Source organism: Saccostrea echinata, unplaced genomic scaffold (assembly GCF_033153115.1).
Source record: "Saccostrea echinata isolate AGI-Se365-2 ecotype Australia unplaced genomic scaffold, CSIRO_AGI_Sech_v1 ptg000058l, whole genome shotgun sequence".
NCBI classification, from domain to species: Eukaryota; Metazoa; Mollusca; class Bivalvia; order Ostreida; family Ostreidae; genus Saccostrea; species Saccostrea echinata.
The window spans coordinates 6,468,985-6,613,163 of record NW_026889807.1 but is presented as its reverse complement, the minus strand read 5'-3'; the positions used below and the strand labels follow the sequence as shown (position 1 = coordinate 6,613,163).

Sequence of the window (144,179 nt, the reverse complement as noted above, 5' to 3'; positions counted from 1 at the left end):
TATTAATTACTGCAAACATTATGAAAAGAAAAAATGTGACGAAATACACTACTGTCAATTTGGCAAGTTGAGCTACCTGGTACCTGAAAAAATTTTGATCCTGCATTTGTACATAAATGTATACCGCTTGTAAATGTACTTGTAAATGTAACCTGTTAACACACACTGCCATGCAGCAATAACCCTCCATTTCCTTTTTAAATATCATATTTTTGAAAATTATTTGCGGTAGGATCATTTTGTAATTCGTGATTTTCAGCGATAACTGTGAAGCAACGCTTAAGGAAGATAGTTGCTACGAAACATAAATCTTACCTTGATCAGGATACAACGTGTTACACTGTACCTATATTCTGTGCTTGAATAATCTAATTTCCTAATAAGAAGTTAACAAAATTTTGTTAGACGTAGAGTGTATTTCCTACGAAAGAAAACAACAAACTCGATTTTTAAATGAACGGTATAATCCAGAAATGCTACCAAGGAATTTCAAATGCAAAACATTGTCAGTCAGGTGCGTGGCGGAAATCAAGTGTTCAATTTATTGTTTTATTTATAAATTGATGTAAACTAAATAAATATGTACATTTTGTATCAGAAAAATTCACTTGCCCGATCGGACAAGTATGTCGACAATTTCACTTGCCCGAACTGAGAATTTACTTGTCCCGGGCAATCGGACAACCGTTAATGTCGATCCCTGAATAAATATTGCATCATTGATAGATTTCTATGCTGGTTGTGTTTAGGAGTGAAACGGTTCACCGCGGTATCGATTCACCGCGGTATTTTTTCTCGGTTTGATACGCGGTGCAAAATCTCTAATTTTCGGTTCGGTTCATTTTTCGGTCGGGATCGTTATTCAGTCGGGTTTGGCATAAGGTAAAACACGTTACTCAGTATAAATAAGTATACTGTATAGAAAACGTAAATTTTTGATGACTGATAGATTGTAAAATAATTTTTGACAGTCAAATAATTTTAATCAATTTCTTCTAGTCAATTTGCAAATAAAATTCGTAAAATATGTGACTAGATTTAGAAAAAGAGAGCATAAAACAACGTTGAATTTGTTTCCTTCTATCAAAATGTATCGTATCGAAAATAACCGAACCGAGACAAAATTATACAATACGTATCGAACCGTGAAGGAGGTGTATCGTTTCACCCCTAGTTGTGTTAGACCTTGTCAAATGCCCATCATATTAAACAATATCAAATTAGTCTTAACACCTTAATCTATACCAAATTAATTTTGAAAATAAAAGGCAGGCCATCAAATCAAATATGCTATAAACTGACCAGCAGTTCTTCTGTCTAATCCCCAAAGGATACAGATAAGACTGCTTGATCAGAGATGCTCTAAAGAAATGATTGAGACAGCTAGCCTTCCTACATTGAACTCATTAATTAATCTAAAAGTAACTGGATGCTTGTCTACTCATTACTACCAAGAGATGAATGGGTCTGCACTATCTACCACAAATTTTTTTTAAAACATATAATTCATAAAATACTCAAAGATTTTTTTTTTTTGAGATATAATGTCCGACAGGTTTTAATATGTAGATCTAATTCATATGGACATGCTGATTCCACCCCACCCCATAAAATTAGTTTTTAAATTAATAATATTATATAATATCAGATTAGTCTATTATGCAATATCAAATTAGTTTTAATTACTTTTCATCAAATTCATTTTAAAACTTAGGCTAGCAAACAAGAGCTTTTTTTTAATCCAACAGGCTTTAACCCATTTGCCCAATACCCAAGGGATATAGATAACACCTGCTTGATCAGAGATGCTCTGCCAGTTAGCTCCTCACACTAAACTCATTAATTTCTCTCTAATTTGACATGCAAATTTCTGTTATCAAAAATCTTCTTGACCAGTGCTTGATAATTACACTCATGGAAGAGGTAGGATTTCTCTAACATACATTATATTTGTTATAGATTGCTGTCAAGTATATGCTTAAAAAAATAAGTATTTTCTTGATTTAACACTTTTTTAATAAGAACAGTGCAATACTCTTACATTATTTGGGATGTGTAAATGAATAGTAAAAAGACACATTTTTTTTTTTTAAATTTCACTTAAATTAAAGGTCACAGTGACCTTGAAATAGGTTGTGACACACCTTATACCTAAGATGCATAAACTGTCCAAGTTTGATGATTGTAAGTCTTGTAGTTTTCTAGTTATATGCCGGAAAGGATTTTTCCATATTTGACTATAACTTCTTAATTAAAGGTCTGAGCGACCTACTTTTTATGCGCAACACACCTTCTACCCAAGATGCATTAGATGACAAAGTTTGATAATCCTAGGCCTAATAGTATTAAAGTTATGAGCCGGAAACAAAAAAGCTAACAGACGGACAGACGGATGGACATGAAGCCTATAACAATATGTCCCGTCTTAAGACGGGCGTATAATAATTATATAGGAATGTGTTGTTAGCCATTCAACCACACATTTGACATATTTTTTTTATTTAGTTTTGTATGTTGACAGGTCTAAATAAACAATAATTGGAGAAACTCTTAAAGGGTACATTTGATTAGCATGATCATCTACTCTAGGAATAAATATAACATCGTATATAAGAACATTTAGTTACTTACGTATAAATGGTAGCGTTGCACCAGCTTGACCAATAAAATGAAGGATTTCACACTTCTTCAAACCCCTGCTTTCACATTTCACGTGTTCTACTTGGAAGGGAATTCTTAGTCCATCTTCTCTTGGGTTTTCAATAAGTAAGTTGGAGCTAAGAAGACTTGGAATTTGACATAGCTTCCTTCTTGACTTCTTTGTATTTAATTTTAAAGAAAAGTCAAAATAACTCGTGCACATTCGATAGTCATTCACTGTATTTAGCAAGTGCAACACATGGCATATGACCTACGTAAGACAAACTGATACGAAACTGGTCAATGTTGAAATTCACGAACTGTTGAATGTCTTCAGAACAAGCATTATCACATCTTCTAAGGAAGCTGAACTATATAATCTAGGCACTTTTGTATAAAAATATCAATAAAACACATGGTTTGTAAAAAGGAACTCCAGACGTCATGCTTACAAACTTCCGCCAGAGTTCGTTTGCTCTCTGTAGATGAGGCCTCGACGGGGAGTAAATATAGTGTTGTTTTTACCTCCTTTCACTGTTGGAACTAGAGAGTTTTACAAAGGGAGATAATATTAGGTGAAATGGCAGGTTTTTCTCATTTTTCAAATGCATTTTATTTTTTTAAATCAAAAAACACACCCCAAAATAATTATAAATAAATAATCAAGTATGTTTGCTTTCAAAATATTGTTAATATTTTATAAACCTATCTTGGGATTTTTCATAAAATGGCACTGAAATTATGGTTATTTAGCCTATTGGTTAAGGGTTAAAAAGGTGAGGAAATTTAAATTTCTTTAAAATAAAAAAGAGTGTTAATGATAAATCAAAATAATTTTTTATCTTTACTTCACACCTTGTTTTCACAATTAAATGCACTTAATCCAACCATAGTGCATTATTTATTTTGAATATTTGATGATAAATTACGAGAAAACTGGTCATTTCAAACATGGGGGTAGCCACAAAATGTGTTAGGGGCCATAACCTGGAGGATAGGTCACATCCCAAATTTTTTAATATACATAATTAATCTCATACACATTCATAATTTTTTCATATATGTTTTATTAAAACCCGTGATATTCGTTTGAACGGCATCCGAGGTCCTTACAGAGAATGACTCTTAAATATCATAATATATAGTTGTAAATTGCTGAGATAAACATTTCTGCTTCAGTAATGCATTACAAAATATTGATCGTTAACGAGTTATTGATTAAAGACTTTCGGTCCCTCTCTGCCCTTATTTTGAGGGGCCAGCCCCTTTTTCTTCATATCACTTTAAAGCTCTTATGATTTTGAACACTTTTTGTTCAACAACTATTCAGAAATTCTTTTTCGTTTCCGAGATATCAGCAAAAGAAGTATTTAGGGGCCGGCCCTTTAACTCCTTAATGGGTACGTTTAGAGAACAATGAAACATTTCATATTGTTTAGAACATTATTTTGAACATCTTTTGTTCAATATTGCTTATCAAAATATTTCCCACTTTTGAAATATAAAGCGTCAAAGATTTTGCATTCTGGCCCCTAATAGCCCCTAATGATGTAACATATGATGTGAATATTATAATATATAGTTGTAAATTGTTGAGATAAACATTTTTGCTTCAGTAATGCATTACAAAATTTTGATCGTTAAAGAGCTATTGACTGAAGACTTTCGGCCCCTCTCGGCCCCTAATGTGATGAGTCAGCCCTTTTTCTTTGATATCATATAAAAGATCTTGTAATTATACACAATTTCTATTCAATATGTTTTTAGAAAATCTCCATAGTTTTAGAGATATGATGAAAAATGTCTCGAAAATTCACTCCTGATTCATGTCCTAAATTTCGAACCCTACCGAGCTTCCATACTAGGTACTTCCGGAAAATTTGAAAACCCAGGTGCAAAACTTCAACATGTCGTCTATAATCGCTGAAAATTTCAGCGCTCTAGCTTTTGCCGTTTTTTAGTTTTTGTGTCGACAAAATGGTTATCTGAAAATCGATCAAAGGGCGATAACTTCCGACCGGAAGTGAATTTTAAGGATTTGAACAAAAAAGGATCATCTTCAGATCAAAAGGCATTACCCCTGAAAATTTCATGAAAATCGATTGAACCGTTTGCGAGATATCTTCTGCACAAAAATTGTAAAGAAAAAGTGGAATAATAATAATAACTAGATGGTTCTCGTTGCGAGCAACGAGTGGGTCTTCCGTTTGATTTTGGATAAGATTAGTCAAGATCTTGACTGAGATATTCATCTGTAAAAAGTGAAAGTATGCATATTGTCTAAAACATTATTCTGAGCATCTTTTGTTCAATATTGCTTATCAAAATATTTCCCCTTCTCGAGATATAAAGTGTCAAAGATTTAGCATTCTGGCCCCTTATGGCCCCTTATTACGTAACATATGATCAAAATTTTATAATATATAGTTGCAGAATGTAAAGATAAACATTTTTGCTTCAATAATTTATAACAAAATATTGATCATTAAAGAGTTATAGATGAATGACTTTTGGCCCTTATGAACCCCTAATGTGAGGGGTCAGCCCCTTTCTCTTGATATCAAATGAAAGGTCTTGTGATTTTGAACACTTTTTGTTCAACAACTATTCAGAAATTTCCTTTCGTTTAAGAGATATATAGAATAACAATATTTAGGGGCCAGCCCTCCAAGTCCTTAATGGGGATGTCTTGCAAAAATTAAAAGGGTGTGTATTTTTAAGAACATTATTCTGAACATCTTTTGTTCAATATTGCTTATCAAAATATTTCCCCTTTTCGAGATATAATGTGTCAAAGATTTAGTATTCTGGCCCCTTATGGCCCTTATTACGTAACATATGGTCAAAATTTTATAATACATAGTTGCAGAATCTTAAGATAAACATTTTTGCTTCAATAATTTAAAACAAAATATTAATCATTAAAGAGTTATAGATGAAAGACTTTTGGCTCTTCTGAGCCCCTAATTTAAGGGGTCAGCCCCTTTTACTTGATATCAAATGAAAGGTCTTGTGATTTTGAACACTTTTTGTTCAACAACTATTCAGAAATTCTTTTTCGTTTCTGAGATATTTGCAAAAGATATATTTAGGGGCCAGCTCTTCAACTCCTTAATGGGGACGTTTAGCGAAAATCAAAAGGTTAAATATTGTTTAGAACATTATTTTGAACATCTTTTATTCAATATTGCTTATCAAAATATTTCCCGCTTTCGAGATATAGAGTGCCAAAGATTTGGCATTCTGGCCCCTTTTGGCCCCCTAATTATGTAACATATGACATAAATATTATAATATATAGTTGTAAATTGTTATGATAAACTTTTTTGCTTCTTTAATGTATACCAAAATATTGATCGTTAAAGAGTTATTGATTTAATACTTTTGGCCCCTCTCGGCCCCTAATATGATAAGTCAGCCCTTTTTTCTTGATACCATATTAAAGATCTTGTCATTCTGCACAAATATTCTTCAGTATGTTTTAACAAAATAATTATACTTTAGAAGATATGATACAAAATGTCTCAAAAATTCACTTATGATTCGTGTCCTAAATTTCGACCCCTACCGAGCTTCCATACTAGGCACTTCCGGAAAATATCCAAACCCAGGTGCAACATGGCAACATGTCCTCTATCATCACTGAAAATTTCAGCACTCTAGCCTAAGCCGTTTTTGAGTTCCATCGCAGACAAGGAGGTCCTCTAAATTTTGATAAAAGGGCGATAACTTCCGACCGGAAGTAAATATCACTTAACGAAATTGCCGGAATTAACTTCAGATATCAACGCATCTACCATGAAAATTTGAATGAAATCGAACGAGCCATCTCCGAGAAATCGTCTGCACAAATTTTGTAAGAAGAAAAAAGAATAATAATAAAGGTAAAAAAGAAACCGAAGAATAATAGAAGGGTCTTCCGCTGAAGACGGAAGACCCTAATAAAAGTGAAAAAGAAACAATACAATAATAGAAGGGTCTTCCGTTGGAGACGAAAGACCCTAATAATAAGAAACAGAGTAAAAACAATATGTTCCCAAACTTCGTTTGGGAAACATAACTACAGGAAAACAAGAAATCTTCCAGAAAGCTATGGATTATCTACTAGGGAATACCAATTAAAAGTCCCTGGCAACTTTAAGCTAAAATTCTACAACTTTTTTGCTGATCGATTCCTACTTAACTCAAAACATGTGCACAAACTATTCCAAGTAAACAAATACAAATCACTTAAAGTTAAACTTGTCAATAATCACCTATCAACTACATGGAAAGCATAACATATACATATTCCTTCAGTGTCAAGTAAATATGCACATATACAAGCTCACCTCAACATTCCTACAAATATCAACTGTAATAATCAGGTTCAATAACTATGCAACCAGTCTGTCAAATCACTGGACTGTTACACTGTACGTACTGCATAATTATAAATCTCCTGTGTCTGATTCACTTAGCAATACGACATGGTTTATTAAAAATTGTCTTTCTCTAACAACCAAATTTCCTTCCACCCCCACCCCCCCTTTTTGTTGGTTTTTTCTTTTTTGCTCATCATTTTTTTTTTCAGTGAATGAAATTTATAATAGAGCTGTCCATGATCCTCTTGTAAATGAAGCTTCACCAACATAAAAATAAATAATCTAACCAAAAAAAAAAAAAAAAAAAAATTGCCATATTCCCTCCCCTCTGAATCAAAAGTTTGTCCCCTAGGTACATGCAGATTTATCCTATAATGTACACTGTATATATTAATAATTTCTGAATATCCATAGGAGAGGCATTATATAATTGCCTAATGACCAGTAAAAGAATGAATGCATGTACACTACCTTGTAAAAAGTACATGTAGACCTATATAGTATGATTTTTCTTTCAATATGAATTAATTCTTATTGACTATTATTGATTAAATTTATACTGTCAGTTATATATGACTAATGAGAAGAAATTACTAAAAGAGAAAATACACAAAAGAAAAATGAAGAGAAAATTAACATGAAATTTAGATGGAATAAAACAATACCAGAATAATTTTGAAATTTCAATATATTTTCAAGGCTATATATATAACTATTTGAAAGTACATAGAGGCCAACTCATATATATAAACACTTTTTTATAGTATTATACTATAGTGGTATACTAGCTAGCCAATATGACTTACACTACAAGAAATGAAAAAAAAAATGTAGAAAAAAAAAATAATAAGGACGGCTGATTTGCTTGATTCTACATTTAGATAACATTACTATGTGATAATTTTTGACTGACATCTAAGGTATGTAATTTTTAGGTTAATGTTATTTCACACAAAAATCAAACTTAATTATTATATGATATTGCTAGTTTTGTTTATCAAAGATAGATAAAATAAATGAAACTATATATAATCTGACCTGACATAGAACAGTTACTAAAAAATTCTCCAGCAATAATATTAATTGTTATGAAAACAACACTGATCACAATGAATAGTACACATACATTATAATTATTATGTGATAAATGGGTTTGTGTATAGTGTACATCATCAAGCACTGTGAGTTTGTGTTTGCCAATCAGAGTGGGTCACAGGTAAATGATATGTGATAGGTAGCAGGTGGCCAGTGTAGCATGCAATGCTGAAGTCAATTGATAATTAATTTTTTTAAGAACATTGGACTATTAATCACAATTAAATGTCAGGTAAGGAGCTGAAATTTTACACTTTAAAATTTGCATTTAATATATCGATACTTTGTGTCTCTTACACTGTGCTATGTATGTTTGGTTGTGACCCTTTGTTTCCAAAGCTTAAGGTCAATAGGAAACTTGGTTGCTGCGTGCCAAAGGTCATATAATATGTCAATAATGTATAATTTTAGAAATGTAAATCATGTAGCCATAGTACCTTCTGTACCCTGGTTACATTCAGAATCCAGATAATACATATAATAATAAAAGTAGAATTTGTATTATTAAGTAACTTCTGTACCCACTATAACCAGGTCACATTAACAGTCCTTCAGAAATTTTCTACTTTCATTTTTCAATGGTTTTATACTGTAACCTTTTTGTAACCTTATTGCTAAAGGATAAATAGGGGATGTACCCTAGGGTACAAAAGTATGACCTAAAAACACAGTACCAATTTCTTGCCATATATGATGCAGAGTTGTCGTTCGTTTCTCTCTCAGACACTGAATGTATGAGCCGATCGTAGAGAGTGGATCATCGATGCCACAATAGACGAATTTCACATTCTGAAGAGTTATCTCCCGTTGTCGACATTACATTCAGTTACAGGCATAGATCCGGGAATTTTTTTCCGGGGGGGAGGGGGGTCCACACCTCGGTCCAAAAAAATTCCAGCCCAGAATTTCCTGAGGAGCAAAATAAAAAAAAAAACAAACAAACAAACAAAATAAAAACAATGATGGTGGGGTCCATGTTTTTAAAGGGGGAGGGCATCCAAAGTCATTTTTTATTTGCTTCTGTAAATCAGTATATAGTCCTATTTAAATAACTCTGCAAATTCCAGGGGGGGGGGGGGTTCCAATCTCCCTAGCCGCTCCCTGTCCCTGAAATGACAAATGATCATGCGACTCCTAAATAGTAGAAAATTTTTCCATTTGACTAGACATAATTTTGTTTCTTGTGTTATTATGTTATGTACATCTAATGGTTTAAGGTTATGAACCCTTGAGGTCATCCCCACTCTCTTGTTCATAATATGACTACATCAAATTAAATAGAAGTGCATCAATGATAAGATTACTTGACATTTCATTCATGAATTTGGGTCAACCTAGAATTAGGAATGAAAATCATTCAAAGAGATGGACCATTAAACTATTTGTATGTATTCACATTTTTTTTATGTCAAACCAAAGTATTAGACTAGTTTGCATACATGAACAAACTGGGGTCTGGGAAGGGGAAGGGGCAAGGGGAAGGAGTTATCTCTTTTCGTCTTAATTAATTGTTGAAAATTCCTAAAATGAATGTTAACCTTAAATCCGACTTGTACGTCTTCATTATTTTTAAGTGGTGGTGTCTCCGTATGAGTGAAAAATTCCCAAGAGGGACATTTAACAACAAACAAACATTAATGACTTAAAAAACACAATATACATGTACATGTTTATTAGTCAATGGATATACTTCTGATCATATCTCTAGTTCTCCCTTGAATCAGAAATGATGATATAAATATTGTAAGAATGATTAAGAGTTGAAAAGGTTGTGCATTTTAAAATTCACTAAGCTCTGTGGTTGAATTAGCTATACCAGTTTAGCTTATTTTGCTACTCAAAGCACCTTGATTAACTATTTTTAATCATACTGTTTTCTGAAATGTGAAGTTTTTTCAACATGGATACAAGTCATACCTTTTCAGCTTCTGAAAACAATTAATGCATGAAAAAAAAACTGCTTTTCAAATACTGTAACTCTTTCCAAGTACTTGTGATCATCAGTTTTTAGCTCACTTGAGTTTTTCTGGTTTTCTGATCACATTTTGTTTGTCATTCATCTGTCCGCCTGTAAACTTTTCACATTTTTGTCTTCTTCACTAGAACCGCCGGGCCAATTTCAACCAACCCAGCCACAAAGCATCTTTGGGTAAAGGGGATTCAAGTTTGTTCAAGTGAAGGGTCACACCCTCTTTCAAGGGGGGATAATCAAGAATTAGTGAAAATTTGGTGGTATCATTTTAAAAAAGTCTTATCAAGAACCACTGACTGGGCCCAAAAAGTTGAAACTTTCTTTACATAGACAGTGTAGCTTCAAATTTGTTAAAATTATGACCCACTGGGGTAGGATGGGGCCACATATGGGGATCCAATGATTTACATAGAAAAATGCAGGGGATTTTTTCCATCATAAATCTTCTTCTCATGAATAGCAAGGGCATTATTGTCGTCCGTTTTCACAAAAGGGACCTAGGGGACATTAAATCTCATTTGTCTGTCAGTCTGTCCATTTGTCAGTCTGTCCGTCTGTCACAATAAATTTAACCTTGGTCATAACTTCTGAATAATAAGAGATAGGGATTTCATATTTCACATGTACATTACCTACAAGAACTTTCTAAACATACCATGATTTTTGAACCCATGACCTTGAGCTTGAAGTTTGACCTACTTTTCAAAAAATTTAACATTATTTCAAATGATCATTTTGAAAGAGAAAAGATAGGGCGTTCATATTATACATGTATATTACCTGTGACAAGACCTTTCTAAATATATCATGACTTTTGACTCTGTGACATTGACCTTGAAGTTTAACCTACTTTTCAAAAATGTTATATTTCCTTATAACTTTTGATTGAGAAGAGATAGGACTTTTATATTTGACATGTACATTACCTGTAACAATATGTTTCCAAGCATGCTATGATTTTTTACCCCTTGACCTTGATGTTTTACCTAATTTTCAAAAATTTTAACTTTGGTGATTACTTTTGAATGACATATGATAGGGCGTGCATATTTGAAACAATATGTCATAAATAATGGCATCCCATCCACTAGGACACGGAAAGCAGGGGACCACAATTCTTTGAATTTGCTTGTTAGTCATTTTGATATGGAAACATCCTCATATAGTGTAGATTCAAGTTTTTTATGCCCTGCCATGAATATGGCCGAGGCATATAGTGTTTGTCATGTCCGACTTCAATAAAACGTCATATGCTGATACATACTGATGTAAGCTTTTCAACTGCATCAAAATTTTTGACCTTGAATTTTCCTTTGACCTTGACCTTACTTTTCTTAAATTAGTGTCTAGATCAGTTTTGAATAAACAATTCAAGATATATTTATCAAACTTCATATGCTGAATATATAATTATACTGCTGAGAGATATCAATTGCATCAACTTTTTTGACCTTGACTTTTCCTTTGACCTTGACCTCACTTTTTTAAATTAGTGTTTAGGCCAAACAAAAAAATATGTGTGGTTCCGGTTACACTTCCAAAAAAATTAGGGTAGGTAGGTAGGGATTTTTATTTTTTTTTTTAATTTTTTTTAATTTTTTTTTTTTTTAACAAAATGATTTTCTTAATTTTTTTTTCTAAATAGTACCTATCACTGCTTTGCAAATGGCATTTAGATGTGGTGTGATAATATACTAGTCAATATTGGTAGGGGACACCTACATGCTAGCTTGCTTTGGATTTAACACTATTAAACACTTGCACTATGTTTTGCAAGGAGGCCGTCATTGCTGAAACTAAAACTTAAACTGGAGCCATTGATGGAAATTGGGGGAAATTCCGGAAAAATATGAAAATTGCCAAAAAAAAGTTTAGGGTCGGGGGTATAAAATAGGGAAGGTCGGGTAACCCGAACCACACATATTTTTTTATTTGGCCTTATCTACATTTTAAATAAACCATTTCTGATATTTTTGTTGAACTTCTATGCTAATAGTAAATACATACTGATATAAGTTTTTCAACTGCATCAACATTTTGACCTCAACCTTTCCGTTGACCTTGACCTCTCTTTTCTCAAATAAGTGTTAAGCTCAGTTTTAAATAAATCATTCAAGATATTTTTATCAAACCTAATAGTAATATGCTGATATGTATTAGTGAGAGCTCTTCCACTGCATCAAAAACTTGAAAATGAAAATTCCGAAACCTTACTGCACATCAACATGACACCACCAACCATCTCCCAAAAGACGATTAGGCTACTGTGTAAAATGTAAGAGGAGTTCTGGGAACCAGGGGTTTTTTGCATAAAAAACGTCATATCTCGACCCCCATTTGACCCCCAGGGTGAAAATGAAAATTCCAAAACCTTACTGCACATCTATAGGACACCACCAACCACCTCCCAGAAGACGATTAGGCTACTGTGTAAAATGTAAGAGGAGTTCTGGGAACCAGGGGCTTTTTGCTTAAAAAACGTCATTTTTTGACCCCCATTTGACCCCCAGGGTGAAAATGAAAATTCCGAAACCTTACTGCACATCTGCAGGACACCACTAACCATCCCCCAAAAGATGATTAGGATACTGTGTAAAATGTAAGAGGAGTTCAGGGAACCAGGGGCTTTTTGCATAAAAAACGTCATTTTTTGACCCCCATTTGACCCCCAGGGTGAAAATGAAAATTCCGAAACCTTACTGCACATCTACAGGACACCACCAACCATCTCCCAAAAGACGATTAGGCTACTGTGTAAAATGTAAGAGGAGTTCAGGGAACCAGGGGCTTTTTGCATAAAAAACGTCATTTTTTGACCCCCATTTGACCCCCAGGGTGAAAATGAAAATTCCGAAACCTTACTGCACATCTACAGGACACCACCAACCATCTCCCAAAAGATGATTAGGCTACTGTGTAAAATGTAAGAGGAGTTCAGGGAACCAGGGGCTTTTTGCATAAAAAACGTCATTTTTTGACCCCCATTTGACCCCCAGGGTGAAAATGAAAATTCCGAAACCTTACTGCACATCTACAGGACACCACCAACCATCTCCCAAAAGACGATTAGGCTACTGTGTAAAATGTAAGAGGAGTTCAGGGAACCAGGGGCTTTTTGCATAAAAAACGTCATTTTTTGACCCCATTTGACCCCCAGGGTGAAAATGAAAATTCCGAAACCTTACTGCACATCTACAGGACACCACCAACCATCTCCCAAAAGATGATTAGGCTACTGTGTAAAATGTAAGAGGAGTTCAGGGAACCAGGGGCTTTTTGCATAAAAAACGTCATTTTTCGACCCCCATTTGACCCCCAGGGTGAACATGAAAATTCCGAAACTTTACTGCACATCTACATGACACCACCAAACACCTCCCAAAAGACGATTAGGCTACTGTGTAAAATGTAAGAGGAGTTTGAGAAATAAGAGTGTGACAGACGGACGGACGGACGGACGGACAGACATGAGTAACAACAATATACCCGAACTTTCTTTAGAAAGTGCGGGTATAACAAATTCATAAATAAATCCCCCAATAATTGTTCACATTGTTTAAATGACTGAAGAATGGTAGAATAATTTTATTTCATTGTCATTCAATAAATTATTAGGTTTTATTTGAGGGCGGTAAAAAAAAAGCATGCTCTTTTTTAGCATGGTTTTAGCCCTTTCAATTTAAAAAAAAAATCCAGTACAGTATGTCCCTCTGAATATCTTACAGTAATGACAAGTTTGTTTGTTGTTTGTTTGTTTTCTAAATAGTGCTAATGCAAACACTGAGTACATAATTTGACAGCATTAATTAATAGGCCTAGATATTTTTTCAAAACACCTGTATTGAAGTTTTAATTAGCATTAATTAATTAAATAGGCCTAGATATTTTTTTAAAACACCTGTATTAAATTTTAATTTAAGGAATAAAAGTCATCTCCTGACTTCCCTTTTTAACTACTTTCTTCCCTTTTAACTATACTTTCATTTTTTAAAATTAATTCTAGACTACAATTGTGTAAATTTACAGCCCCTGAAGACATTAATTAGTAGTTACATGTAAATCTATCTACTTATTAAAAAATTTCTAAGAAAATCCTTGGGTTTTTTTTAATTCTTTATCTTAAACACCTCTCTGCTGAAAGTTAACAAAACAACAACAGGGAGCCTGCAAATTCAGAATACACAAGGGGCGGAGCTATCATGTCACTCAGAACCTTTTTCATGCATGAGTGAACAAAGCAGTCCCAGAAAGCAGTCCCAGGGGCTGCTGGGAATGGTGGGTCTGCTTTCTAGAGCAGTCCCACAGCAGTCCCAGAGCAGTCCCACAGCGGTCCCAGAGCAGTCCCACAGCAGTCCCAAAGCAGTCCCGGGGACTGCTTTCTGGGACTGCTTAGGTGTCAGGTTGGGTCTGGTTGGTACTGTAATGTTCACAAACTTATTTAATTTTTGTTGTTATTGTTGTTGTTTGATCATGCTCAGAAATGCATTATCTTTAGTGAGAAGTTAGAACTCGTTAACATATCTCCTGTCTTTGTTACTTTTCTCACTGATCATACAAACTTCATTGTTTCGTAAGCTAATAACAGAAAAAAGTGTTTTTAACGCGTTGCTTCATGCAAAAAAAAAACAACAACAAAAAACAAAAACAAAAACAAAATATCGTTTTAGTTTTCTAACCCTTTCCTTCTTACCAAGAGATTTCTTTCCTTTCAAACTTAAAAAGTTCATAGGGTTCGTTTTGTTCGTGTTCCCTGCCATCGTATAGAATATTCGAAATTCTAGAAAGAGAGTTAATGGCTCAATCCAGCACTGATTTTCATCTCTTTTTGCTTAGAAACTTCATCCGTAGAGGCTATGATTTTGCAGTTCCTACAATCTGTCGCAGAGAAATTTCGCTGCAGCAAAATCTTTTTAATTTGAACGACAAATTCACCTTTTTTCCCATTCTGGTAAATTAAGCATTTTATTTTATTTTCTAAACTTGAAGAAATCTTGTGTCTGCAGGCTCCCAACAAGGAGAGGAAGACGTCTACAAGAAGCAGAAGTAGCCCCCGTACAGTCAATACTTCATTACGCTGTCTTAATTTTTGTCCTGCAAACATGCACAGAAGTTTTTCTCCACTATTCTTATGACAGCATTTTTTCAATGACATATTATATAAAATATTGATTATGTTATATTGAAAATGTTAGTAAAGTTAGTAGAGTTCATCCACAGTTATTCCTGGTTATAGGCAACCATTAACATGACAACAAAAGCATAAAAATTCAAGTTATTCTTTTGAAATAAATGAAGTAATTCACCACCAACCAAGAGGTAAATTTTATTTTCCGACATACATCAATGATCTACATACATGTATAATCTATTTATAAATTTATTCGTGCAAAAAATGAAAATGTGAGTAAAATACTTTGCAATCGTTAAACGGGTTAACTGTACAAAATCAGTGTAAGATTCAGTCGACTCATTCATATTTATACTGAAAAAAAATCCTCGGATTAGAATAAAAGTATTAGATTATGACACGATGCATGAGTGCAATAGAAAAAATCGAAAATTTCACATTAAAAAGAAAACTTTAATTTGAAATAAAATTAACAGGTATCAAAGTGAAATATTGGATATATGCTACAGAGTTTTTCACCGGCGACTGTGTTTTGAGTTTGATGTGAGAATTGCATTGACATTTAAAGAAAGATAATATAGCTTTGGTGCAAAGATTAAAGTAAGACGATACATTAACGGCCTACTTTAGCACTTACGAAATAGCACAGTGGTTCGACATATGGAAACTGGAAGTGTTTGACGGGAGAAGTGAATTTCTTGCTCATGTTTGAGGTTATCGATGCATATGATGATAACAAGGATTGGTGTTGTTTTAAGTCAGTAAACATATATAGTTTTTCTTTTTCCTTCTATCTATAGCTTCAGTCTGTTATCGGTTGTATCTTGTGGCAACGCACCAGGTGAACCGAAACCTTGTCCATATGTCTGTTTTTGTCCATAACCTTGTCGGTAAGCTTGAGGTTGTCCGTAAGCCTGAGTTTGTCCACCTGATGCTTGTTGTCCGTAAGCCTGAGGCTGTTCATTTTGATGCAATCCTATATGTACTTGTTGTTGTTGTTGTCCGTAAACAACAGCTGGTGGCGGCACCTGGCGCCTTCGACGATCTGGTTAAAAAAAAGAAAGATCATCAGAGAGGGGCAATGCTAAGTAAAGGAGTATTGTTCTTAAATTGTGCATAACTTTCAAATATTGAAATACAAAATAAGGGTTCTTTAGGATATCTTCATTTCAGATAGTTGACTTTACATTTCAGACATATCATGCCATTCATCTTTTTAAATTAGTTGTAAATTTTAAAGAACAATCTGAACATTGCAATATCTTCTTTCTTAATATGAACAACTGAATCTATTTCAAATATTGGTATGTTTAAGCCCGTTTGCCTTTGTTTTACTGCCTAAGTCTTGTCTTTTTTATAATGTTGCAGGCCTGTAGATTTCAGACGATCATATTTATAATATACGAGGGGTGATCAAAAAGTTCGCGAACTAATTGAATTACTTCCTTAAAAGATATAAAATGAGGTTTCAGTGCTCATTATTTTTTAAAGTAGTCCTCTCCGATTATAATGCACATCTGCCATTGTTCTGCCCATGTACGAATCACGTGATCTAGGCGGTCACGTGACATGCTCCGTGGCGTTCTGTTCACAGAAGCTAAACGATTGTTCCGAGTCTTATATTTCTTACCATGCAAGTTATTTTTTATAACAAGAACAGTACATCTGTCAGAAATGGCCAAATATCGGCAATAGAATGGGTGGATAAGGACATCCCTTCCCAGAATTAGCATGGTGGTCATCAAAACCCGAGTCCTCTGTCTCGAGAACGTCGTTTATTCAATGTGGATAAAGTATGGACGAACTTGTTTTTAATCATATCTCATATGTTTAAAGGCTAAAGTAAACGATATTTTAGGGATTTAATAATTATATTATTGTTAAGATATTCAACTATTTCTCTAATCGTAACTTGGCGATCTTTCATAACAAATTACTCAGCTGAGGACTCATCTTTTCCCCGGCTTGCTTTCGCTGGGAAACAGAACAAACATCATTTTTAACCATCTCCCTGCCTCCACTAAAACAATCAATCCAATTAATGATTGAACCTCTGGTAAGTCTTTTGTCTTCATAAACCTTGTACAAATTATCATATTCTACTGCAAAGGAATTTCTAAGATATACGTTTAACTTCACAGCCGTTTGTTGCTCGAGTACGACTGAGTCAACCATTTTTTGTCACGTCACCTACATATTGACGTCATTTTCACTTTGTGACGTCACAAACACGGAGCAAAACATTATATAACACCTGCTATTTATAGAATATATGTATGACTTTATGTGTGCCAAATTTCATTCTGATCTGAATTGTGATTTTGTAAATATAGAGATAGTTCGCGAACTTTTTGATCACCCCTCGTACACACATTCAGAAATATACTTACTATAGCAAATAATGCAGATAACGCAGCTAACGATAAAGACCACACCCCCGACAATAGGACCAACAATTGTCCTGAAAATAATCATAATTTAAAATCACATCTTACCATACATATCTACGTCTATCTAATAAATATGTTTACATTATTTCCTTGACAATTTTTTTTCTTTATCTATTTCTTATTTTTTGGTATGTTTTCTCATTGCTTTTGTATTTTATTTTGCTTTGTTTTATCAAAGGAGGATGGGAGGTGAGGTGGGTGGTGGTGGTGTCAAAACACTAATTACAAACACCTTATTACCATTTGAATATGAATTTTCTGCAATGTCATTACTAAAACAATTAATAATATGAAAAAGGCCATTTTATAGGTGTACATATAAAACAATTTGTCATCATTGTAATGTCTGCAACATGCAAAGTATTTTACTTTTATTGCAAATCGTTATTCTGGGTGTCCTTTCAAGCATTGCAATTTTCTCCATGTTTTAGTTTCCTATATATAGGAACAAGGAGAAACTACCAGCTAGTTACATGTAGTTAGAGCCCTTTGCTTATAGTGGCTTATTTAAATTGTTTATTGTACGTTACGGTAGCTCAGTTGTTAGAGCGCTCGCTCAGGGATTGGAAAGTCGTGGGTTCAAGCCCCGGCCGTGACTTAGCTAAGTTAATAAAAATAAGAAGCAATTGCTCCATCGCCAAGCTCTCGGTGAGACCTTAAAAAGAGAGGACCCGTGTCACGGTATCGTTTGCGCGATAAAAACCCCTTACTGCCCAATGGCCCTGAGTGCCGAGTAAAGGTCAAAATTTGAAACCCTTTCACGGTGTATGGTAACGTCTCTATATGAGTGAAAAATTCTCGAAAAGGGAGGTAAAACAATACACAATCAATCAATCAGTCATTCAATAGATTGTATGACTGATAAATAAAAAAAATGCATATAGATCGTCAGACAGAATAAATCTGGATATTAAACTGATTTTAAAGTCAGATGTTTCATTTATTATTCTTGTAAGTCTTATATCTTCATTGCATTTTTGAAATTAATTTGTTGTCAAATAAAGGTTCTTCGTGAATTCGTTAATTCATTGCTGTTTCATACGTGCATGAAACATAATCTGTTTTACTTTGTTTGTTCGCTTTTTTTTACTGAATTCTTGTAGAATTTAAAGCTGGAAGAAAAGAAGTTAATACTTATTTGTACAAATGCAGCTTTAATTTAATTTAGTACAAGGTAATATTCTAACAAACTCCATTACATTAGTTATGTTTAACAATTTGCAATGGAAGAGTTAGCCTTGTTTAAAACTTAGGAATCACGCGTGTTAAAAATGGATATGATAATCAAAGTAATCATTTTGTCATGAGGAAAACTTTGTTTTAGAACAGTATTTTATTTTTCTAAATGTAATTCTATCAGTAATAAAGTTATTTTTAGAAATTAGATAAATTTAATTAAATATCTGTTCTTTTTAGAAAACCTACATACTAGTAGCTTAACCGTATTTTATTGTATTTTTGGAATGTGACATTTGACATTTGGGATAAAATATTTACACTTTGTAATCTTCTGGAAAATAGTTTTCTTTTATGTTCATGTCATCTATAGTTCATGATAAGTCTATTTCTTTTCATTAAATCTTTTTGGTTATTTACTCAGGTGAAAAAGTAAGTATCCATGATAACATTTTATATGCTTAAAGCCCATTGCCTAGGGAGTAAGTCTTGCTAAAGACATTATGTGGTTAATCTGTTACTCAATGATTAGGTCAGTAATTATATATTATGAAGGGTACATGGCATGACAACATTTGTGCATCGAATTTTAAAACTTTAAGATAACAGACTGATTAGTATTATAAGACGCAAATTGATTTGTAAATTTAATATATCGGAGCTTTTGCAATTAGGGATACGCATTCCTATGTAGGTCACTTTTCAAAATGCAACAAAACCGCACGGGCGTTTTGACATTTATTAATCTTTGTTTTCTTCAAATTCAGCTTATTTTCTCTTATCAACTGCTAAACTGCTAGGCAGTAGGATAAGAATCGCCTTACGCTAAAGAAATCAAAAGGGAGATATCACTGGTAAAGACAAAAGAAAAAAAATCATCTTTACCTCTCACACGCCAATGAGAGTTACATATCCAACAAAGATGGCTAGAAAGATGAATATTTTAGACATTTCTTCTTATTCTCAGAACAACAACCTGGAAAAACTTGAAGAGGCAGTAGCAAGAGTGAACACGACTGTTAAAGAGAAGACCCAAAAAGTAGAACAATTAAATACTACTTTGAAAGATCAAACCAGTGAACGTATTGCCACTAAAGGACAATTACAGGAAAAAATAAATGTATTCGAGAACTTACAGAAAAACTCGGAAACGCTGAGTTAAATAACCAACCAACAAATGCAAATGGCAATCATGAGTAAAACAATATACAAGTGGTAACTGTTGAGGACCGGCCAACCCTGACCCCTGCACCTCCTCCGCAGCCCTGCTAGCCAACCCTCAAAGATCTAAAATGTGTTTCCCCGTTTCCCAGCTCAACTGCTTCCCAAATATGATTGAAAAGGATCAGAATGGCGGAGGGCGTTCATGGCTCACTTCCATTTCACTAATATTCCATCTCTGAGAGCCATAAAGATGCTTCAATTTATTTTACTGGTATTGCCCTCCAGTGGTTTATTTTCCTGGACCCAGCAAAGAAAGTATCTTTGATAACCTTTAAACTAACTTTCTTTAACCATTTTAAACCTTCTTCCCCTCTACAAACATTAATTTACTCCGATTTCTATAGCAACCAAGTGATGGAGTAGAGGAGTGAGTGAGGAAATTAACCACCTATTCAGTCATGGAGAAAGTAATGTAACAAATTTAGAAAAAGATGGCTTACTCTGAAGACTGTAAATTTTGCGACAGAGACCCCAAACCTTGGAACAGTGGAGGGAACAAGCAATTCTAACTGAAGGCTAAATGTTACTGTCAATGAGGACACACCCTCAGCATCTGTTGATGAGTAACATGCAGCAATGGCCATTGCGTTACAGGAATTATGAAACAAGCATCAGGCTCAGTAGTGAATGCAGTTTCAGACCCCCTCATAATCAGAGGTCCAGAGATGACGGAATACCCAGACAAAATGGATCATGATTAAAATTCGGGGGCGAGTCCTGTTTTAATAGGTCTTCTTATTGTGGAGGTATAGGTCATTTAAGTAAATTTGTCTTCCGAGATTTCTTTCAATGCAACAAAGTTTAATAATAACAACTCTCGCCAGGAATGTGCACCTGTCCCTAACCCTAACCCTGTCTCTGGGTGGGCATACTGGCAACACACTAACCATTAGCAACCAATAGGTGTGTCAAATTTTAACAAGTACAGGGTAAACTTGCTCAACCAAATTTGTTACCATTTCTCAGCAATCAGAGATGACAGTTGCTGTCATATTTCTAGATGTAGAAATTCGATCAAGTGCTTATTAGAACCACCATTATCTCTCTCAAGAAAAGTATAACATTACAGCTTCTAAGTGATAAATGAAAATGAACAGAAGAAAAACATGTTTGCAAGCTTTTAATATTGCATTCAATGATGTGCGAATAAGATCCAATCAGGTATTGGCTACTATAGAGGATTATTTCTCTTGATTCAGACAGTGCTTCACCTTCATACAGAATTGTTTTAACACAGTCAGATAGCTCGAAAGGCAATTCAAAACTTTAGTAAGATCTGTCAGAGTCTGATTTAACTGCTGATCAAAGGTTGCAAATTAGATAAATTCCTGCATGCTAATCGAAATATATTCTCCACAGACTTGTCTGAACTAGGCAAAACCACATTGTATAGACAATATTAAAAATTTGCCTGGTTCAAAACCAGTTAGGAAACAGTTTTACAGAGCATCCATTCAGATGTCAAAAGAAATAAAAAAAAAGTACATAAAATGCTACAAAATTATATAATTGAATTTTCGAACCCTGAGTGGCATTTGCCTGTTATGGTAAGAAAGAATGGGCAGTTGAGACTTCCTTGCGATTACAGAGATCTTGAAAATTTCACAGTCCCAATGTCCTTTCCTCTTCCTCTGTTTGATGCAACTGGGGGGCACAAAAACCAAGTTTTTTATCATCTTAGATTTTTCAGTCTGTCTTCTGGCAAGTCCAAATGAGCCCATGCTTCAAACACAATGCAGCTTTTATTGCACAGGATAATGTGTATTAATGGAAAAGTATTCCATTCGGTTTGAAACATTCATCCATTTCCTTTCAAACACTCATGCCTGCTGTACTTAGAGAGATGAATTTCAAGTCAGTTTAAGTTTATATTGACAATATTTGGATTTTCTCTCAAGACTTTGTCTCACATCTTCGTGGCCTATCTCAAGTTTTTAACAAAATGAGAGAAGCTAATTTGACTCTCCAAATGTCATTTTTCTGTAAAGCAATTAAAATTTTTTGTTCATGATTATTTCTCCCCTTGGAGTAGAAGTTGATTCTGAGAACACAAAAGGTGGTTAGCCAATTTCCTGTTCCAAAGAAAAGAATGATTTTATTAACTTCAAAACTGTTATTTATTTTTTCAAAGTGTAAAGACACTTACATGAAAAATGTTTTCAAAAATTTAAGATTAAAATGAAATTCAAAATAAACCATCTCAACAAAATATCAAATTTCGAGTTGTGAAACTTCATACCATGTTTCGAATTTAACATGGTCCAAATTAATCTAGCATCTCTTAAGTAAGCAGACTGGACCAATCTGCCATTGACAATGAAAAATCTAACGCATCCGAGTACATTGTGTGCATTAAGGTTTTCAAAAGATTAAAATTTTCAAAATGCATTACCATTCGTTTATTGATTTCTTTATTCGTTTAAAATAACTAATCTGTGAAATAGTGTTTGTATCTTCTGACAAGAAAAACTTTCGCACTCTTTTCTTTAGCGTAGATTCATTTGAGACCTCGACCGCAGTTCGCTAATAGAGGGGTTTAGTGAATCCGTCTAAAATCAACACTGTACCGGATAAATATGCCACTTCGAAAAAGCTAAATCGGCCCCCGCAAAACTTTTTTTAAAAATGAAAATCCACATACATGTATACCATGAGGTAGACCATCACTCATGCACAAATTTTAAAAGTATATTTGTTACAGGTGAACATCAAGGATCAGGTGAGATAATCGCCTTTGAAAAGAAATTTCCACGACAAAATTAACTTATTTATAGGAAAATTAAAATTCCTGAGGGCTATTATCAAGATCCTACAGAATTTGATAATTTCCTGCTAAATGTGACCATTTACTACTTAAAATGGCTGATAATGTTTAGTCGCTGTGTATGATTAATTGATTATCATTCCAAGTAACACAGGATGCACATTATTTTACAACATGGAAACATGCCATTTATTTTAAATTATTTAATAAGCAAATGTTAATTAATCATTTTGAAATGTTTGTAAACCTTGTTCTACCTTAATCTTTATTTTAAATATATTCCTTGACAGACAGAACGATTTTATGATTCAAACAGCTTCGATATGGATAACATAATTATTAAACCGTTGAATTAAAAAAATGAATGCTATTTAAAGTTTTTTTTCAATTAAATTATTAAATGCTAATAAGCATTGATATATATATAACATATTTAAAACAAGTTACATTACAAGCAATAGATAATGTGACAATATTGGATTAAGACAATCTAATTAAAGCAATAAAAAAAACATGTATGCGAAGTTTAGTTTAACAAGATATAAATTTTACTTAAGTTTAAAACTTTTACAGACTCTTTTGAACAGAATTTTTAAAAAGTATATAGTTTATAAAAGAATTAAGATTTTTCAGAATTGAAGGTAGAAAAACGTTCAAGAATTAACGTGATTCAGAATATTGTATCCGCTAAAGGCAACATTTTCACCTTTAGGCCCAACAAATCATATGTTGCCCAAATCCCAGTCTATAACTGTTTTGTTATACATTCACACTAAAAACCTTTAAACAGATTTACTCATATAATTAAACAATTTCTTTATAAGTAATATTGTGGCTTTTTAAATAAAAATGACAACAACAAAGAATGAAAAAAATCATCATGAAATTATTATGAGACAGAAATTATTTATCACAAAACATTATTTCTTCCGTGACGCCATCTTTCAAATAGCATATGCGGTAACTCTTGAAACTTCGGCTATTTCCGTGGCTCCGATATTGAACGACGACTAATTACTTGTGATGTAGCACAACAATGAAATTGTTAGACCGATGAAAAAACGAACATATTTTGTTGGACTTGTTATTTGTAATAAATATATAGAAAGGTATTTATAAGAGTATTACAATGGAATAGTCGCCCGCGTGGCGCAGTGGTTAGAGCGTCTGCTCTAGAGTCGCGAAGTAAGGAGTTGATCCTTACGTCGCGGGTTCGAATCCCACTGTGGGACGTGGAGACCGGTCCTTCGGATGAGACCGTATAAACCGAGGTCCCGTGTCGCAGTAGGTGCTGGCACGAAAAAGATCCCTCACTGCTCAATGGCCTAAGTGCCGAGTATAGGACAAAATTTGCAGCTCTCCACCGGCAAGTGGTTGCGTCTCCATATGAGTGAAAAATTCTCGAGAGGGACCGTTAAACAACAAACAATCAATCAATCAATACAATGGAATATATTTTTCCATTAGTAGGTTCAACTTTGAACTCTTTGCTTAAAACTGTTTGATAACAAGGTTTACAAAATTTTTTGTTTACCAAATTTTCATAGAAAAAGCTGCATCTTTGATCTAGAACATTCACATATCCTATGTAGGAGAAAATAATTTCTGTAGCGTATGTTCACAAACTTACAATTTGAAAAATCAAATTTTCTTAGTAAAGGTCTGAAAACAGAAGTAAAATTTTAAATCACACAATCAGTTTGACTTTTTTTTATACACTCCGAAAAATCTAACAGTGATTTGAAATTTCCATCATCGTCGAATAAATCTTTAACATGCAAAATCCCACTAGTTATTTAGTTGTTGTTTTTTTTTTTTTTGTTTTGTTTTTTTTTTAAATTATGTATTTCCTCTATAAACAAAATTACATTTGTTCCATATAAGCTGTTGAAGAACTTTATCGGAAAACATTACAAGGCTTACGTTTATGCTTGAAGGAGCATAACATTTGTCGATAAAAAAAAATACGTAGTTTCTCCAATTTCTCCGTATTTCCAATCTTTCTGTCGGAGAAATGTAATACGTTAAGAGTATCAATATTTAACTTTTTACAATAGCCATCAAAAATGTTGTACAAAAAAACCTTTGTTTCTTAACAACCTAGGTACCCAAGCCGCTTTTAAAGCTTTTAATTTACATTCAATATCAACAATTGAGAGGCCACCTTTTGAAATTTTACCTGTTAGCGTGTTACATTTAATTCTCTCATTTTTATCCCAAATAAAGTTAAAATTTAATCGTTGAATTTTTTTAATGTAAGCATTATCAAGAAGACTTAGTACTGAAGTTTAAGTTTAAGTTTAGATATAGCAAGTGTCTTTATTACACATGATTTGCAAAATAATATTATAGTCTTCTTCTTTTCCAGAGTTCAAAAATTTTCTCAATATCGTGATAAATTTTCATCCAATTTTTAGTGTAACATTCTCCCTTATCGTGTCCAGTGAAAATTCCCAAGCATCTTACTGCTTTAGTCGTGATTTTTATACCGTGGAGTTCATCGTACATGTTTTTAGTTCCAATAACAGAACGCATTCTCTTTTATATATGTTTATATTTGATCCTGCATGTTCAGAAAATTCTTGTAATTTATCCAGAGTGCGTTTCATTGATATTTCGTCTTTTGAAGCTACAGTTAAGTCGTCCGCATGTTGTGTAGTTCATCCTGCGTGTTCACAAAATTCTTGTAATTTATCCAGAGTGATATTTCGTCTTTTAAAGCTACAGTTAAGTCGTCCGCATGCTGTATGTTTTTAATTTCGCAATTATTGATTTTTATACCTTTTATATCTTTATCACATTTTATCTTCATAGCCAATATTTCTGCGACAAAGAGGTATAAGAGAGTGGAAATGGGACATCCTTGCCAAATGCCTCTTGCCATTTCGCAAGTTTTGGAGAGCCAGTCGTTTTTTTTCATCTTAAACATTGGGCTTGTATAGAAACTGTTTGTCCGCTTCATAAAACTATTGCCAATATTAAATTTTTGTAAGACTTGAAAAAGAAAACTTCATTCAACTGAGTCAAATGCTTTTTCAAAGTCTAAGAAAAGTTAAATGCCATCAGAATTTTCTGTTTCACAGTATTCAAAAACGTTAAGTACTAATCTGGCATTTTCGCCGAAATATCTTCCCTTTGTGTATGCAGTTTGATTTTCGTTAATTAACTTAAACAATATATATTGTAACCTTTTTGCAAAGACAAAGGCAATAATTTTGTAATCCGTATTAAACTTAAATTTTAAATTTTTGTCGTATAAGCGTGTTGTTCAGCTTTAAAGTTTTTAATCTTTTGTAATTAAATTTATCAATATTTCCTTCTTCCATATCTTCTATTTCGCGTTCTATTGATCTTATCTTTTGTTCAACTGTTGTTTTTTTTTTGTTTTTTGTTTTTTGTTTGCAAAATAAACAGAAAAAGCTAATTTTTTTTTAAATCTTTCTTTTGATCAACTCCCATGTCATAATAGGACTTAAAGAGGAATCTATATTGTGAATAATATCTAAATAAATATTCTTTTTTTTTTTTTGTATTTTTCGTTATCGAGATAGGAAACATTAAGTTTCCAATATCCCGGACCTTTTTTCGTTTTATTAATATAAAAATTAAATTTTAAGTATCTATGGTCACTCATTCGACTTCCATTTGAATGGGCACTTGGAATTTTTCTAACTTTAATATCTGCTACGCTATAACGAAAGGATTAGTTTAATATATAAATTACTGCTATTTAAAAAGATGCATTAAATGTTAATTATCTTATTGAAGTCAGCGTTATGACCTTCGAAGGGAAGAGATATACATTTATTGCATGATAGTGAGGGAGACATGAAGATTTCTTCGCCCATGAAAAATCATATTCCCCTCGGGCGTTGCCCTCGAGGAATATGATTTTTCATTGGCGAAGAAATCTTCATGTCTCCCTCACTATCATGCAATAAATTGTTTATCATACCGAATCAAGCACAGTGCAGGAAATATAAAGAAGCTCCAATGAATAAAGTAAAATTTGATAAGAACAATATATGTAACAGCTGTAAGTTACACCACTAGTCGCGCTTCATAAAAATACATTCCTTCGTGACAAATAAGTGTGATTTACACACTATATAACATTCAAACCAACCCATGAAAACACTTTTCTAAATATTCATATTTTCAAAATTTGAATCGACACTATCAATCAATGACATAAACATTCTAACTCAGTAGTAACCATCTCAGTCGCCGAATTGTGACAATCGTGAAACACAAAGGTTTGTTGCAGGGCAAACACGATGGTCACGTGACTGTCTCGGCCAATCAGATTCTATTTAACGAGTGATTATTTATATGAGGTATAATAAATTGCTTTGTTGACGATTGATATTCATTCCAAAGATTGTTCACTTCCTTTCAAAAATACTGAATTTTCCATATCAACGCGTAATCTGTCTTACTGAATAAGATCCATGCATGAATATTCTACTATCAAAAATTTCAAATATCCTTGCTTTATATTATAATAATTATACAACTATGTTTGAAATAATGTGATAAATGCTTTAATCTTACTCAATACTGATACAGTTGATGGTCCCTGTACAGACACTACCCCACGGACAGCAATATATTGTACCAGTGCAGCAATGGTAACTTGAATATGGACATTGGCTATCAGAGTAACAAGTCTCGTAACCTAAATTACAATTAAACTTATCAATACTGATTATAATGAATCATTATAGTATGCTTTCTGAGGAATTCTGTTTTAACAAAATAGTTTTGCATGAATGTTTTGTATCATACATCCTCTGAGAATGAACATTTTATCTTATTAAAAAAATAATTTCAAAACAAATTGGTAATGCTTCTGATTTCAAAATTTAATATTTCAAGGAAACATGGATTGAATCAGACTTTTTTGTGATGACTTAAAAATCAAACAGGGTAGTAATACCTTCATGCTTTTGGAAATTATTATACTAAAATATGAAGATAACGAACAGTATTCAAGCTCAAATTCCGTTTAAACAATACAACTCCGGAGAAGAACAAACAAAGACCTACAAAAACATCAGAGGTGGGATCAGGTGCCATGGAGGAGTAAGCATTCCCTGCCGACCGGTCACACCTGCCGTGTGCTCCTTGTCATGATCGGGAAAGAAGGAAAAAGATAATTCAATGTGTAAATAATGGCCTAACAATTAATATGAAAACTTCAGTCAGCATTTGACTTAATGATAGGTTGTATTTGTTGACAAGGTCATTGTGTCGACCATAAAATTTGCAAAATGATGACTTCAAAGGAGACTGTTGATCTCGTTGTTTCATCAACTTGTTTGTCAATAGCGTGCCTCGTTCTAGAAATTGTTCGTACGTAGAGCATACTCTTGCGTATCAAAAAACTTAGAAAATATTGATTCACCTTCATTACGAAAGATTACCGTCTTTAAAACATTTGTTATTCCGAAGTTTACACATATCCTCAGCATGACCAGATCAACCAACTGAATTGTGGGCCCGTATAGTGAAGTGGATAGAGCGTTTGCTCTAGACTCGCAGAATAAGGAGTATTTCCTTACGTCGCGGGTTCGAATCCCACTTCGGGACGTGGAGAGCTGTCCTTCGGATGAGACCGTATAAACCGAGGTCCGTGTAGCAGTAAGTCCTGGCACGAAAAAGATCCCTCACTGTTCAAAGAACCTAAGTGCCGAGTACAGGTCTAAATTTGCAGCTCTCCACCGGCAAGTGGTGGCGTCTCAATATGGGTGAAACATTCTCGAAGGGACAGTTACACAAACAAAAAATAAACCAAATGAATTGCTGGATGAGCTCAATAAAACCTTTTTCCAATTTATTTCGAGATGTATAATTATGAAAGAAAAGTGCAACAAAATAAAAGGTACGCGAATAGGTAAAATTGAACAAGGTGGACTAAATATGAACCATACCATTTACCCGCCTTCGTATCCTTTATCATACTTAAATGGGTCAAAAGAATCCTAACAAACACTAATTGATCATGGCCGCAATTTTTGATAAAAATACCGGATACTTAAAACGATAGTGCCCAGAAATCTTTAGCTTCATAATCAGAAGTCAAATTCAGTACACACACACACGTATATATATATATATATATATATATATATATATATATATATATATATATATATATATATATATATATATATATATATATATATATATATATATATATATATATATATATATATACTCATATATATATATATATATATATATATATATATATATATATATATATATATATATATATATATATATATATATATATACTCATATATATATATATATATATATATATATATATATATATATATATATATATATATATATATATATATATATATATATATATATATATATATATATATATATATATATATATATATATATATATATATATATATATATATACTCTTTTATGATCCCCGATTATCACAAAAAAAATGTTATATTTTTAACAATTTAAACTGACTATTAACAATATGAAACAGTTGAAAATATGTATTTCGTGATTTTGTGATTAATCATCTTCCTATACATATTAAAGCCGTCTAAGACCATTTTGATATTGCATTCCGTTGTCTTGGAATAACTAAGCAGCTCTTAATATAAATAGGTAATTAAAAACAATTTACCTATTAACAACTAAACTCGAAACGTTCAGTCACATTTAATAACATAAATTCGTTGACTACTGATTGATTAATTTCATACGAGAAACCTTTATCTATTAACTGGTGATAAATGAACGTCAACTATAAATTTTGGACTGTTTGAATTTCCTTACCGTCTGTAATGGAAAAAAGGCAGATAAAACCAAATAAAAGAAAAAGTAACACAACCCTGCAGGTATCCATTCTTAATTTCGGATGTCGATTGCTTGATTTCGCAATAACCTGTATGCATCACGGATCATTTGTGTGGAATTTGCAAGGTTCAATCATCTTTCCTGCATAGTCAGAAACATCTTTGGAATAATATAATAATTTTGAACACAGATATTTATCAAGTCTTTGCTCGCCAGACCTGAAGTTGATAAGATCAAAAAAAGGATATTATTTTTTAAAAATTAGTTTAGTTTCATGGTAAGATTTCATATGGCTCTTTTTGTTTTGTACATTAGTATAGAATACTCTGGGTTTTTTTTTTTTATTTTATTTTATTTATTTTATCTATTTATTTATTTATATAAAGTGCAGATCCAGGAGATGGGGAGGTAAAATTAGGCAATTAAACCAGAACTACTTAGTTAAAAAATATCAAGAGAAAAACCGAAGAAATTGTACAGATAATAAACAGAAAATTCAATATTTGTAGGCAATATTTTGTAGTAGGATATGAAATTTATTTCACTTGTGGGATGATCTTTTGATATTTTCACTCGTGAAAATATAATCAAAATTCCTGTCTCACTCGTGAAGTGAATTCCATATCCTATTGATCTTCTATATATTTTATACAGTGCATTATTATTTTGACACACAAATTGGAAACAGAGCGTAACGGTAAAAAACTGAATTGCGTAAGTGCATTACATTTGGCAACCGACTTGCACACATCAATATTTTTTATCGTTATACAACCTTTTTTTATTAATATTTTTTGTAATTGTTCTATAACCGAATCTATTTGTAGATAAAAATAAAAAGACATGTGTGTCTGCTTGGTTTTAGGAGAATAGTCAAATTATTTTAAGATTTTATTACTCAAGGGTGAGATACTGCTTTTAGCAATTTTAGATAATAAAAAAAATTGGAGTTTTGTTGTTTTGTATCCAAAATGTTTAAAAGTAAAGGCCAACGATTCAAATATAAATAAATAAAACGACGAATAAAAAACGCGTGATAAAACTCAGGATTGTCTTTAACTGTTACAATAAACATGGATCTTTAAGATTAAATTAAAATGACGACATCAAATCGCCCAAGACCATACCATGGAAAATTGTAATATGGATCCAATGCTTTAGTTTAATATTAAAAAAGCTTTTTCGTCAGTACGATAATTTAGAGTACGATTTTCCTATTGTATGAGATATGCAGGGTGGGGCTGAAAGCAAGATCGATAGCTCGAGCCGCTCCCCGCCCTGTATCTTATGCAATAGGAAAGGAGTATTTAAGAAATGAATTTAATTTGTGAAGATTCATGAGGACATGAAGCGCTTCATGAAATATGCCGGCGTGAAGCGTCGCAGTTCATGTCCTCATATATCTTCAAAAATTAAATTCATTTCTTATATTTACATTATTTTTCTGATTAGGTGCCACAATTCAACTGTCATTTTTAAAGCAAAACAGTTTGCACTTTAGTTTTGACGTCAAGTACGGTATTATGACGTAACAATGGAGATATTCATGCTCGTCCATTGTAGTTCATGAGAAAATGAACAAAAATCTAATTTGCAAAGAATCTAAAGGAAACATATTTGGAAATGTAAATATTTATAAATGACTGTAACACGATCTGTCTGATGACCTCACATACTTACTTCTTCTTACTTCTAGTACTTACCAATTCTCAAACAATCAAATTATTCTGCGGCAAGTTGAAGTGTTGATAAAATTTTAAAATTATAATCTTTTCAAGAGCAACAGGGCCATGATTAGTCATATAAAGGCATTATATATATATATATATATATATATATATATATATATATATATATATATATATATATATATATATATATATATATATATATATATATATGTGTGTGTGTATGTGTGTGTGTGTGTGAGGGTGTGTGTGTGTGTGTGTATTCAACTACTGGTATATAAGAGAACTATCAATGTCTCCGTCTTACAATACTTTAAAGTATAGATTTGAACTAAATTGATACGAGAAAAAGATTTTCATGGTAATTGGGCAGACCAAACGAGGTTAATAAAACAGGCATATTTCATTTAGGTTGTAAGCACTTTGAATTTCTTCAAACTTAAAGAGTAATATGATCCCGTTTTAAATTTCACAGTTTTTTTTTTAAAAAACCTCCCAACATTCATTTTTATCAATAAATATTGAATTAGATTCAAATTCAAATGGAAAATAGTATCTATACTTATAAACTAATAAATTTTGCAAATAAACTCCGAAACGCCCGCAGCAGAGTTCATTATCATAGTTATTATCGTAAATTTAATTAAAAGTCTACTTTCATTTTCGATGAACAGCCGTGAAATAGCAAAAAAGAGAGTACGGTAGTGGCTACGGTTGGCGGATCTAAGTTACTAGCATTTTTTAATGAAACTGACAACAAACAATCGCTTAATTATTTAATAAACCGTCATTAAAGAATTATTTAATCAAAACTTGATTAAAATGATACAAAAGAAATTGGTTGTGATAACTGATTAAAAGACAAAATGTGCAAATCGTTTTCGTCAATCGCCGATCTTATAATTAGTCTTGAAGGAAATTTCTAGAACGTCAAATGGCATCGAACCCGATGTTAAAAAGAAAAATGAGGCAATTACCACCAAAAAACTTTGATGTGAATAGGCATGGAAATAATGATAAAGCAATTGATAACACTATAAGTATATATCGAAAGACTATTATTAAGTTGTACTAATAAATTTACGAGCAAAAAAATGTATATTCGCCACTACATGAGAGCATCATGGCAACGAACCCGAAGTACAATTTGTATTATATATAGTAATACAGTTCACATTTTATTAAAGCTTTAAAAATTTGTGCGTTATTCAATACATTTCAATGGGGTTTTCTTCATACAATCTTTTGTATTAAATATTAGGCTTATACATAAGGTGTGAAAAGCTGATTTTTACCAAGAAAAATAAAAAAAAACGAGATGTGTTTGTGAAACACTGATGCCCCCGTATGGCAACTTATAGCAAAGGTTAAACTTTCTCAAATGCTACCCAAAGTAAGGTATCGTCTCGAGAAATATACCTGTGAAATACGAAAGCCCTAGCAGCAACCATTGAATAGATATGGGAAAGGTTAAAGTTTTTCAAAAGTAAGTCAAACATTAAGGTCAAGGTCAAATGGTCAAAATTAATGGTGCCCAAGAAGAGGCCTTCTCACAAGAAAGACACATGTGAAATATGAAAGCCGTAGCACAAATCGTTCAATAGTTATGGCCAAGGTAAAAGTTTTTTCAAAAGTAGGTCTTGTCACAAGAAATACACATGTGAAATATGAAAGCCATAACTCCAACCAATCAAAAGTTATGGGCAATGTTAAAGTTTTGCGGACAAAGAGACAGCTAGACAGGCTAGACAGACGGACGGACAGGGCAAAAACTATACACCCCCGAATCGGAGGCATAATAAAAATAATGTGCTGACAAATTCAGTAAAAAAAGTGCACATTCGCTTCTTCGTATCAAAATAAAGTTGCCAACATGTAGAGAGAAAACGTCAATTAATGAAATTGATATTTTTCAAGTTTTAATAATAAAAAAACGGGGGGGGGGGATTTATCTACTTTTGCACCTAAACTAATTGCGGGATGTTGAACAAAGTATTTCTTCCCGTTATAAGCCTGTAGTTAAATTCAATTCCCCGCACTTGAGCGGGATTTCATCTAGTGAGGTGCTTATTTTTCCAGAAATGAATTTTATGTCTGAACATGATATGAAGAAAGTTTGACATAGAGAATGGGAAGAGCAATAATTTATTATCACAATATAAAATTTATAATATGAGGTATTTATAATTGAAAATCATATTTAGTGTCATACATATTAAATTCATATTAGAAAACATTATGAAGAACTTCTTTCTGAGTCAGAATATTACATTGTTACTTGTGCTTTAAAAAATGAACAAGAGCTATCTTTTTTTTAAGGTGAAATATCCCTCTGATAAGAGAGATAACTTTCCAAGGAAATTAATCCAAGGAATTCAATGACTTGTCTTACCAGAGTTTAATAATGAGGACCATTATATAGTCAACTTATTCAACTCTGAACTATGTTACAAATATCAATTTCTATTTTCTATTTTCAATATTTTAATAATTACATATAATAGTTTACCTAAAACATTTATACTCAGTTCCTTTAAATTGTTAAAATTGAGATATTTCTATCTCTTAACATAAAATTCTTTTAATTGTTACAGGTTATCAGATGCAGAATTTCTATAATCAATTAATTAATTTTTTTTTAACTAAAAAAATATTTTGAATAACGATAACTCCTGTAGATGGATGCATTTTTATTTTACAAGCATAGAAAACAATGTAAAATTCTGATTTAAAAAGCAAAGCTTCATTATGTTTTCTAATGTGAATTAGATTGGTATGATAGTAAATATTTTTTTCAAATATACCTCATATTTTTATTTTTATGGTGAGATAAAAATTATTGATCTTTCTATTCACCATATCAAATTTTCTTCATATCATGATTAGACATAATATTCATTTCTGAAAAAGTAAGCAACGCTTCATACTTCAAACTATTTTCCATTTGAATGTAATGCTATTGTTGTTGATAAAATCAATGTTGGGAATTAAAAAAAAATGGTGAAATTTGGAGCAGAGGGATATTTCACCTTAAATCTTTTTTTACTAGAAAAAAAATGTACCACTAATAATTGTACATGATGCATTATTGCAGTTCTAAAATCCTTCAAAACAAGATACAACTGTTTCAGTTTGTTGGAGTAAAAAAAAATTGGATGTAAATTGTTTTAGGTCAAATATAATCAAAAGAAAATATAACTAATAAAAGTCAACGTTTCCGTTCTGTGGTGGTTTTGCTGGAATTGACTATTCAAAGGTCTCCACTACTACTACTGTGCACTCTGTTATATATGACAAGCTATGAGCAATTTCAGATTATTTACTTGGGAAGTTATTTCTCTTATCAGAGGGTCGGTAACCCTTAATGAAAGTATTCCAGTTCAATATTCTAAAAAAAATCTAATAAAATATCGCTTTAAATAAAAAAGAGGCGTACTCCAACAAAATTGGGACAATATTAAGTAAATCTGTTTTTCAAATGGCCCACGTTAAATGTACATTTTTTTACCATATTCAAATACATGTACTAGTATAATTACTTGTTTCCCCCAAAAAAGTTTGTATTATTCAACATCACACATATTTTTTCTATAAATCAAAAGTATCTATACCCTATGCTGAGGCATTTTAATGTTCTGCTACGGATTTTACACGAAAGGACAGCACTAAATAGTTCCGGAACAGCAATGGCAGCCCAGAGAATGTCCGGACAATCAAGATCACCGTGACAAGTCAAGTCTACGTGTCTGCTAAATTCTACCATTTGAGAAAACAATAAATTATATCTTCAGTAATTTTTATTATATTCTTTGTTACAAATTATAATTGACTGCATTGGATTTAAATGTTACAGTAAAGATTCAGAGACCTTACATTAGTGTGTTGTTAATTGATACATGTTGTATATAATAAATATTCTGTATATGCTTTATTTAGCAAATAATATGAAACCACACAAATCCATACATATACATCAGACTATAAGAATTTTGATCATACATTTATTGAAAAAAAAGTCATTCGATTTTCGGTTGTTTTCTGTATCATTACGAACTTCTTGCATTTCAAGTGTAAATGACAAAGACAAGTAACTTCACAATGAATGTTGCTTGAACAGATGGATAGAATAATGTTCGTTAAAGTGCTTAAGTAGAAAATCAATGTAGAAACGAACATCAATTTTGTTTTTTCACTGTTCATTATCTTCGCGTTTTCTTTAATTTTTGTACTTAACGTGCCATAAATCTCCTCTCATGAGTCGTGTACACAGTGTTTCTACGTATTTCTCTTAATTACGTAATCTTGCAAACGCCTATGATTTTATTCACTGTGAAATTGGGCATTATCCCATCAGTCAACAGTTTAATGCAGTAAAGAGTGGCCATTGAAAATGGGAAAGAAAGCTAGATCTTACAGAATTTCTTGTGTGGATCGTACATAGATTTTTAAAAAATGACGGGAATTATTTTAATACCGATTTCTTTTGCATATTTTTTTTTTTCAAATAAAACAATGAAATAGGAAAATCCTGAATACTGGTAAGTAATCAGAAAAAAAATGATACCTCTAAAAATTGTCTGAGAAGTGAACTTGAATCCCTAAAATGTATTGAAATTATCAAAAACGATGATACATTTGTTGATGCATATATAATGCATCGCTTAGCTTAACATGAAGAAAATATATTTAATTAACGAGAATGTATTTTGAACAGGGAGTTCCAGCAATCGAAATAAGTCAGAACAAGTGTCTCTGTATGAGCTTCCGTACTGAACTGCATTTGTTAGTGTTTATATATATATATATATATATATATATATATATATATGTATATATATATATATATATATATATATATATATATATATATATATATATATATATATATATATATATATATATATATATATATATATATATATATATATATATATATATATATATATATATATATATAAGGGATGGCAATCGAATACAGAATTATTGCTAATCGGTTAACCGAAAGACGTTCTGACTGATTAATCGGTTAATCGTATCAAAATACACATTTTCCTTATATTTTATTTTTCGAGTAAACTCTAGTTATATATACAAGAAAACTGAAAAAGGCGTTAATGCTTGATTAGTACTATATATTATATTTTATTTCAATTTCGAACGGCAAGAAAAAAATAAGGAAACCATGAAACATCTCTTAAATATCGCAGAAATTGATATTGTTACAACACAAGGTCATTGTGCATTGTCACCATAAACAGAAACTGAAATAATTTACAATGTTTGTTTGAAAATATAATTTGATAGATAACTGCGAAGGATAGACGGGGGTATGATACACATTGCAATCATTTAAATCATTTAACAGAACTCAACAAAGATTTAATTGATATCATAATTAAGACAGGCTGGGTAACGACATGGTATTTAAACAGCAATTAACACTTCGCAAAGTGACCAATTACCCCCAACAAATTCAATATTAAGAGTCTTAATTAAATTATTTACCTCCAAATCAGCCGAATTAAATATGGAAACGTTATAACTTATCAATATTCAAGGTTTTTTTTAACATTGTAAATCGTGTTTTAAGAAAATTTTCACCTATTTTAATTTTTTCCCGACTAACCGATTACAGATTTTCTAACCGATTACCATCGTTCCGACCGAGTAACCGGTTAACCGATTGCAAATTGCCATCCCTAATATATATATATATATATAAAGAAAGCGAGAGAGAGAGAGAGGGAGAGAGAGAGAACGAGAGAGAGTGAAATTGTAGTTAAAGTCCATGGTATAGGCGGGTTATAAATTAAAATTAAATCCAAGTAAAACAAACAAGTTCACATTACAAATTAAATGTGAACTTGTTTGTTTATCTTGGATTTAATATATATATATATATAGGTGACGGGAGACAGGATCTCTTGAATTTCCGAAAAGATTCAAACAAACAACGGTGTGTGGGAAGCAGTCTTATTTCCTCTTGATTACAGAAAATGTTATTTTTAATTTAAAAAATGTAATAACTTTTACTTTTTCTGATTATTCTACAATTTTTGAGATTGGTCACTTTTCGTTTTCTTCGTTTTATATTTATATATATATATATATATATATATATATATATATATATATATATATATATATATATATATATATATATATATATATATATATATATATATATATATATATAATCAGGCCCAGTTCTCGTGTCACAACCAGGAGATCGCTACATCGTTCTTAACCATTTGAAAGATAGGTGGAAATCAGCCATCTTAACGGCAAGACAAACGAATGGGACCCCATGGTTGTCCGACATCACCAAAAACGGACCACAAGCGACTTATGGAGGTACAATTACGTGCCAGACGTTCAAGAGAGGTTTAGTGCTGACCAAAAGACATCGAACAACCCTTGTCTGGGCACGAATTTACCAGAGCTGACTGGAAATACTCTTCGTTAACGAGACAAAAGTTAATTAAGTTACGGAGTCCAGTTAGTAGAAGAAAAGTGTTTTGCTGGCGAGGAGAATGTCATATAGTGCTGTCTGTTTTGAGGAGATGGGCAAGTTTGGTGGAGTTGGAACTATCATGGCGTGAGCAGTAGTATTGATGCACACGAAAACTCAGGTTATTCGTATTAATTTAACGATTGTCTTACAGCAGGGAGGTATCAGAATGACATTTATAGACTTGCCCCGCACGACACAACTTACGTACAGCAACATGATTCTACCTCAATCAAGATAATGTTACCTACCACAGCGCTAGAACAATCAACAGTTTCTTGCAGCAAACAACATCCGCGTTATGCCATGGCCAGCAAAATCCTCGGATTTCAGTCACATTCAACACATTTAGGATTTGGTGAAAATAGATGTCAAAACCTTCTCTCCTTCACACAATATTAACCTATGCAATAGACGTGGCAGCAAAAAAGCAGTCTGCTATTCAGAGATATTATACTTTCATGTAAATTAGTTGAACCTGATTCGTCGAGAAACATTTGTTAAAAACACTATTACCCGCTGAATCATGAAGCCACGCCCTCCAGCGTATCAACAGTCAACATTGCTTGACGACGGGTGTTATTTCAAAAAATATTGACTGCGCAGAATTCATGCGCGCAAGGTTCACTGTAATATGTATTTGCATAAAAATATGCAATATGCAGTATAAGATTATTATATTACATGTAGTTGAGTGTAACATTGAAAATTTTCACCCCTCGACAACCATTGTCAACTTCGGCTGCGCCTCGGTTGACAATGGTTTTCTTGGGGTGAAAATTTTCAATGTTACACTCAACTACATGCAATATTTATATAGTATATTATATCCACAGTCAACCTTGTCTTGCTATAATAAGAGACAACTGTGGTCATACTTCGTACTTCTTGGTAAATTTTTATTTTGAGTGTGTGTCATATCGCGGGGGGGGGGGGGGGGGGGGGGGGGGGTCATTGCTTTGAAGTCTTATGAGATACTTAATTACTTACATGTACCAGAGATTTATGCGACATCCAAATGAAACATTTCGTGAATAAAAGCTTTACATATCGTTAATTAAAAAAAATAATAATAAATTTTATTAAAAAAAAATAAATAAATGAACACTTAGAACATAAGCGTGAAAATATTAGTCGTTCGTCCACAGTGATCAAAATTTCAAAATATTGTCTTAAAATAGCCCCAACAACAACCACATCAATGTCATTTTATTATCCGAAATACGTCAATGATCTACATGTACATTATACTTATACATTTATTCGTGCAATAAATGAACATATGAGTAAAATGTATTGTTTAGAACAGATATAAATATAAAAGTGGTGCAAACATTCTGTCCATTCATTCACAATTTATGCATTTATACTGCGAAATCCTCTGATAAGGATAAAAGGTATAGGATTGTGATACAATGCGTGTGTGCGATAGAGAGGAAACGTATCATGAAATGAAAAAAAAAAAAACAAAAACAAAAACAAAAAAAAAACAACATAAAACTAAACAAAAGTCAACATATGTTAAAGTGTCTTATGGGCGTGATACAGAATTTTAACCCACGACTCTCAATATGAGTCTGGTAGCGGGGATCTGGGGATTGAATTGGATTATTAAAAAATGATGTTGCTGATGCAAGATGTGATTTTACGAAAATATGATGTAGCTTTGGCATAGAGATAATAATGAAAATATACATTTATAACTGCAATATACATTTATACCTTGTTTATCATTTACAATTATATAAATTGTAAATGATAAACAAAGTAGCTCTGTCCAACGCTGTCTGATGAGAAGCAAAGTAATTATTTGTTCGTGTCCAACTTTACCGTAACGTATCACGATTACAGAGATAGGTATTTTTTAATATAGATGACAATGTCATATCATTTTTTCTTCCACTGCCTACAACTTAATTTTGTTATCTGCTGTGTCTTGGGGTGCACCGAAACCTTGTCCATTTGTCTGTTGTTGTCCGTAACCTTGCCCGTAAGCTGGAGGTTGTCCATATGTTTGTTGTCCATAAGCCTGAGGTTGTCCATATGTTGTTTGTTGTCCAATTGCAACTACTTGCTGTTGTTGTCCGTAAACAACTGCTGGAGGCGGCACCTGGCGCCTTCGGCGATCTGTACAAGTAGAATAAAACATCATCCGGGTAGGCAATATTTAACTTTTTCTTCCTTCTTTTTTTTACTTTTACTTTTTTTTTTACTTTTTCCATTGCGTGCATAATGTTTCAAAATTAAACAAAAAACAGAAAGAAGAAAGGAAAAAAGAAAGAAATGTTAAACAAGGGTTCGGTTTTCCCTCCAGACATTATACTTTTCAGATTAACGATTGCTAGTATAGGCTTTTGAAGTCATTTTAGAAAATGAAAATGAAAAAAATCAAAGAAATATTGTAATTGTAAAAGTTCTTTATACAAATAAATCACTGAATGTACAATGTATTGTTTCTGTATATGTTGGATGAACGTTTATACTTACTGTAGCACACACAGCATACGATGCAGCTAATGATAAGAACCACTCCTCCGACGATAGGACCAACTATTGTCCTGATTAAAAAAAGATCTTTCATGCATATCTACCTTTACCTGTGTATTAACATTTATTCCCCGAGGGGATTTTTCTTTCCTTCTTCATGAAAATAAATTTAAAAATTATTATCTGTTAAAAGACACAGTTATGTCCCCCTTGTGAAGAGACATATTACTATAACGGAAGATTCTGCTGAATATTGATATTTACTATAAAGAGTAATCACCCTTTAATTCAGTCATTTTATTATCTAAATTTTGACAACGCATTCCTAATCTGAATTAAAAAATAAGATTTATGCATGTATATTCTACTCCCAAAAATGTCAAGTATCTTAGTTTTACATACATATATAGCTAATCTCCTTACCCAATACTTATACAGTTGATAGTCCCTGTACAGACAGTACCCCACGGACAGCAGTATCTTGTACCAGTACAGCAATGATAGCTCGACAATGGACACTGGCTATCGGAGTAACATGTCTCATAAGCTAAAATTGTATAGGACATGACCTATCATATGCAGAGAAAAAATGGGTATAAATCGATATATAGCTAGAGGAATTGCAGGCAATAACATGCGATGGTAGGATTAATGATATGCCTTATATTTCTATAGAGTGGCTATTAGACATTAAATTTTAATTATCTAAAATTAGAGAGAGCGAATTACATTTTTAATATCAGGAAATACATGTATACACGTATATCTATCGATCGATTTTCCTAAACAAATTCTTTAAGCGCAGTGTCTTCAACTAAAACTCATTTTCAAAATAGCACTTCAAAAAATCAATTTGACAATTAGAATTTGTAGAATGTAGTTCCAAAAGTGCACCCATTCTTTTATAATGACAAACTCAATTAAAGAAACAGAGTAATAATTATAATTATGTATTTTAGTTCTCTAATGAATTTTGTCATAATACACATGATTAAAAAATGACAAACGTTTTATTCTTGCAAAAACGTTACACATGCATAAAGTAATAAATCTTTTTTACAATAACATGGCAGTATGAAACGTTTTAATAAAATTTGTTATCCCCTTTCTTCGATAATAACCCAGTTTGAATTTCCCGAAGAATTATATTTCAACAAAATCATTTCTAGCTGTTAGAAGTAGGTTACTAGGAATTTATAACACTGAATACGCTATGATTGATCCCTCCCATGTAAATTGTGTAAATTGTGCCATGTGTATTCCGTGACCCAAATAACATTCTCTTGTCCCAGTATCACTAAGCAGACCTTTCCATAATAAATAACATCATACTAACAAATTAACTTGAATAACGTTTCTACTTTTTTTAAATCACAATAAATTAAATATTTTCATGAATTACTTGGTCATAAACATACGAGAAACAGGAGATAAATGAGTCTGAATTAAACATAAATTAAAATTTAAACATAAATTAAAACTGTAAAACAAATTCTTACCGTCTGTTACTGTAAAAAGGTAGATAAAACAAAATATAAGTATCATCAACACAATTTTGCAGGTATCCATAATGATTCTTAATGGCGAATGTATTTTGATTTTGCAATAACCTGTACACATGGATCATTGTTGTGGAATTTTTAAGGTGCAGTCATCTTATCTGCGTAGTAATAAACTTTGAAATATAATTTTGAACCCGGATATTTATTAGGTTGTTTTTCCACTTCAGAAATATGTTTCTAAAGAGGAGTTTCGATCAATTAAAAAAAAACAGCTGATAAAAGTAAATATGGTAAACTTTGAAGATTATATTGCATGTCGCTCTGTTTGTTTGATACATCTACATAATTATTTTTACTGGATTTTTCTTGATGTAGCAATGGAAGTTATGTATTGGTAAAAAAAATATTTTACGTATTTATTGGGAGAGATGTACATGTAAAATATATGTGCCTATAGATATAATACATATACATGTATTTATTCTGTATTTTTCATAGAGCTCTAGTTAGCCTTATTGTGAGTTTATGACCCTCCAAAGTTTTTTAAGTTGTTTTGAAGAAGGCATTTAAATTAAATGTAAAATGGCTATCAAATGATTAGGACTGCATTCGGTACATTACATTTCGAATGCAGCTTACATATGAAATGAACGAAATATTTGCCTTAAACTATTTATTTTGCATGGTTTTTACAATATTGTAACAAAACATATTGTCTTGGAATGAATCTTACAGAAATAAATTATATTTAAAAGTATGTGGGTTTTTCTTATATGAATAGGAGATATAGCATAACACTGTGTTGACGTGCTTACTTGCATTAAATTTCTTAAACAGCTTGTAAACATAAACATATTTATCGTTAAACAGGGAAGTTTTTGATTAAAGGACCGGGTGTGCATTTGTTCCATTGTCATGCAAACCTGTCTGTAGAATTTACAAAATAGGCATCTGCTCGATACATTGTATTTTTTTCTTTCAGGAGACTTAAAATTTCATCAAGTACTCAAAATCGAGACCCTCGATAATTCAACTGGGTTGCGTTTTTTTCTTTAATTGTCTGGAAATACATAATAAAACTTATTACATGTACATATATATGGATTCGAGGATAGAAAGGGAGGACTTACATGACGGAAGAAAACAGAATGGCGTGTAATACATGTAAGAAACTACTGGATGTTTTTGATACGTATCCCCATTTCCCTGTAAAATCTTTGATTTTAATCATATCTTTAAAATCAAAATATTTTGACCCCAGTAGACATTTTCACAACAATACTTTTGGCGACAAAATATGCAGATGCTGGCAGCAAATATCCTCGTCGACTGCAATATGTGCCAATATGTAAGGTACACTTCGTTGCCCATTCTGCAGGGAGAGGGAATAAACCCATCTCGGCACATACTGTCGCAGGTGTCAATATGCAAAGGAAGGAAGAGTTGTTCCCCCTTTGAAGGGAAAATTTAGCTATACATGTATATTCCGTGTTTTGTTTTATTTCTAGTAAAAGTAAGCTAGAGATTTGAATAGGAAGTGAAATATGGAGTGTTGGATTACATGTACACTGTACCAGTGGCTTTGATTTGCAAAGATTTAAAATGTTAATTAATTTTTTTTTTAATCAAAGAGGGGAGCCTTTCTACTTGCTATATATCTGAAAAAGTATATGACGAAGTCTTTATTACATATGTTCATGATACATAAGTTATTCATGTAGCAATATGCCAAACCTAGTTGTGTTTTCTGTATATATATAGTACAATTCGGTAGTATCCACAGGAGAACAGGTAAAATTTAATTTGGTGCTTCATTACGGTAGGACTGGAAAGAATTTGTTAAAAGGTAAATTTGAGAATAATATTTAATATGTAGTTCTTAGCAAGTCCTGTGGATAGCTCTCTAAATATCATTATCATGCGAACACTTTGTTGCAACATGTACAGAGTGTTTCATAATATATGTCATTCATCTAAATGGACATAATCTGAATATCAAGCATGATTCCAAAAATACCAAAACACCACAGACAATCATATTAATGTAAAATCATGATATTTCAAAATATCAGGAAACTCATAATATCATGAGGTCAATGATGATGTAATCAGTGATGTAAAATTTCAGCTGTTCTCAAAATGGAGTACAACTAGCAACAAAAATTTGAATTTGTAAACTTTTATTATAAGCAGGATATCCTAAATATAGTACAGGGTGTGATGAAGAAAAATATCCTGACCAGAAAGCACTGTTTAGTTTTCATTTATTAAGGATAATTAAGAAGTTTGAACAAAATATAATGTGAAGTTGAAAGACAGTTTAAATCCTGGCCTTCCCAAAAACATCAAGAAGAAATGAGAACATAGTCAAAGTGAAGTCAATCATTGAGAAAACCTCAAGAAAGTCAGTTGGCTCAAGTTTAGGGAAATGGATTGTGACAATGCAAGTGTATCAAGTGTATCTAGAAATCTTCGATTTGAATTGAGTGTGTCTGTATACAAGATTTCAGCATTGCAGCATTTAAAACCAACTGACATTCAGAGTTGGCTGAAGTTTGCAAGATTGATTGAAAGGAAGAGCGAAAGAAGTGGACAACACTAGTAGTATACCAATAGTTCTGAAATGACACATTTATTTAAATGTATCTTTAAATACAAAAATAAATCTGCACTTTTGGGGGTTCTAAAAAGCTAGATATAAAACAAGAAATCTGTCAAGTATTCTGTGAAACGTACAAAGCAGTGGTCAGAAATTTCTGAAACACGAGTCTTTTATTAAGTTATTTAGGACAATGGTAAGGAAAACACTTTCAGTATAACATTTTAGGAAATCGTTGCCATAGAAACTGAAATGGAGAATATCGGATACTTCTAAAATAAAATAATAATTTTGAATATCTGCTGATGAAAATGATATATAAAATACTTATTTAGCTTTTGTTGTAATATTTCTTTCTGCCTTTAGATTTGTGACATATATTGTGAAACACCCTGTACATGTATATGTCCAAAAAAGGAAGAAAACTTAAACGAAATATACTTATTTTATTTCTTTAATATCCCTCCTAAGAAAAAGGGTAAGGGTTGGGGGGTGGGGGGGGGGGAGGGGCAAAAATATCACAACATTTATTTTTATTCCCAAGTGATTGTTAAGATAAATTTGAAATTAGTTAAGCAGTCTAAATTAAGATGCAAGAAAGTTTAAAAAATATTTAGTAGCAACAAAACGTGGACTATACAGAAGACAGGCAGAAGGAGGGAGGGGGGGGGGGGGCAGATAAATTACTAAAACGACAACAAACTAAGAAACAAATCTTTATTTCTAAAACTTCTCTGTAAAATGGATTTCTTCACATGTCATAGATGAGCTTTTATAATAATAATTTTAAAAAAGGAGATGAGCGGACAAGGCGAGCTAGAAAAATACCTATGGCATGCGACAAATAAGAAACTGAAAATTTAAATCTCAATTGTAGCACAATTTTCTTTGATACTTGATTGAACATTAATGTATACTTTATCTCACAAAGATAAAAAAATTCGTCTATAAAATAGCATACACACACTAAAGAGATCAATTGTAGCACACATTTCTTTGATACTTGATTGAACACTAATGTATACTTTATCTCACAAAGATAAAAATATTCGTCCATAAAATAGCATACACACACTAAGAAGATCAAAATTAATCATTTTTTCATACTATAACATATATATATATATATATATATATATATATATATATATATATATATATGAAAGGGTCTTCGCTCCAATTTTTTTCAAAGTTTATCCTCAAAATATGTGTAAAAATATACAAATTTCGGTTAACAAAAACATGGAACAAAGACCCACTGTACCTTATAAATACACTTTCTTGACACAGGTACGTACAGTATATCTTTCAGAGAAATATTTGAATTTCATTTTCTCAGGGGTCATGTCACAAACGTAAATTGCATGTAAATGCCTCTATTCGTCTATTTGTTGTGGTAGTGGTAAGCGTGTTAGTCTCTAAGACAAAAAAATGATATCAAGGTTTTTTTATTGCTTTGGTTCGAATCCCAAGAATACCACCTTTTTTAAGTCATAGAATAATTTTTGCCGAAAGAAGTTTCTCATAACTATAATTTCTTACCTTTCAATAGAATGAACTTTATCTAAATGCTAAATTCACAAGTTGAATATGATTTTTATTCTTTTGAAGCTGCAAGCATTTTGCACGCCTTGTTCGCCCATCTCCTTCAAGAATATTCTGTATGATCACATACTATTTTATGTTTTTATCAGACACATTGACAATATTTAATAAAAAATTTCCCTAATATGGTTGTTTGCAAAATATGTAGGTTAAAAACTAAAGTTTTGAATACAAGTTTTGCTCTGCTCCTATTTTGTAATGTTTAATGGACTTTTGATCTTGAATACTGTTCGTTATCTCCATATATTTCATGAATATATGTTAATGGTGAATATGGAATTAAAATTTTGAGTAACAAGTACATACAAATATAAAATTCTTAAGGCAATGTACATGCAAATTTAATAAAGAAAAGACTTTTAATATTTCAATGTAATTAACATATTATATGACCTTTAATACAAAGTATAAATGTAAAAATATATGTTTATGGCTCTACTCTCTCTCTCGTTGACATACAATATTTAAGCTTTTGCCGGTGCATGGTTGTCCGTACGCCTGCGGTTGTCCATATGGTTGTGGTTGTCCGTATGTTTGTGGTTGTCCATAAGCCTGTGGTTGTCCGTAGCCAGGTTGAGTTGTTTGAGGATTGTAAACAACACCCGGTGTCTGTTGTCTCTTTTCTGGTAAAATTTATTATTATATAAATGATTAATTCTTCCTGTATGTAAATAAGAATTAGCCCAGTTGATGCATTAGAAATAAAAACATGTAAGAGAGGCTTGGGTGAAATGAATCCATGGTTTTATTTCGTTGAACACACATTTAGATTATGAAACATTACATAATAATGTGTGTAAGCAAATTGAAAAATGAGGAATAAAACCATGCTCCAAAAACTAACTAACAAACTAACTAAATCTAAAAATTCAACTAAGCATATAATATTGGTGAGAGGAGGGCAGGCGGGACAAAAGTACAAAAAGGCCTTGCTCTTGCAAAGAAAAAAAAAAAAAAAAAAAAAAAAAAATTCAAAATTGACAAGTGCATTGTTTTCCTCAACTGATATACCGGGTACTAGAAATAGAAGACTTGTGATTGGTCAGAATGAAGTGGGGGACCATCGGAAGTCCTTGTAATTAACCGCAGCTTAATTATCATACGAAAGTATCAGTACCCTAGATAGGTGCATACATCTGGGTATTGTCAACAGTGCCAATGCCAGTAAAAGCAAAGAACTGCACTGCAGGTCTGAGTCTTACCCAGCAGGGTGTGAAAGCACAGATGTGACAGGTGTCAACAGGAGTAATTAATAAATAATTAAACAATATTTAATATACAAATTAAAAAGGAATAGGGAAAGTCATCTTCCCTATACATTAATTCAAAATCTATTGATAAGTACTTGTTATCGATTGAAATGTGGCAAGACAAATATTTACAACAAATCACGAACCAACAAAAATTAGAAATCTGAAATATTGTTTAAAACAACTTCCCATTCTTCCATTCAACAACGATTCCTTTATTTATATGATGGATGGAAGGAATAAATTTTTGTTATTGTGTTTTTAAAGTGTGATCGTTTGAAAACTGATCATTAAAGTAACTATAAATATACTCAAAGTTATAACCGTATATAATAGTTCTTGCTTTTTACATATGCATAAAATTCACCAGATAAAAAAGAATCAAGTTGCGTGTCTCCTTAATCAAAGACAATCAGGATCGAATGTAAATTATCACACGAATAACTCTAACTTACTGTAGCAGATGCAGCAAACGACGACATAGACGATGATAGCGATCAATCCGACGATAGGACCAACGATAGCTCTGGAAGGAAAGTCGATAGCAACACATTATTTATGCTTTATATTAGTCCTATAAATGTATACATAAGAGAGTTTAACCTTTGAAAATATTTGCAAATCCCAGAACATGTGAAGTCTAATTTCATCAATAATGGATCTAGGGACTGAGAGCTTAGCCATTTTATAAAGGTTAACGTAAGATGGTACAATGTACAGGTAGGCGAACATGAGTTATCTTTCCTAAGTGTGCGGATTTATTCACTCGTACATGGAATATTCGACATGTGATAAAATATACGGAAATAAATGAAATATTCTTAAATAATATGTTTTACGGTGTGACCGTTTGGGGCGAGCGCAGTTGATACACAGCTTACACTTGTGAGGTTGATCCGCCTCTTCAAACTTCAAACCGCACGAGACACAGTCTAGACTGACGTGACATGAAGTCGGAATTTACGGAGACAGCCGTGCGTTTGGTTGAACGAGACTACAGGTCTTGTGCAATATTTAATGAAATACGTTGAAGAGTAGATGCAATTATTTTTTGTTTCTTTTAAGCTCTCTACAAAGAAAGAAAAATAAACGTATCTCTTGGTACATCTTCGCTAGCCAAGGGCTTCTGATACGCTACTCCCCTCAACAGCCCTTGGCATACGGTGTTAAAAAAAGTTGGGTTTTTTTTCTCAAGTTGTGAATGGAGTTGATCGACATCGTTCGACCAATCAGCAATTGTTTTTTGTAAATGACGATATTTGCGTTCGGGATATATCTTGACTCTTTATATCGGTTATGTAAAACGCAAGTAAACAATGATCCGTAAGATAACATGCCATTCTATGAATAGCAATATGGTGTCATCCAATTTCTAAAGCAACGTGCAAAATATGTGATTAAGAATCTATACTGTAGATGTAGATTTGCATTTTTACATGTTTAAATAACAAATTAACATAACTCAATACCTTCTTGTTATTCTTTAAAAACAAAATTTTTTTAAATACGCTCTTTATTTCTGTCGATGACGCAATCTGTGCGTACCTGGTAAGAATCATGATCACGTGACAAAAACAATCCCGTCTTTTATCAGCACCGTATGCCAAGGGTTTATGAGGAGAGTAGCGTATCAGAAACCCTTGGCTAGCGAAGATGCTCTTGGTAAAGAACAATTATCCTTGGTCTTTTGTATGTTTTGTAATACTTTCGCATGGAATCCTGGTAGCGAAGGAATTCTGGGAATGTTGCACAAGAAAATTTGCCTGACGAATGTACAGATTTCATTCCAAATTGCCTATGTTCTTACACGTTAGTCTATTGAGCTCGCTAATATTTATTTCACTGGTAATTTACAATGGGTAATTATATATTAAGTCTATGTAAAAGTCGAAAAAAAAGTCGAAATGCCAGTCTATATTAACAATGTATCAATTTAAATTAATTAATTGTTGACAATCGTGGATTTATTTGAAATCAGAATAAAATTCGTTGAACTATATTATCAGATATATTTACTTTCAATATTTATTTGTATTTCGACTGAAGCAATTTGATGTTTATGTGCATTGCAAAGAATAGAGAATGGGCGGGGGGGGGGGGTATTATTATCGGGTGGAAACAGGCACGTATCGTTACACGTGGACATGCAAAAAAGACATATGTCTACAGGCTACCTTTAGATTACCGCCCCCCATTTATTCACCCAATCCAACCCTGATAGAGGATTGACTAAGGATTGAGAACAGAGCCACAGTGTAAGCAGTAACTTAAATTGCATTAAACACGTGGAATACGACATATTTCTAATCAGCTAGATCAAATGTGTGATACCATAATTTAAAGATGAATCAATATATTTAGTCGACTCTACTTGTAAGTTAGAAATCATTTTTTTTAAATTTAATAAAATACTCATACACATGTACCTATATCACTACTAAGAAATCTGCCTATATTTTCTAACTTTTTTTTATTTCAAAGTTTTGTTCTTTATTTTACCTGAACATCCAACTTAGCGCCAAGATTTATTTTCTCACAAAACTCAGGCATATCAACTTATATTCCTCGCTATTCGCTACTCCCTACTTATCTAGCTATTTTTGACAGGCCGGTACATTATACGCTAGTTGATTTCGGATGATTTTTATCCATCTAAAATACAAATATATAGATTTCTAAACAATGCACATAATTTCTCTACCTACTTTTGACAGGTATTAGATTAATATTAGATATTTGTTTGTTTGTTTGTTTAACGTCCCTTCGAGATTCTGAGAGTACGACTTAATATATAATTACCCATTGTAAATTGCAAGTGAAAGAAATATTTAAGTTTCCGTATATTTTATCACATGTCGAATATTCCATATCGGCACACTTGGGGAAAGATAACTCGTGTTCGCCTACCTGTACATTGTACCATCTAGCGTTAACCTCAGTTTATAGAAAATATTTTTGTATTAGGGCGAATCTAATTGTTGCTAAGCACAAGCATTTTGATCAATTTTAATTCTACATCGTATGCTGACAATTACTTTTTTTACACTGATAGAAACATAACCATATGTATCATTAAAAAAAATGAAGATAATCTACGTCTGAAGACATTTCATTTAATCGATTATTTAGCAATCTCTCTCTCTCTCTCTCTCTCTCTCTCTCTCTCTCTCTCTCTCGTACGTAAATTTGATGTACATTAGTGTTAGTCAAAATATAACCACAAAATGAACATTTCCTACTGGTACGGTGTACATGATTATCTTTGGATAACTTTTTAAATTTTGAAATGATTGTCAAGAGTGGTCTTAGCACAAAAATTACACCCAGAAAAAAAAAACTATAATAAGCAAGATATTTAACATCACAGTTTGTATTAATAAATCTATACGTACCCGATACTAATACAGGTTGCAGTTCCGGTACAAATGTACCCGGAAGGACAACACCAAATATTTCCGGAACAGCAATGATAAAATGAGAGCGGACAGTCACTATCACTGCTACAGGTGCCATCTGAATCCAGTGCTGAAAAATCAAAATACATCTAATACATGCGTGATTTATTTTAAATTCTTTACATTGGTTAAGATAGGATTCAGTCATATCCTCCGTCCATTGAAATACATGTAACACGTTTTTGTAAAGATGATATATTCACAGCCGATTTATTCTTTTTTTTTATTTGGTAAAATAAAAAAAAAATATGTCATGGCATTATTCACTTAAAGTTTCCCATTAAACATATTTAATTTCCTGCTTTAGATATATGATCCCTACCATTATCTGCGGAAACACGTATATATTAATTAATAATATGCATAATTCACATAAAAGAATAACAAACTTTTTGTGTCATCGACAAATAATATTCTTGTGGAATTTGTACAAAGTAAGCATAGTAATTTTCATAAACCCTCTGCTCACTCGTAAAAAAAGTCGTCCGCGTGGCGCAGTGGTTAGAGCATTCGCTCTAGAGTCGCAGAGTTAGGAGCTGATCATTACGTCGCAGGATCCAATCCCACTGTGGGACGTGGAGACCGTTCCTTCGGATGAGACCGTATAAATCGAGGTCCCGTGTCGCAGTACGTGCTGGCACGAAAAAGATCCCTCACTGTTCAATGGCCCTGAGTGCCTAGTATAGGTCAAAATTTGCAGCTTTCCACCTGCACGTGGTGGCGTCTCCATATGAGTGAAAAATTCTCGAGAGGGACGTTAAACATAAACAAAGAAAACATTCACATAAAATGATGCTTGAACCTCAATGATTTTCCCAAAGAAATGTATTTTAAAAGTAAATTACAAACAATTGTAGCATAGTTGTAGGGCAAAATTGGACAAAAACGATACTTCAACTTGGCAAATCTAGAAAAAGATACTGGACATTTATGTCATTAAGAGTTATCTCTCTTATCAGAACATCAATGGACCTTAAGCATTTTCTTCACAAATACGCACACACCTCACATGAGATATACAGTTCATCTATACAACATAACAACTATATGTAATTCAACAAATACACTTCCTACCATTCTTCCAGATTACATGTAATTTGTTCCATCAAAATATGGAAATACGTGTAAAACCCTTCATCTCATTTTGATAATTACATTCACTAAATGATAGAAAGAAATACTAAATATGATATCATATGACATTTAAATTTTGCAAAAAAAAAGAGTTAACAAATACAAAATGGTAGGATTTATGTCACTGTAATCATGGTTTTCATAATGTTTTACACACATGTAAAGTTCAGCATTTTCAAATTTTCATTGATGGTTTAAAGAAAACAAGAGGCCCATCGGCCACAGTACTCACCTGTGTCACCTTCACTATGCTGTTCTTCAAAAAAAGATTTTGAAATAAAAATATTATGAATCATCACAATTTATAGATGCTAGAATATTTATAAGACTAATCAAGGCCCTGCTGTTCTTGTGAAGACTTTTAAAACTTTTACCCCTATATAATCCCATGTAAAACTTTGATCCCCCAGGGGGGATGATTTGAATTAAATCTACACGATGTCAGGAAGCGTTCACATAATTGTAATCCTTTCTGACCCTGTGATTCTTGAAAAGAAGATTTTTAATTGACCCAAACACAAGTCCTCTAATTCATTTATAAAACAAAAAATTACGAAGTCCAGTTAGCAGGAGAAAAGTGTATTGTCGACGAGGAGAACGTCATAATGCTGTCTGTTTTGAGGTGATGGGCATGATCGATAGTGGTGGTACTAGATGTATCATGGTCTGAGCCGGAGTATTGATGCACATGAAAACTCAGTATAATCTTATTAACGGTGGTGTTACAACAATTAGGTATTGGAATGACATTCTTACATTAGTCCTTGTCCCGCATGCCACAGTTAACAGAGGTATGATTAAAGAACAAAATAATGCACCCTGTAACAGTAAAAAGTTCTAGAACAACTTATTAAGTTATCAACTTATCAAACTGTTAATAACAGTTTCTTACAGCAAAAACACCCACTTAATGCCGTGGCCAGCTAATTCCTCGGATTTCAAACCTATTGAACACATTTGGGAGTTGGTGAAAGAAAATATTAAAACCTTCTCTCCTCAACACAATATCAGCTTATGGAAAATAGGTGTGGCGGCAGATAGGTCAGATTAATCAGAGGCTTCTTGGTTGGTGAATTCTTTATTGGGGGTTATGTTTTATTTATATTTCTTTTTTCGGGGGGGGGGATGTCTTATTTACTTATTTATTTATATTTCTTTTTTTTTAGGGGGGGGGGCATGTCTGGGGTCATTCCTTTGAGTTCGTATTAGATACTTACCAGAGATTCATGCAACATCCAAATGAAACATGTAGTGAGTAAAAGATCGTTTGCGTTTAATTCAAATATATGGTGAATAGTTAGATCATTGACGTGAAAATGCCAGTCTATTCATCCAGAGCGATCCCAAACCTTAGTCAACAAGTTTTTTTTCCCTTTTATTAAAATCATAATAAGTCACAAACATATCATAATATCAATATTAACGTCATATCAGATATTAGTATTAGGTAAAAATATACAAAGATGCATAGTAGTGCATAGTAGTCAATATCATTATGATATATATATATATATATATATATATATATATATATATATATATATATATATATATATATATATATATATATATATATATATATATATATATATCAGCTAAATCATGATAAATATCACTTCTAATCTGACCAATCTTCCTAAGAACATCATTTTGAATATAAAGCATATATTTCAACCTATGTAGGAGATTTTCCTCAGACAATTTCTCATTTTGTAATCTACATTTCATCTTATATTTATACATAGTGAAGCTAATAAATGCTAACAAATTATTAAAAAGCAAAGATTTTTCACTACTTTCATTATAAAATCCAAGTGCAATTAATTTCCAAATAATGTCAAATTTTAGGCTCACTTTTTCCCATATGGGTTTAATAATTTTACAATCAAACAGGAGATGTTTTGTATAATCTTCAATTTCACAATTTTCACACAAAGGAGAAATATCTTTGTTCCACTAGCTTACAGAAAAATTGTTGTTCAAAATACCATGTAATAATTTATAATTAAATTCTGATTTTCTCTTCTCGTACATATTCGAAATCTTGTTTTTATCAATATTTTTCCATATACAACCATCCTGAACATTAAATATTTTTTTTCCATCTGTTTTCAAATAAAGGTTTTTGAAATTTCATACCAATAAATATAGAGTAATAAAAATTGCTTCTTATCTCTCGTATTGATTTTACAGCCTGTTTTTTAAATAGAAAATATATGTTTGGTTTTACTTTCACGAATTTAGCATAGGAACAGTGAAACTTTTGTGTATACTCTTTAACAGCTTTTTTAAGCATATAATATTCACATGATATATTATTTTTTCGTTTTAATTTGTTTAAAAAATAATTGATATCATACATTTCCCCTGATTCGTCAAATATATCTTTAATATACAAAATACCACTTTGTATCCAATTTTTAAAACACAAGGGTTTTGAGTTAAATTGATAAAGATTATTATTTTATAAAAATTCACTTAAAAATTCGTCTCTCTTCAAATTATTGGCATTTCTTTGCATTTTACATCTGTTAAATGCTGTAAAATTTTGGCATATTCAACAAAAACTCTGATTCGATAAAATTACCCTCGCTAATTTTGATAATATCAAATACGGAAATATTGTACTGTTGCAGAATATTATTGAGTCAACAAGTTACAAGACAACAAAGTGATATTCAAATTTCAAAATATTGTTTTAAATACAACAGAGAACGGATAAATGTAATTTTATTTCATGATCTACATGTACTGCACATTTATACATTTTATTCGTGCAATAAATGACCATATGAGTAAAATGAATTGTTTTGAACAGAAATAAATACAAGACGCCCATGGACCACATGGCTCACCTGGGTACATTGGCTAGGGAAAAACAGAAATCAGTTCAGTATTGATAAGTTTACCGGGGGGGGGGGGGGGCAAACTTAAATTTAACTTCCATATCAATATTACTAATCAAGACTTTTCTGTTCTTAAACAGAAGAATTTTAAGATTTCTTCCCTATGTATTCCTACGTATAAAACTCTGGCCGCTCATCGTGGCCCACCCTACCCATCCTAAATTTGAACGAATTTGAATCTTCACTACCTATTGCTATTGCTATTCTTGAGCAAATTGTTTTTTTCAAGAAGATTCCTGTATATTCTTATGTAAAACTTTGACCCTCTGTTGTGCCCCCAACCCTTTAGGGTCATAAATTGAACAAACTTGATTCTACAGTACCTAAGGTAGCTTCTGTATATATATGACTAATAAAGGTTTAATTCTTCTTGAGAAGAAGATTTTTAAAGATATTTCCTATGTTACATGTATGATCAGGCTCTATAGGTTTTCAGTTTACTCTGTCTGATTTAATCATTGGAATGATTATTAAGACTGCTTTGTCTGAGGGTTAATCACACAGTACTTAATTTTTTTTCTCTTATCTAGAGACGGGGACTGTGTGAATGTACTATTTGTACCATGTTTCTTTTCTAGGTTCCTACATTTATTTATAGATAAGAACTGGATGTCTCAATCTTCTTCAGATTAACTACACCCAGAACTTAACATTAATTCCCAAGGATACTTGCCACTGGTGCTTATAACTTTCATACTTTTATTTTGCTCTTACCCTTCTTTATTGCTTATTTAACGGCCAACTTCTTCTCCTAGCTTCTGAATACCTAATTTCCCAAAGCTTTGCCTTATATACCCTTTGGCTGGTCCATTCCAAGAGTTGTCAAGTCATTCCACTATTTGAAGTCTTCAGTTTAACACAAATGTCTCTTAACCATTACACCTATATATTCCTATGTAAAACTCTTACCCACTGTTGTGGCCTTGCTCTACCCTCGGGGGTCATGAATTGAAGAAACTTGAATCTTGTCTACTTTAGAATACTTCCATATTAATATGACTAAAAATATAATGGCTTAACTGTTCTTGAGAAGATTTTTAAAGATATTTCTTATATATTCCTATAGTAAATCTTGACGCCCTCTTGTGGTCCTGCTCTAAGCCCAGGGGTCCTGAATGGAACAAACTTCAACACTACCTGAGGATATTTCTATTATAATATGACTAATCTTGGCTTTGCTGTTCTCGAGACGATTTTTAATGATATTTACTATAAAAAGTGAATGGGTTCAGCGCTGTTTGATTGGAAAAAACGTAATTATTTGTTCTTGTACAACTTCACTGATACATATCATAAATACAGGGAGAATATAGATGACAATATCATTTTTCTCTTTCCTCGTCTACAACTTTACTTTGTAATCTGTCGTATCTTGCGGCAATGCACCCGGTGTACCGTAACCTTGTCCATTTGTTTGAGGTTGTCCGTAACCTTGCTCGTAAGTTGGAGGTTGTCCGTAAGCCTGAGGTTGTCCATATGTTTCTTGTGCGATTGCAACTTCTGGCTGTTGTTGTCCGTAGACAACTGGTGGAGGCGGTTCCTGGCTCTTTTGGTAACCTGTACAAGTAGGATAAACTTATCATCAGGCTAGGGCAATTTCCTTCCTTTTTCTTTCTTTTTTTTTCCTTTTTTTTTTTTTTTTTTTTTTTTTTTTTTTTTTTTTTTTTTTATTTGCATTTCGTGCATATAATGTTTCAAAATGTAAAATGTCAAACGAGGGTTCTTTTTTCCACAGAAATTATACTTTTCAGACAAAAGATTACTAATGTAGGCGTTTCAAGTCTTTTTGGAACATGAAAATGAAAATCAAAGAAATATCGTTATGATAAATGTTCTATAAATTTTAGTTTATGCACCATCAAAACATAGCAGTATCTTGTTGAACATAAACACTGAATATAGATGTATTGTTAGATTTGTCTTTTTTATTATCATGTTGGCTGGAATTTTAGACGATCATAATTAAATACGTAATACGAAAACGAACATTGATACTTACAGCAACGCTTACAGCATCCAATAATGCTTATAAAAAGGACCACTGCACCGATGATAGGACCAACTATTGACCTAAAAAAGATCATGCATATCTACCATTACCTGTGTAAGAGCCAATCTCTGTAATGACTTGGGTCCGCCATCATAAAACTTTGAGAATTCTCAAAAAAAAAAAAAAAAAATCTCAACTCAACTCTTGAGAATTACTCAGCTAAGAATATTCTCAAAACCGCCGTCATAAAACGACTTAAAAATATTCTTAGCTAAATAATTCTCAAGAGTTGAGTTGAGAATTTTTTGGAAATGAAAATTTTTCGATGTTTGAAGTGGCCTTGTGGAGCTCTTTGGCGCCAGAAAGGTAAGAATATATGTGTAGTTACATGTAAATAAAAATAAATTTTTCATCGTCTGCTTTACATTTTATACATACACATACGTTTTACAACACAATGGACAAAAAACGGGGACAGACTTGGGGAGTGATGAGGAGGTTGCCCTTATTGAAGAGATCAGATCGAGGGCAACCACACTTTTTGGGGCATTGAAAGGGAGCGGAGTTAAGGGGAAGGTAAATAAATAAAAGAAAAAGAATGGCAGTCATGATCAATTGCCAACAAACTAAACTCGTAAGTAGTTTGTTTAATGTAGATTCATTGAGTAATTTATTTTTTAAATATAATTATCATTTTTCAGCTTTAGACTATCAAAAACGGGTTAAGAATATACAGACTTTTACTATTTAACTAACATTAAACATACATATACTTTCATTTGCATATTATATCTTGTAAATCGGTCATCACTAATTGTTCAATCAGCTGTAGAAAATAACGGCAGCTGAAATACGATCACGTTAATACCTTTCTCACAAGATTAGAAAATGGGAAATGGGATTTTCCATTCTTAAGTTATTTCTATTTTTAGATCCACGCTCAGATAAACATGAAAATGGGAGTGGATCAAATATTTAAGCATTGTTATATTTGCAGACAATTTGACACCAGAGAGTTGGGAGGAAATCAAGAAAAAATGTTATAATATCAAAACAAGAAGTAAAGACTGTTAACTTCCTATACATTTTAGCAGAGAAATAATTATTACAAGTATTTTCTTTTATAATTGTAAAGAGTGAAAAAAATAACTTCGAGCAAATATACAATAAATATACATATATACGCAATCTTATTCCCTGTTCCTTAAAAAAATGCCATCACAGTCCCTGAAAATGTCCAAGAAGAAAACGCAGGGATAAATGCACAAGGTAATGTGATTTGTTCTTAATTATGTAAATATTATGTATATGGACTGGAAAATTAGGACAAAAATTTAACGTGACAATGCACAATGATGTTGATTATTAGTTTAGTGAATGTTTATCTGTCAAATTCTTCGTGAAAAGACAGAAATAAAGAAAGTCTTCCTATGCAGTTCAAGCTTCAATTCTCAAAACAAGAATTCTTTAAGATTCATTTGACAAATAATTTTGCAGATTGAGATTCTTCATCTAACACCCAATTGCAAGAAAGGCAAGATGTAGAAATGTCATCTGCTAGACATAAAAGAAAGGAAAAGAAAGGTTTGTCAGCAAAATGTAGCACGTACTTCTCTCTCTCTCTCTCTCTCTCTCTCTCTCTCTCTCTCTCTCATATCAAATAAAAAAAGAAAAAAAGGTTCAATTACATAGATTTTATTTTATAGATTATAATATATATCAAAAATAAATGTAGTTAAACAAAGACAGTCCAATATCTGTTTCAGTATGATGTAGCATATTTTTTATTTTAAAAATCTAAATTGTATAACTTCTTTTCAATCTGCTGATAATTAGTCAAAGCTTTAAAACACAAATTGAAATAGTACAAAGCAGTATTTAAGCGATTTTTTTTTCAGCAGTGGAACACTTGTCTATTGAATCATTTCTAAATGGTCAACAAAGAAGATGAAAAAATGTTAATATACCTGTAATACGTAAAGCCAATTGAACGAAAATAAAGAATTAAAAAAAAACAACTTAAATTTTAGATATAACGCTTTTGTAATTTAATCAAACAGGTGAACCCAATAAAAGAAAACTCGAAGAGTTGGAAGAAAGAAATTTAAAGCTAGACAATGAAAGATTAGAGGAGGAGATCCTTAAGGTGAAACAAGAGAGGAAGTCCTGAACATCCAGAAGGAGGTACTCACCCTGAAGAAGCAGAGGCTTCTGTTAGACATTCAAACAACATAACCTGAAATGTTGGTCCATATTTCATCAGAACTTTAAATATGCTTTTATTTCACCTTTATTTAGCTCATATGAACCAAAAGTTTAAACAAACTTTTCTGATCACTGTTGTCCATGACGTCTGCCTATAGCTGTCTGTCCTTCTGTCTGTCCTTAAGGTGTTGTCATGGTTACTAAAATAGAAATTTATGGGATTTTTCTTTCAAATTGATACTCTTCTTAGAGTTTAATTCTGATTTCAATAAGACTTTGTACACAAGTAGACTATGCAGTAGAGCTACAATCTTATCAGACTTCTGGTTTTAACAAATCAAGTAGTGCAGATTCAAGTTGGTTTGAATTATGTGAACATTGTGGCCCATGGGTCTCTTTTATCCTTGGAATTTCTGAAATAAAATACATGTACATTGAGAGAGAGAGAGAGAGAGAGAGAGAGAGAGAGAGAGAGAGAGAGCAAAACTGGACCTCTTTTCATAAAAAAGTTCATAAATTAAAAAAATTTCTCTGACTTGGCTTAATTTTATACCTGATTTAAACTAGGGACACTAGATCTAGTTTGCATTAATATTTCTTCTAGAAAAATCCCTGTGTAATTGCTGCTCTCTATAATACCCCATCGCTGCGGACTTGTCCAGGTTCCTGAATATTTTGCTGGATGCAGGCAGCAACATCAATGTTTGTTAAATTCTGCTGCACACAAATATCTCCTCTGTCAATTCCTAGATTATGGAGTATTACACAAGCTGTAATGAACTGTACTGCTTGGTCTGGGGATACCCTGAACCCGATTTGGAGAGGTTGGAATCTCCTCTTCATGATGCCAAAGGTCTGTTCAATCAAGACACGAGTCTGGCGTAGACTGGCATTATACCTCTCCTCAGACTGTGTCGCCGGTGCTAAATAGGGTGTCATGAGGTATCTTGTAAGGGGGTACTCAGAATCTCCAAGCAGAATCCCATCATGTAACCCTGAATATTAAAAGAGGGTATAAATGCATGCTTAAGTCAAACTAGTACATAATCAATGCAATTCAGGAAAAGTATTCATATAGAGAAACATATTACATGTACATTGTAGTTACATTATATAATTTGAAGATGTACCATATTTTCAAACTGTTGGTAAAGGTGTGAATTTCTCCAAATTCTCGAACTGTGACATGATCCAGGCCACCTGGCACAAAGTGAGGTCACCTTGAAGGTGGGACCATCTAAAGAAATCCATGTATTTAAACATATATTTTAAAAATATTATATGTTAATAATTATTTATTATTCTAATTTCCTTTTTATGATTAATTTTTGAAATACAGCTGTAACTGACATCCCTCATTAAATTAAAAAGGTCTGATGTCTATTCATAATGCCAAAGAAACTGAGCTTCTACAATGAAATATTATGGTCAAACCAACTTAATATATATTCTAACTACTATATAAAAAATCGGAAGTTTAATCCTTTTAAATTTAAAAAAAAAATTTAAAAGGATTAAACTTCCGATTTTTTAAATACATGAACATTGAGGCTATGGAATTCCTTCCTGTTCACATAATCCGGTTCATTCAGTGATGGAGCTTGAATTCTTATCTGGGTTCCATCAATACAACCCAAAACTTTGGGAAAACCTGTCCATGAAATAATAATTGTTTCAACTTTAATTATATGAGGACATTAAAGGTATGAGGGTTGTATGGCTAAAATATTGGAATACAAATTACATGAACATTTATTTACTTATTTCTAGCAAGAACAACCCAAACCATTTCTGTATTTTTTTAACAATACATATGTACCTTAAACTCATTTAAAATTCATATATCAAAGTAATTAACAAAAATATTTATTTCATTTTTTGCTTTCTCTTTTTTTTAAATTGCCATTATTGATGATTTTCTTACAGAAAATACCCAGCCCAACATCATTTAACTTGCTTTTTTTTCTAACACAGCAGTAAAAACATAGAGGATATATAAATGGAAATAAGAAAAACAATTATTTGAAAGAAAACAAAGTTTTAAAAAAATTAACAGTAGTATTTTTTTTCAAATGTGCTACAAGAATTTAAATTAGTATTTATTTTGCACTAAGTATTGTTAATATATATAGTTTTAATATCATTACACTTTATTGTCAACGTTGACAAATAACAAACAGAACAGCTTTGTTTTGAAAGTTTGTGTTGAATCCACCACCTAATTACACTATTGCACTAAATACAGTTATGGTCCTTAGTGGAACTCTTCCTATCTTCTGTAAATGCCGACGGGAAAAATGCAATTGACTGTAAGGGGATTTTTCATAAATTTACAGAAAATTAAGTATTCTTTCGAGTGTTGTTGTTTTTTTTACTTAATTGTTGTTTTTGTAATCTTTCAGTCATGTAGTGTATTTAAAGATTTGCATATATCTCACTAAAAACAAAGAACGATGTTTGGAGTATTTTCCCCCCAAATTATAGGTCTTACCCGCAATTCTTCTGAATCCTTCCTTGACTTTGGTCGCTATTTCACCTACAGGAAATTTTATCAGATTGTTAAAATCTTCAATGATGGCCCTCTCTACTGCTTTAACAACCCTTCCAGTGGTACATTCTGAAACGTTAAGACTGTCTCTAATAATTCTTAAGTGTGCCCCTGTAGCCACGAAACGTAGAAACAGTAGAACTTGGATCAGTGGAGAAATGGGTCGGTTCCTGGCAGTATCTGCTTGAAGATCGTCACTGACACCATTTACAATATAAAGTATGCTACCCGGAGATTTGAGAATATTCTCAGCTGAGTAATTCTCAAGACTTGAGTTGAGAATTTTCTCAAGATTTTTTTCTCGCGAGACTGTTTTCGGTGGTTGTGCGCTGCTGATTTATTCCATTATTTAGCATTATTGCAATGCATATTACATCAGTGTCGGGAGTTTATAGAAGGACGGCTAAATTTGACCTGAGCATAAGGAAGTTGCTCCCAGCTGTCTCAAAGAAAACAGCATAAATTTCATCTCGAAAAAATACCCGTATATTTATGATCTCTCTAGCAGTACATGTACATCCTTGTTTCAAATCCTTCAAATTTAATATGTATCTACAGATGTACAGGTATTGAATACTTGCTTGATTTATGCTGTACATTTGTAAACCCGATGAGGACGGGATGTCACAAGAAGAAAAAAAAATTCGCCCGCACCAACTATTATATAAATAGTGCACGTTTTTGAGGGTAACAGTTGAAATTGACACCCCAAGGAAAACCATTGTCAACCGACGCGTCAGCGGAGGTTGACAATGGTTTTCCGAGGGGTGTCAATTTCAACTGTTACCCTCAAAAACGTGCACTATTTATTTTATTATACTGAATGTCTTATTGATTTCGGATGTCAAAAGAAAAATTCGGAGATCGTCGTTGAGTTCACGCTTAGAAAGCTTTCAAACTCCCCGCTTCTATTTTTCTCAATAAAAAAGCTTCGGAAAAGATTTACCAACCTTTTTATTGTTTGTTTGCTACTCAAAAAGTCCTTTATCGTCTAAAGTTTGCATTCGCAAGGATGTTTCGTCTGTCGTTTGTTGTTTTCAAGTAAGCTACATCGGACGCAAGCTTTTATTGACGTCGTTTATTCGGCTTCTTTCAAACGCACAACTGACGCTTTGAGAATTCTATGGTGAACCGTACGCGCATGATTTGAACGCATGTGATATTTTCGTAATGTTACCCGTTGTCAAGTGTGTTGCTAACGCTGAGGGTAACATTACGGATTGTTAAATGCGTCTAAACCAATCAGATTTTAGTATTTAACATGAAAGTATAATAATGTTAAATATTGATGGATCCGTTCCTGTAAACACTTTTGATTTCCGAAATTCCGATGTTTCTGAGCGATTGAAAGCGTTCGTACTTTGTGCATGTATACCTCTATCACTTTAATAGTAGTAACGAGACAAAATACTGGGAAGAATATAGAGGGATTAATATATTTCTGGGGCTTTATAAACTTAAGTGGCATAGCTACTATATATGCTTGCATGTCAGAGCATCCAGATTACTTAAAGAAAAAAGAAAAGAAAGAAAGAAAAAGAAAAGAAAAAGGAAGACTAATACAAAATTCTTTGAATAGAGAAGTTCAACGTATTTTAATAAATTTATTTCAGTATTCAAAGATAAATTCTTTTGCATTATCCTCACACTGCACATTCCGAGACTCGATCTAACACTCCTAAATGTCACTTTCTGTTGAGCCCCACCCCCGACCAGCTGGGGGAAGGGTTTAATGCTGCCCCATACCCCTTAGCTTAAATCAGAAAAGCATCCACATTATATTTACCTAGCTACGCCACTGAAATAAATATCTATAACATTATTCATGTTCTCAGTACTTTAGTTGTACTCTTGAAAGTTTTCGTCATTTTCCACCGACCTTAATATCAACATTTCCATCAATAAGAGAACAAGAAAGGTCCAGGGCAAATTGCTAATAACGCACCTACATGTAGATGCTTTCTATTGGTAGATACTTGTACAATTTGAAGGCATTTTTGAGGCGAAATCATCTCATTTTTACACTTAATGAAAGTAAATTAAATTATCAGGCCCGTGGAACGCGGGGCCCCCACTTTTTTCTGAGTATAGTATTCAGGTAAATTCAAACGTCGAATTTAGTTTTATTCACAAACCGAAAGAAGCAGAAAAAAGACTTAAAAGATTTTTTTTTGGTTACATATGATTACATTTGAACCCCCCCCCCCCACCAACATTTGTAACACGTGTGCATCGTTTGCTAGCCTCCCCCCAGCTATTCCGCTAAATCTATTTTCGTAATAAACATCTTATTTGAAATTACTTGTCACATTTATGACAATTTCTTGTTTTTATGCACTTGAAATAATAAAATGTCTGTATTTGAGTTCGTCTCACAGCAACATTGAGAATATATATAATTTAACGAGTTTCTCGTTTTTGGTCTTTGATCTCTGATTATTATTGATTTAAATATTTTTTTTAAATGTATGGTAACGTAAGAGTTATCTCAATATTTTTGTATCCAGATCATTTAGATTATACAGAATAAATGCATTTATTTGTCGAAATAACCTTTTTTCTAGGCGAGGATTGGGACTTATTTAGATAAGTCGTTTTCCTAGCAAAAGGAAATAACGTTTCCATAAAATAGTGTTGAATATAAAATAAGAATACCTTTTAATTTTGCTACCTTCTCTCCTTTTGATGAGACATTTACAAGCTAATGGGCAAAAAGCCAAAAAAAAAAAAAAAAAAAAAAAAAAAAAACAAAACAAAACAAAACAAAACAAATTAGAAAGAAATACATTTTCAGCTAAATTATTACGTTAAAAACGTTTCTTATTTTTCATTAAAGAAATAAACAACAATGTTAAAAAGTTCACTGGGAAATGAACTTGGTTGGTCATGTGATAAAATCCTGTGAAGCTCGAAGGGCTTCTGAGTAGATTTGATCACGTACCAACCAAGTTCATTTCCAGTAAATTTTTTTAACATTGTTGTTTTTTACATACATTTACATTTGAGACGAATATTCCAAACAGAACTGCATATATTACAAGAACGGCCTGTCGTATTGCTTTGTAGGGACGCGCAATGACCTAGAAGCTTTTTGGTCTTTAAAGTTCGCCTCGCCTCAACATTTGAATATTTACATTGATGTTCAGCAGTCCAGTTCAGGATATCTCTGTTTATAATGAAAGGACAATGATCGCTACTGAGAATAATCTTACTATTATTGTATAAGTTCTTTATATATGAAGTCAAAAGTGGTGTTATCGTCCTCAGTTTACATACCTTCAAGGAACTTCGGGTTAAAAAGGTAAGCACGAACTTTACGCTAATTAAAAACATTCTTCTCACCGGAGAAAGATCTAATGACCATTTGTTGAATTTAGAAATCTATTTGTTTCAATAATTTAATCTTTTTCATCACTTAAACAACTTAGAAGTTCAGAAAACAGTTTTACCGTGACAGAAATATGTACATGTATACGCTAGATATCATCTCGCTGTGTGATTCGGTCACGCTATGACCTCTGACCCCCTAATAAGTTCATACAGAATTGAACATATTTTCTCTTCAATAGGTTCATCTAAGATAAATATTTGCAAATGTAAATATACTCTTTTACATTATGATTTTTTACTTTGCAAAATTACGCGGATTTTTTACGACTTTGACGTAATATTAGCAAAGGAGCTGACGTCATAACTCAGAAATTGAAATGTCATTCAATCTAATTAAAATTAGATTTGTATTTTTGCTCCTCTACTATACTCTTCAATACAAGATATTGTATTGAAATAATCGCATCATCTCGGGCCTTTCCGTCAGAGGTTGGAAAAACAACCTCGAATGTATTAAAATCACCGGATGTTAAAACTCCTATTTATTTAAGTATTGGATAGACGGAGTTGAAAGTCCCTTCTATAGTATATTTTAGGTAATATCTTTACATTCAATAAAGTTAAACTCCATACTCCACGGATAAGAGGTCTTCCCACATTTATTTCAATGTTTGTGAAAAGGGGGTTGTCATGGCGTCTGCGTAATACATTCGAGGTTGTTTCTCCGATAGTCGGAAAGGCCCGAGAAGTTGCAACTGGTATTGAAGCGTATAGTAGAGGAGCGAAAAAACAAGTCTAATTTTTATTAGATTGAGATGTCATTGTGTTCCTTATTTTCTAAGTTATACATCTAAATTATTACAATCAAGAATTAATCTTTAGACTATTGCTTATTATTAAAAAATATTAAAATAATTCTGTTACTTTTAAAAGAAAGTTCTGGCATATCAACTGCACAATTTTGACACACTTCTGGCAGTAAGAGGGTTAAAGAAATTTGCAGGGTTTGAGAATAATGACGCAATTCAGGACGTCATGGTACAAGGACTAGCGAGAAAACTGCACCATTTTATATATATTTCTTATAGATATGCAAACATCAAGGGTCCAAGTGAAATTTTAATTTTGAATTTTTTTTCAACTGAAACTGAGCAGTTTCATGGTTGGTGTTCAACTACTGATCTCTCCAGAATGTACAAGTTGTATCAGGTGATTTCTTTCAGCCTTATTTCATTCTTCCTAAACTATCTCAGGGAATTATTTTAGATTTTTCAGAAATTCACAGGGCAAAAAAGACCCCAAGCAAACCTTGTTCTTTTGCCAATGCATTCTTGATTTAATAAATAAGATTTGTGTATGTATTTTCTATTTCCCAAAAAATGCCCTAGCATTCTATAGCTTGTCTCCTTACCATAAACTTCTACATTTGATGGTTCCTGTGCAGACGGTACCACTTGGACAGCAGTATATTGTACCAGTGCAGCAATGGTAGCTTGATGGACACTGACTATCAGAATTACACGTCTCGTAAGCTAAAAGTGTATACATATGACTAATCAAATGGAGAGTGATGAAAGAAAAAAATTGACTTTAAATTGATTTCAAGAGGAACTGATGGCAATATCATGCGATGATTTATGATATGACTTACATTTTTATAGAAAGAGTGGCTATTATAGTTAAACATTTATTCAAATTTATCAAGAGTGAATCATTTTCAATATCAGGATATATGTATTATACAGTTATGGAATGGGTGCTCGGGAAATAGCAAATTTATGGTTCCCTAATGGAGGAAACTATAGTTTCCTGCCGAGGGGAACCATAAATTTGCTATTTCCCGAGCACCCATTCCATAACTGTTTTATTATACCGAAACAATCATGGGAGACTCAGAGATTTCTGTAACGATATAGAGGCATTTAATTAATCACAAATCCATGTGATTAAAAATATTGTAAGATAACTAATGCATCAATACCGAGGAAAATAAAATTATTAAAAAATATATAATATTTTCACTGACACTTCGAAGGATTATCGTTGTCTTCATTTTGCTAGAATTCCAGTATGATTTTGACATCGCATGTCGAAATGTTTTGACTTCATAGTTACATTGCTAATAACATTACGTCACAGACTCGAGATTCGTTAAAATTATTAATAAAAATTCATGATGGAGTAGTCCCAGGGAGTAGCTCCGATTTTTCAGGGAGTAGTCTTCAGATGAGGTATTATAGATATATATATATATATATATATATATATATATATATATATATATAGATATAGATAGATAGATAGATAGATAGATAGATAGATAGATAGATAGATATCCTGCAACTACCCCTTGCATTGACCTAATAAAGGTAACAAATAAAAAAAACCTCAAAGCTTTATTCGGTTAATGCCCTAATAAAGCCTCGCGCATGTTTTCCGACGTTCTAAAAGCATTGTGACGTCATATACATTGCAATGTTTAGGCCCTGGCGTCTTAGGCCACACCAATGTAATTTCTTGTTCTTGACATTTGATGAAAAAAAGTACGAGCGGGCAAGCGGTTAAAAAAATATTATTACTTTTTTGTAGGCAAATTTTTTAGGCGGAGCGTGAAAAATTTTGAGCGGAAAATTATATTTTTTTTTTCTGATTTGCAGAGTATAAACAGATTTAAAATACGAAAATAGAGTGGAAATGGAATAGAAAATAGCATAGAATTTCCATGATGCGGGAAATCAAAATTAATATTATTTGTATAGTTTTGCTAAAATACGAGCGCGCGGGTCAGCCGAACAAAAATTTTTATTGGTGGGGCCTTAGTTTCAACTGCAGAGATGTACAGTATGATGCAATACAATATTATTATATTCGTACAAAATTGTGTCGTGTTAACATTCGCGTTTCGATCGACCTATTTATAGGGGAAATAAAGTAGTTTATAAATAGATTGGAAATTCGGTAGTTATTTATAACATTGTTTAATCATGTGACATTTCATGTGTCACGTGATTTTATTGTCGTCTGCTACGTAAACAAATCTGAACCAGCGGAAGCAAGATGGGGCGAAAAGGGAAGGAGTTGAGCAACAAGGTAAAAGAAATCGCTTGGAAGTTATTACAAGAAAGAAAAACTATCAGCTACGTATTAGAAACATTGAATGTGTCCAGGACTACAATTGCAAGCTTTAAGAAGCGTGTAGAACGTCGAGGGTTTTTAGAAAAAATCCCGAGACGAGGCAAAAAACCTATCGTGACAGCCCGAGACTAACTAAAGCTAGAAAGGTTCGTAAAAACCCACCGAAGAGAGAGTTTACAGAATATAACGGACTAATTCAATGAAAATAAAGAACGGCCAATATCTAAACAAGCTAAACAATTACATCTGCAAAAACATGGATTCGTGAGTTGGGTTGCAAAGAAAAAACTGGTAATTCGAGAGGTTAACAGGAGAAAGCGCTTATCTTGGTGTTGAAATAAGAGAAAACTCACAGTTGACAACTTCTTGAGAAAAGTTATAATCTCAGATGAATCCAAGATTATTATGGGACAAGACTCTCGTGTATATATTTGGAGAAAACGGGGGGAGGGTTGAAGGCCGGATTTGGTAGAGGCGCGGAAGACCAAATCATGTTACCAAGTTATGATCTGGGGATGTATCACTTGGCATGGAGTCGACATTATTTTTGAAGTGGATGGAAATATAAATGCTGATAAATATCAGAAAATCTTAGATGACAATTTGTGGCCAGATTTAGCTCGTCATTTTCCGACTGGAAGTTATATTTTCCAAGACGATAATGCTCCTGTACACCGTGCACGTTCAACGCAGGATTATTTGCACAGAAACGGCATTTCAACAATGAGCTGGCCAGTCCAGAGTCCAGACATAAACATAATTGAAAATCTATGGCTCCTTATTAAAAGAAAGCTTCAAGGAAGGATAGGGAGAATTGAGAACAAAGACCATCTCTTCCGTGAAATCCAGCGCATCTGGACCGACATAAAACAAGAGTATGTCAAGAGCATGTACAGGACCATTCCGAGACGGTTACTAAGTGTAATACGCTTAAGGGGTCACCTTACAAAGTACTAGGTAAGTTATTTTTGATTTCAATTTCTTAAATGAAATAAACAAGTTACAATGTTGACCTACTTTCATCGCGAATGTAAACACGCCGCAATTTTGTACGTATATATTGCATCATACTGTACCTAAATCGATTGAAAATAGCTCGTTTTGGAGGTCTGATTTAAAAATATATTGCAAGATAAAGGAAATACATGGATATTGTTTTAAGATATAAACTACATGTATACTTGGGCTCTGGTCGAAAAAGTGATAGAGGGCTCGGCAAACCCTCTATCACGTTTTCTTACCCTTGCCAAAATATCGTTTATATTTCAAGACACTAGCCTTGTATTATATATATATATATATATATATATATATATATATATATATATATATATATATATATATATATATATTAAACAAATATAAAAAGAAAACACAAGAATCCTCCGTAAAGCTTTAGCGCTTTCATTAAAAATCTTCAGAAGATTTTTAATGAAAGCGCTAAAGCTTTACGGAGGATTCTTGTGTTTTCTTTTTATATTTGTTTAATATTGTAATCCGATTACTGAGACTTTATTTCAATTTTGGATATATATATATATATATATATATATATATATATATATATATATATATATATATATATATATATATATATATATATATATATATATATATATATATATATATATATATATATATATATATATATATATATATATATTAGGGATGGCAACGAATATTCGAACATTCGAATATTCATTCGATGAGTTGATATTCGAACATGAATTTAAGATTCGAATATTCGGTGTTTTTCAGATTTCATAAAAAGAAGTACTGATTAATAAATTTTGATTAGAACAGTGCTGGATTTATCCCTATTTAATTTACTAGCGATCAATTTCGATCGCCTGATTTCTTTCACTACTTTCTTTGTTTTGAGTAAGGTGTTAAAGAATTGTACAATAATGCTTTATGTATAATACAGTAAGGTGTTCAAGAATTGTACAATAATGCTTTATGTATAATACAAAACGTACTTTCATAGTTTTTATTAGATACGATCGGATCTAGAATCGAGGACAACAAAATGAAATCTTAGAATGTCTTAGAATGAAGAGTATACTTATCAAAATAAAATTAAATGATCGCTGAATGAATGTCCGATAGAATTAGTCTGTAATTAATATTGTAAAGGGCTTAATTTCAGAATAAATGTGTAAATTACTTGATTATCTCGGGTTGTACATAATCCTGAATTTTATATTCATTATCGGGAAATTAGTTAATTACCTAGAAAAATTGTCTATGGAAATATTTGTTTACACTGTATCAAAGATTATAATCATATCTCTTATTAGGCAGATAATTGTAATTTATTACACGTATTGAATCTGAACAGTATACCGTTACGACTATCTTGCCTTTGGTAAGACGACTGATTCCTCAGTTAGAGCTACTATAAATACACATGTTTCATTTGTTAAAATTATACTTTTCTACATTTAAATCAATTATTTATTTCAAACATTGACAAATACCAAATGGAATTTCTTATTGTACATCCACAAAAGTATTCATACAATTTTACTTCCAATTTAAAATACCTACGCTAAACCTTTCATGAGAGAAGGATGATGCATATCTAAAATAAACCAGATTTTATTTATTTTATCGAATATTCGAATATATTCGAATACTTTCATTGAATATTCGAATATGAATTATTGACAAAATTGACATCCCTAATATATATATATATATATATATATATATATATATATATATATATATATATATATATATATATATATATATATATATATATATATATATATATATATATATATATATATTAGGGATGGCAATCGATTGCTAATCGGTTAACTGCAAGACGTTCCCACCGATTAACCGGTTAATCGTATCGAAATGCACGTTTTCTTGGCAATTGTTTTTCAAGTAGCTCTGTCCATATACACAAATAGACCCAAATAAGACAATAGAAGTTAAAACATTACATTAATCTTGATTCTGGATCAGAAAAACTACAGGTATCTAAATTTCAGTAGTCAAGAAAAAATTGAGAAAACCATAAAAAAAAGCCTAAGGAATCTTTGATAATTTTCCAGAGCAGATGTCACAAAAGTTCTTTCTGCATTTACACTATGATAATCAAAACTACATGTTAACTCTATACCCCTTAATTAACGATGTTTATTTAATATTTGAATTGGATTGAAAACTGAAAACCACAAAGACGCCAATTCACAGTGCTCAATGATTCAATTTTTATCATTAAAGAATTACAAGACAGTCGGAGTAACGACATGGAGTTTTCGCAGTACTGTGAATCATCATTGTTCGTGGGGGATCAATGTTCGTGAATTTCGTGGGTAACCCTTACCCACGAATTTACATCCCCACGAACAATTTTTTTTGTAAACGTACTGATTAATTAAATCTACCAAATAAACGAGCTGCCCACGAAATTACATCCCCACAAACCAATAAAATTTTGCTTGCCCACGAACACTGACCCCCACGAATTTAAATGATTCCACAGTAATTAACACTGTACATAAACTGACCAATTACGTTACGGTCTCCATCTGGAGATTCATAATTACATGTATGTCCAAATTAGATTCGTTAAATCCTAAATGATCATCCTTTATGCAGAGATTTTTTTTTAAATAAGTTTTTTTAATAATGTGTTCAATTTAAGAAATATTTTATTTTTTTCCGATTAACCGATTACAGATTTTCTAATCGATTGCCATCGTTCCGACCGAGTAATCTGTTAACCGGTTACAAATTGCCATCCCTTATATATATATATATATATATATATATATATATATATATATATATATATATATATATATATATATATATATATATATATATATATATATATATATATATTCCCCAATCTATCAATCGATTTTCTGGCTGTAGATCTGTAGCTCTCTGGTTGAGAAAATTCGGACAAATAAACGAAAGAGCTACAGATCCAAACGTTGTAAAAACCTTCGATTTACGCTGCCGCTTTATCGCATAAAATACAAGAAATAAATCCCGAAACGAACGACAAAAAAGCGGCGGCGTAAATCGAAGGTTTTTACAACGCTTGGATCTGTAGCTCTCTGGTTTGTCTGTCAGAATTTTCTCAACCTGAGAACTACAGTTCTCCAACTTTCGATTTTCCTTAGCAAACTCTTCAAGAGCAAACAATTACTTCAATTCAAATTCATTTTCAAAATATGACCTCAAAGATCAATTTAATAATCAGAATTTGTAGAATGAAGTTCCAAAAGCGTAACCATTGTTTTACTATGACAAACTCAATGAAATTAGCACAGTAATGATAACTATGCATTTTACATCTCTAATTAATCGTGTCATGTTAAGATATTGCACAATACTTAAAAAATGACAAATGTTTATTCTTGTAAAATGACCTTATAGTATTGTATAATTACACATGCATAATAATAATTTTTACAAATTTTACATGTCATGGTCGAAGAAATAGAATATTTTAGTTGGCATTACCTTTTCCGATAATTAATTCCGCGAGAAAATATATTTTAACGAAATCATTTTAGCTGTGTAAAGTAGGTTACTAGGAATAATTAATTAACATATATAAAATATTTATAACACTTAGAATTTTATGATTGATCGTTTCCCTGTAAATATCCACAACTGAAATAAGATTCTCTTGCCCGATATCATTATTAAGTAGATCTTAACTTAATAAATAATAACACACTAACAAATCAATTTAATTGAATCAAATTCAAACTTTTTATCAGAATAAATTAATTTCTTTATAACTGGTTCATATATAGGCGATGAATGAATTTGAATTAAACATAAATTTAAATTTAAAACTGTAAGACTAAGTCTTACCGTCTGTTATTGGAAAAAGGTAAATAAAACCAAATATTAGAATCATCAACACAAATTTGTAGGTATCCATTCTTAATGTCGAACTATACTTTGAATTCGATGGCTTGATTTCGTAATAACTTATTCACGGGGATCATTATTGTGGAATTCCCAAGGTGAAGGCATCTTATCTGCGTAGTAAAAGTTTGCTTATCAATCAAAAAAAAAGTTAATTAAAAAGTTAAATTGTACGTCGCTGTTTGTTTTGTGCATATTTGTGATGTAGATGTATGTTATGTATAAGTTAAAAAAAAGGGCAGTGCACTGCATTTCAAACTCAACTTACATATCACGTGAACGCATTTTTTGCCTTAAAATATTTTTTTTGCATGATAGCATGTATATCAAAATATTGCAACAAAACATTCTGTCTTGAAATGAATCTATTAATTTTCCAAATGAATATAGGTGTATTGGTTAAACACAAAACTTATAGGGGATAGAGCATAATTCTCTGTATTGTAGTGCGTAGGCGCATTATATTTCTAAAACAATTAACACATCTTTATCGTTATACGGAGGAGTTTTTCATTAAAGGACTGGATGTGCATTTGTTCCATTACCAAACTGGTTTGTAGAAAAAACAAAATAGGTATCTGCTCGGTGTTATCTCTTTCAGGGGACTTTGAAAATTTCATCAAGAACTCAAATTTGTGATCCACGATAATTCAGGTAGGTTACTTTTTTAAAAAAGCGCCAGGAAATTCACCATAAAAACTTATTGTGTGGATCCGAGGGTTTTGATTCAAAAGAAACTAATCATTTTTCCCCAATAGGTTATTAGATAATAAAGGTAGGACTTACATGAAAAAAAATAGAATGGCCTTCCAAACAAGAATATGCTGCGTGTTTCATAAAATCTGTCCCCATTCGCTGAAAAATCTTCAATTTTTTTTTACATTTTTAAAATTAAAATTTTTGGACCCCAGTAAACATTCTTGCAATACCTTCGCGACAAAATATGCAAATGTTCGCAGCAAACATAGTCACGGACCGCAAAATGTGCCAATACATAAGGAACACATTGTTGCCAAGGGAGCGAAAAAAACGCCCATCTCGGTACATATTGTCGCAGATGTTAATAATATAAGATAGGATAAGATTTATTGATACCAATTTGGGGCCTTCAGGGCATACAAGTAAAGAAAAATACACATAAGAAAAAAATCAAAATTGAAGATGATGATGATAATTACAGATGGGGGCAACCTATAATAAATGATTAAAAAAAAACATATATGTTCCCCCCTTTCAAGGGAAAATTAAATAACTTTTTAAAAAATGATTTATCATAAGATGTGTATTCAATATTTCTAAGTAATTTATATATAGGTACATTGATTGCAAAATGAATGCAATAGTTACAGTAAATCTGTGACTTTCTGAACAATCGTAATCTTTAAACTTTTAGGCATACCTAATTGTACATCTTTGACTTCATGTTAATCATAATGTTATAAAAAGAGTAAAGAAGGTAAGATCTGACAGCAGAACCTGTCTGGTTTACACGTCCACATAATTTAGTTTTAATGATTATACATGTCATGTTCGTTGATATGCATGTAGCAGGTATCGTTTTTGATTCTGTGTAAAGACAAAGATGTTTTCTCGATACATGTCTCCACAAAATTCAGATTTTTTTGCCAATTCAAATTTAATTTGGCATGTTTGAAAATTAATAAATAAATAAAATTGATACTGCCCATATCGAAATAAAGGACCCGATTTCCTAAAGGTTGTAAAGTCTCGTATAGATGTTATCGGGCATGAGCTGTAGTAAAACAGCCCAGTACCAAGTTTCCGAAAGGGAATTCCCCTACGAATTCTTGTTTCTCTTGATAATTGACCAACATCATGTTCGATTCCGGGTGCTCTTTATTATGTATGAGTTCTATACCTTTGAAGTCTATGGTAGAATCTTGTCAGAGTTGTTGTAATTCCTCTTCTTCGGTCACATATCGAGCTAAAGGTAATAGGGCGCTGAGCGAACTTTCCCCATAGATAATTTAAAAAGAGTTTGGCTATCGTTCTTCGAACCGATTTTTTTTATACTTAACAGGTCCATCCTGATACCTTCTCTTTCTAACGTAATCTAGTTTCTGTTCCTCCGTTTGAAAGTCGGGTAAGAATCTCGGAGCTTCCTCTTTGATCTTTCAAAAGGTATCGATGTAGGGTCTAAATAAACCCTTTTTACTTTCTGGAAAATGCCAAGGTATATCCCATGTCCAGTGCTTTGTGTAATTCGGTGGTCACCAAGGTGGCCGTGAGACTGCGTCCCTGGTCCGTGTGTTGACATCGATGTTTAGAGGTAGAGTCCTTTTGTTCTGCACAGGTTCGGCATAATGGAAATAATAACTTGCCTCCCGTGCGATAAGGTAAAACGGACTGATAAATGCCTCGGGGTGGTAACACCCGACAGTGAATGAGACCGATATAAGTTCTCAAGTCTGGAATTGGTCAGTAATGATCTGAGGATGGCCCAAAGGAAAAGGTATGTGATCTAACACGTAAGGGTATAAAAAACAGATGTCTACGTATCTCATGTCACCATCCTCACAATATAAGCGAGTATCATTCGTCCGGCCTTCGAACAGGGCCTCTCGGGGGTTCAAAGGATCTGGAATCTAGGTGTCGTACATAATTTTGTAAAGCCACTTCTCTTTCCACTTGTTGATCGAATTCGTGTTCCCAGTACGGAATTTCCTCTAAGACCAAACTCCTTCTTCAAGTTTCCTTGTGTAATACCTGGTAAGTAAATTGTGCCCGGTGAGGATGATTTTCGGTCTGTAGATTAGGATAGCAAGTGGGACATCCGTGCCAATAGCATCCGTAAAATTCGTAGACGGTGTGAGTGGCTTCCTGGTATCCGATCTTGACTTCTCCCCCGTTTTTAGCATGATTTAGAATGTCGTACGTTACCTTCACTCTGTTGACTCATACAGGTAAGCCACCGACAGGCTTTGACGAATATTGACGAACTGGTTGATACTTCATGTTGGAAATGATGGCAATGGTATTTTCGGGGATGAATCCACGACGGGAAGCTAAATTGGCAGTACTGGCAAAAGTGACGGATTCCTGGAAGGAGTCTAGATAGCTCTTGAGTGTGGCTCTAAACTGGACATAGCATCGTCGAAAAATATCGACATCTGAAATACAATATCCTAAAAATTCCTTCTGGAAATCAAACACTTTTCCGGATTGTTGTTCGTACCAATCGTCTAAAGCCTGTCGGCAACTAATAGACATGTCCTCTGGACTGTAGAAAGCCGCTGGTGGATAAGGGCCCACGTAATTCTGGTTCTGTTCCGTCTTGAGCAAAAGGTAAAAAAGTTATACGAGGCGATGAATTTGCATGAATAAGATTTTAGTGCCTTTCTTGTTGACTGTAGGTTTCATGCAGGCGGAATGGACTAGGTAATCTAAAATGAACTGCCCGTTGTATCCTTTGAAATTGTGAGCAATGATGATTGCCTCGTCGTGTAATAAAGCGAATTTCTTATTTCCTGTGTCGGGCTGTAATCACCAGTTCATGAAGTGTTTTGAGGTATCTGGCCCTTTAAACACTTGTTGACGGGTCGACAATGAGGACAGGGATCTTCTATGGGTAAGTGCCCGCAATGCTGACATACGCGATGAGCCACATATAAATTAGGGTCGTGGATGCCGTTTTCATTGGTACATTCGAAATAGAGATAAATATAAAACTGAAATGTCTCTTTTCCCTTCTTTTTCTTCTGGGAGTTCAGTTATACGTAGCACTGATGATCCGTGTCTACAGTTTTCTTACAGATCTAACATTGTTTCTGTCCTCCGCATGGATGATGAGGGAGTAATTTTTGTTTTGCGTCCATTTCTGACAATGCTCGCATCGTCCCAAAAAACTGCATACTGTTGTTGTGGTATTTTTAGTGTGAGGCCGTAAATGATTTTGAAAACAAATTCTGCTTTGAAAAAATTCTTGTCAGCGATGGCACTGAATGTGGCTCCTGTCTGGAGGGCATGGGGTATCTGATAAACAGAAGGAGCATCGGTAAGGACATATAGTACGATGATCTGTGATGTTCCTGTTCCCCACATCGCAATGATCACAGTAATATGGGTTCCCGTCACACCCGGCATGGACAAAAGAGCATAGTAATGATTCTCTTCTAACAAAATGTTAAAACAAGTTCTGTCGCAGCTAGGTTAAGGACTCCCATATATACGCCAGCCCATGCGGAGGTTCGAAAAACCTATTATGACGTCACGTTAAATCAATACAAATGAATCTTGATAAATAAATACTATATGTTCTTTTTTAAACACACTCAAATACCTTCGTTTCTCATAAATATTGTAAAGATAAATGTATGTGCAACTTATCTTGCCATAATAGCACTTAGCGAATGTAGAATGAAAGCCAACTTGATCTCGCTGTACTTACTGAGATGACGTCATTTCTTAGTTTGACACGTAGTTTTTCTGTACTTGAGGCGTGGATCAAGCTATTATCGTAGTTTGTAAAAATAGAAATAAATACGAAATCGGACCAAGAAAAGATATATTTTGAAATATATTAATCCACATTTTATTGTCAATCTAAATTGATAATGTTTAGACTTTATATTTAGTTGAACTTTTACGATCATTGTAGAAGTACATATACAAGTATGTTCTAATTTTAAACCTGTCGCGGGACGGACAAACAGCTGATGTAAGCGATGTCGCTTTGCCGAACTCAGAAGAGACCCGAAATATACAAGTGCAAACACCACAATTCACATTTATCAAAACTAATGCCATTAGAAAAATATTGAAATTGTATTCATTTTATCTAAATATTTTCATGCGTATAATTCATGGGCATCTTTACCCCATCTAAGGTCTCCGTAGCCTTTGTACATGGGCTCTATGCCGAGTTTAGAGGAAGTCGACTTGAACTGAAGTATTTTCAGTTAATAGCGGGGGCTAACACCTGTTGTAATTCCCCCATTCTTTGGGTCCACAAGACTGATGAATATCAAAGCCACTGTCACGGTAGCTCAGTCGGTAGAGCGCTCGCTTCGTGATCGGGAGGTCGTGAGTTCGAATCTCGGCCGCGACAGACCTAAGTCGATAAAAAATAGGTAGCAACCGTTCCTTCGCCATGCGCTCGGCACTTTGAAGTGAAAGTTGCGGGTCTTTCGGATGAGACCTTAAAAACCGAGGCCCCGTGTCACGGCAGGCGTTGGCACGATAAAGATCCCTCACTGCTCAATGGCCCTGAGTGCCGAGTAAAGGTCAAAATTTGAAGCCCTTCACCGGTATATGGTGACGTCTCTATATGAGTGAAAAATTCTCGAATGGGACGTAAAAACAATATACAATCAATCAATCAATATCAAAGCCGGCTTATTCAATGAGAGCTAGGGCTTTGTTCTTCTGGTATAATGATTGAGAATCTCCCTTCTGCATAGGTAGCCACAATTTTTTCCACTGGGGTAAAATCTTTGGATTTTCCGGTTTTTTGACTGTGTAACCGGGTGACTACTATTTTCCTAGCTAAACAAAATTTATCCCAAGGATTATCGATCTGAACGATGGATTTTTTCCCCTTTCTTTGAATTCCCCTTATTGACCATCAGGTGCGCTTGGTATTCTGTCTACCACTCCCCTCTGAATACTTGACATGAATCATGTCGAATTCCAAAAAGCCGTCTCTCAGTTTTAAATCTTTTTTAGATTGTTGCACGGCTTCAATTTCATTTAAAATGACGTCCTTGTTATAATGTTTACAGTGAATAAACTCGTACCAAATGTCGGAATCCAGAAGAAGGTGTCAAATGTTCATAATATACAATTGTTAGGATAGCACTGCATATGATATTTGACAGTTTGCAGCATGTCTCTAAATAATCGCAGAACAAATCCTTTATTTTCCTCGTCTGGAAATTCCTTAAAATCGACACTGTAGACAACTTCTTCAGCTTTGAATTTTCTTGAATGCCGGGCCTGATTCAGTCTGACTTGATAATACTGGGAAATGGCCATTAGCTTCTTGGAGGGGGGGGGGGGATTGGGTGGTGATGAAGAAGGAGATGGTTCTTCTTCAGGTACATCAGGTACATTCCGTAAACCCTGTAGATGTTGTCTTGGTTGACTTTCTCTCTCTCTAATCTTTCTATTTATCTTGCATTTTTTCCCTGAGAGCTATTTGTCTTTTTCTCTGTCGATAAAAAATTGTTTCTAACTCTTTCTCTCGTCTTCTCCATGTCATAAGGTGATGTGCATGTAACAGTTTTTTACATAGCACTTTCAAAATTCATGTTGACATGAGAAAAAACTGACAACAGAATGAGGTCAAAGTCGGAGATATGCAGTATTTATACAGTGTATCACGTCACAATGCATACCTCCCAAGACTGTGTATTAAGACGAATACAAGACGTACAAACGTAAGCAAAAGATATTTGCACACGACCCTACAGAACAAAAAGTGTATAAACCAGAGGTGGGAGTGTAGGATCAGTCTTTAGTCGCACTTGGAACTAGACAGACGTTATGATGGCAGAGGAAAATTCCATGAATACACCTGAGAATGCAAGACATGTCTTACCAGAGACACAGAATCTTATTGGTGTAAACGAAAGAAGTTCGATATGTGATATCTAAGATGAAATGGCCACCATAATGGATGGACTTCATAATGGTATCCATGTGTTTAGATGACTGATGATATACGTGTGTTTAGAGAAGATATGACTGATGAAATTCGTAATGTAGGTAAGAAAACGGATAGAATGGAGGCAGACCAGGGAAAAACAAGATGAAAGAACAGGATAAAATCTGATTCCAACCACTGTGGGGGCCAACTACAACAAAAGAAAACCCCCTAGCACTGAGAATAAGAAGCAGACACTGAAACTACAGAAGAAAAAGTAATCATGTAATTTGCTTTGAATAAATTATTTTTAAAACTTTTGCAGCGTTATTGTTTTCTTTCAGAAAATAGCTAGACAGGCTGTGAATGACATGACGTAACAATAAAAGATTTTAACCGCTGCTAAGTTTGACTGTGTATTGAGGGGTATAGATGTACAATCGTAGATCTAACGTCTTCTTTTTTACTCAGGGGGTGTACTTGATTGACCCACCTATCCGGGGTGTACTTGGTTAACCCATTTATCCTCCTCAAATGCACTCAGTTGACCCATCTATCAAGGATCTGGGTGTATGGGGGGGGGGGTCAAAAATGCACTCAGTTGACTCATTCATCCAGACCCCTAATACTACTTGCGTTCATTTTAAATATATGGTGAATATTTAGAAAATTGTCTTGAAAATGTCAGTCTTTTCATCCACAGCGATCCTAAACTTCAACAGGTTGCAAGCCAACACAGTGACAAACAAATTTCAAAATATTGTCTTAAAACGTCCAAAAAAAAAAAAGAACGGATAAATGTAATTTCATTTTATGAAATAGTCAATGATCTACATGTACAATACATTTATACATTTATTCGTGCAATAAATGACCATATGAATTTTTACTCACTGTTTTGAACAGAAATAAGTACAAGAAGCCCATGGTCACATGGCTCAAATGAGTACATTTGCTAGGAAAAAAGCAAAAATCAGTGCGCAGGTGAGTTAAGGCTAAGTTTTGGCATTTCTATGCAAATAAACTAATTAAATTGCCTAAGGACTATATCTATTATACAGAGAAAGTTAAAACTTATTGTCAAATACATACTTGGTACCCACGACATGAGATAGCCAGTACACATTATGACGTCATATTATAACGTCATTGTTCTTTACTACACAAGATTATAATGGACATCAACAAAAATGCTTCGGCGCAAGGGCATGCTCTATTTTATTTAACTGAATCAAGGTGTATTAGAAGCAATATATTCCAAAGTTTGCTGGTATTGCTGAACAAATATCAACAGCTCAGTTGTACAATTTCTATTCGTAAAGTTTTTAGTTGAATAAGGGTAAAAATGTACCGTCCGGTATAAGTTTCTTCAAATTCCGATCAAATGAGAAAATGCCAAGGATTTGTGCAGCAGTTTTATTTATCAATAGAATATACTTCTTAGTATTTTTATATAAAAATAAATAGGGTAATCCCTTGCGCCGAAGCTGTTTTGTTGATGTGATTTATTACCTCAGTAGGTTAGATCAGTGACGTCATAATATGACGTCATAATGTGTACTGGCTATAACATATCGTGGGTACTAAGTATGCATAAGAAAATAAATCAAAACTTTCTCTGAGTAATAAATATACCTCTTATGCGTTTTTATTAGCTCATTTACATAGAAACGCCTACACCTAGCCTTAACTCACATGCGTAGTTCAGTATTGAAATGTTTATGGGGGAGGGGCAAACTTAAATTTCCACACCTCAGGATGCTTCCATATCAGTATTACTAATCAAGGCTTTGTTGCTCTTAAACAGAAAAAATTATAAGATGTCTTCCCTATGTATCCCTATGTAAAACTCTGATCGCTCATAATGACCCCACCTTACCCATCCTAAATTTGAACAAATCTGAATCCACACTATCTGAGGATGCTTCAATGATAATATGACTAATCATTGCTTTGCTGTTCTTGATTAGAAGATTTTTTCAAGATGATTCCTATTTATTCTTATGTAAAACTTTGACCCCTCTGTTGTGTCCCCCCCCCCCCCAACCCCTTAGGGGTCATAATATAATTTGAACAAACTTGATTCTACAATACCTAAGGTAGCTTCTATATAAATATGACTAATAATGCTTTAGTTCTTCTTGAGAAGAAGATTTTTAAAGATATTTCCTATGTTACATGTATGATCAGGTTCTACAGGTTTTCATTTTACTCTTTCTGATTTAATCATTGGAATGATTATTAAGATTGCTTTGTCTAAGGGTTTATCACACAGTACTAATTTTTTTCTTTTATCTAGAGACGGGGACTGGGTAAATGTACTCTTGTACTATATTTCTTTCCTACGTTCGTGTTTATAGATAAGAACCGGATGTCCCAATCTTCTTTAGATTAACTACACCCAGAACTTAACATCGATTCCCAAGGATACTTGCCACTGGTGCTTATAACTTTCATACTTTTATTTTGCTCTTGCCCTTCTCTTCTTTATTGCTGATTTAACGACCAACTTCTACTAGCTACTAAATACCTGATTTCCCAAAGCTTTGCCTTATAAACCCTTTGGCTAGTCCATTCCAAGAGTTAACAGGGCATTCCACTATTTGAAGTCTTCAGTGCGTTTTACGCAAATGTCCCTTAACCATTACCCCTATATATTCCTATGTAAAACTCTGACCCACTATTGTGGCCTCGCCCTACCCCTGGGGGTCATGATTTGAACAAACTTGAATCTACATCACTTGAGGATATTTCTATATTTATATGACTAATTATGGCTAGGCTGTTTTTGAGAAAAATTTTTCAACGATAATTCCTATATATTCCTACGTAAAACTTTGCCCCCCCCCCCCCCCCCGTTTTGTCTGCACTGGGTCATGATTTGAACAAACTTGACTAATAATGGCTTAGCTGTTCTTGAGAAAATTTTAAGGATATTTCCCATATATTCATAAAGTAAACCTTGAGCCCCTGTTGTGGTCCTGCCCTAAACCCAGGGGTCATGATTGGAACAAACTTGAATCAACAATACCTGAGGATATTTCTATAATAATATGACTAATCATGGCTTTGCTGTTCTCGAGAAGAAGATTTTCAAAGATGTCTACTATAAAAAGTGAATGGGCCCCACGCTGTTTGATGGGAAGGAATGTATTTATTTGTTCGTGTACAACTTCACTGATACGTATCACAATTACAGGGACAATATAGATGACAATATCATTTTTTTCTTCCATCGCCTACAACTTTACTTTGTTATCTGTCGTATCTTATGGCAATGCACCCGGTGTACTGCAACCTTGTCCATCTGTCTGAGGTTGTCCGTAAATTTGCACGTAAGCTGGAGGCTGTCTGTAAATTTGCCCGTAAGCTGGAGGTTGTCCGTAAGCCTGAGGTTGTCCATAATCTTGAGGTTGTCCATATGTTTGTTGTCCGATTGCAAGTACTTGCTGTTGTTGTCTGTAAACAACTGCTGGAGGCGGCATCTGGCGCCTTCGGCAATCTATACAAGTAGGATAAAACTTAGCATCAGGCTAGGGCAATCTGCTTCCTTTTTCATTTCTTTTGTTTTCTTTTTGCATTTCGTGCATATAATATACTGAAAGGAAAAAGAAACGCAGTAAAGTAAACCCTGCTGTATTAATAGCAGTCCAGGGTAATGTGATGGTGATTATTCAGGTGGAAGGATGAATAGCCCGATCTTGACGTAGTACTGTTACGCGTCAACGTCATCGTCACGGTTGGTTGGAAACCTGTCTACGCCCTCTCTGAGGACGGGTAAGATGTTCTATTATAGAAAAATTCACAACAAACTGCACAGGAACCTGTCGTTGTGTTTGTCCTTACTTAGGCAATGCAATAGCCAGACCCCATGGTACATGTACTTCCGTCAACCGTACTTTGATTTCAAGAAATGCAAATCGATTATAAATATCGAAAAACGATGTGTATAACTTAAGTGCAGCAAATGGTGCTACGAAATGGGTTGAAAAACATATCGTTATCGATATGCACGTGTTTTCGGCTTTTTATCACTTTCCTTATGTGACGTTATAAATTTCATGGTTGAGTAGATCTGAACACTGATTTTAATCCACAGTAACCGAGATATCCCTCTGACTAGTTTTCATAATTTTCAGTTATTCAGTCAAAACATTTTCGCATATTATGTTACTCTGCCTTTCTTTTTCCTTTCAGTATATTTCAAAAAGTAAAATGTCAAAGAAGGGTTCGTTTTTTCCACAGACTATACTTTTCAGACAAAAGATTACTAGTATAGGCTTTTCAGGTCATTTTAGAACATGAAAATGAAAAATTAAAGAAATATCGTTTTGGTACATGTTCTTTAAATTTTAATTTATGTACCATCACAACATAGCAGTATCTTGCTGAACATAGACACTGAATGTATATGTATTGTTTCTTTTGGCCATTTTCCAGATTTGTCTTTTTTATTATCTTGCTGGCTAGAATTTCAGACGACCATAATTAAAAATGAAGCACAAAAACGAACATTGATACTTACTGCTACACAAACAGCATACGATACAGCTCATAAAAAAGACCACTCCACCGACGGCAGAACCAACTATTGTCCTAATAAAAGATAATAAGATATTATCATGCATATCTACCTTTACCTGAGTAAAGGTCTCAAAATTTCTTTAAACTCTCTATGATGAAAGTCTTACCAAGTCATACCATAATATCGAATCAGGCAAAATTTCTTGCTATGGTTACCATGGCAACATGCCATTAAGTTTGAAAAAGTTTGACTTTCAATTTTCACTACCATACAATCTCTAACTGGATGCAAGAAACTACCACATGGGGTTAAATATTGCCTGCCCCCCTTTTTTCAGACACAAGTTTTTCTATAGGAAATGTTCATTGAAAGTCCGGTTGCGCCCCCCCCCCCCCACTTTTGGTTGCAGTATTGTCAAATAAGGGTAATATAAGGGGAATGCAGTGTCTGAGTAAAAAATTTGGTACTAAAAGAAGTTGAAATCTACCCCACCCCCCTTAACGAAATAAAATACTATAATCTCTCTTTTAATAAACACTTATTAGACTTCCGTTTCTCATAAATACTGTAATGGATGTGCAACTTGTCTTGCCATAATAACACTTAGCGAATGTAGAATGAAAGCTAGCTTGATCTCACTGTACTTACTGAGATGACGTCATTATACAATTGTTTGTTTTGTTCTGTTTATTTAAGAAATAAACAACAATGTTAAAAAGTTCTCTTGGAAATAAACTTGGTTGGTCACGTGATCAAATCCTGTGAAGCCCGAAGGCCTTCTCAGTAGATTTGATCACGTACCAACCAAGTTCATTTCCCAGTGAACTTTTATCAATGTTGTTTATTACTTATATTTACATTTGAGACAAATATTTCGAATAGAACGACCCGCCGTATTCCTATGTTGTGCAGCGCAATGACTTAGAAGATAGTTCGCCTCGCTCCAACATTTGAATATCTACATTGATGTTCAGCAGTCCAGTTCAGGAATTATAATGAAATATGTAGGCTAGGTATAATCTCGCTGTGTGATTCGGTCACGCAATGCCCTCTGACCTAATATTCATAGAGAATTGAACATATTTTCTCTTCAATAGGGTTATCTAAGAAAAATATTTGCAAATGTAAATACATGTATTGTCATTTATAACTATGATTTCGGGCATTGTTGACCTTTATGCTCCACTGCGGGCCCAAATTGGTTGAATAAATATTCTATTTTGTTTATTCTATTCTGTTCTATTTCTCAGTTTGACATGCAGCTTCTCTATACTTGAGGCGTGGATCAAGTTATTATCGTATCTAAAAATTAATACGAAACAAGCGTGATCGAATAGAAAAAGGAACATATTCTTAAATATATTTATCCATATTTTATCAAATTAAATTGAAAATGCGTAGACTTTATATAAAGCTGTAGGGAGCACACTGACAGTAACGTGCTAGAATGACAGGATCAGTCCCTCGAAAATATCAAAAGTTCAACGATATCCAATTCACTGTAAATTCTGAGTTTGTAAACACGTGTAGTATTATCCCTACTATTTTGAAAAGTGCTAGGAGCTTGTTGTGCGCTGTTGATTTATTCCGTTATTTAACATTATCGCAATGCGTATTACATCAGTGTCGGGAGTTTATAGAAGGAAGGCTAAATTTTACAGCACTATTCATGTTAAGGAATTTGTCTCCAAAAAACGGTATAGATTTTATTGTGAAAAAATACCTGTATATTGTTGAACTTAATTTACGATCTCTGAAGCAGTACATACATTTTTTTTTAGATATAAACCTGTCACGTGACAAACAGCTGATGTAAGTGAGTCGCTTTGGCCGAACTCAGCAGAGACCAGGGGCTCGTTTTACAAAAAATTCTGCTGATAAATTTCTAATTAACATTAAATTAAAATGGTTTCATTATTTCTAAAAGGAATGTAGTAAGATATTTTGTATTCTATCAATTTTGTACAGAATCATTACTTTTGCAGAATTTTACAATCAACGAAAGCTTTAAGTCTTAGTCGTAAGTTCTTTTCTTATCTACGACTGAGACCAAAAGCTTTCGTTGATTCGGAGAAAATGAATACAGTGTTATGTCTTTTAATAGCATGAATTTTGATGAATGGGATTGTGCTACATGATCTGCATTTGTATACATCCTGTTCCTTGTGGAATTGCTGTACGATGTGGATTCGGGGGGGCTGTCAGATTTTGAAATGAAACATTCTGCGTGTCCTTGAAAAATTTGCAAATAAATAATCTTTTCTCTACTGGGAAGGAAAGTTTTCCAGGTGACGAAAGGAAATAAAAATAAAATTGTAAAAATGTGTCTCATTGAAATAAATATTCAATCAGTCCTATAAGGGTATTAAAATAAATAATCTGACTCGAAAAAAATCACCATCGCTCGATCCCCAACCCAACCCCCATCTCCTTAGATTTTAAGTTTTCAAAGGTCAGCTTATAATAAATATCCGTTTCATGAATGACTGAAATTTTAATTTAAGTCTAGGATTGCCTAATGATCTTGAAGCCAGAATGTATACAGATTAGATAAGATATATAAATTATATTATGAATATTTAGCTGATCAGAAATAGATCAAAAATGTTTTTGGCTACTTAGTAATTTAACATTTCTTCTCTAAATCCTTGCGTCGGAAGCAAAGAAAAAAATGAAATGGGGATTTTAGAAAATCAAATCAGTACAAGTGGATCATGGGACCTATCATCACCTTTTTTAAAAGAAGGAAAATAGTTTATGTTTTGAAATACGTGCATCTTCAAGATATAATAATTATTTCTTTTGTTTAACATGTATCTACAGATCAACAGGTATACTTCCTTAATTTATGCTGTACATTTGTAAACCCAATGAGGACGGATGTCACAAAAAGAAAAAAAAAAATTCGCCCGCACCAACTATATTGTTACATATTGATGGATCCGTTCCTGAGAAACACTTTTGATTTCCGAAATTCTGATATGTTTCTGAGCAACTGAAAGCGTTCGTACTTTATGTATCTATACCTCTGTCACTTTCATAGAACTAACGAGACAAAATACTCGAAAGAATGTAGAGGGATTAAGGTAGAACCTATGTCGGAAAAGTCTTTGTCACAAGATTTTCAAACTTTTCAAAATGATAAATTAGCTCTCGCTTATCAATCAGTTAAAAATATATGGTATGTTTCTTCGTTATTAAATGTAGTGCAGTCTATGCAACTTGGAAGGATAATTTTACACAGCGACTACATATTTTCAGCCATTTTTAGGGGTACTGGTCATAAAGAGAATATAATAAATCACTAAAATACTTCTTCAAACATCGTCGTTTATAGACTTTATTAACTGAACCATATTAAGCAATATTATTCAAGAATAAATTCTTTTTTATTCAATTGACATAAAAGATTAAGTCCACATTTCAACGAATATAGGCAAATGTGCTCAATATTTTTTTAGTCAATTTACCACCTAAATTTGTAAATATTTTTCAAAAGTCTTTGTCAGAATGTTTTCAATCTTTAATATGATGAAGAACATACCCAAATGATTACAAAAAGTGATTAAAATATATACCTTTCCCAGCAAACGAATGAGAACACTCTATTTATCCATACTTCTTTTGTTGACCTTTTTGCACTTACACAGGATTTAATTATTAAATTACTGTTTTGGGGTAACATTCAGATTTACGATGTGAATATTTATCAAAAAATTGTATTTTTTTTTTATTTAAAAAGATAATATTTTCGGGAAACATTATCATTATACACCAACCATTATAAATAATTAACAAATAATTATGAAAGGGAATGCACGTCATTTCATGATAGACATTACAAAATTTAGACACAATTTTTAACAGATCTTTGACTCAGACACTTTTCATCAAGATATTGTACTATTTAGATTTCTTAGGATTTTTGATTTCCTTCAAAATAGTTGCATGTCATTCACATTATCACAGTTGTGTAACTTCATTACATGAGACATTCTTGAAGAAAGTACGGGAAAAAGTAACAATAAATTAATTATGACGTCATAATGGATCTAGCACCAAAAAGACAGTCTAAACTAATTTTCTCAGTATGACGTCATACGACGTAGGTTCTACGTTAATATTTACGGGGTTTTAGAAGTTAAAGTGGCATAGCTACTATATATGCTTGCATGTCAAAGCATCCAGATTACTTAAAGAAAAAAAGGAAAGAAAGAAAGAAAAAGAAAAGAAAACGGAAGAAAAATACAAAATTCTTAGAAGAGATAAGTTCAACGTATTTTAATAAATTTGTTTCAGTATTCAAAGATAAATTCTTTTGCATTATCCTCATCGTGCACATTCCGAGACTCAATCTAACACTCCTAAATTTCAATTTCTGTCCAACCCCCGATCCGCTGGGGGAAGGATTTAATGCTGCCCCAGACCCCTTATGTTAATTCAGAAAAGCATCCACATTAATTTTACCTAGCTACGCCACTGAAATAAACATCTATAACATTATTCATGTTCTCAGCACTTTAGCTGTACTCTTGAAAATTTTAGTAATTATCCACCGACCCTAATATCAACATTTCAATCAATAAGAGAACGAGAAAGATCGAGTGCAAATTGCTAATAACGCACATAGATGCTTACAGTCCCGGAAACGTACTGTACTATTGGTAGATACTTTTACAATTTGAAGGCATTTTTGAGGCGAAATCATCTTTTTTTTACACTTAGTGAAAGTAGATTAAATTATCAGGCCCGTAGAACGCCCCACTTTTTTCTGAGTATAGTATTTTGCTACAGTAAATTGGTTCTTTTGCTTGTCAGATAATTTTGGGAAGTTCTCCCTCTCCCCCCCCCCCTTTTTTTTCTTTTTTTGCAAGTCAGTGGCCCTTTTCACAAAAAATCTTACGACTAAGATGAAAATCTGAAATCTGATATTTATTTTTTTCTAAAATATTATTTACAATGTAATCTAATGTAAAAGTTTTGCGACATACTACAGCTCAGTTGCTTGTTGGAGATTTGGATTTTTTTTTTTGTCTTTTTGTGAAAAGGTCCACAGATTTTTTTGGGTGGAAGTTAGTCTCCCCGCTTATATATATGTGTGAATATAATTGCTTGACGCAACGTGCGTCAGGCAGTATAAGGATTAATTTTTTCATGGTCCGAAACAAAGCGATCATTCTTAATTAACTGGATTTCGTGGAAGCTGATTTACATATTTACATCGGAATTTGTTACTTGCATTTAAGCAAATACAGTTTGCAGAAGAAAGAATCATATTACTGATGCAAAATAATGATGTGTTTAATTCCTTCAGTTTTTTTGCATGCACATGTTTATTCTTTGCGATTCTTTGTACGGACATGTCCGTGTAACATTTTTTCTGCGTTTCTAAACTACTGGATCAGTACATTTGTCTTCTACGAAAGGGGTGACACAATCATTTCGTGCCAAAAGTCACATGTAAATTATCTTCGCGCCCTTTTTCTTGGATTGATCTATTGAATGGGTGTGATAACTTCTATGGAAATAAATAGTTTATTCTTTTAACCTGATTCTTAAGCTTTATCTCATTTTTTTTTTAAAAGAACACATTGTATATTGGTAGGCAACACTAAAGTAATGGATTTGCTGATTATTCTTACTTTTATCCCATAAGTGGACTAGTCCAACCATAAACAAACGCCCTCGACCTAGTAAATGAGACATCCCTTCTTGATTCAGCCTGTTTTTCACCTTTTCTTTCAATATTACATTTAATTATAATGTACGTTACAAGGTTAAGTTTTTTTTAAAAAAGCTTAGAAAGTCAGCCAGTAGCGTATTATTTCATGCTTTGTGATAACAAGCCTTAGGGTTTCCTTTTAATACAGTGACAAGAATGTAGATCAGTACGAGGAATAGGCTTCACTCCCGTAAGGTTCTAAGTAAAGACTCGGCAAAATGAAGAAGACATCATGATCTGTACTAGTTTTCCTTTCATAAAAAAGCACATTATTATAATTATGAGAAAGGTCCTGAAATCGATTGGAAAAAAAACTAAACAATTTTAAAACTGTACATTAAGATGTATTTTTAACGCATTTATAATACACGTACATGTATATGGTAAGACCATCATCGTGTGAGTTTTGTTCGGGGGGGGGGGGGGTATCATTAGTATCTTGTTTTGCTCTAGCTATAAAGTGTACAGTCCATTTACTTTGAGTTCTAGAGCAGCATTGAAGCACTTGCAGTTTCATCCCAACGTAACTATAGTCAGCCCGTGGGCTAACTAATAAATGACCAAATAGTTGCATGTCTGATATTCGTTAATTTGTAGTATTTGGTTATGACATTTGAGAAAGTCAATTGTACATCTTGTGTAATGAAGTATCGCAACTATGTCGCTCCTTGATGACGGAAACGTTTAGCACCTCTCTTGCTTATACGTTCCATAGATATTGATTAATTAGTCAGGCAAGCTTTATGAAAAGCTATTACTTGTATAATGAATAGATTTAATAGCTACCCAAAGTTATACATGTATAACGGTACCTCGGTTGGAATAGATTACGCTTTTTTTTAACGACTTTCATCGATTGGATAATACTATGATCTGCTACAGTTTCTATTTTTTTTCTGTACAACTAAAGTACGCATATATGTACATGTATCATAGGTCTGGTTTACCAAATAACTAATACGACTATAAAAAAAATGTATTTTGGGAATAACTAACATTTCCTCTTTACATTAAAATAATTTGTTGAAAATGTTATTTATATTTATAACAGTTTTATAATATCGAAATTTATATGCCTGTAATATTTAACAAAGTGATTAATTAAGGAACTATTGTGTTCTGCAAATACGCGTAAGATGTGTGTTTCTTTAATTCCATATGTTCCCGATACTTTAGAATTTGCTAGGGATTTCAATTTACCCTGCTTAAAATCTGCAAGCTATTTTGAACAGAATAATGAAATTAGAAAGATTTTACAATTATGTAGAATTTCAAACAAAAGTTCTTTTCAATTTGTTGTATTAGGCCCATCATATACCACCTGAGAAAATGAATCTATTTTCATATCATGGCATTATATAGGACATATATACCGGTATCTGAATTTTAAATCCTTAAAATTTTTGGTTGAATTTTATGACATATGTTGCATTTCATTTTTTGGAGGGAAGGGGAGGGGGGGGGGCAACCAAGTATTTTCAGCTGGGGGGAGTACTATATCAAAAGAAATTCCTTGACAAGTTAAAAAAAAATGTTATTCATGTTATTATTGAAGAGGTACAAGCATAAAGCAGCTGTGTTTTTATTGTGTACCAGCTATGTTTTCCACAATTTACTATGTATCGGTAAAATTATTGGGGTGGGGTGGTTACGGCCCCCATGCCCTTCCCCCGGTTCCTACGGCCATGAACTTGATAAACTCCATATATGAACACCTTTATATGAAACAATTTTACCAGTGACTGAATGTTCAAAAACATTTTTCTTTAGCGTTTAGGATTTCCTTAAATATATTCAGGTAAATTCAAACTTCGAATTTATTTTTATGCACAAACCGAAAGAAACATAGAGAAGAGTTAAAAGATTTTTTATGTTACATATTGTAACATTTCAACCCCCCCCCCCCTTAACATTTTTAAACACGTGCGCGTCGTTTGCTAGCCCCCTCCCCCTATTTGGCAAAATCTATTTTCGTAATTAACATTTTATTTGAAATTATTTGTCACATTTATGACATTTTCCTGTTTTTCTGTACTTGAAATAATAAAATGTCTTTGCTTGAATTCGTCTCTCAGCAAAAAATGAGAATATATATAATTCAACCAGTTTCTCGTTTTTGGTCTTTGATCTCTGGTTATTATCGTTTTAAACGTTTTTTTTTTTTTAAATGCATGGTAACGTTAGAGCTATCTTAATATTTTTGTATCCCAAATCATTTAGATTATACAGAATACATGCATTTACTTTTTTTATAGGCGAAGATTGGGACTTATTTAGATAACGTTTTCCTAGCAAAAGGAAGCAGCGTTTCCTTAAAAAAGTGCTGACTATATAATTAGAATACTTTTTTTTTTAATTTTGCTACCTTCTCTCCTTTAAATGAGACATTTACAAGTCGTAATTTTAAACGGCTAATGGTCAAAAAAGCCAAAAAAAAAAAAAAAATCATTTTCAGTTAATTAATTACATTAAAAACGTTTCTTATTTTTCATATTCTTTTACATTATAATTTTTAACTTTGCCATATTACACGGATTTTTTACGACTGTGACGTAATATTAGCAAAGGAACTGACGTCATAACTCAGAAATTGAAATGTCATTGTGTTCGTTATTTTCTTAGTTATAAAATTATTACAATCAAGAATTAATCTTTAGGATGTTGCTTATCATTGAAAAAAAATATTAAGAAGCATTCTGTTACTTTTAAAAGAAAGTTCTGGCGTATCAACTGCACAATTTTGACACAGTTCTGGCAGTAAGAGGATAAAAGAAATTTGCAGGATTTGAGGATAATGACACAATTTATGACGTCATACACAAGGACTAGCGAGAAAACTGCGGTCATTTTTATAGATATATATGCAAACATCAATGGTCCAAATGAAATTTTAATGGGGTTTTTTTTTCAACTAAAACTGAGCAGTTTAGATTTTTCAGAAATTCACAAGGCCAAAAAGACCCTAAGTAACCCTTATTCCTTTGCCAGTGTATTCTTGATTTGATAAATAAGATTTTTGCATGTATTTTCTATTTCCAAAAAAAAATGTCAAGTATCCTAGCATTCTATAGCTAATCTCCTTACCATAAACTACCATGACATGCCGGTTTTTTGATGGTGCCTGTGCAAACAGTATTCCTTGGACAGCAGTACAATGTACGAGTGCAGCAATGGTGGCTTAAATATGGACACTGACTATCTGAGTAACACGTCTCGTAACCTAAAAATGTATACATACATATATGATTAATCATATGGAGAGTGGAGAAAGAAAAAAATGACTATAAATTGATAGCTTGATAGCAGGCGATGATTAATGATACGACTTACTAGTATATTTCTATAGAAAGAGTGGCTATTATAGTTAAACATTTATTTAAATTTATCAAGAGTGAATCATATTTTCAATATAAGGGCATATATATATATATATATATATATATATATATATATATATATATATATATATATATATATATATATATATATATATATATATATATATTTGTAACGGAGCAGCAATTAACACAAGATGGTTTCAGTGTGATGTTAATTTAATTTAAACATATTTTATTGAGTAATTCAATAAGGATTGGGCAACAGGCAAGGCCTATGCACACCCTCTCCTTGTATAATAGGTCAAGACATAGACATTGAATAATAATACTTGAACATGGTAATAAACTTGCTAATAATGGAAAATAAAGATTCATAATCAAGTATTATTCATCAGTATCATAAAAAAAGATGATAACCCCCTAATTGTATACAAATTATTTACATACTGTTCCAGCTTTCATATGAATATTGTAAAAATAATATATATATATACATTCAACAGAGTATTTAATATTATAGTGTACTCAACTAAGTCTCTTAGTAGATTTTATAAATTCATGTGCATATGAAAATATTTTACAGTTTGTTTGATAGGAATATTGACTTTTGCCTCTTAACAGAGTGTCGAGTTCAAAAACAACATCAATATCATTTAATTTTTTTACCAGTAAATTTCTTTGAACAATATATGATGGACATTTGATAAAGTAATGTTCAGTATCCTCTGTATAAAATCCACATTTTTGACATGATTGTACGTCTGATAAAAATGATTTTTTAAATGTGCATTGAGATTGCTAGCATTGTTTCGCAACTGACAATGTAAGATATTCTCTTTTCTATTACCAAAGTTAAAGTACCTACATGGTTTATTAGTTACTCCCCAACTTTTAAGCTTTGCTTTAAAGATAGATAATGATACGTTATCAGTGTGATGTTAATTATTACAAGGATTATACTAGTACCAGATTCTGCAAAACAATATAAATACAATAACTAAAATTTGATATCACATATAACAGCAGAATCAATTGTCATCATAAAATCAGATAATTGCTACATATTAATTAGGTCATAAAATACTGTATATGGGATTAATTTCACGGGTTGTAATTTTCACGTTTTCTCTCCTCTGACACGATCGCGGTTTGTTGAATTCGCGGAATTATATATTTTATATATTTTATATCAAACTTAAATAATTTAATAAATTCTCTCATATGCCTCTGTAATTCCTTTTCTCTGAGTAGTAAGGATCTCAAAGTCAGGTACCATGGTGTATGTAACTTTGGTTCTTGCAGACATCTACTACCAAATTTATCTTGCAGATTGTTCAATAAATGCTGCAGAATGTTTGTGCCAAGAAGAACTGGTACTTCCTTATTGTATGTATTCTCTGGGACGACAAGGAGTAAACATGGGCATGGCTCTTCAAGAGAAGGTATGCCAAGGGAAGTAATGCTCCCTTCTATGTATCCTGAATAATGTAAACACTGACAATCTACGCACTCCACATTAAGTATATTGGTAACTGGATGTAATATAAGATGGTTTAAGTTACTGCGATAAAAAGATTCGCTTACAATAGACACAGTAGACCCAGTATCTAGGAGAGCTTTACATGCAGTATTCTCCACGTTGATATTTACTTCTGTTGCGTCTCCTATTAAAGTTAATGATTTATTGATAGGGGGGCTAAAATGATGCAGGCCTAGCGTCTGCCCTCTAACACAGGCCTGTTCTTATTTAAATCAGCTAGGTTTTCTCTGCTTAGATTGACTCGACATCCATATGCTAAGTGTCCGGATTGCCCACACCTGCGGCATATAGGCTCATCATTGCTTTAAGATGATTGTCTGCCCATACCTCTCATCCTGTGATTGAGTGAGTGGTCTTGCTCTCGATCTTCCCCTGCTGTACCAAGTAGATGGTTGTGGGTCAATCCTCCTTTGAGTAAATTGATTTGTCTGCTTTTGTGGGTATTTCCGATTCTCGAGTGAGTCAACCTTGGTAGATAATTTCTGGATCATAGCTTTCAGTTCTGAAATCTCATTTGATGAAGTTACTGAATCTGTTGATGTGATATTCATGTTGGAAGATGATTTCTTCTTATCTTTAGGGTGCTTTTTCTCAATAAGTCTTATTTCTTTTCTCAATTCATCAAATGTATCACATTTATCATATAGATATCCCGATATATCTTTGAAATCTTGTCGTAATCCGACCAGAATTTGGTCTTCAACATCTCATCAGCATCTTTGGTGGTGAACTTTGCCTTTGTCATCTGCTTTACTTAAAAGCTCTTCAAGACGGCATCCCCATGTTGTAGTGTTTTCATCGGGTTTCTGAGTAGCACTGTAGAACTGAGTTAATAATGATTCGCCGTTTTCCACAGTTCCATGGATGCTTTCCATTTTTTCGAAGACTTGGCTTAGTGTTGCATCTGGACCTAATCTCATGGGTATCTGGCTAGTCTGACCTCTCAATGATCTTCTAATAGCCTGTAGAATTTGCTATTGCCTGATATGAAATTTGGCCAACGTTGGGCTCCAAATTTGTAACGGAGCAGCAATTAACACAAGATGATACTAGTATAATCCTTGTAATGAAGAGCATCACATTGAAACCATCTTGTGTTAATTGCTGCTCCGTTACATATATATATATATATATATATATATATATATATATATATATATATATATATATATATATATATGTGTGTGTGTGTGTGTGTGTGTGTGTGTGTGTGTGTGTGTGGGTGTGTGTGGGTGTGGGTGTGGGTGTGTAGGTGTGTGTGTGTGTGTATCGTAGATACAAATTTGGGGTGGACGAGTGCGTAGCACGAGTTCTCTATATGATTTGTGACACGATCAATCCAAAAAAAAAAAAAAAAAGCACCGCCCACTTCATACCTGTGCAGCATCCAAACTTCCGCCAGAGTTTGTTTGTTCTTTCTGTAGATGAGGCCTCGACGGGGAGTATACATCCGCAGTATATATATATTTTCACGGACAACGTAAGATTTAGTCAGATTAGTTTTGACAACGGGGTAGACGTAACAGACTCGAAGTCAGTCTTAATTGATAAGGTGGACGATTTAACCTTGTTGTAAATGGAGATTGATCCGAATTTATTTCAGGGGTCTTAAAATCTCAGTTAACTATAGATACACATACAGACGATACAGACAGTTTTTCGATGGACTTTGATGTTACGGATTTTTATTTTCTTATTGAAATGCGACATTAAAAACGAAGTGAAAGAGATGTGCGGCAGTCGTCAGCAATAAGGATTTAACATGAAATTTTAAAAAAAATCCTGAAAAATAGACTTGATTGAGTTTACACAAGAAGAGTGGAAAATGGGGGGGGGGGTGCGAATTTCACGTAATGTATGCTGCATCCGCGAACCCATAGGCTTTACTATTTTAAAGGGGAAACAAAAATCAGGGAAAGCAAACAGGTTTTCAGGAATTTCTCCAACATAGGGATGTTTTCCATAATTGCGATTTTTCCTTTTCGTTTGGATCGAAATAACGTGTAGATTCTGTGTGGATTAATTTTTTTAAAAGTGATTAAGAAATTTTGCATTTTACATTCCTAAGGAAATTTTTCTTCAAATTTATAATAGGAATAAAATCAGCATTAACTATTTGTACGTGCTTTTCATAAATTGAATCAGATCTATTTTTAGACCGTGCTGTATTTTAGATACAGAACAGTTGGCTAATACAAGACACTATACAGAGCTAATACAGAACAGAAAGTAGCTCCGCCCACTGTATTTCCGTTCTGTATTGCTAATACAGAACAGCAAACTTCAAAGAAAACACCGCAATCGTGTCACAGTTCCCCTAGAAAATATATTTTAATGGAATCATTCTAGTTGTGTAAAGTAGGTTACTAGGAATAATTAATTTAAATATGTAAAATATTTATAACACATAGAACTTCATGATTGGTCCCTTCCTTGTAAATATCCATGACTTACATAAGATTCTCTTGTCCCGATATCATTATTAAGTAATAAATAACAACGCACTAACAAATAAACTTGAATTAATCCCAGATGCAATGAATAGTAACAAATATTAATTCTACACATTTATTGTGAAACAATGATTACATTTTGTGGCGACTATTTGTCACAATCTATTTATACATAGATGTAAATACCCCGGCGGAACCCAGGGAATCACTACCTGCCTACCGGGATGACCTCCCTAGATCCTTGGCGCGATAGCGCCCCCACAGGTGACTGTGGTGGGAACAGACCTCTTGGTACCAACAAGAGTGAGTGCCACATCAAATGAATGAATTCAAGTTCTGACTCGGGCCCCAACTCTATACCTGCCTCCCCTGGAATACAACAACAACCTGGGGATAATACCCCCAGGGGTAGGCCCCAAAACTTGCCTTTGGTACCCACAAAGATCAAGCTGGTCCCTCAGGTACCGCTGAGGTAACCCCAAATTAATCCTCCCCAGTACTGAGGATAGATTACCCAGAGTTTTGAGCCAGACATGAGAGAATTCCTCATTCGTGGTAATCCCCGAATTCCGCCGCCCCCATCTCCAGATTGTGACTTAAGAAACTTTACCATAATCCCAAAGCTAGAAAATTCTCAATATATATTTATAAGCTATACTTGCTTACAATACTTATTAAAAGTAACACTGTACAGTAAAACTGTACGTAAACACATAATCATCAATGATCACCAATTTCACTGAAATACTGATTATGTATCACACCATAGAAATGTCCAATAAAACTCAGGATTGAATCATTTACATTGATTTCAACAGAAAATGCCCAATTGACACCAAATGGTCCCACCATATACATAATGACCACATCCTTTCTTTGCTAATGATTCCAACCGCGAGGGTGTTCCACATACACATCCCTTTCCATGTAAGAATAGGCTTCTGTCACTGAAATTACAGAAGAGAAAGCAGCAAAAATCTGTACACATATTTTAGGGAAGGGTGGGTGGGTGAAATTTTCCAACATGTCTGCCCTTCTAGCTTTTTCGGTAGACTATGAAAATCGGGGTCATAAGGTGCTTGATTAAATTGCATCCTCTATTTATACCTCATGGTCTCAATAATGTTTAACCACTACCAAGAAGGCACGAATTATCGCTCTTGCACTGGTATTAAAAGCATTTATCACAATATGGTGATAAATGCAATTAATCCCAGATGCAATGAATAGTAACAAATATTAATTCTACACATTTATTGTGAAACAATGATTACATTTTGTGGCGACTATTTGTCACAATCTATTTATACATAGATGTAAATACCCCGGCGGAACCCAGGGAATCACTACCTGCCTACCGGGATGACCTCCCTAGATCCTTGGCGCGATAGCGCCCCCACAGGTGACTGTGGTGGGAACAGATCTCTTGGTACCAACAAGAGTGAGTGCCACATCAAATGAATGAATTCAAGTTCTGACTCGGGCCCTAACTCTATACCTGCCTCCCCTGGAATACAACAACAACCTGGGGATAATACCCCCAGGGGTAGGCCCCAAAACTTGCCTTTGGTACCCACAAAGATCAAGCTGGTCCCTCAGGTACCGCTGAGGTAACCCCAAATTAATCCTCCCCAGTACTGAGGATAGATTACCCAGAGTTTTGAGCCAGACATGAGAGAATTCCTCATTCGTGGTAATCCCCGAATTCCGCCAAATGAACTTGTCTATACAAGTTCACCCGCCACTAACGTGTTAGGTGTATACCTGTTAGTTTTTAATTCATTCCATTTCACCCACCTGACCTTTAAATTTCAAATTATATAAGTGTTCCTGTATAATAGACACTTGTTAGTTGTTCCATGTAATAAATCAAGACTCATCTTGGATTAAACTTATATCAGACCAAATAATTGACATACTTTGGACTAATAACTTGCAGCATAAGCAGGAACATTCCATACTATGAAGCAATAATGATCTAGGCGAGGTGCCCCGGTCCTTGCAACCTTAATGTACCACCCAAGTGCAATTTAATTTATTCTAAAACAAAGAGTCAAATTCCTTCAATCTAATTTCCCTGACTCCAAACCCATTTGTTTTAATCAAATTGAGGGCTTTTTCCTCAAGGACAAATGGTGTCACTTTGGGTAGCTCAGTATCCTATGAATGCCATATCCCAGACTACACACAATCTACAAAAACTAAAATTTTTATATGGATAGATGTATAATACGTTTAAGCCAAAATTAAAATTGAGCTATAATATTTTAATTATACAAATCTCACACCAATGTTTGAGGCATATATAGTTATGGATTCCACCTGCCCAGTTGTTTAATAATTTGTTCAGGAATGCCCTATAATACTGCTGCTGAAAAGAGTGTGATCTAAAAAGTATTTGTTTATGTTACAGAAATGAATAGTATTGCAATTAGGGTTTGATAACTAATAACACGTTAGTAGTTAGGGGATTACCATTGAAATGTACCAAAAATTGGCCATGGCTAGGTGTACCAAGTTCAGACTCTATTGTTAATGATTTATTCATCCATCTAGCTTAATGATGCCAATGTGACATTGTTGAAAAGGTGTGAATCAATTATTGAAACTTATTGTTTCCAATACTGACCTGAGATGCACGAGGACCCAAAGCCCAAAAATGAAGCCACTGTCAATGCAAAATAGAATCTGCAATTTAATTTGATATAATAACTAACTAATGAACTCTGCTTAAATATAATAGTGAAATAAGTGATATTAACTACAAGTTTCTAACCAATAGTCTGACCTTAGCAGAATTGACTATTTGCACGACCGATTGCTTGTCAGTATGCAATAATAACCTGTTGTTAGCCAAAGGTACCTGAATAAACATTTATAGGTATTCCGGAGTTTGGAAAAAAAAAATTGCATGTTATTAATACTCATATCATAATGGTATTTTAGTTCTGATATTTTCTTCAATCATTATATAACACATACCTGTAGTGTAAAAAGCATGTGCTATCGTTGGAAGACATCAAATATCACTTCAAATTTCACATCATGGTTAACAAAGCAAGCTTGAAGGAAATTCGATTTATCCAAAGATTTTTAAATACTTTTATGGGACACAGATGTCAACTTTTCCCAGTCTCCAGACTACGAAAAACTTGAGTTGCGTGAATAAAAATTGTTGCACGAAAAGATTGAATTTCAAGCTTAATTTGAGTCTTTTTTGATTAAATGATCATTTTTTTTTGTTTAAAGAGTTATCCTTCTTGGCTGGGGAGCGGATTATCAAGATTACGAAAATCAGCTACATAACTTCATCTACTTTTATTTTTAGTTATTTTACTTAATTTGTGTTTAGCATTCTAGACACCTATCCTGGGATTGTTACATAGCTCAGTCAATGTATCTTGAGGTAAAACTATTAAGCATAGATATAAATGTCTCCATTCTATCCCTTAGAGTCAAACCTGATGAGAGTTCCGCGGTCTTGTCATTAGCTATTCCACGTTCAACACAAACCTAGTGCAAAATATCTAGCATATGTTTACAAATAGTGTCACCCAATTTTCCTGTAAAAATAAAAAATCATCTATGTAATATACACTATGTAATAACATTATCAATAAAAATATTTCAGAGCTCTTAAAGACCAATGAAGGTACCAACAGAATTTCTTAATTCTTAATTAAATATACACTCCATGAAGTTTAATATCATTGGATATATCTAAAATCTAAATCATTTAATGCCCAATCCATATTGGTAATATAATTCTAGCTAACCTTACAGCTACATTTATTTGCAATTATGATACTTCACCGGATAAGAATAAATGACAGTGGAGTGTATTATAACTGTGTCTAAAATTATATCATTTCTGTTTATATTTTAAATTCTGCTCTATAAATCCGAGGTGATTATATATGCAGAATTCCAAAAATATCTACATCATTGACAATTCTATAGATAAGAAACCTCTAGAAATCTCAACACTATTGGAATACATGTATCTTATTCATTTTATGCAATATATTCAGTTAAACAAACCCAATATTTAGGGGGATAAATCCTTTTAAATAAAACCCCGACCATATAGGGGTACAACATCTTGTCTGAATTCAACCCCGACCATATAGGGGTGCAACATCTTGTTTGAATTCAACCCCGACCATATAGGGGTGAAAAATCCTGCTAAAATTAAACCCCGACCATATAGGGGTGCAGGATATTGCTTGAGTAAACCCCGACCATATAGGGGTGCAAAACCTGCTATAATTCAAACCCGACCATATAGGGGTGCAAGATCCTGCTAAAACTAAACCCCGACCATATAGGGTGTAAAATCCTGCTAAAACTAAAATTTATGGTTAGTCTTAAATTAGCTGTTAATAAATACTACACAGGATCCAATTAAACAACCCCAACTTTACGGGGGTGTCATAAATGTATAAATTAAATGATATAATATTTATATGGCTATATGCATCATTATATTAGATTGCATTAAATCACCACTGCATATGTGGATTTTGAAAATAAACAAATGAAAATTGAAAAATGTATCGTTAGACTAAATATAAATGCTGCACAAACATGTACCCACCATTATTGATAGACTTTATCAAGGAAACAATAACAGCTCTCAAATTATTATAATATTCCTTATTTCCCTGATTATTCAAATGGACCCCATCCGCCAGAAATACCATACTATGATAACTGGATAAACCAGATAGGCGAAAGAATGCTGCTCCCTCTACATTCTGCAAGTAATAGGACATGCGTCTATTTAATTCATCAACTCTCTTGCACTCTGTGTCCACATGAAACCTGATACGTCTTGTCGGGGGAATTCTATGCAATGTCTGAAGCACCACTACTTTTTTCACATCTTCCGCATCACGGAGATAAATTACAAAGTCTGCAAGTTCATGAAAAATGTCTTCCACTGATGTGTTTCTCCGACACAAATCGTTTGATACAGCTTGTAACAAAACAACATCTCTCTTACGTAACGAGTGCCTTGCGCACGAATTTGAGCCAGTGACGCTCCCCCATAACCTAAATAGAAAATCTGTAGCTCCTCTGAATTAAGATTTAAATTCGGCGTCACCCGATGGTCAGAACTAGTTGATACAAACAAAGTTCTCAAATCTGCGTATAAATGAATGCCCCAGAATAAGGACTTTCAATGTCATTCTATCCTCAGCATCACCGCATGATGTACAGTCACAGATACCACAAAGTGCAACGATTATAAATTCAAGCCTTTAGGGCATCATGTTATTGTTCGCATAAATTACTTACAGTGTCTATAAACCGTATCCTTGGAACAAAATAATGCACAAAAATGGAAATAATTTTGCTGAACGGTGGGTCAAAACATTTTCCAGACAAAGTGTGCAGACTAGAGATGAAATTTTCCAACATGTCTGCCCTTCTAAGTTCTAGCTTTTTCGGTAGACTATGAAAATCGGGGTCATAAGGTGCTTGATTAAATTGCATCCTCTATTTATACCTCATGGTCTCAATAATGTTTAACCACTACCAAGAAGGCACGAATTATCGCTCTTGCACTGGTATTAAAAGCATTTATCACAATATGGTGATAAATGCAATTAAATTCATACTTCAAATCACAAAAAGTTAAATAATTTCTGAATAACTGGTTCATAAATTTCTTACGAGATATAGGCGATGAATGAATTTGAATTAAGCATAAATTTAAATTTAAATTTGTAAGACTAATTCTTACCGTCTGTTACTGTAAAAAAGTAAATAAAACCAAATATTAGAATCATCAACACAAATTTGTAGGTATCCATTCTTAATGTCGAACTGTATTTTGAACACCGATGGCTTGATTTCGCAATAAGCTGCACACACGGATCATTATTGTGGAATTTTCAAGGTGAAGTCATCTTATCTGCGTATTAATAAAGTAGAAAAAAATTAATTAAAGTTGATATGGTTTGACGATTACATTATACGTCGCTCTGTTTGTTAAGTACATAATTATTTATTTGTGATGTAGATGTATGTTATGTATTGGTTAAAAAAGGGCAGTACACTGCACTTCAAACTCAACTTACATATCAAGTGAACGCATTATTTTCCTTTAAATAGTTATTTTGCATGATAGCATATATATCACAATATTGCAACAAAACATTTTGTCTTGAAATGAAGCTATTAATTTTGCAAATGAATGTAGGTGTATTGGTTGAACACAAAACTTACAGGCGATAGAGCATAATTCTCTGTATTGTAGTGCGTACGCGCATTACATTTTCTAAAACAACTTATTGTAAACATCGTTATACATGCATAGGAGTTTTTCATTAATGCATTTGTTCCATTACCAAACTTGTTTGTAGAATAAACAAAAAAATAGGTAGCTGTTCGGTATCTCTGATGGATTTCTTCACGGGACTTTTAAAATTTCATCAAGAACTCAAAAATCGTGATCCACGATAATTCAAGTAGGTTGCTTTTTCGTAGACTTTTTTTTAATAACTGCCAGGAAATACACCTTAAAAACTTATTATATGGATCCGAGGGTTTTGATTCGAAAGAAACTTGTAATTTTTTCCCAGTACGTTATTCGATAACGGAAAGGTAGGACCTAAATGACGTTAAAAAAACAAAATGGCGTTCCAAACAAGAATATACTGGGTGTTTCATAATTTTTTTTCCCTTTCGCTGTAAAATCTTTAATTTATATCATATTTTTAAAATCAAAATATTTTGACCCCAGTGATAATTCTTACAATGCTTTTGCGACAAAATATGCAAATGTTCGCAACAAACATCGTCACGGACTACAATATGCACCAATATGTATTTAGCACGTATACGAGGGTTGTTAAAAAAATTCGCGGACAAGTTCTATAGAGAAAGCGCTATTTTCATGAAACTAGTAAACCTCTGGAGATTAAAACCTATACGTATTTTCCAATAAATATGCAGAAATTTGGTTTTTTCCGATAATCTTTAAAAACAATTACAGGTATATTATTTAGATAAAGCATGCCTCACTGAGCATGTCACTTTTTCGCACATTACATTATACAGAATTTTTGCGAAATTAAGAATTGCAATGTTGTATAGCGCATAAAGATTTGTGAAATTTCACCTGTCGATACAATATTCATAAAACGTCATTTGCCGAAATTTTGAATTGGATTGGAGGGAATTTGACTGTTTTATCGCTAATTATACATGATCAATGCGTGAAAAACAAAGTAAGAATAGCAACGTCATTTAGCGTTTTGGACACCGAGCTATTAAAAAATTATGTCTACAGACAGGAAAATGTCCGAAGGAGACTAAAATGTTTTTGGATGCTGCTGGAGACTTCGTACACGTATCTAGGACCAAAGCGTTCAAACAGTAGTGTTTTGTAAGAATGCAAGGATTGACATTTTGATGATCAACTCCTGTGATACACCAATACCCCGCTTATCGCATGGACGTTGTGCTTTTGGATTTTGTATTGTTTTCATACCTAGGCGATTAGATCGCTTACATGTAACTGCGTAGGCATGAATTTTAAGATCTCACTAATATCCGATATGCTACAAGACATTTTAGGAAAAAGTAACATATCTTGCCATAGTTAATATGCAATTTTTAAATAGGAAAAAGACATTAAGAGTCTATAGAAATGAAAGAAATTTAGAACAGTGAAAGAGCTTAACAGGTTTGGAATCAGGTTGTCACCTCACCTAACGTCAAGTGATTGCTCCATGAATCCTATGACCGCACAGTAAAAATCATTGCATTTTTTCAAAATTTTAATAAATAGACCTGATTTTTTACATTCTAATAATCAAAAGATAGGAATTTAATCAGACATATGTCATTCTTCAAAGTACACAATAAATTTTCTGTAAATCAATGTGTCCGTGAACTTTTCTAACATTCCTCGTATGTTCCGTGTTTTGTTTAATTTCTATTAGAAATAAGCTAGATAATAGGAAAGTGAAATGTAGAGTATTGGATTATATCAATACTGTACCAATGGCTTTGGTTTGCAAAGATTTAGAATGTCAATTAAAAAATTAAAGGGGGGGGGGGGTCCTCCTGTCCCTTCCTACGTGCTACATCTCTGAAAAGTATATGGCGAAGGCTTTATTCCGTATGTTCATGATACATGGTATTATCGTTTTACAAACAGCATGACAGTTTGCTTGATGGGGCGTGCTAAAATTTGGTGTGCTGTTTATCATTTTACTCATCGATTGGATGTTTGACTTCAATGAAATCAATACTAATTTGCATATGAAATTCAGAATACAACAATGTCCTGATAATACTGGCCAACCACACTGAATGAAGGTTTACCAGTACAACACGTGCATGGTCAGTCAAAGTCCGTTTTCTATTCTCGAAAAACATGTGTCATATTTGTTGTGATTTGACCGGATGCAGTTTTAAATACGTATAAGAAAACTTAAAGAACGGAATTAGTAAGGCTACTTTGCTACTGTTGTACTATATAGCTATCGACATCATCATTACAGGAAGTAAAACTTGCTTTGTCTGTCCACATGCAATTGTTGTTTACTGCATACTAGTGAACAATCATTCAATACGATTGGTCAGTAGTGTCAGTGGTATTGCTGGATTCTGTGTTTCATATGGAAAGTAGTATTGATTCCATTGAAATCAAACATCCAATCGATGAGTAAAATGATAATCAGCACAAAAAATTTTAGTACGCCCCAACAAGCAAACTGTCACGCTGTTAGTAAAACGATAATATTCGTGTAGCAATATGCCAATCCTAATTTGTGTTTTCTGTCTAACTAGTACAATTCGATAGTATCCACAGGAGTCGCTAATCACTGACGGATAAAATTTAAGTTGGTGCTTCTTTAAGGTAGGACTGGAAAGAATTTGTTAAAAGGTAAATTTGAGAATAATATTTAATGTGTAGATCTTAGCAAGTCTTGTGGATGGTTCTCTAAATATCATTTCGTGCTATTACGAACACCATTTTGCGATATGTATATGACCTGAAAAAGGAAGAAAACTTAAACAAAAGATACTTATTTTATTTCTTTAATACTACTCCTAAGAAAAAGGGTAGGGGGAGGGGGTCAAAGAATATCACAAAATTTATTTTTATTCCCCAGTCATTGTTCAGATAAATTGAAAATTACTTTAGCAGTTTAAGTTAAGACGCAAGTTTAAAAAAATATTTAGTAGCAACAAAACGTGGACTATACAGTGGACAGGCGGAAGGGGGGGGGGGGGAGGGGTTGAGATAAATCACTCAAACGCAACAAACTAAGAAACAACCTTTATTTCTAAAACTTCTCTTTAAAATGGATTTCTTCACATGTCATATATGATCGTTTTATAATAATAATAAAAATGGGCGTACAAGGCGAGCTAGAAAAATTCCTATGTCATGCGACAAACAAGAAACTGAAAATTTTAAATCTCAAATAGAACACAATTTTCTTTGATAGTTCATTGAACATTAAATGTATACTTAATGTTGATTGATTGATTGTTTATTGTTTAACGCCGAGTCGGCAAAATTTCAGCCATGTTTCTGCGGATGTATACTTAAGGTAAACTATTCACAATTTTTGCAACAATCTCACAAAGATTAAAATTATTCGTCTATTAAATAACATACACCCACTAAAGAGATCAAAAATAATCATCTTTCATACTATAAATTTTTTTTATGAGTGGGTCTTCGCGCACTTCAACGTTTTTTCAAAGTTTATCCCCAAAGTATCCAAAAAATACACATATTTCAGTTGACAAAAACATGTCAAAAACACTGTACCTTACAAATACACTTTTAGAACACAGCATACATGTACGTATATCTTTCAGACGAATATTTAAGTCTATTTTCTCAATGGTCATATCACAAACATAAACTACATGTACAATGCCTCTGTTCATCTGTTTGTTGTGGCGTAGTGGTTAGCGTGTTCGTCTCAAACAAAAAAAAATAATTTTAAGGATAGCTATTGTCTGGTTTCGAATCCCAAGAACACCACTTTTTTAAGTAATAGAATAATTTTACCGAGAGAAGTTTCCGCAGAAAAGTTTTGTTTGTCATAATTTCTTACCTTTTAATAGAATGAACTTTATCTAAATACTAAATTCACAAATGGAATATGATTTTTATTCTTTTGAAGCTGCAGGCATTTTGCACGCCTTGTTCGCCCATCTTCAACATTCTATATGATGAAATACTATTAGAAATGTTTTTATAGGCACATTCACAATATTTGATAATTTTTTTCCTAATGTGGTTGTTTGTATGTATGCTAAAAATTAAAGTTATGAATACATGAATTTAATATGTTAATGGTGAATATGGAATTAAAATTTTGAGTAACAAGTACATGTACATACAAATATAAAATTCTTAAGGCAATATACATGCAAATTTACTACAGAAAAAATCTCTTCATATTTCAATGTAATAAATTTAATATATGATCTTTCAAACAAAAACAACAAAAAAAGCATAAATGTAAAAATATCTCAATCTCTCTCTCTCTCTATCGCTCTCTCTGTCTCTCATAGACATTTCAAGCTTTTGCCGGTGGTTGTCCGTACGCCTGCGGTTGTCCATAGGCCTGGGGTTGTCCATAAGCCTGTGGTTGTCCGTAAGCCTGTGGTTGTCCGTAGCCAGGTTGAGTTGTTTGAGGGTTGTATACAACACCTGGTGTTTGTTGTCTTTTTCCTAGTAAATTTTGAAAATATTTGAATAAAAGGCGATATCGAGAACGGAGAATACACATTGCTTGAAAATCTGTTGATAAGTATCAAGTATTTATTGATAAATAAGTTACATGTATCATGTATCTTTTGAAATGTAGCGTTTCAATTTTATTTTTTACAATAAATGACAGCCAACAAAAAAATTTTTTGTTATTGTGTTTTAAAATTGTGGCCGTCTGAACCGTAATCATTAATTTTAATTCAACCTTATAACAGTATTGTTATTAATAGTTGTTGCTTTTTACATTTGCATAAAATTCACTATACATGAAAAAAATCAAGTTGTCTGTCTACCTTATCAAAAGCAATTATAATCGGATGTAAATAATCACACTTATAACAGCTGACTTACTGTAGCAGATGCAGCAAACGACGACACAGACGATGATGGCGATCAGACCGACGATAGGACCAACGATAACTCTGAAATAAAAAGTTGATAGCAACACATTATTTATGCTTGAGGCGATCAGACGGGTTCAATCGCCGGTGGGGCAGAATAGCTCAGTTGGCAGATCATATGACTAGAGATTCAGGAGGCGCGGGTTCGAATCCCGATCTGGTCTGTCGTATTTTTCTCTTCTCCTGTTACACTAGTTATTTGTCCTATAGACATATATATCAGAAAATAAAACCTTTCGCAAATCCCAGAACACGTGAAGTGTAATTTCATCAATAAAGGATCTAGGGATTAAGAGACTTATGAAGCGTTCAAATATTCTGCTTTAGAATTATTTTGATCAATGATACCATCTTAAAGCTGAGGTAAATGAACGAGGCGATCTAAATCCTTTAAATAGAACATATTTTATATTGAAGAGAACCTGCTTGCTTCTAAGCACAAACATTTCGATTGATTTTAAATTCATATGCTGAAAATCAACATTTTTTTTTTTTTACATTTGTAGATGCATACTGGGTATCAATTAAAATAAAATGAAGATAATCTATGTATGAGGGTATTTCATTTAATCTATAATATTTAGCAATACCGACTTCTCTCTCTCTCTCTCTCTCTACAAATTTTGATGTACATTTATGTTAGTCTAAAATAACCACAAAATGTACAATTCTGAGGTATATTGTACATGACTTTCCTTGGATAACTTTTCAAATTTCGAAATTAATATTACTGGGTGGTCTTAACACCAAATTTACATTCAGAAAAAATCTGTAATTTATCATGCTTTTTATATTTAGATCACGCCTATAAATCAAATCTTTAAATGATTAATAAGTGTTCCCCGATTTTATTTTATTTATTCGAAATCAAAGTTTTCCCTTGATTTTTGCTTATCTCACCTTATATGCACACATACATTAGATAAACTTGAGCATTAATTTTATTACTATAAAAAGTAGGGATGTCAACGAATAGTCGACTATTCGACTCTCAGTCGAATGGACCGACGATCGAATAATGAAATGACTTTCGAATACTATTATTATTAAATAAATGCAATAAAAGCGATAACAAGATGGAATTCTCTGGCCACGATCATAAAACAGATTTAGACTTAAGTCAAATTTTCAATCGACTGTAAATTGTTTATGGATATTATTGAATTGATCATAACATTTTTGTGAAGCAACATTGAAAAAATATTTTAATTTTGGTCTGCTTGACTTCTACAAAATTTTTATTCAGCATAAATATTTTGACCTTAAGTTTAAAATGTTTCATGATCCCATCTTAAAATTGAGAAACCGTTTATCCTCACAGTCGATAAGATAAACTTTCTTCAACAAAACAATAATTCAAAGTGCTTCACTGCCCGAGAATTATTTGTCAGTTACTGCCTACCGGTGTTGTTTTTGTAATAAATTACCCATCAATATTCTGAATGCAGACTTGGCTCTTTTGTACAGTAAAAGTCTGCACCAGATTGTCATTGTACTCGGAAATGGTATTTGTGAATTTATGAAAATTCAGGTTACTGACAATCACAGTGTTTTAATAAATCGGCGGGGAATTTGAGTTAAAAATACGTCATGTACCAGTGAAGTCTGAAATACAATTTAATTTCAGAAGATGCTCCGAAATTTCGACTATCGTTCAGATAATACAAACGAATAAAATCGACTAAGGAAAATAAATATTTTGACATCCCTAATAAAAAGCATACTTTTAAATAGCCTGGTTCCCTGTCCCTGTTATGCTTAATTCGTATACTCCGCGACACTAGGCAAGGATGAGCCAGGGAACCAGGCTAACTTTAAAACAACACAATTTATATAAGTAAATCTATACATACCCGATACTAATACAGGTTGCAGATCCGGTACAAATGTACCCGGAAGGACAGCACCAGATAGTCCCGGAACAGCAGTGATAGAATGAAAGTGGACAGTCGCTATCACTGCTACAGGTGCCATCGGAATTCAGCGCTAAAAAATTAAAATAAAAAAACATCTTATTATTCATAAGTACTAAAGACAGTAAATAAATGTTTTTGGGGGGATAGTTGGATTAAACATGTATTTACTTGTATCAATGAAAAATTATTATTTTTAATAATTTCATTATTCATTTTAGCTTTGAGGGTTGGGGGATCGCATTTCTATTTGATTGTCAGATTTTATATGATATTGGTCTTCCTTCAAGAGAGAAAGAGAGAGAGAGAGAGAAGAAAGGCCTAAACTCAAAAATCCTATTTCTGGGGGAAGGGAAGGGGGTATTATTAAGTTGGTTTGGATCTTTCACTAAATTTTCGGTACATATTTGAAATGCTGGATTTGTCAGTGTTCGGTCGTACAAAAAGTGGGGGGGGGGGGGGACTTACAAACGAGAATTTAAATAGTAAAACTACATCAATTTTTTTTTTTTTTCAGAAAAGTGCCCTCCCGCGTGTGCTACAGTTAGGTGAATTTTTTTTCTTTGCTATAATGCTAGTGCTAATAAATGTCTGTCCATCCTTGGATTTATTTTAATCTTTATGATGCTATTTACCAGGCGACACCTGTGTTCCTTGAACACTCTAGTTAGTATACTGTATAACTGACAATCAATGTTTGAATCATTAATAATATTATTTAATTTAAGTCTACAGAATGCCTGTAAAACAGAAAGCTCTTGGAATAAAGAATATGTTAATTATTCTCTTATATTATTAATTAATCTCTAAAATTAATGGCGTCAAAACAAGCTTTTAAATAAGTAAACACTTCAGGCATTTATGGTTTTATGGTTATTTGAGCGCAAGATTATCCAGAACTTGATGGGCAAGATGACCACTATCAGGTCAAGTGGCACATGAGTAGGAAGAAATTCTCACTTAACAATGTTGTAGGTCACTAACCTTTTTTATCCGTTTATACTTAATTTTTAACGACCGACGATGACTTGACAGCAGATTTTCCACTTTTGTCAAGCTTGGAGGATTCACCGGGAGTGTGCGACCTTAATACGTTAATGACAAGTTTATGTCGTCTAAGTGTAATTTGTTTGATATATTCTAGGAGATTCAGAGTTTACTTTACATAAGGGTTAATGATAACAAGATTGTAGATTCAATACCTTGATGATGCAATATTACAGTGCAATACCTTGGTTGTGCAATATTATTATAATACAGCTAAATTTAGAGTGCAAACCGGTGTTTCCCTTTGACCTATAGCCTCTCAAAACACAATTCATTTTACTGAAAGGGAACAGAGCTATTGAAATGATTTTCGAACTTTTCGGTTTTATACACTTGTATGAATAACAAAATAAATGTATTTCAAATTGGGAAAAAAGGGGGTATTCAGTAACAACTGTTTCGTCCATGGTATTTAATTTATTTTTCATGGATAAACGAACCCTCGTCTAAAAACCAAACTCAACCCCCTTCCCTCGAATAAAGATAGAAACGCATATTTTCTCTTTGTTTTGTTGTTGCCGTTGTTTTGGCCTCCCCCTTTTTTATTTATCTTGAACTCGTCGTATAGTCAGTCGCCTTTGCTGTTTTTTACTTTTCACTGGATTTCTTTTCCCACTCAAGTGAACGACCTGCTTACAGAAAAAAAATTAAATAGTCATTAGAAAGTGGACAAAAAGATCTGGGTTGAGACGAAGGGAATTTCTCCGTTGACTTCGGGTTCTTATTAATAAACAAACCAATCAATTTCGTGCATTTCAATTTTTTAGGGGGGTTGGGGGGTTGGTGGATCTTGACAAGGAAAATATTTTTCGTTTTATGCATATTTGACAAGTGTGGCACATGTGGCAAGTTAACATAAAATGAGTAAATAACAATGTAGGCATATCATCTTTTTTCATTCAAAAATGTCAGAGAAATAACTAATTTTACGATCAAAAACTATCTTGACAGTGTTTCAATCAAATCGTTCTTAAATTTCAGCAACGTCCAATTTGAAGTTTACAAATTTCTTTTTATTAAACACAGCAAATTTAATTACTTTATGAGAAAAATCAAGGTGACTGGGGGTTAAAAAGAAATCAATTTCCACTTACCTTGTACTAGTGGTAGAAAGACACAAAAAACTATTCCCAAAATAAAACGATACTCCATTTTTTATTTTTTTTATTTTTTACAGAATTGTTTATAAGATAGTCAATCAAAAAATAATGCCAGTGTGTTATTGCGCAGGATCTAAAACTTGGTAGAATTTTAAATATCTGACAACAGAACTGACCCAATCCTCTTACAGTTACAAACAAGCCATTGACCGGAGACGCTTAAGGTCAATAGTTCAAATCACACGGTCGGCTGACTTTTTTCAAAACCTCAAGATAATCCGCCATGTATAGTCCAGTGCTCTGGGGCACAGGTATTTAAAAAAGGTACCACAGGTGGTGTGGCACATGTAGGACATCCATAAAATATTGGAAGGAACATCGAGTTAGATATGACTAGATATAATGGTTCGGAGCGTGTTTTATCTGATTTCCCCTAAACTATTGATCTGCGTGGTGAGCTACATGTATTTGCTGCTTGTCCAATCCCTGTGGTCAGAAATGCAATCTATCAATAATATTTGATGATTGTAGTGTAATGATGAACTAGATATCTCTATAATTATTGCAACAAATTTCCGTATAGACAGTGTTTTTTAAAGAAAATATCTCCATTCATAAGTCTTGTAACAAATAATTCAATGTATTTGTCATGTGACAAATAGGTTTTTAAAGAGTGACAGTGTGATAATGATGTGCATTGAACTGTTCAACTTGAATAGGTAAATTTTTCGTTGGAATAGAACGACTGTTATGAATCGCCCATTTCTTCTGAAACAATGAAGCAACATGATACATGCAATTTTGGTCGCAATATTATTGTCTTTAGACACCACTCTCTCTCTCTCTCACAGGTACCTGAAGTCTGGATACCCCCCCCCCCCCAACCTTGTTTTTAAAAAGATAGTAAGAGCTAACAATTTCTCAAAAATTATCAGATTTCCCCGTTAATCACATCCACATTCAATCCATAATCCGTTCAATATGCAAGCAGATTGTACTTTTTCTTACGTATATATAAAGATTGGTTATAAACAAAAGAATATTAAGTAATTTTGGAAGAAAACATACTTATGATTCAGAATTTAATGGATTTTTTCATTTTTAATTGTATTTTCTTTATATCATGTTTAGATATCTTAGTATTATATGTTGTAGTTTTTCTGCATGGCGAAATTACATATAGTAGCTATGTTTTCTATAGTAATCTATATATCGGCAAAATTATTGGGGGGGGGACGGCCCCCCCGTGCCCCTCCCCCCCCCCCGGTTCCTACGGCCATGCGGACCGATGTGGAACAAGCAATTCACTAAAACAAGTATACCAGGGGCATTCACCTGTTAACAATACAAGACAGATCCAAGTGACTTATTTTAAATCTCAACAGGTCCACACCCGTAGCAACGGTTTCAAAAGTGTGTGTAGGGGGAGGAGGCAATCCCCCCGAAAAAAAAAAAGCAACCATCTAAACTGTCCAAAAAGTGGGGGGGGGGGGAAGACCCAGCCCCCTCAAAATAACGCTTTACTGTCCATATCCTGGAATTTGCCAGTGCTCACCTTTAATACAGCAATAAAAAAAAGGGGGCAACCATCGTCTATATGTAAATTTACTATAGCAAAATACTATACTCAGAAAAAAAGTGCTAAGGACCTGGGTTCATAAAGACATTAATCGCATGTAGATGAAGTCAGCGAACATATTCAAAATCCCCAAACTTCTAATTAGAAAACATAGAGAGCAAGGGGTTTAACAAAGATACATGTATTTTCGATCAACCTTTATTCATATAATATACACAACAGTGTTATGGTCATTATATTTCGATCTCGACTCTGAACAAATCAGCGCTCTGTGTTTATGAAATATTTGAAGTATGCACCTGTCACCAATTTGAAAATCAAGGGACCACACCTTCAAAGCACATATTCGTATGCTGTCTAGAGATATTTTTGACATTTTTAGATTTTAATGCAAATAAAGACATCAGTGGTTAGAGTGTTTGCTCTAGAGTCGCGAATAAGGACTTGATCCTTACGTCGCATATTTGAATCCCACTGCAGGACGTGGAGACATGTCCTTCGGATGAGACCGTATAAACCGAGGTCCCATGTCGCAGTAGATGCTGGCACGAAAAAGATCCCTCACCGCTCAAAGGCCGAGTAAAAGTCTAAGTGCAGCCCTCCTCCACCGGCAGGTGGAGGCATTCCATATGAATGAAAAATTTATTCTTGAAGAGACAACAAACAAACAAATCGAACATTTGTCTTTATAGGTATAACAGAGCTTCATAAAAGATGAAAACTTGAAAAAAGCACTTCTGAACCTTCATACATGTCATTTATTTCATACATTATTAATGTTCGTTAGAGTTTAAACAAATAAGAACATATAAACATTTTTCACTTTTCTGAAGAAATGGGCATACATGTACAGTGTATCATCATGTTCAAAAGAAGGCTCAAAAAGTTTCATTCAAACGGAAAAAAATAACCACTTCAATGCAATGACTGTAAATTTGAACTTATGAGGCACATTGTCTTAGATAGCGCAAGATTTGTCGATTTGCATTAGAATAATACATTATATATAATAACATTTTCATATTGTTTGAAACTACAAATTCTCTGTGCTTGACCATTGATCTACACCCATATACATGTACTAAAATTACATAATCTGAACCTTTGCGTTCATTTCGTTGGAGAAGAGAACTTCACAATCTATTGTATATATTTCTTTTTAGCCACAGTTATGGTAGTTCTAAAAATTCTAAAATTCAAAAAATCAGATCTTATTAGAAAAAGGGAAATATTTATGCATCTATGCAGTATGGCGACCTCCTAAGCCTCAAGTAAATAATGCTGAAAGCAGAGCAAAATTTAAAATGGAAGATGATATCATCGTAAACACAACACCCTGTACCCAGTGAAACTAAAAACCGGTTCTCCTTACAGTTCAAGGAAGTATTCTAACGTTCACTTGATTGTCTTTCAATAATGATTTCATTACCTTTTACAACCAGAATTCGCAATTTCCTTTAGTAAGTAAAATTTACAACAAATTTTTACTCACGTAATCAAAAATATGAAAATTTACAGACCACATGAATTTAAAGAAAAAAAATAGAACTTGCCTTTTGAAGAATTGATCAAACCCCAAAAATGAATTCATGCCATGCACGTAGAATCGTTTTTGAAAGTGGGGGGAGGGGGTATCAGCCAGAAAAATAATTTGCAACTTACACATGTACCAGAAAAATCTTCGCCAAACAAAAAAAATAATTAAATACCCCCTAAAAACAAACAAAAGAGAGAGAGAGAGAGAGAGAGAGAGAGAGAGAGAGAGAGAGAGAGAGATTTGAAAAACTGGAAAAAAGAAGAAAATTTGTCCAAACACGAAAACTTTTTTCCTCTTTGTTGGGGGGGTGGTGGTGTTAGGATTCAACTTTTTCGATAAGAAAAAAAATTTGGAAACATTTAAGGTGAGAGGATTTTACCATGCTGAAACAAAAAAGGTGGTCCTTCAATGAATGTTTTCATGCTAGATAAAGTGTTGATCAAATGTCCTTGATCAAACAATTGAATACAAAAGACGGAGCGGGTGCATTGTCAGTTGTGTCTTTAACTTAATGTACAATTTTCAATCACAAATGAGTACATGACTTCATTGGCATTTAAAAATTGTTATTTAGTGACAATAACGTGTTTAACATTTTCAAATTAAAGGTTTTTGTATTTACTGTATGTGTCTTGTCTTTTTTATTTACTTTTTAAAAAGTTTACCTTAGAGTTGAATAATCAAATACATGTACATGTTTAAATCGTTATTGAATACTATTCTAGCAATTTAATTTATACATAAGTTACTGCAAGAATTTGTCATTAGGAAATATATATAAATACCTTTTTAAGAACCACAAACTTATTTAAAAAAAAAAATAACAAAACAACAAACTTTCTAATTTTTTTTTTTCAAGTGACCTCATCAGAAAAAAAGGTTAAATAAAATCTATATTTTTAGCGCAAAACATAACCTTATAGATCTCCATCATTTGTTATCTATAGATATTTTATATTTTCAAATTGTGTTTACGTTAACGTTCTTTTATTTCCCAATATCGATTAATCAAATATTGTGTGCTCCTTGTCATGATCCGGAAAACGGAAAAATCCGTAGACAATTCAATGTGTAAATAATGGCCTAATAGTTAGTATGAAAAACGTCAGTCAGGATTCGACTTCTGCTAGATTGTATTTGCTGATGAGATCATCGTATTGACCACAGAACTTATGACTTCAAACGAGACTGTTGATATTCATGTTTCATCAACTTGTTTGTCAATAACTTGCCTCGTCTTAGAAATTGTACGTAGAGCATGCTCTTGCGTCATAAGTTTCGTTGTTAGGTTACCATTAATGTCTTTTTTTTAGTAAAATATCCAAATATGAAACAGATGTGTCAGACTCTGTGGTACATGTATCTTTTATTTCAAGTTCACTGGGATATATCGAGTCGATATATGAATGGAATTTACTATTGTTAATTGATGATACGTCGTCGATATATGCAAATGTCGAGTTCTCATGTAGAAGTTTTTGAATAAATTTTGTTTCATATGAATACAGAAATAGGTCTGCTAATAACGAGACGCATTTGGTAACGATGGGAATTTCGACAGATTGTTGGAAGAACTGATCTCCAAAAACCTGTCAATCAGAAAACTCAAGCATCTTTTTAATATCAACTTCAGAGTACATGTGCGTACAATTAGAATGTTTTATTTGTAACAAAATAATTTTGCAAATGACCAATGACAAGGTATGTAAAATTACGAGTCCCACTTTTAATAAAAAAAGCATCTGTTTATGATGTCAAAAAGCCTGTATTTTATTTATCGTGGGGAATGGTTGTATAAAGTCTTGAAAAGTCGTACGATTTGATGTTACTGATTTTGGTAACATTTTGTGATTTCAAATTTTTCTAAAAGTTCCTTGGAGTTTTTTTTTTAATATCGACATCTGATTTACACCATTTCTCGAATACATTGTTGTACAGTACATGTACTCCTGAAGTTTCTCCTTTTCGACTGTCAATGTTTCAGTGAGGAGTTATGAAAAAAGCTTGGTAGATAATTTACTGATACCCGCTATGTATCTTTGTAAGGATTATAATAAAGTTTAGGAATCATATATAGGTATGGTATGGTAATTCAAATTCATTTTGATTGTTGGGAATATTAAAAATATCTAAAACTGACATATGATTTTGAAGAATTTTCTCCATGGGAGATATGGGTTAAAGTTGGATTACCGCTAGCAGAATTAAAACCCGGTTCCCCTAAAATACAATTAAAATACTGAGCCTTGCAAACAAAGACATTTTTGTTACCTGCTTTATCAGCTGGAACCAGCACATACTGATCGAGTAATCTATCTCATTCTTTTTTCACTTCTGAATTACTGAAGACCAATTGCATTTAAGCTTCCTGGTCTAGCTTTTCTGCAAATTATTTTGCACAACAAAAAAGGAGAAAAAAACCTCTCTTTTTTTAAATTCAGACAGGTTAAGTGTGTCAAATGTTTTTGACAAATCAAAATAAAGATACGTTTTTGACTTTTAAAAAAATGTAGCATAGAATTGTTAAATTCATAAGATTTGAATTCAAATAGCCGAATTTTACGTGTATTTTATGTGGGCAAAGGATTTGCGGTAATGGATTTTTATGGAGAAGAGTGATAGAGTCTTAAAGACAAAAGATAGGAGATTATACCAGCTCACTGAAAACGGCGGCGCAAAAGCACTGTTCGAAACATGATTTTAGTGTTTTCGAGATATGCATGTGAATTACATGTAAGGCTAGGTATAGACATTTCTATGCAGATGAATCGCACAAGGGCTATATCTCTTATATAAAGAAGGTTAAAATTATTAAAGAATGTTTTTAAGTTTTGTGTGAATTATTGGTGTGTAAATCATACTTTTCACGTAGACAGCTAGCGCGCTTCATGAAAAATATGCCTACAGGCACGTCTATGTGATTAACTCCCCCAAAAATTCACACTTAACTTGAAAATCTGCCTTATACTTACATTAAACATGTTTAAAAGCACCAAAAATATACCCAATGTTTGAATTCCTAACTGCCCTATATCATTATATTTTTATTAAAGTCTCTGTAGCCTTATTGTGACGTCACTTTAGCACGAATTTCTATGTGTATATTTTTACGCGTGAATATATATGAAAATGACATTCAAATCAATTTCTTAGTTGGCGAAGTAGAAAAACACAGCAAATTAAATATTTTCTAATACAAAGTACCCACGACACGTTGTTACCAGTACAGATTATGACGTCCTATTATGACGTCATTGTTCTTTACTACCCGAGGTTGTAAAAATATTAAAAAAAACAGCTTTGACGCAAGGGCATACTCTATTTAATTTTAAAGAAACAAGGTATAATTAGAAGCACATTATTCCAAGGATTGATAGCATTGCTGCACAAAAGTCGATAGGTCGATTGTTTCGTTACTATTTGTAAAGTTTTCAGTTGAAACTGGGTCAGACGCACAGTCCGTTGTAAGTTTCCTCAAAATCTGATCAAATGCGAAAGTGCATATGATATATTCAGCAATTTTATTAATCTTAGGAATATTCTCCTTAGCATTATACATTATTTGTATAATATTAAAAAAAAAAATGCCTTTTCGCCGAAGCTGTTTTGATGATGCGCTTTATTGCATGTACCTTGTTTTGTATGGAAAATTGAAGTCATAATATGACGTCATAATGTGTACTGGCTATATTATGCCGTAGGTACTATGCATAAGAAAATGAATTTCAATTTTTCTGTATTATTTGCATAGAAAAACCTATACCTACTCACATGCGAAATCGTCTTGAATAAAAATTTGAATTTGTCATATCAAATGATATTTTTGCTCACTTGAGTTATGATATCGAAGAGAAATTTTCTGCCCTCAAGACTTCTGAAATCGCAATGAGATGTCTTAAAATAATAGATTAGAATTGGTAACTAGAAATAATAAAATATTATATGATAATCGATTTTATCTTCTGATTTCCAAAAAATCAAAGCCGACTCCCACTTTAACCAATAAGCATTTCACCATTTTAATATAATTTTTAATTTTCTTACTATTTCATTAATCTGCAATATCACTATAGTGCATTGTTGTTGCTTTTTCATTTTTTTGTTGTTGTTGTTTTGTTGTTTGTTTCTTTATTTGTTTTTCTAATTGAATTTATTTGTTTTTAATTAAATACATGTATTCACCTTTTTCATAAATAAAAAAATTTTCCTATTAGAAAATCAATCAAAACTATTTCATATTTATAAAAACATTTGCTAGACTAATTCTAAATTCTTACCGTCAATTACAATAAAATTGTTCATAAAACCCAGAATAAAAACGGATACCATAACTTTGTATACCTCCATCTTTAATGTGCATGTGCAGACTAAATTAGTAATTTGGCTATTACGCAGTAACCTGTTATGCAAGATACGTTAACATTGAAAAGGATTTTCCAAGTGTGACCGACTACCGCGAAAAAAGGATTGATTCCTGATAATAACTTTTAACTTGTTAAAACCCGAATTAAATCATTGACGAAAATCTATTGCAGAGTTTTCATTCCTGTTACGCTGTATGACTGTTTCATTTTAAAAAATGCGCCTAGTCAGGTATTCGTTTCGTTTCGTTCGTCACATCTCATTTCTCTTCCCACAGAAAAGAAAGGAGGGTGACCTGCATGTGAAAAATGTGCCTGTAGCCCAGTCGTATCCCTACGTCGGTGCCTCAATTTAGGAGCTAGCTTGAAAATCGACGTTTCATTAAATGAAAAGCGTTCTTTATGCCGAACTAAAAGTTAGACAAAAGATTTACGTCCATTCATGAGGTAGGGCAAGTTAGGATAATTATGGTAATTATTACGAGGTCCCGAGTAACGGTAGGCGTTGTCAAGATTAAAAACCCTCACTGCTCAATGGCTCTGAGTGCCGAGTATAGGTCTAAATTCGAAGCCCCTCGAAGCTCCCCATCGGCATACGAAAACGTTTTAATATGAGTGAAAAACTCTCGAATGGGACGTAAACACCAATCAATCAATCAATTAAAAACAAAATTGTGCATTCCGATCCATATAGGGCCATGTATATCATGTATATATGAAAAACAAATTTCGAAAATATTTCTTATCTATATTTTTCTTCTTTTTTTCTGATAAAATGTTTTGAGCAGAAATTCGCTATTATGATATTAAAAAGTTATAGTCGTTATGCAGATTACCAAGTTGTCCATTTCTCCATATGAGCCCCAACTGGAAACCGTTTTCTACAGGCCATACTTGTATAGCTCTTACAGATTAAAATAATAATCGTGTCATGTTTTTATGCATGTGCAATACTGCATAGTCAAGGAGTTGGTAACTCACTTATGCCTTGCGTTTATACTTTATAATTACGACTAAATTTACGGCTATCTGTGTAACGCAGAATACACCAGACCAAGTTTCGGTGTCCGTTTGGAAAGTAAACCAACAATTAAAACAACCAAACCAAAGTTTTCTTAACGACGACGGACCTAATTCATTTCTACAATAGATTTTTTATTCAAATTTTAATATGAGGTAAAGTTACTTTTGGTGAGTTAAAACCAATAAAAAAAATAATATGGTCATCGATATAGACTTTTAATGGGGAGCGTTTCAAATGTTGGCGATGGAAATCGATAATTAGTCCCCTACCGGTGAAACCGGAGGGGACTATAGGTTTCCTCTGAGTCTGTCCGTCCGTCTGTCTGTCTGTCTGTCCCTCTGTCTGTCTGTCAGTCTGTCCCACTTGGTTTTCCGCACTTTTTTCCTAAACGCTTGCAGATATTGAGCTGATTTTTGGTATGTAGCTTTACCTTGATTAGTTATAGATCAAGTTTGCATTTCGTCCCGCTTTATTAATTTTTGACGGAATTATGGCATTTTCAATTCTTAACAGGAACCAGATTACACTTGCCGGTAGGGGACTAGTATTGCTAATGCAATACTCTCAGAATGCTTGTTCCTATAGGAAGTAATGGGATATTGCCAGTGTAGGGTATAAGAGTGATCATTGAAAAAAAATCTGCAATAGAATTTTTATTCATATTAAAGGACAATGTTTACTAGACAATTTACCAGCAAATTATGTCAAAAAATAAATAGGTCATCGGCTTAGATATTTCAGAGGGGCATGTCAAACGCAGGTGTAGGGCACATTTTGAAGGAAATTTGAATTGAGAGGAAACGTTTGAATATCTTTAAAAGAATTAAAAATGTATATTTTTTATCTTTTGCAATACATAATTAAGTCAATTTGATTCAAGGCATATGCGCGGTTTTCTGTGCAGTGTCTCGAAATTTCGAATTAGGTCCATCGTCCTTAAATCATGAAAGTAATATCTGCTTATATGAGTAATATAAATGATTATCCGCTTAAAGGTACATTTTTTTCAAAGTATTTCAGTAATATCCTATATAATGATAAAAAATGCAATTGTATAGCTTTATGAGCTAAGGCGATGACATCGAGGAAGAAAAACATCATCCTTATGATATAGTTGTGTTTCAGGGTTATGACACATTCTATAATTAATAATGTCAAAGGTAACGACATTGCATATTTCAAACAATAGAGAACGCTCTATATTTATGAATTCTTTATTAGAAGTATATTTTATTTTCTTATTATATATCTATATATCTTCATATTATTTTATTTTCTTACATCCCTATCTTATCCCTATCTCGTTGCTCCTTTTTAAACATATCTAAATGGTGTAACGATTTTCAATGATTTTAGAGTCACAGTCAACAAGAAATCTTTTTGTTTGTGGTCTATCATTGTTTTGATTTACACTCACTTACACTGGCAAATGAAATTCATCCCGTGAATTTCACTTGAATTATCCCTTTATAATTATCCCTTTATAATTATCCCTTTATGATTATCCCTTTATAATTATCCCTTTATAATTATCCCTTTATAATTATCCCTTTATAAGTACACAGGAGGGTTGTTCTAAAAGTAATATCACGACTGCTATGGAATATTTAATAATCAAAAGTTTTCATGAAAAACAAAACTCATACTATGTACTAATACACTGAACTTCTATCTATTTTGACTTTTGCCCTAAACTTTTACTCAGATATACTAGTATGCAATATTTGAAACATTAGAATAAACACAACGTTGGTCTCGATGTCGCCGCATGTCGGGATCGTTATGATTTTTCTCTTCAACACTCATTTTGAATCTGATGATGCATAAGATTTACATAAAAAGAAATGAATTTAGAAATAACCTAGGGCAAAGTTAAAAAAAATTTTAACACTATAACTCAAAACGAGACGGTTTATGGCAAAATCGGAGTAAAGATTATTAAAAAGAAGCACATAAGAATTTGAAAAGATAAGCGTATGAACTAAAAATTAACGTCATAACTACGTCGATACATTCTTGCTGTTCGGTGATACACTAAACCTAACGTTATTTAAAAAAAATATTTTATATATTCGAATGAAATTTTAAAGCAAAACAGATGGGGTATTAGTATTTCAAATCTTGTTGATAACACTGGATTATTTTAAAACGATTTTATAGCAGCTGTTGCACAACTTTTGGATTAACCTTCATATGCACAATTCAGTATAATTTTTAAACATGAATCTCACAAAAAATTCATTTAAGATGCATTTTACCCATCGAATAGATTAAACCAGGAGCGTACAACTCCTTGGTGACTCACAGATTACAAAGTAGATAATATCAAAAGTAATAACCAATTTCCAATACCGTTCATGCATTAATATTTAATTTTTTAATTAACACTGTTGCTTTTAAGATTTTCTCAAAGTCCAGCTTGAATGTTTGAGACGGTTCACCATTCACCATGCACTAATTTCACTTTGAATATGACTCTTCTGATGGTTTTTTTTTCTAAATTCGTTCGATTTAGTAGATAAAATACCAAAGACTTGGTTGGAGTTTGGTGTAAAATTATCAAACCATGATACATTATAACTAGTTTCATAACATCCAAGACGATATTAGCTGTATGAGATACATGTATTATAAAGAAATATGCAATGTATAAAATATTCTACGGGTACGTCGTCCTCCATAAACTATGCAAACAGAGAATCATTGAATTAGCATAAAGAAATGAAAAGTGATTTTTCGAGGTCAGCGATGCATATTTGAGAAGTATCGACCTGTTATTTGCATGGTAAACATGTCGGTGAAAAGTACTGTTAGGAGATATCTCCGGTAATATAATATATTTCTGAAATCAATTTTATTATTTCATTACATAAAGTCAATTTTTAACCCCCAATCACCCCTAGAGTGAAATAAAAAATTCCAAAACCTAATTGCACATCATCAGAACACACCCAGACTTCTTCTTTAAAAAAAAAATGATTGGGCAACTTTGAAAAATTAAGAGATGTCGTTTTTGACCCCCCCCCCCCCATCGCCCAAGGATGATAATCAAAATTCCGAAACCCTAGTGCACATCTACAGGACATGCCCGATCACATTCCAAAATATGACTGGCTACTGCAAAAAATATAAGAGAACCAGAGTTTTGTAGAAAAACGACGTTTTTGACCCCCAATCGCCCCTAGAGTGATAAAACCAAAATTCCGAAACTTTATTGAACATCTAAGAAACACCACTTATTATATTTCAAAAGATGAGCTGGTTACTGCAAAAATTTTAAGAGGAGTTCACGGAGATTTGTGCAGGAAAAACGTCGTTTTTTGACCCCCAATCGCTCAAGGGTGAAAATCGAAATTCCGAAACCTTATTTCACTTGTACAGGACACTCCCAATCACACACCGAAATATGAAATGACTACTGAGATAAATGTAAAGAGAAGTTCAAAGAAAGAGGTATTTGCAGAAAAACACTACTTTTTTTACCCCCATATGTCCCTCGGGGTTACAATAAATTTTCAAAATCTTTTTTGTACATGTTCAAGGCACCGCTAATCATATTCCGAAGATGAATTGGCTACTCCTTAAAATAAAAGAGGAGTTTGGAGAAGTGTGACAAACGGACGGACCAATGTAATAACAATATATCCGAACTTTTTTAGGACAAAAGCGGTTATCTTAATTTTTTATCACATTTGTCTAGTAACATTTCAATAATCTGTGCATATTCTAAGATTTTTTACCTTGTATTTTAATATCAGATTAATCAATACTATTTTATAGCTTTTTTATCACACATATGATAATTGTTTTCGACAACATTTGCGCGAGTCATCTTTTCCAGTCTGTTTTCATAATCTCCATAAAGATAATCTCAAAAAAGATACGTAGCAGGTTCCAATTAATATTCTACAAAGCCTCTTTCTATACTCCTCACTTAAATATTCACAGCAGTGAAGGTGAATTTTCAAAAGTACTCTACTACAACATATTCGAAACGTGGTGTAAATCAGATGTTGTCATTAAAAGAACTCTAAGGAACTGTTAGAGAATTTGAAATCACAAATTTTACCAAAACAAAAACATAAACACGGACGACTATTTAACACTGCTTTTTCAATAAACTTATTAATTTACTTACCTTCTCATTGATCATTTGCTAAATTATTTTAATAAAAAACATTCTGATTGTACACGCAAGTACGCTGAAGTTGACATAAAAATGCTCGTGTTTTTGATTGACAATATCTTTGTAGTTTTGGATTGGTACTCACTGCGCCCAGTTATTAGCAGACCTATTTTTGTATTCATATGAAGAATTTATTCAAAAACTTATATATGAGAAGAAGAAAACACCTGCTGTGGCCTTCAACTCGACATTTAGATATATCAATGACGTATAATCAATTAACATTAGTTTCTTCCATTCATCTGTCGACTCGATATATCCTTGTTTATTTGAAATAAAAAATACCACTGATCATGACATTTCTGTTTCATTTTAGGATATTTTACTAGAAAAAGACGTTAATGGTAACCTAACAACAAAACTATCGTCAACCTACCTTATTTATGTAGCAATATAACTTATCACCTGCATATGGAGTTTATGTTTCCCATTTGATTCGATACGCAGGAGCATACTCTACGTAAGAACCTTTTCTAAAACGAGGCGAACTATTGACAAACAAGTTGATGAATCAAGGATATTAAAAGTCTCGTTTACAATCAACATTTGGCAAGTTCTTTGGTAGAAAAAATTGTTAGGCCATTATTTTCATACTAAAATGTGTATTTTTTCCATTTCCCCAGTCACACCATGGAGCACACGACAGGGCTTGTTTGACCGGTGGACAGGGATGTTTACTCCTCCATGACACCTGATCCAACCTCAGTTTTTAGAGGTCCGTGTTTGCTCTGCTCCAGATTTGGATCGTGTCAATGGACTTTTGAACTTGATTACTGTTTGTTATTTCTATATTTTACATAACGCATATCCCTAACAAAAAAGTACTATAGTTTACTATAGTTAACTATTGTATCAAAGTTTTTTCACTATAGTAAATCGCAGTATATTTACTATGGATTTCAGATCGTTATATTTTTTGTTCTTCAATTCATACATGCACATTTTTTATATTACATTGAAATATTATTTGTATTTTCACACATTATTTCCAAATTTTACATTACTGTTATCGAATTTTAGAGATTTTAAGCTTTGAAATCTCAAAAACAGTTCCAGAGTAAAGTTTCATAGTAAATCAAGTATCAAAGTTTTCACTATAGTTAACTATAGTAAACTATAGTTTACTATAGTAAATTTTTGTTAGGGATGTATCTATGGGTCCGAAAACAATATAAAATGTAAAATATAAAATAAAAATGAGGATATACTGAAAAGGGGAGGGTAGAAATTGCAAACATCTTCATATGACTAAAATCCTTGTTGCTATCCAATTACTAATTTTAATTTTTAAATTATTATAGTCTTAATATTTCCTTACCATTGATAAGAGGAAAGTTGTTCAAAAAACCGAGAATAAGAAAAGGGAACACAATCTTGAATACCTCCATCTCCAGGCTGTATCTGCACACTAAGTTGTATTTAGCGTTGATATATTACGCAGTAACCTGCAATGCAATGTACGTGTACCTTCTCATTGATTAGTATTTTCCTGGTGTGACAGACTGCGACCCGAGAAAAATAAACCAATCCCTGCTTATTATCTGTGGGAAAACCCCAAATCAAGGAAGAAGTGGAAAAGGCAATTAACAACGATACTTCTAAAAAAAATAAATAAACAAATAAAACTTTCTTGTTTTTAAGATGCGGAAGATTAGGATTTTATTTCTTAATCGTAATTTTTGTCTTTCTTTGATTCATGAAACAAATATTGCAACCGTAAAGGATTCTTTTACTAAAATAAATATATTTGCACACTGTAATCTCATAAGCAGTCAATTTCCACAAATTATCTCATAAAATAATTTTAAAGATATCAAGTTGTTCTATTTTTCCTTATAAATGCATGTTTATTGAATAAGGTAATACTGTAACATTATGTTTATAGTGTACAGCGTCTAGCTTCTTGGCTATGCCAGGGCATTTTCAACAGTTGGAAATGTTGGTAATTTGCATAGCGGAACAAGCCCGTTATGCATAAAACAATATTATCACAGATAATTCAATTTATGCCGCTATGAGAAATCTGGTAAACTTTACACCGTCGGATAGTTACGGATTTTTAAACCAATCAAATTCTTTGTTTTTGTTGCGCCATTTCTGCAAAGCCTGTTTAGTGCAGTGAAAAATATAAACACATTGTCGTGGTGAACTAGCTAGACTCCTTGAAATAACATCGTTTTTGTGTTCTAGCAGTTCCATTCACCAGCCTACTTCACAAAAGTAGCGATATTCAAGGCAAGTAAGCTTTTAACAGTGTTTTACATCCACGTGCTGGGTAAACCGCGTGCCCGTATACTTATAACACGGCAGGGGCGGATCCCAATTCTATGAAAATACAGATATGTCTCCTTGGTCATTCCTACATTCTTAGACTTTGCATGAATCATCTCTCGTTTCCGACTGTCATTAATGTCCCTGGCATACCCAACGATTAGAAGGCAATTCCTTTTAGGGGTGAATTCACCATGCATCGGACACCCTCGCACTTCAACAAGTTCTAATGATATCGTTACCTACCGAATATTATCAAAATGGAACTTTACATGTAGTATGTGGATATAATACAAATTTTTGACATTTTTCGAAATAAGTCAGAATTCACCAGGGATCGGACAATATTCACCATGCATCGGACATACGGTATTTAAACCAGAAAAATATCATACAGTACCTTGATCTCAGTGCTTTAAAATCAGTGATATCGCAACATTTTTATCTTTTATTTAAAAAATAACCTTCTAGTTAAATTTCGATCCACAAATGTGAAGAGATTTTAGTTGCATCACATCGCCTTAAAAAGGCTTTGAAATGCTAGTAATATGGCAACTCACGCCTTTGTCTCGTGGGTTATCATCGTCTATTTTAAAGATATAAATTGAGTCCACTTCTAGTCTTCATGTATCAATAACTTGTATTTTCACTGAACATTTAGAGTTTTATTTTCTATTTCCGTAAAAAAACAGCTGTCATTTGGATTTTATATGAAAATGGAAGTGATTACCCTTGCATCGGAAAGTGTCAGATACATGGTTAATTCGTGTCCGATGTACGGTTAAATAAACATACTAGTATAAAACAACTCTAAAAAAAATAATATGTTGACGGTGCTACCGTTGGGGCGAGCGCATTGTTCACTTGATTTTAAGATCTGCCTCTTCAAACCGCACGAAACATTTGGAACGTCTAGACTGTGACGTCACATGACATTGTATGTTAGCTGCATTTCCATAAACGAAGTTTGAAAAGTGCAAAAATTTTAACAAAAAACGTTTCATTTACTATCTATATGCAATATTCATTAAATTAAGGTGAATTTTTTTGTGAATTTTTAGGTGTTGTTACCGGGGGAACGAAGTTAGCAGCGAGAACAGCAAGCGATGCATTGTGGGTCCAGAATTACTACGGAAAAAATTCTATGGAAGGAATGTGCAGTAGTCAGAATTTTCTCTTCGTCCAAGCGTTGTCGTTAGAGCTCGCAGCGGCGCTTCGCTATTATGCAAAAATTGAAGTAAATTTTTTTAACAAATTTCTTTTAAAGTAAATTTTTCAACAGTTGGTCCTAAGTGCTAAGGTTTTCTTATTTTACTTATGTTTCTTGCGAGGACACCTTTCCTTTGGCACTAACATTTTTGACCTCATGACCTTTAACTTTGACTGTGGCATTCTTTCGAAAAACTTTAATCTTGGTCATATTTTCTGAAGGGTGTTAGGGCTATCATATTACACGTATTTATTCCTTGTGACAACACTTTTCTTTGGGTATCAACAATTTTGACATCTTGACCTTGAATTTGAAAATTTTGACATTGGGTTAAGTTTCACAAATATATCTTGCTATTTTTGTTTTCCACAGATTCAAAAAAACACAGTCAAAATCACTTCCGAAGATGCTTGCTTGCCAATGGGAAAATTCTTAAGTTCAAGGAGGATTCATGAATACGTTTATGATCCTTTTAGTGATCCAGCGATGCCCTACACATCAGAGTCCTGTTCATCAGAGCGAACGTTCGCGAGCGCTCACCAAAATTCCTTATACATCCAACAGAAATGTCGGCGAGTGCAAGCGCTGCTGAACACGCCTCAAGATCCACCTGCGGCACACCTCGTCTGAGTTAGACAGGATAAGTTTTCTTGCGGTCCACTAATGTTTTAATCAGTTTACAATTGTATGACAAAGATTATAAAGTACTTAATCAAAACAAGCATTCTGAAAGTATTTCATTAGCAATACTAGTCCCCTACCGGCAAGTGTAATCTGGTTCCCGTTAAGAATTGAAAATGCCATAATTCCGTCAAAAATCAATGAAGCGGGGCGAAATGCAAACTTGATCTATAACTATAATCAAGGTAAAGTCACATACCAAAAATCAGCTCAATATCTGAAAGCGTTTAGAAGGAAATTGCGGAAAACCCCTAAAAATTGAGAAGGCCGTAATTCCGTCAAAACTCAATGAAACGGAACGAAATGCAAACTTGATCTGTAACTCATCAAAATACACTCACATACCAAAAATCAGCTCAATATCTGCAAGCGTTTAGGAAAAAAGTGCGGAAAACCAAGTGGGACAGAGTGACAGACAGACAGAGGGACAGACAGACAGATGGACAGACAGACAGATGGACGGACACACTCAGAGGAAACCTATAGTCTCCTCCGGTTTTACAGGTAGGGGACTAATTACACCATCAAGAATGCCAGTTATAGCAGTTGTCTCTAAAAAAAGAATTATAGTTTAATTATTATATGATTCTACGAAATATATGTATGCCGAGATTTTAATATTACAGGTTGAGTTGTTTTTTTAGTCCCCTACCGGTGAAACCGGAGGGGACTATAGGTTTCCTCTGAGTCTGTCCGTCCGTCTGTCTGTCTGTCTGTCTGTCTGTCCCTCTGTCTATCTGTCTGTCTATCCCACTTGGTTTTCCACACTTTTTTCCTAAACGCTTGCAGATATTGAGCTGATTTTTGGCGTGTGAGTGTATCTTGATGAGTTACAGATCAAGTTTGCATTTCGTTCCGCTTCATTGATTTTTGACGGAATTACGGCCTTTTCAATTTTTCAGGGTTTTCCGCAGTTTTCTTCTAAACGCTTTAAGATATCGAGCTGATTTTTGGTATGTGACTTTACCTTCCTTAGTTATAGATCAAGTTTGCATTTCGTTCCGCATCATTGATTTTCGACGGAGATATGACATTTTCTATTCTTAAGGGGAACCAGATTACACTTACCGGTAGGGGACTAGTATTGCTGATGCAATACTCTCAGAATGCTTGTTTTAAATGGAGAATATAAAATGTTTTGTAGTACCCATTAGGTATCACGTGTTTGGGGCATGAAAGGCTCTTTGAAGTACTTCCTTGTCCTTTCAGCCCATATATGCTGTTGTGATTGTTTGAATGTTTCGCTTTGCTATATTTAAATGGATTTGCATGTTGAAAGGGATTTTATTATTTAAGTCAATTAAGAGCTGCAACCACACCCCTTTCTCTCTCTCTCTCTCTCTCTCGACAATTATGACGAAACTGCTTTCCAATCTTTACTCATATCAGGGACCTATAACTAACGGGATAGGCAACTCTCGCAAGTCTCGCGATATCTCGTAAGTTGTGGGATTTCGTAAGTCAATTTTGATTAAATATATCTCTTTTGCTATCAAATATTTCAAAATAAAATCTTAAATTATCTATCAAAAAATTATTCAAGATTTGTTATTAGCACTGTTTTTACTCCTTATCTTAGTAGTAATTACGTTTATTTAAAAATCAGTGCGTGCCCCTGATCGGCTGTATTTCCGAGAAATCGCCGATTTTGGTGGTTGTTTACTTAAGATCTAAATCATTTTATAATATGTGCTTTAAAATTTATTAAATATCCGTTCCGATACACAAAAAGAACAGATTACATTAATCAGAAAACAAGCTTTTAACTGGGAAAAAAATGTAGTTTGAAAAACTTGCAGTGTTGTGTGTGCCGTTTTGGGTAAATAAACATGGCGCTGAAGGAGTTGCCTATCCCGTTAGTATATAGGTCCCTGCTCATATCTCTATTTATTTATTGATATGTTTTGAATTTTAAGGTTATATAATTTGATGTAATTTAGGATAAGAGATTATTAGTCCCCTACCGGTGAAACCGGAGGGGACTACAGGTTTCCTCTGAGTCTGTCCATCCGTCTGTCTAGCTGTCCCTCTGTCTGTCTGTCAGTCTGTCTCACTTGGTTTTCCGCACTTTTTTTCCTAAACCCCTGCATATATTGAGCTGATTTTTTATGTGTGAGTGTATCTTGATGAGTTACAGATCAAGTTTGCATTTCGTTCCGTTTCAAGGATTTTTGACGGAATTACGATTACGGCCTTTTCAATTTTTAGGGGTTTTCCGTAATTTTCTTCTAAACGCTTTCAGATATTGAGCTGATTTTTGGTATGTGACTTTATCTTCATTAGTTATATATCAAGTTTGCATTTCGTCCCGCTTCATTGATTTTTGACGGACTTATGGCATTTTCAATTCTTCACGGGAACCAGATTACACTTGCCGGTAGGGGACTAGTATTGCTAATACAATAATCTCAGAATGATTGTTTTTGTTTGTATGTGTGATGAAAACATTTGTCTTTCATTTAATTTAATGCACAGGTGCTTGGATTTCAATCCATGTTAATATGTATGATACTTATAGTACATATAAAAATGTTCTATATGAGTGTATGATGTCTCCTTGAATATTTGGTAGAATTACCAGAGATGATAAAGCCAGTTTATTGTCTCAGATATGTAAAATAATATGTAACACTTTTTTATATAAATTTTTCCTCTAAATGTCTCAGAAATGCAATTGTAATATTCGGTCACTTAAAAACATCAAGTCATACAAAACTCTTATAAAAGAAGAAATATTCTTGTTAAGTATTTTAATATTTTAAAAAAAATTGCGCACAATGTGTACATATACACGTATAAAAATTAAAATGAATACATATACTTTATGCAGAAATGGTGTAAAATTATATGTTGATGGGCTACAAGTAATTCAATCAGTTTCCCCAATTCTACCTGTTCAGAACGGCTTGGTTGTTAACAGAGGGAAAAGAGTTGGTGGTATAAGTGTACAAACCCTAAAATGAAGCATTCATTAAGTTATAGTTCAATAAAGCTTTATGCTGCATATGACATGGGTATTATTTCTGATAAATGTTGTAATGTTAAAGTATGAATAATAGAAGATGTTAATAATGATAACCATGATTGTACTTGTGGATGATAAGGTAATCAGGGTAATGAAGGGAGCTACCTGGAGGAAGAGGTCATGGAATGAGTTGATAAAAATTCAGTTATTGAAGATATCGGGTGTAAACGATGAGGATTCTATTTCAAATATTAAAATATTTGGGGGGGGGGGTTATGTTGAAAAGATAAAAAAAAATATGTGGGTTCTATCTTATCTATTTCAGATCTTGTCACGCCAAGAAAGAGGAATTCAGTGAATACGTACAATGCAATAAAAAGGTACCCTGATAGCTATAGTCAATTTTCAGAAAAGTGTTTTTAAAAGTTTGTCTACTGTAGCAAGGCAAAATTTTCAGTTCTGAATTCCAGAAACTTATACACTTACATTTTATTTATTACATTTGAAAATTTGAAGAGTATCGAAAGTTATTAAACAAGTTTTCAAATGTTATGCTTTTGAAGAGTTTTCGTCAGATCAGTTTGTCGATGTTTTAATCATTCATAATACTTCGCTTCAGAGAGTCATTCTTCTGAATGCCGCGTATCTCTCCTTATGCTTAACATCTTCCCATTGGTGTCTTAAATTGCACTTTACGGAAGTGGCCGTACCGGTACAGTAAGAGGATAATTCATGACATAGTTATAAGGTGATTGTAAAGCTCAAATTAGATATGCAAACAGTATTCGATATCAGTATTTGTAATTGTCATAAAACTCAAACCTTCTGAAAATAACTGAAGTCAAACAAACACTGAAACACACAAATATAAGTAGATCTGAATTTCTTTTAAGATATGACCCTCATTCCTTGCAAGAGAAAAATTGGAGAGAAAATGTAAGCAAAATGACAGATATTTAGAGTTTTTGAACTGTAAGAATTACGACATTTTCTTTGAAAACGTTAATGTATATTGATGAACTATGCCAGGACAGCATATGATGTAGAAATGTCATAAAACTACAATTGAAAAGCACTTCCTCTTTGGTTAAGTTTCCTTCAATTATTTCCAAAGTGTGTTTTACAGCCACTTCACCTTGAGGAAATAAAACCAATTTAAGGAATGATTATTTAAATTACGAGTAAAAGGATCAAAAGATAACCTCTATGAAACGGCAGAAAATGATCAATACAGTACAATCTTAATTCTAACCTTCTAGTGACTGACCAAAACAAAGCACAACACAAAATGGACATGTAATCTGAGAGATAGAGTGGAAGCTAAATATCGGGTTGTTGAATAAAAAGAAGAAAATTAATGAAATATGGAGATAACGAACAATATTCAAGCTCAAAGTCCCTTTGGACATATAAATAAAATAAGCGAAATCTCAAAGCAAGATAACAGTCACAAGTACACTATATAACGCAAGAGTCTCATAGATATAAGGGTAAAATGTGCAAGAATATTTTTCTTGAGAAAAAAATAACAATACAAATGACTTGAAGGGAAAACATTCCTATCCAAATGTACATATGAACATTCAAAGGGGGATTCTTCATAACCGGAGTACAAGGTAATAATTTCTATGATTATTGATATTGCACATCACTAGCTCTTTAAGGCATCATAAATTACGGAAGAAAATACTAGTCCGTCGATTCCTTAAATTTAAAAATTGCCAACATATATGCTCTAAAAATAAGTAACAATCTCACTTTACAGTACCAATGTATTGACCATCTTAAAAAAAACTATATATGGTCCTGTTGAAGACGTCATTACTGGAGATGTAAATTAAGTTTAAAGCATTTTTTTAAAGAGTTCAAAATCAGATAGTCCTAATCTTTCAAATGGCGACAGAACGTCAATTATCTAGACAAATACATACTGTACCTCATCCTTACAGTTAGCCATCAATGCGTTATGTTTTGTAAAGTGTTTGCAATAAAAAAATATTTACATTCACGGTAATGCTAATGTTTTTTTTTTGAAAAATTCTGAAGAAAAGTATAAAATTAAGATACATATTTTTCAAATGAATGAATATAAATTGTTTTGTTTTACTCAGATTAATTAGGCAAATTATTATATTTCTCTTTACGATAACTGCGAGCCTGAAATTTTAAAACATTTATGAGTGCTTCCTTATAATTTAATTTTAACTGGTACGCAGTGATTAAAAAATGTATACTGTAGACCCAATGTTCTCCAGTTGAACTAAATTACAATAACTTTTCAAACTGAATGACGAATATTATTCAATTAAGGGGTTTTATTGGAAATATAATCAAAGATGTAATTCTGGAATGCTTTACATGAACACATTTCATTTCCTTGGAATTCTAACCCTATATAAATATATATATATATATATATATATATATATATATATATATATATATATATATATATATATATATATATATATATATATATATATATATATATATATATATATATATATATATATGTCTCAGTTACGGGACTTGATCCAGATTTGATATTAAAAAACCCAGAACATCTGTAGTGATTCTCGTCTGAACACAACACTTTGTTTACTCTCATCACAACAACAAAAGAATTAGCTCCATCAGCTGTTACATTAAATAATTCTGTTCGTTTTTCATAATCAGTGGCAAAGTCTGTAAAAGAATTGGAACCATTTGTTCAAGGAGGAGAAAAGATGGCTATATTTGAAAAATCCTCACTTGACTTGACCTCTTTTGACTTGCCAAGAAATAGCTCCCGATGGCACTACATCACCGAAGTCTTAGTGTATATGTACAAGTAAAGTCAACAGCATCTACAGTAGTGGCAGTGAGAGAGCCTGCTGTTGAAACTAATCCAGCAAAGCTAGCTATTTATAACAAAGAAAAAAAATAATAGACTAACTCACTACAAAGAAAAGACCCCAACTTAATTATAACATATAAAGCAGCCCACCTAAAAAGATGCTTTCCAGTAAGTGGACCAACGACGTCTTAGAATACACTAGTATAAAGTTGAATGAAATCATTCTAGACATCATTAGGACATTTGTCTTTAATACAAATCTACTACATACCATATAAATAATACATCTTCATGCAGCTATATCTAAACAGGATAAACATTATCAAAACGTAATCGGAACATATCTACCTATTAACTTCCTTACCTATTAACTTCTTAAAGTACAACATGAATTAGTAAAATGGGAAACTTTCAAGAGGTGTTCAATGATTCTTAGGAAAGTTAAATTGTTTAACAAATTCTATTTTCTTACCATAAAGATTAATGGTTAAATAAAATTTATTATGTAATGAGAAATATTAGAAAATCAATCTGTTTCATTTCATTTTAATAGAACAGTTATTTAATTAAGCTCACTTTCAAACTCAATAAAGTATGTTTTCCAGTAAAAGGTTTTTGATCATTGAGGAAAAAAATGTATGTGCTTCCTTTCTTTATCAGAGATGAAAGGCAGTTTGATTTTCATATCTATTAAATTATCTTTTTAAATATACAAAGCTCATAACACCAAAAAATACGATTTTTCAACTCTTTATACAACCATTCCACACGATGAATTAAAGTTCAGGATTTTCAACAACAAAGACAGCTGCTTTATGATAAAAATGGAAATCGTGAGTTTGCCTACATGTACCTTGTCATTGGTCATTTAAAAAATTGCCGAAAACAGGGATATTTTCGCCCCTGTTTTATTTTCAACCTCGTTGCTAGTCGGCGAATTTAAAACAAGGCGAATAAAAAAAGAATAATCTCTTAAGGAGGTTGGATCCTTCCATCAAAAGTATTGAGAATTTTTTTATCAAGTATATTTTTAGAATTCACACACATAGTTTAATGAAAAATGGGGGTCAATGCGCTTCTTTTGACGCTATAGAACATTTAGTTTGACCTTTTTGCTCTGTAAAAACGTCTTACACATAAATCAATTTTTAAAGATTTTCCTCCAATATTTTTAGAAATAAATTATGGGAACAAACACAGTCTTATTTCATTTTGAATAGACACATTAAAATTTGTGACAACGAAAAAATTTTCATCGTACTCCGCATGTTCAATTATTTGACCTTTTTGCACTCAAAAAACTCATTTTTCTGGCATTAAAAATTTAACAAGCAAAAAAATCATTTGAAAGTTGTGACATTTTACTGAATTTAAGAAGAAAGGTTAAAAGTATTTTATATATTCAGACAAGAAAATTAAAAGTGGGGGTCTGTGATATTAATTTTATGATATTACTAAAATAGTGCCAATTTTAAGCTTAAATTAGGGCTTTTTTTTCTTGATTTTCACAATATATTTGCTATATTTGTCCAATATGATGATAGAATTCATTATCAAATATATAATTCAGGACCAGTATAAAACAGTTCACTGCAAAAAACAACTCTGTGTGCAGACTGCATGTAAAAATTGGAATCCAAAATTAACATACTTTAAATACTTAGAAAGAGAAAAATATGATCATTTTCTTCTAAAAAAAAAAAAAAAACCTTCCGCCACAAGATATAGTTCCTCACCTAATGCTTTTGGTATGGAATTTAATCATGCAGTTTTAACTGAATATAGTTGAATTGGCATTGTAGAATCCAAATTTATTGTAAGAATTAAAACATTATGCAGAATTTTAGAAATATAGGTTAAGATAAAAATCTGCTCAAAAGCTCAGGAACGAACCTCGTAAAGCAAAACTTTGTTTGGGGGAATTCAAAGCGGGACAAAATTAATTGCAAGTGTTTAAGTGCGAAAATGACACGAAAATACGAAAATGACACGGGACAAAAATAACCCTTTATACAGTATTTTGTCAACAACAAAAATTCTGATGTACACACGAGCACTCCTAAGTTGATATTAAAAAGACGCTTGAGTTCCTCATTGACAATATCTACGCAGTTTTTGGAGATTGTCTAACAATCTGTGAGAATTCCCATGTATACAAATTGCACACTCTTATTATCAGATATATTTTTGTATTCATATAAAGCAGAATTTATTTTGAAAAATTCTACATGAAAAAAAGAAGTCTCCTTCTGTGGTCTTCAACATTTTTATATATCTACCACACTTAATCAACAATCAAACCTCATTTTCATTCCTACTTTGATTCAATATATCTCCTTGAAATCAAAATAAAAAAAAATACCAAAGAGCACATTTCTTTCATATTCCGATATTTTCTAGAAAAAGACGCTAATGGTACATGTAATCTGTGAACTTAACTTTATGATAAACGTGCTGACGTCAACTTCAATTTTTCTATCTTCAACTTCCCATATCTATGTAGCAATATACCATTATCACCTGCATATGGAGTTAATATCTCCCAATTGATACGATATGCAAGGGCAAACACCACGTTAGAACAATTTCTAAAACGAGGCAAGCTTTTGAAAATAAGTTGAAGAAACAAGAATATCAACAGTCTTGTTTAAAGTAAAAAATTCACAGATTCTATGGTCAATACAATGGTCTTGTCAGCAAATACATATCCATCATAAAGGCAAATGTTGGCTGAGGTTTTTCATACAAATTGTAAAACCATTATTTTCATTGAATTGTCTATGGATTTTTCCGTTTGTCCGATCTTGACAAGGAGCACACTGCAGGTGTGACTGGTCGACAGGGGATGCTTACTTACATGTATATGGTAACTACAACTACCTCTGATGTTTTTAGAGGTCCGTGTTTGATCGGCTCCAGATCTGTATTGTTTCAGTGGACTTTTGACCTGAATAATGTTGGTTATCTTTTTTCTTTACTTTAGACTGTCTTAATTACAATTTTAGTTATCTATTTTGGACTTGCTGATTTCTGGCAATAAATTGAATTTGAAAGCAAATTTTCACTTCAATCTATCTGCAACATACATGTTAAACAAAAGTGTTTTTTTTTTATTACTGACAATATTTAATTGTTTGCAAACAGCAATTGCTAATCTAAGTGTAAATTTTCTTAATAGTTCTTAAACTCAAAATTCCTAAAACTAATAACTGAGTGATAAGTAAACGAAGGGCACCTCAAAGCGGAGGATCCCCTCGCAAAGAGCATAAATCAAGGCAGCATTCGACATCGATTCCGATGCAAATTACGTCACTTCCGTACAAACAGAACAAACTAACCCCCCTCCCCGCACGGGTATGTTAAGGAAGCATACAAATCATTTTTCGGGAAAAGACTTTTAAGAAAATGAAATTTGATATTTTATCCAAGTCGCCGATAAAACGTAAACTATTATTAACTATAGCTTAAGGACAACAGAGTGTCTGAGGCCAAGAAGTGCACTACCACGACGTCATCATGTGACTCCTATTAATTGCAAAATATTCCTTAATAAAAAAGTTAACAGAGCAACACTACCCCGGGGTTTAATGATTTCTTTGAGTAAATAATATAGTTGAAAAACATCTCTTATGCTTAAAAAGTGCAGCTAGAATCCCACTGTCCGCTCGGGAAAATAATTATTCCACATATTTGCACGAAACCTTACCCGATGTTTTGCATTATATACATATAACCCGAGATATTTCTTCAAACCATGTTTACCTCACGATTCTAGCAGCACTTTCCAAGTATTATAGAACGCAAACTTTTGATATCTACAAATCTTATGTTTTGAAGTATCCAGCTTAGTGTTGTTCTTTTGCATTATTGTTGTCACGAATGACAGAGGAAAGGCCGACCGGGATACGTAAATAGCTGACCGTCTTCAATAGAAGATTAAATCGATGAAAATGAATTAGCATACCTGTTTAACAAACTTTAACTTCATATGAATCACACACAATATTCACGGTATTTGCTTCTAAACCCCCTTCTACGTATCTTTTTACATATCGTCTCAGCCAAATTCTCGTTACACAACATGATCAATTCTCAAGTTACTTGTTGAAGTTATAACGTCATCCGTCAGAGATTTTATTTCAAGTGACAGATAAAGCATTACAAAATAAAATCATTTTATTTTTGTTGATATTTGCAAGCTTCTATTTATTTTCAGGAGTTCATTTTTTTTAATTATTTTTTTATTTGAAATACACAATGTTATAATACAATCATAAACATATAAAATAAACACAATCTTGTCATTGTAGTATTCATTTGTGTGTGGGGGGGGGTGAGAGAGAGAGAGAGAGGTGATTTAAAAAAGAATCTGGGTGACAGATAAATAGAGGAGGAAGCAAAGCTATTTAAAGACAGGGTTTATTAATATTACTATGGAGTATGGATCGCCATTTTTGCCAGGAGGTGTTAAATTCATATATTGACCACCAATAGTCTTATGTTTAAAATAGGTAAAGCAGACTCTAATCTATGTACATTTTGTGAGCGGAGAAAGAAACAATATATCATTTAATTTGGCAATGTCCAGCTGTACAGCAATTTCTAGATGGTTTTGTTAGATTCTGTCAAAAAAAGGCATTTTTCTAAATTTAGATTGTAAAACTTTCAAATTTGGAGATATAAGTAATACAAAATCATCCAAATCTTTAAATATTTTGCTTATGTCAATGAAGCAATACATTTACAGAGTTCGTTGTCTAAACCTTAGCCTCTCTATCCATGATTTTCTAAATGATTTCAAAATTCTTTATAAGTCAATGAAACATACAGCCAGGGAATGCAATAAAATAAATAATGATTGATTTTATATTGAAGTCATTGTTATTTACTGTTTTGGGTTGTTAGAAAAGGTAGATAATAAATTTCTTTGTATCTGTCAAATTGATAAAATTTGCCCATTTTCCTATACCCACAGATACTGATTTAATTAGCATATCATACATAGGCTTTGATCCTTTTTTTTGTTAACGCAAAGACTTTGATATTGCATGGCATTTCTGATTTATGAATAAATTCATTTTTACAAAAGCTATTCCTCTTTAAATCTGACAGTATTGCTTGTCGTATGCCTGTATAAGTTAAATGGTTGGTTTGAATATCATAATTTTGTTGAATGTTGCCTAATGATACATGTAAGAAGTTAATATTCTCATCTTAAAGATCATATGCATATTTTATTCCCTTTACATACCAGGACTTGTAGAATATTGTTTGTTTTTCAATTATGAAATTATTGTTATACCATAAGGGTTGGCAGACATATTCCTGCCAATTTTTTATCTCTATTTTCTCTTGAATTTCCTGGAAACTTTTCAGAACATCTCTCCAAAAATTATTTTGCACATTCTCTCGTGAATGTGACACATACTCTGATCCTGCATTTAAAAGTTTATCCATGTCTACACTATTTTTCCAATAAAATTTTCCACTTTGAGTTATTGTTGTAAATTATTCCTCTTATCCATGAAGATTTTAAAGCTGTTATATAAGAAACAATGTCAACTATTTTTAATTCTCCCTGTACATACTTCTGAGTCACAACTTTTCTTTTTATTTTGTCTACATTTGATTTCCATAAAAATTTAAAAATCAATTTGTTATGACTTTCACAACACCTGAAGGTGGGTTTGGTAAAGTAATGAATAAATGATTAAGCTGTGATAAAAGTATTGATTTAATCAATCTGATTCTTCCAATGGGAGTTAAGTTTCTTTCTTTTTTTTTTTTTTTTTTTTTTTTTTTTTTTTGCATTGTTCAATGATGGTCTTAATTTTAACCAACTTTTTGTCATAATTCAGTTTAGTGATCTTTGCTAAGTCAACATCATAATAAATGCCTAATAGTTTGAAGTTTGTTGTCTATTGAAATTTCAATTCAGGACAGAGTCTGTATCCTCAGAATATTTCTTACTTCCAATCCAAACAATTTGGGGTTTTGATTAATTGATTTTGAGACCTGACATTTTATAAAATTCTCAGGAGTTAAATTATATCTCTTAATAACAATATTAAGAAATCTTGTGTTCTAAAATAAAAGAAAGCTGTCAGAATCATTGTAATTGCAATTCAAATAATGAGCCATACAAACAAAGACTATGTTGTTACCAGCTTTGTCAGCTGGGACCAGTACATACTGATCATAACATAACATAACAGAAAAACATAGTGTTTTGGTCAATTAAAGGAATATTTAATTTGAAGATATCGGAGATAAAGAGAGTTTCTTTTTTTTCCTCCACATTTATTTCCCAGACCTATAACATTAAAGATGATATATAGAGCAGCTATCAGGGATGGGGCCCTGAATAAGTTCCCTCTATAACAATATATAATAATAATCCCTACAGCACCACGCAGGGTGCTAAATATCTAAATATCTATATCTAAATACAATGCCTCACATAATTTATTCATATCATACATTCAATATGTTTATTAATTAAATTGTATAATATATAATGATAAAGAATATTTATCCGGATTCAATTCTGGTTATAAATTTCTTGTTTGTATTTGCAATCCGGTGCGATTCATGAATGTGTTGCAATATAATGAATAAATGGGAAAAAAAATACATTGAACTTATTTGTGGATACAAATGCCTTATATTCAAATGGAATCCTCATTCAATTGCGATATAGAAAATCAACCTTAAAGAACAACAAAAGTTTCTGTATTGTATAACAGCTTTTTTCCTTTTCCATTTTCTGAAAACTTGCATCATAGTAGTCCCTTCAAACTTTATAGTTTTTTTTTCTACCAGAAAAATTAACAACGTGTATATTGTAGTTCTTCCCCCAAGAAAAGCTGGCTGTATAGTGGGATTTTCTGTCAGTTTTTAGGCATCCCCTTCTGACACTAGAGACAAAGGCTCTCTATTGTTGAGTCAAATTACGTTAGAACGGTAATCATTTGGTTTTCTTTAAAATGTACATACAGAAGTGTTCCTTTACTTTAATTAATAAAGGCAATAGGTGGCTGATATAAAGTGGAAAATTCTACAGAAATTCATTTCATGAATCAGGTTTTAATTGTTGTTTAATTAAGTATCGAATAACATTTTTTTCATGTAAAAACATGACATGTAAAGAATTTTACGACACTTCATAACATTCAATGTTTATCAATGATTTCACTGGAAAAAAAATATTTTTTCCTCTAAAAAAAAAAAAAAAAAAAAAAAAAAGATGTGCCCATCTCCTTTATCTGTAGCTTCTTTTAAGTCTCATTTTTGGTTCATGCAAAATCCTCTTTTTGTTTTCACTGTGATCGATGGTTTAGTCTTAAAGAGACAGAACATTAAAGTCGAAAATGTAGTCAATTCGTCACCACACGAGATCACAGGAAATACTGAAGGTTTATTTCTGTGTAGCACGTCATCAAAAAGTGCTGTGATGTGCTACCTTTAATTTCCAAGGTATGATTCCATAGTTTGAACTATTATTCAACTCGGACAAACAATTTTACTATTAACTGCCTTCTTTTTCTTTTATCGTGTGTGTTTTGCATTTTATTTCATTTGCTTTCTCCGAAAGACGGAGATCACCGAATTTTGACCGATACCTAATATTTAACATACCTAAATGTCCATTTATTACATTGAGCATAATTGTATAAAATTCCCTCATCCTTATTTCGTCACGAAGGGCTTTGGTTTGTTGAATTTGGAAACCAAACTTCTTTATGAAATTATTCTCAGAACCTTCTTCTTGCCAACTAAATAATTAAACAGTTAAATTCTTCCTATATAAAATATTCATACTACAAATACAATGTCAAAGATAGGCGGTAGATATAAGACATTGAAAGTAACATCTGCCCTTTTGGAACCATATTTAATTCAAAAAATGTTACGGATTTAGCAAATATCAATAAAGTTTTCTTTTACTACAAAACTCCGTGTTATAAGAGGAATAATGAAAGCCCCTGAATAATGAATACTACACAGGTAAAATTGCAACGTATGTTCAACATATGTTTCAAGTAATATATGTTGAACATACGTTAAACATATGTTGACCATATGAATTTTCGACAGTATGTTGAACATATGTTTAAAATATATGCTGAACATACGTTTCAAATATATGTTGAGCACATAGCAGACTCAAAACATATGTTGAACATATGTTTGTGGTAACTATATGTTTAACATATGTTGAACATATTTTAAACATATGGTTGCTTCAAACATATGTTCAACATATGTTCAACATATGTTAAACATACGTTGCAATTTTTCCTGTGTAGAAATCATCATACTTTTTTTTATACGTGAAATATACAAACCATTATTATTCAGATAACAAATTTAATCAGGGATAAGACAAGTTCTAATAATACCAGGCCCCAGGATCATGAAGCAGTCTAAGACTTAAGTAAGAATTTCAGTCAGTCATAAAATGAATAATTATGAGAAACCGATTCTCGAAAATTAAGATTAACAGCATGAAAGGAACAAAATATTTAATACATGTAACATTTCAAATTTCCTGTGGTTTCTATCGTAAACAATTAAGACAATTGACACATTTTGACTTAAGTCTAAGTCTGCTTCTTGATCCTGGGACCAGAAGCTTAAATTTCCTTTTCGCTTCTGTAAAAGCCATGTTTAAGAGAAAGTATAAAAATATGTGACTTATATATACAAATGTATGTACAACGATCGTTTCATCGATAATACAAAAATATGATTTCCACTTCTTGATACTAGTCCTTCATAAGAGAAGTGTAAATTAATAAGTAAGAAAAATAAAGACTCATCTGAAATAAAATTAATGACACAAATTCATTATGTGAAGACATTTATGGCATAAAAGTTAAAACATCTGTAGTGTTTAACTTGCAATTTTTTGCTAATTCTCAAGTAGGAAGTCAAACTACTTTAGTAATTGTCATATTTGTGACGATGTTGGTTATTTATGGAAAGTCGGAATCATTCCTGCTTTCAACAGAAAAGTAGTTTTGTTTTATGCTAAAAATTTACTTCCTTTAGCTTTTATCTGCTGTATCCAACGTGTGAACGGTATCCTTGTCCGTATTGCTGGGATTGTCCGTAACTTTGTGTTGTAGGTGGTCCAAAAGTTTGTTGTCCGTGATCAACCTTATTTTGTTGTCTTCCGTTGTTTAATATATCTGTGGAAAGAGGCAAAAAAATAACTGTC

At 32.9% G+C, this 144,179-nt stretch overlaps 6 protein-coding genes, 3 long non-coding RNA genes and 1 other non-coding gene across 11 annotated transcripts in view; 2 read left to right on the top strand and 8 right to left on the bottom strand.

The window, feature by feature from the left end:
* The window catches only part of LOC133174647 (uncharacterized), a 5,142-nt gene extending 2,024 nt beyond the window's left edge, over window positions 1-3,118 (bottom strand). Inside the window, exon 1 of the long non-coding RNA XR_009719155.1 lies at window positions 2,632-3,118. This is a non-coding gene — a long non-coding RNA (uncharacterized LOC133174647). The remainder of the gene's footprint in view (window positions 1-2,631) is intronic.
* LOC133174649 (uncharacterized) lies at window positions 712-1,410 on the top strand. Its single transcript, XR_009719156.1, has 2 exons — window positions 712-743; window positions 1,175-1,410. It is a non-coding gene; the product is annotated as an uncharacterized LOC133174649 (long non-coding RNA).
* A 14,471-nt stretch (window positions 3,119-17,589) lies between the features above and the next one.
* LOC133174676 (uncharacterized) lies at window positions 17,590-29,701 on the bottom strand. Its single transcript, XR_009719166.1, has 3 exons — window positions 29,631-29,701; window positions 27,368-27,491; window positions 17,590-17,660 (listed from the first exon to the last, which is right to left on the bottom strand). It is a non-coding gene; the product is annotated as an uncharacterized LOC133174676 (long non-coding RNA).
* A 9,925-nt stretch (window positions 29,702-39,626) lies between these two features.
* Window positions 39,627-41,934, bottom strand: LOC133174664 (uncharacterized). Its single transcript, XM_061309755.1, has 4 exons — window positions 41,837-41,934; window positions 40,761-40,884; window positions 40,338-40,408; window positions 39,627-39,977 (listed from the first exon to the last, which is right to left on the bottom strand). Exons 1-4 carry the CDS (start codon window positions 41,904-41,906, stop codon window positions 39,757-39,759), a joined length of 486 nt encoding a protein of 161 aa, XP_061165739.1. The 5' UTR covers window positions 41,907-41,934; the 3' UTR covers window positions 39,627-39,756.
* Window positions 41,935-46,478: 4,544 nt separating this feature from the next.
* Window positions 46,479-50,837, bottom strand: LOC133174621 (uncharacterized). The gene is made up of 3 exons (XM_061309721.1): window positions 50,686-50,837; window positions 47,749-47,819; window positions 46,479-46,666 (listed from the first exon to the last, which is right to left on the bottom strand). Exons 1-3 carry the CDS (start codon window positions 50,835-50,837, stop codon window positions 46,479-46,481), a joined length of 411 nt encoding a protein of 136 aa, XP_061165705.1.
* A 4,549-nt stretch (window positions 50,838-55,386) lies between these two features.
* LOC133174665 (uncharacterized) lies at window positions 55,387-72,944 on the bottom strand. The gene is made up of 4 exons (XM_061309756.1): window positions 72,851-72,944; window positions 66,273-66,393; window positions 56,788-56,858; window positions 55,387-56,345 (listed from the first exon to the last, which is right to left on the bottom strand). The coding sequence occupies exons 1-4, from the start codon at window positions 72,918-72,920 to the stop codon at window positions 56,131-56,133; spliced, it is 477 nt and encodes a 158-aa protein (XP_061165740.1). The 5' UTR covers window positions 72,921-72,944; the 3' UTR covers window positions 55,387-56,130.
* Window positions 72,945-77,902: 4,958 nt separating this feature from the next.
* On the top strand, window positions 77,903-77,975 carry Trnat-cgu (transfer RNA threonine (anticodon CGU)). Its single transcript has one exon. It is a non-coding gene; the product is annotated as a tRNA-Thr (tRNA).
* Window positions 77,976-82,640: 4,665 nt separating this feature from the next.
* Window positions 82,641-102,911, bottom strand: LOC133174663 (uncharacterized). Its single transcript, XM_061309754.1, has 4 exons — window positions 102,839-102,911; window positions 92,843-92,978; window positions 84,037-84,107; window positions 82,641-83,013 (listed from the first exon to the last, which is right to left on the bottom strand). The coding sequence occupies exons 1-4, from the start codon at window positions 102,906-102,908 to the stop codon at window positions 82,781-82,783; spliced, it is 510 nt and encodes a 169-aa protein (XP_061165738.1). The 5' UTR covers window positions 102,909-102,911; the 3' UTR covers window positions 82,641-82,780.
* A 3,466-nt stretch (window positions 102,912-106,377) lies between these two features.
* LOC133174467 (uncharacterized) lies at window positions 106,378-126,412 on the bottom strand. 2 transcript variants are annotated; one of them, XM_061309589.1, is made up of 4 exons: window positions 126,312-126,412; window positions 110,100-110,232; window positions 108,197-108,267; window positions 106,378-107,806 (listed from the first exon to the last, which is right to left on the bottom strand). In XM_061309589.1, exons 1-4 carry the CDS (start codon window positions 126,379-126,381, stop codon window positions 107,652-107,654), a joined length of 429 nt encoding a protein of 142 aa, XP_061165573.1. In that variant the 5' UTR covers window positions 126,382-126,412; the 3' UTR covers window positions 106,378-107,651. The 2 variants fall into 2 exon arrangements, with proteins under 2 accessions (XP_061165573.1, XP_061165574.1); XM_061309590.1 differs by lacking the exon at window positions 126,312-126,412 and adding an exon at window positions 119,700-119,750.
* A 17,601-nt stretch (window positions 126,413-144,013) lies between these two features.
* Window positions 144,014-144,179, bottom strand: part of LOC133174620 (cell adhesion molecule 3-like) — an 11,229-nt gene continuing 11,063 nt past the window's right edge. The window contains 1 exon segment of the mRNA XM_061309720.1: window positions 144,014-144,150. Coding sequence (XP_061165704.1) covers window positions 144,014-144,150 — 137 coding nt within the window.

Excerpts from the sequence above, each read along its gene's own strand:
- LOC133174664 (XM_061309755.1), bottom strand. The coding sequence starts at position 41,906 with ATGGATACCTGCAAAATTGTGTTGATGATACTTATATTTTGTTTTATC. Across the intron at positions 40,885-41,836 it reads CCTTTTTACAGTAACAGACG|CTTATGAGACATGTTACTCC; the intron begins GTAAGAATTTGT and ends ATACAATTTTAG. Across the intron at positions 39,978-40,337 it reads CGTATGCTGTGTGTGCTACA|ATCGCCGAAGGCGCCAGGTG; the intron begins GTAAGTATAAAC and ends CTACTTGTACAG.
- LOC133174621 (XM_061309721.1), bottom strand. The coding sequence starts at position 50,837 with ATGTATTTTGATTTTTCAGCACTGGATTCAGATGGCACCTGTAGCAGT. Across the intron at positions 47,820-50,685 it reads GCAACCTGTATTAGTATCGG|AGCTATCGTTGGTCCTATCG; the intron begins GTACGTATAGAT and ends CTTTCCTTCCAG. Across the intron at positions 46,667-47,748 it reads CGTTTGCTGCATCTGCTACA|AAAAGAGACAACAGACACCG; the intron begins GTAAGTTAGAGT and ends AAATTTTACCAG.
- LOC133174665 (XM_061309756.1), bottom strand. The coding sequence starts at position 72,920 with ATGGATACCTACAAATTTGTGTTGATGATTCTAATATTTGGTTTTATT. Across the intron at positions 66,394-72,850 it reads CCTTTTTCCAATAACAGACG|CTTACGAGACGTGTAATTCT; the intron begins GTAAGACTTAGT and ends ATACACTTTTAG. Across the intron at positions 56,346-56,787 it reads TGGATGCTGTAAGCGTTGCT|GTTACCAAAAGAGCCAGGAA; the intron begins GTAAGTATCAAT and ends CTACTTGTACAG.
- LOC133174663 (XM_061309754.1), bottom strand. The coding sequence starts at position 102,908 with ATGGATACCTACAAATTTGTGTTGATGATTCTAATATTTGGTTTTATT. Across the intron at positions 92,979-102,838 it reads CTTTTTTACAGTAACAGACG|GTTACGAGACGTGTTACTCA; the intron begins GTAAGAATTAGT and ends ATACATTTTTAG. Across the intron at positions 84,108-92,842 it reads GCATGTCATGGTAGTTTATG|GACAATAGTTGGTTCTGCCG; the intron begins GTAAGGAGATTA and ends ATCTTTTATTAG.
- LOC133174467 (XM_061309589.1), bottom strand. The coding sequence starts at position 126,381 with ATGGAGGTATTCAAGATTGTGTTCCCTTTTCTTATTCTCGGTTTTTTG. Across the intron at positions 108,268-110,099 it reads GCAACCTGTATTAGTATCGG|AGTTATCGTTGGTCCTATCG; the intron begins GTATGTATAGAT and ends TTTTTATTTCAG. Across the intron at positions 107,807-108,196 it reads CGTTTGCTGCATCTGCTACA|GAAAAAGACAACAAACACCA; the intron begins GTAAGTCAGCTG and ends AAAATTTACTAG.